Source organism: Panthera pardus, unplaced genomic scaffold, assembly GCF_024362965.1.
Source record: "Panthera pardus isolate Hobbes unplaced genomic scaffold, ASM2436296v1 HiC_scaffold_2, whole genome shotgun sequence".
NCBI lineage: Eukaryota > Metazoa > Chordata > Mammalia > Carnivora > Felidae > Panthera > Panthera pardus.
Window position 1 is genome coordinate 30,844,851 of NW_026526765.1, and position 121,896 is coordinate 30,966,746.

At 44.1% G+C, this 121,896-nt stretch overlaps 2 protein-coding genes and 1 non-coding gene across 5 annotated transcripts in view; 1 reads left to right on the top strand and 2 right to left on the bottom strand.

Annotated features, from left to right (window-relative positions):
• EGFLAM (EGF like, fibronectin type III and laminin G domains) overlaps positions 1-31,817 on the top strand; it is a 178,575-nt gene extending 146,758 nt beyond the window's left edge. The window contains exons 17-24 of one of the 3 annotated variants that reach the window (XM_019464217.2): positions 3,489-3,605; positions 6,100-6,280; positions 12,093-12,116; positions 15,090-15,168; positions 18,900-19,043; positions 25,250-25,333; positions 29,723-29,826; positions 30,624-31,817. In XM_019464217.2, the coding sequence (XP_019319762.2) occupies positions 3,489-3,605; positions 6,100-6,280; positions 12,093-12,116; positions 15,090-15,168; positions 18,900-19,043; positions 25,250-25,333; positions 29,723-29,826; positions 30,624-30,778 (888 nt within the window). In that variant the 3' untranslated portion in view covers positions 30,779-31,817. Of the gene's footprint in view, positions 1-3,488; positions 3,606-6,099; positions 6,281-12,092; positions 12,117-14,844; positions 14,972-15,089; positions 15,169-18,899; positions 19,044-25,249; positions 25,334-29,722; positions 29,827-30,623 lie in introns of those variants that run through there. The other 2 variants (XM_019464218.2, XM_019464219.2) reach the window with 2 other exon arrangements.
• Positions 31,818-41,757: 9,940 nt separating this feature from the next.
• LIFR (LIF receptor subunit alpha) lies at positions 41,758-119,711 on the bottom strand. The gene is made up of 20 exons (XM_019464216.2): positions 119,409-119,711; positions 95,452-95,612; positions 93,670-93,784; positions 91,111-91,250; positions 85,198-85,361; positions 79,574-79,748; positions 77,503-77,757; positions 72,277-72,406; positions 71,679-71,848; positions 69,653-69,798; positions 68,087-68,249; positions 65,860-65,930; positions 62,352-62,565; positions 59,530-59,709; positions 56,828-56,929; positions 56,112-56,279; positions 52,299-52,460; positions 51,290-51,383; positions 49,349-49,427; positions 41,758-48,966 (listed from the first exon to the last, which is right to left on the bottom strand). Exons 2-20 carry the CDS (start codon positions 95,591-95,593, stop codon positions 48,343-48,345), a joined length of 3,294 nt encoding a protein of 1,097 aa, XP_019319761.1. The 5' UTR covers positions 95,594-95,612; positions 119,409-119,711; the 3' UTR covers positions 41,758-48,342.
• On the bottom strand, positions 64,603-64,798 carry LOC128778489 (U2 spliceosomal RNA). Its single transcript, XR_008424075.1, has one exon. It is a non-coding gene; the product is annotated as a U2 spliceosomal RNA (small nuclear RNA).
• Positions 119,712-121,896: the final 2,185 nt, after the last annotated feature.

Consider the following 121,896-nt stretch of genomic DNA (forward strand, 5'->3'; position numbering starts at 1 on the left):
ACTATTTTAATTCCCAATGTCATTGTTCTGTGCATCACCAGATTTAAAGAGGGCATTTGTGAATGTGGGTATTCTGATAAGAAAGTGGATTGGTAGAGAAAAGAAAAGGAATAAAAAAAGACTTTTGGTGAGGAAAGAGGTATTTAGTTGAAGAAGAGAGCAGAAGGAAGAACACGTATGTCCCAAGGCCAGTATCAGAGGTGGTAGTGGTGGGAGGTCCTGTCAGAACCAAGGACTTTCTCAGGATAAGAAGAATCCCCAACTGGGCTCTGCTTCACGAGGTGAGCACTCTTCAAACCTAGAAAATGTTCTATATATGTATTTGTGGAGAGAAGGAAGGAAAGAGAGAGGGAAGGAAGGGAAATAGAAAGGCAGGAAAGAAGGCAGAAAGGCAGAAAGGAAGGAAAGGTGGATGAAGGGGAATGGATTTTAAAGGGAGAACAGGAGTAATTTCCGGTATGATCCAGAAAATTCTAACAGCTGACTTCAGTCCAAGATAGAAGTAGTAGCTCACAACTATAGACTTGACTAGACTTGACTATATGTTGACTTAATATAAATTCGAAAAAGCATTGTATCTCTGTAGGCCTTAGTTACAAACATTTGTAAAACAGGAACAAAAGTTCAGAATGGAATATTTGTAGATGGTAGGGTTAAGGCCTTTGATTATGAAGAAGAAACTCTTTAGGACACAGTATTTACTGTTGGGATCCTACAGTGAAGAGACAACACAAAGGTAAAAACCACACCTCAGAATTTCTATTGCTACAATATCAGAGAGTCAGAATTCAACCAATATGGTAGAACCAGTGCCTCCCTATTGGCTTTTTGAATGGACAAAGCTGGCTGGAGTGCTGCCCACCTGGAAAGCAGTGTGCACATGTGGGTACAGGTGTAGCCAATCTGTGTGCATGTGAGGGTGTTTTGTTTTGTTTTGGGGTTTTTGAGGCAGCTCTGAGACAGGAGTGGGAAGGCTCCATGCTTGATCTCAGTGAGTTGAGCCTTAATCACATCTTCCCCCAGCAGGGGATTCTGCTCCCCAGCCGTCCATACCACGTTCAAAGGCATAGGTGACTCTTTCGGTTAGAGAGCAATGGGATTAGGAGTAGTGGTCTTAGAGTTTAGAGATGGGTGGGATGAAAGAACTCTTCTGGGGATTAACCCAGGGCCTAGGCCCCTCAGTGTCCACGAGAAAGCCAAACTCTGGGTTGCTCAGCTGAGAAATACTAACAGCCAAGGGTTGAGTCTATGCCAGACTTAAGGATGGGATGTGCCTCTGAGGGTTCCAGAAAACCCTAACCAGCAGCTTTGCTCAGGTTTTCCAACCACTTCCAGCTAAACAGAAGTGGCAGATCTAGACGCGAAGCCTCCTTTCGGTGGGGTCTGTTTGCTTTTCTCCTGCGGTTCCCTGTGGGTGTGGCAGCTGCAGCCCTGTCTCTTGTCAACAGGAGGGGGGGTGGGGGGTGGCGGGGGCGGGGGGGGGGGGGGAAGGGGTGCAGGGGAGGGTTTTGATGAGAAACCAAAAGGAACCAGCTCTCACCCCATGAGGCCAGGTCCTGTTCACTGGATACAACTGTAACTCAAAGGTTTTTCAAAACAGCCTGTTTCTCTGACATCCCTTTGACCCTGCAACCTTTCTCCTTTCCACTTACTATCTTATTTTAACTTTAGAAGAGCTAAGACAGTGACTGGGGCCTGGGGGGGGCGGGGGCGGGGGTGGTGTGGTAACAGCTCCCTCCAGGGTCAGCATTCCATCCGGCCACTACAATTCCTGAAAGCCCTTCTGCTTCTTTAATGAACACTGCCTTCCCCTCCCCCTCCCCAAACCCCTGCCTAGTTAAATAAGAACGCTGCCCCAAGGTTACTGATGGAAGGCAATTCTGTCTATGTTCCAATCAAGACCTCCATGCTGTTCCCTGGTGGGACCTGGGCACTGTGAGACTCTCCTAGATCCTGTACCTTCCTCTCTGTTCTGTCTCTCCTTCTCTATATTGACCTGACCCCAAGTCCGTTCTCCTCCCTCTGGCCTGTAATCTGCCTAAAACACAGATATAACTATTTTTTTTCTGCTTAAAGCTTGATGCTTTTTGGGTAGAGGGCGTTTCTAAGCATGCAGTATCTGGCCCCTCCTTGCCTCTGCCCTTATACCTACTATATTCCTCTCAAGCGCTGACTTTGACCGATTTCTATAATTCTGACTCTTCCTTTACTACCTCCCAGACTATCTGTGTCTAGGGTAGGATATGTGCACTCCCTCCTCAAGTGCATCCAGAGTCCCCTGAGCAGCCCTTGCTGAGCTAATCCCACCTGCCCATTTATGTGTCTGGATTCTGCCTCTGAGGGCAGAAACCAGGTCTTCCTTATTTACTGTTGTTTGTCTAGCATTTAGTGCCTGGGACACAGTAGATGCCCAGTAATATTTGTTAAATTAATGACTAAATGCTGCTACTATTTATATTTCCTTTTACCATAAATCAAAGGAAATAATGATTTATGTTAGAGTCTCAAATTTCCATTTATCTCTATTTGTTGTCTTAGGACATTTTCACATTTTGCTTCCAGCTCATGTGTGAAAGAGTTTAGACATTAAATATTATACACAGCTTGTTGTCTAGCCCACCCGTTAGAGTTTAAGCTGTTGAAATGACCGGTAACAGGGCAAGGCTTTGGGGGTTGACCTGGGTAGTTTTCTGAGAATTTGGAAAAGAGAAGAATTTCTCTACCCTTTGTAGTTGATAGCAAGGAATGCCTCCCACCCACCGTGCCTTCCTTTTCTCTTGGCCTGAAGAGGTTTTATCTTTACCACTGCCGAATATAACAATAGCTGGTCAGACTGGAATGCTGATTAATCATCCAACTCTGGGCAAAGTGCTAAATCAGTGGGCTCTCTGCCTCCAAGAGAGGCTAGGCTGGGCTCAAGCGGGTCACAAACAGCTCCAGAAGATCAGCTACAATAAGGGCTTATTTCTTACTTGCATTACATGTCCATCAACGTTCAGTTGCAGCTCTAATCTGACACCCTGGCTGAAGGAACAGGGAGAGAGGGAGAGGGCACTGTGAGTCACCTTCTGGCTCTGAAACCTTCTGCCCGGAAGTGATTCATTTCCCTTCTGTTCATGCTTTATTGGCTGAAGCAGGTTACCTGGCCCCACTCAAGAGCAACAGGTTGAAGGTCATCTCCCTGCAGGGAGAAGGGGCGCTTCTGGAGAAGCGCTGAATACTGGCGGACAGTAATGCGGCCCACCACATTCACCGTGACGTGTCTAAGTGGTAGATATGATGGCTGCCATTTTATAGATGATGAAACTGAGTCCCAGAGAGGTTAATACATTTCCAAACATACAAACAGGCAGTAAGGTAGCAAATGCAAAACAACGTGAAAGTCCAGCCGGCCTGTTGCAGTGGGTCCTCAAGGTGTCTCTACCGTTTGGCAGACCTTACTACCTTTTCTGAAGCTATACCGTGTTTTGGTTTTCATCTGTTGGCAGGGAGGCTTCACACAGATTAAGTGCAACACGGACATTTTTATTGGTGGAGTCCCTAATTACGATGATGTGAAGAAGAACTCGGGCGTCCTCAAGCCCTTTAGTGGGAGCATCCAGAAGGTACAGGCTTCGCTTTTGCATGTTTATTGTGTGACCTTGACTACAGACAATGGAATTAAGAACCGTGATCAGTGGAATCTGCAGGATCCAAAAAAGAAGCTTGGAGGAAGTTTTCACGTTTTAAGGTTTTCTTTTTTAATGCTAGCAGCATAGCTTTCCAACCCCATTTTCTTATAACGTCTGCTCCTGGGCCCCCGTCCAGCAGCCATTCCACGAAAGCAACTCAATGAAGATGAGTCTTTACAATACATCCACCGAAGGATCCAGGCATTGCTGGGGGAGGCAGCGGGCATCAGGTGGCTGCAGACAGGCTTCTACCAAAGGGAAGGAAGCCAGTGGAGTCTCAGAGCAACTCTTGGCTCTGTGCTTCTCTCTGAGGTGCCTTTGAAGTTCCTGCTCAAGTCAAGAGCCAACTCTCATCCCACCTCCACCCCCATTCCTACCCCTGCAATTAAGCAGTTGCAGCTCATCAATCATGTAACCACGCTCTTAAGAGCAGAGATTAAGGAGTCCTTCCATAGAAGGTTCGGGGGCGGGGGGGTGGAATCATGCAGCCAGTGAAAGATACAGGACATTGACCCCACACATATTTGTCTGTTATTCCTTCTCTTGGGGCTGCCCATGACCTCTCCAGTTTCAATAATATGTTTTGTCTGTAACAGAGGTGCAGGCTGACTCACCAAACCAGATTTCCAGGACCATCAAACATTAGGGAAAAAAAGCATTTGAAGAAAAAGCATATTCAATTGCTGGATGTTAGCTTCGTCCTGTTTTCCTTTAGCAACCAGTGGTGGAATGTGGGCCATTGATCCTTTCTAGACTCGGGGTGAAACATGAGAGAGGCTAAAATGAAGGCAGGACAGTGAAAGAAAGCCCTACTGTGATTTGCACATCTGGGCACTAGGAAGGGCCCCGTGGGGCTCTGTTCCCCTCCTCTTGTATCCCAGTGTGGAGCACAGAAAAGGGGTCCAGTCAATATTTGCTGAGGTGTTTCCCTTTGTTCCTGAACTGTGATGCCAGCGACACCTCATCTCAGCCCATTGTCCCCCGTCAGTGGGTTTGGCCATGTTTCATCATGCGTTTGAAATTCTCACTGAGAAATCAAGCTGAGATGCTAAGAGGCCTCACCGCCGCCTCCCTCCCGGCCCTTGTCAGGCTTTGCCCCCGCCCCCTTCACGTGGCACACACAACCCTTTCCTCCCCACGTCCCGGAAAGGCCACCCGCCCCTCCCAGTGGCTGAGTCACTGGCTGTGCCACGTCCTGAAGGGGATGGTAGCCTCTTGGCCTGTCTCAAGGACGTATGACTGAGTTTCACAGACTTTCCCTTGAAGCACGAAAAGGGGAAGATTGTAGAAGGATTCTGGCTACTCTCTTGCAGCTTGTAAGATTCAAGACTGGGAAAAAGTGTTCTCCTAACTCTCCTGACACCCTCCAAGGACTAGGCAGGCCTATGGAACCATGGATTAGTGGCAGGAAGGACCATGGCTAACCTCTTAGGACCCCCTGCAGGGTGGGGGTCTTTCTGAGAGGTGTTCTGTCTCCTGGTTCTGCAAAGCCTGCCTGACACCAAAACACCCAACAGCTCAAGGTAAACACACTCTCCAAGTGGAGGGCTGAAAACGTTGGGTCCCCCAGACGTTATTTGGGGCTGGGAAACCCAGTGACCTCTCCCTATAATTCATCATTTTCACTAGACCCCCATTGCAGGGAAAAGGGAGTGAAGGCAATGGAGCCCTCTTGTCCCAGGGAATTTGCACAGCAATGACAAGAATGTGATCTGAGTGTCACTTTTTTTTTTTTTTTTTTAAATAGTGGGGAAGGGGATGTGGGGAAGGGAATTCAAGAGTGTCAGGGAGAAAGGATAGCAGGAAGGGATGGGACAATCTGGGAGACCCCACTGATGGAGCTGTAGATGACACGAGACCATCAGCCAGAAGAACACAGCAGTACAGGGAGAAGCTTCCCCCAGCCCCATTGCCACTAGAAGGCGTCAGTTCCCCTTTGATTTCTGCCTGCATGATACTTCGTTCTGTATTCTTCCCTACTTGGCTTTATAGCAGCACCTCTCAACCTTGGCTGCATTTTAGAATCACCTGGGAAGCTTTTAAAAGTTACTGTTGACTGGATCCTGCCCTCAGAGCTTCTGATTCCATTGATCTGGGTGAGACCTGGGGCATTAGTGTATTTCTTAAAGTCCCCCAGGTGATTCTAACAGGCAGCCAGGTTGAGAACCTTAATTTTGTATTTATTGAGACTTCTTTACGACCTCCCGGAATCTTCCAGGACCAGAGGACGCTTTACTCTCTGCAGATTCTCCCAAGGGCCACAGAGCATCACTTCAGTGCCTGCATCACTTACTTGGCGGTAAAAACAGGAACCAGACACTTTCTCTTTTATGAAAGCTCCCCCATCACATGTAGCTGAGGTTAACAGGCTGAGGGGAGCTTTAGCAGACTGCAAAGATGTTTTCTGTGTTTACATTTTCTCCCGAAGATCATCCTGAACGACCGAACCATCCACGTGAAGCACGACTTCACGCGGGGCGTGAACGTGGAGAACGCAGCCCACCCCTGCGTGGGGGCCCCCTGCACGCACGGGGGCAGCTGCCGGCCCAGGAAGGACAGCTATGAGTGTGACTGCCCCCTGGGCTTCGAGGGGCTCCACTGCCAGAAAGGTACACGGGGCGGGGCTCAGGCGCTGCACGGGGAGCAGAGGGGACCGACTTTTCCAGAAGGATCTGGCAACCCCGGGACAGCCGTGCCAGTGGTTTTTATCATTGATTTCAGTAACGTATTCAATAGCATATGAGATGGTTAATTGTTACATTAAACAAGAATTGAAATGCTGAAATGCCTCTGTAACAGTAGGTAAATGGCTCCTTTCCTGAGAATCCCCTCAGGGTCTAGCCACCAAAAGGTTACATCATAGTGTAGGGGGGTTCCCAGGACCCCTGCACCTGAGCCATGCCTGTCCTCATAGGTGGAGACTTTATAGGCTGGTAACTATTTTGACCCCTTCCTGCGAACGCTATAAAGTGTTCTAGGGGCGCCTGAGTGGCTCAGTCGGTTGAGCTTCTGGCTTCGGCTCAGGTCATGATCTCACGGTTTGTGAGTTCGAGCCCCGTGTCGGGCTCCGTGCTGACAGCTCAGAGCCTGGAGCCTGCTTCCGATTCTGTGTCTCCCTCTCTCTCTGCTCCTCCCCATCTCGTGCTCTGTCTCTCTCTCTCTCTCTCAAAAATAAATAAACATTTAAAAAAAGTTAAAAAAAAAAAAGTGTTCTGTATGTGGCTGAGAAATCACGCCAAATACAGAAATGTGTAAATTCTAAATAGGTTGCTTCAAACTACAAGTACAAATAACCTTCTGTAAAGTGCTGTTTTTCATGCTATTTCCTCTGTGCCTCAGTTTCTCATCTGTAAAACGGGAATAACCAGGCAGTAGTGTCTAACACAGTAGTGTCCTCTTTAGTCCACATGAGACGATGCATATTGCTGAGACAATGCCTGGTAAGTACTCAACCAGGACTAGCCATGTTGTTACTGGGGAGAAAAATAAAATGCACTACAGGTGCGGTGAGCTACTCAGCTCCTTACCTTCCGTTGTCTGAAAGCTAGAACAAGTCACAGGTGGTGAGTCCCTGCTGGACTGAGATTTTCACATCTGCCCTAGGGAGGCAGAGGCCACGGATCTGGTGTCTAGAAGAGGCCTGCCAGCATATGGTTATCATGTTCGGCCATATGGATCTTCTTGTTTCCAACATCAGTATGGCCTCACCTGTCCGGGAACTAATAAAAAAAGGTAGACAGGCCAAAGGAAATAAGGCAGGGGGGCAACCTAAGTGAGGGGATGTGCTCTCTCTCTTTCCTGTTTATTTCCAGGTTCCCGATCTTTATCAGAATTATGGCTTAGGGGAAGACTGTTAAGTTACAGGTAGATATTGCGGTATATGGAATGCTAGAAGAAGTTGTTTTGCAACAGTCTTGGGAAATATGAATGCTAATTTGCTGGCTGGAAGCCTGAGTAGTATTATATTTAAATGAATTCTGAAAACTGCCTGGCAAATTATATGAAATATATTTATTAACATAGCTCACCCTAGCAGTGAACCTCCAAAGAAGAGTAATTGATCCATTTCTGAAAGATCCTGATTATAATTCTAACAAGCAAATCGTTGTTTAGCTAATAGTGGGTACTTGCAGAGATTTAGTTCGAGAGTAGCCCATTCATTCAGAAAATTGAGTTTGGATTTTACACATTAGTGTTTGAATTTCCTGGGTCTCCAATTTTACCACAGGCAATTCAGGTTTGCTCCTGCCTTAAATGCTAACATTAATGGTCAATATATAAAGTCCAGGCTTAAATGAACATGCAGCTTTGAGAACGAAAGGAAGAAGGACGGGATAATTTGTGATCTTGTTAACCCTCCTTTCCCGCTGTAGAATATCAGCCATGACAGGTGCAAAGCGCTCACATTTATAGCTTCATAACTGTAGGTTCTGGTTCAGTGAGAAACACATCTCACCGGAATGAGGAGTCAGATCTCCATGCAGGGCCTGGGCCTCCTGGCAAGATCCAAGGGAATGGACAGCAGCCGGGGGAACCTGAGGGGACCTTTAGGCCTCTTTTTCTGCAACGTGCTAGGCTAGAGTCAAGAGTAAAACCCAGGCAGACTATGAGCTCCCCTTGTGTTGTCTCAGTATTTTTTTTTATGCTTTGAAATAAAGATAATGCTCCTGGCAGAATGGCAGCTGTTGCCAACCCTAGGAAGATTTATACATGGGGAGCATGGCCTGCATCATGTCTTCTCCCATCATGTGGCTTGAGAGGATTAATGCGCCTGGGCACAGGTTAGGGCTGTTAAGGACAATTTTTTTCCAGGCCCCAGCAGGCACCCAGTGGTATGCAGTTACCATACAGACTCATTGGGGTGAGCATCTAGTCCTGAGTAAGGATGGGAAAGAGGGGAGAGAGATAGGCAGCTACACTCTTCCGTAGAGATGCATAAGAACATTCTAAAAGTTGGGTGGATTCTTAGTCGGGGAGACCAAGAATACTTAGAAGCCATCCTTGGTTGTCAGGATGAATCCTGACAAGTAGACAGGAGACAGTCTTGTCAAATCCAGCAAGGTGATCCCTAGCTTCATAAGTTAAAAGTTTGAATTTTCCCCCCTCCCTGATAATGTTTCAAAAGCAAAAACCTATTCATAGTATCCCCTCCAGAAGTTAAACTGGTCCTTTCACATTGAGCGACATATTGCAGACGTCACCAGCATCTGACCTCATTCAATCCGTACCACCTCCTTCAGGAATTTCGTTTTGGGGATCCTCGTGAGTCTAGTTTTCTCCAACCTGGTCAGGGAGTTTGTGGCAGGCAGGCGGTTTCCACGAGGGCCCTCGCTGGGAGATGGACACTCGTCCTCACCACTTGGTGGCACAGGAGGACTGGAGCCAGAAACTCACACGAATCCTGGAGTGGTGCTAGACACTCAGACCATCGCTATGGTTTGGGGACCTCCCCCTTTGTTCTTGCAAGGCTGAGCCCAGACGGAAGTAGGGATCAGGCTCCCGCTGAGCTCCTCGCTGCTCCCAGGGCACAGCAGGCTCCCTGCAGCGCCAGGAGCTACAGAAACCTGAGCCTCTCCAGCCCAACGTGGGGAACCCACCAGGACAGGAGAAGCCAGAAGTTCTTTTCCCCGCCCCCAAATAATTTATATTTTATTTTATTAAAAATTTTTAAATATATATATTTTTGTCAAGTTAGCTAACATACAGAGTATACAGTGTGCTCTTGATTTTGGAGGTAGATTCCCATGATTCATCGCTCATATACAACACCCAGTGCTCATCCAAACAAGTGCCCTCCTCAATGCCCATCACCCATTTTCCCCTCTCTCTACCCCCGCCCCCAACCCTCAGTTTTTTCTCTGTATTTAAGAGTCTCTTATGGTTTGGCTCCCTCTCCATTTATAAGGTTTTGTTTTTTTTTCTTCCCTTCCCCCATGGTCTTATGTTAAGTTTCTCAAATTCCACATATGGGTGAGAACACATGATATCTGTCTTTCTCTGACTTATTTCACTTAGCATAATACCCTCCAGTTCTATCCACGTTGCTGCAAATGGCAAGATTTCATTCTTTTTCATCGCCGGGTAGTATTCCATTGTATATATGTACCAGAAGTTCTAACCCCCAGCCTGCTTCTAACTTCAGGTGCCTACAAAAACCATAAGGCCTGACTTTGGTGATTCTCTCGCCTTCCATTTGGGGGCTCTCACTCTTAGATGCCTCCTGCCACCTCAAACTTAGGCACCCCATATAGCACCCCAATACTGAGACCCCCTTCTCATTTCACCAGAGGGGCATCACCAAGTCCTCCCTCCTCATATAACATATGCCTCATCCTAAGGGATTTCTGTTCTCTCTACTCTCATCCAAATTTACCCATCTTGTGTGCAGTCCCTCAGAGTTCCTGTATCTAAATAAGTGACCAGCAAGTTAAAGCAGAGTTTCACAAGGCTCGTGTAAAAAATTAGGTTCTAAGAAATATTAATGACTGCTTTGAGCATACACACACACACACACACACACACACACAGACAGGCAGACACACAATCACATACACAAAATGGCAGTGGGGTTCTGTGGTCAAATAAGCTTGGGTAATCCTGAGCAACCACAATTAAACAGCTCTCTCTTCTGCGGGACTTCTCAGGGCCTTGGCGATGATCCAAGTGTCTACGACAAGGGTACAGGATGCAGCTTCTTCCTCCTGGGCTTCTCCCAGCCAAGGGCACACAGGCCACCTGGGAAAGAACTCAGCCCTGGTCCTCCCTTCCCTTCCCTGCATTGCTGAGAAGCTTGGGCTCAGATCGTGCAGGACCCTGCAGGCCACTAGATGGGGGTGTTCCTCTGTAGCACGTGGGCTGTACCCCACTCACAACTGACAGCCAAACCGGTTTGGTCACATATTTGTCAGGGAAGCGCAGTCCTAAAAGATCGGATCTTGCCTCATCATTACAGATACACCACAAATGCAACATTTTGAACATTTTATATTGTATTTAGCAAATGGACAGCGTATTGCTGGGTCTGATTTAGATGATTTTGTTATTTATTTATTTGGTCCCAGTGTATGAAAAAACAGCCTCAGTAAATATAGGCCATAATATATGAAAACTCAGTATATAGAACCACAGATTAAAAAATACATTAATTATGCATAATACAGGGAAGTTTTTCCCCTTGGGATGCTGTATCATTAAACAATGGAAACATGTGGGAGTGGTCGGCCTAGATGTTGCTCTTGAGATCCCTGACAGCTGGTCATAAAGAAAAAGGTATTCTGTTGTTCACTCTGTGCCTACAGAGTAGGCGTCATGTAACCAAGAATTCTGTACCAAGTAGAACTTTCCAGCAAGGGATGGAGCTGCCCTGTGGATGAGGGAGTTGCCACCATCGGGATGGTGTTGGGAAAGTCAGATCACACCCCCCCCCCCCCCCCCAGGTCCTTCCTCTGCTGTGGTCCTGTGAGAGAGCCAGCACTCCCGTCAAACTATTTAGAGTCTTTTGGGAATTTCAGGTCCCTCAAGTGGAAAATTCGCTTTGCCTGGCTTGGATGCTGCTATTCATTGGGGTATTTTTTTGTGTGTCAGCAGATGGCACAAGCTTCTGGGTATAAATGGGAAGACGTGACAAAAATACTTGTCGACTAGTGTAGTTGCCGCAGAAAAAAAGACCATGTAGAAAAAAATTAGATTAGGATAAAATATCGTCGTGTTTACAATATTTAAATAAACCACAAGGGCCAGAAAGGGCCAAGATGGTCATTTCTGGCTCTAATGTTTTAGTATGGAATTAATATTTATCCATATGTACTGCCTACGGTGAGTACATTTTCTCCATTTTGTACTCAGTCATGTCATTTCTGGAGCATCCCCCTGACGTTTGTTAATCACAAAATAAGCAGGGTTCTTGGATCTTCCAAAGGGGAGGTGAAGGTGGGAATTGGGGTGGTATTTTTCCACTACAGAGAGAAAAGAGGCAGCTCTTTTCGTCTTTTCCTCTTTCACATGTAGTCTAGAGGCAAGAAAAGTAATAATCATGGACAAGGTAAGTGACTCTTTAGCAAAGAACTACTTCTGCAGGTTTAGAATAAATGGGGATTGTTGGTTGAAGGTCAGGGGAGCCTCAGAAGTGTCAGACAACTTACATCTCTTCTTTGCCCACCGCCACCCCCACCCCCACTGTTCAGTGAAGACTTAGTTAGAGAGGTGAGTCTGTGACTTGGTGTAATCCTGCTGAGAACGATCCCAGTGGTCCCTTTGGGATTCTTACTCACATTCCCCTAAGAGGGTGAGCTGGGCCCTCTGCAGGGATCTATGAGGGAAACAAGGCTGGTTTTCGGGGATCTGCAACCAAGAGAATTGGGATTTTATATTGACTGTGGAATTCTGACTTTCCCTATTCTGTTCCATGCTGGCACCTGGCAGAGTGTGGGAACTACTGCCTCAATAGTAAGTACAGTACGTTCCACGAGACACTGGGAAAGCACCCTGGGTTCGTGCCTGGGAGAGTTCTGGCCAGGCCACGGGCACAGCACGGGCCGACCACATGCAGAGGGTATCCGGGGAAATGGTGTGGGCCTCGGACACTACCAGGGTAGTGGGAATCCTCCCTCTAAAACCACCAGCCCTGAGAATGCGCTGGTCTCCCAGCTTGTCTCAGGAGGAGCCTGAGCCCCAGAGCCAGGGGGCTTAGCAGGCAGCCGGACTGGGCTCACACGGACCCCTTTGAGGCTCTCTGTGTGCAGGGCTGGTGACATGTGACAAGAACATCCTGACCATTTCAAGGAGTCCAGGGGAACGATGGCTCTTGGCCACAGGCCCATGTCCGTGGCTAGTAACAGCAGGGATGGGCCCTGCCTGTGCCTCTCTCCCTGGGGGTGAGCCAAGCCCAGTAGGGGAGCCTTGGCTATGTTTAGCTCTGGGAACGAGGACTCGTCGGCTTGGATAGCCTCTCCTTTTTCCTTCTGGGCACTCGTATCCTGATAGTAGGGGCCCGCATCCTAGCTGCAAGCCCCCTTTTACCTCATCCACTGTTGCCCTCTCATTTCTGCCTCTGTTCTTCTGGGTCCTTCTCTCTCTGCCTGGCTTTCCTGCCCTGATTTTCTTTCCCCACCTGAAGGCTGCCTGTCCACCTGCTCTCCTTTCTTTTCACACCATCTCCCTTCCTTCCTTATAGTTTTCTTTTCGAACCTTTCCCTTCTCTTTCCTTCTTCCCATTTGTTTTTCTACTCAACTTGTGCTGTTTTGCGCCCCACTCTTTTTTCCTCTATTTCCCCTCCTTTCCTTCCCCTCTTTCTCCTACCCACTTTAACCAGAAGGGAGAGAGGCTGGTGGTGCGACCAGAATTTTAAGCTACAATAGCCCCCCGCTTATCTGTGGGGGAAACGTTCCAAGACCCCCAGTGGATGCCTGAAACCACGGACAGTACAGAATCCTATATATTCTATGTTTTTTCCTGTAAGGACTTACCTACGATAAAGTTTAATGTCTACATTAGGCACAGTAAGAGGTTAACAACAATAACTAATAATAAAATAGAACGTACATGTAACAACACACATAATAAGAGTTACGTGACTGTGGTCTCTCCCTCAAAATATCTTATGGGACTGTCCCCACCCTGCGATGCTATGAAATGATAAAATGCCTGTGTGACGAGGTGAGTGAGGTGGAAGGCGTCACGCTCCTACTGACTTCCTGAGGGTTGTCAGGAGGATGATGTCCCTCTGCACCGCGGCCGACCACAAGAAACTCAAAGTGTGGATGGCAAAGCCATGAGTCAGTGGGGGCTACTGCACAAGAGCCTTTCTGGGTTCTAATAGGCCCTCTCAGCTGGCTGCCCCCTGTCCAGGGCTGTGCTGCACCAGAGAGCAATAGACCAATTTCTTCATAGTTCCCTCAGAAACGATCTTAAACGTTTCACTTCTCTTCCTTTGGTTTTCTTGTTTCCTCCCTTCCTTCCTTCCTTCTCTCCCTCCTTCCTTTTTTTTTTTTTTTTTTTTTGTATTTTTATGAAAAGATTTTGGGAACTTGCCAACAGAGGACCTTCTATTAGGGCTCAATGTCATCGGGTTTGAGCGTTTGCTGTTGTCTCTCTCTCTCTCTCTCTCCATGTTTAAGAAGTTATGCTTCAACTCTCCTACTGTTCATAGTATCAGATAGTTACACACTTCCTCTCCTGGGTGTAGAGTCAGCTCAGTGTCTCCTTTGTGTCAACTGCGTATTTTTGTGAAACTAGAACTCGTTTTATAAGCTGCCTTAGGGGCGCTTGGGTGGGTCAGTTGGTTGAGCATCTGACCTCAGCTCAGGTCATGATCTCACGGTTCATGGGTTCGAGCCCCACGTTGGGATCTGTGCTGACAGCTCAGGGCCTGGAGCCTGCTTCGGATTCTGTGTCTCCCTCTCTATCCACCCTCCCCTGCTCATTCTCTGTCTCTGTCTCTGTCTCTGTCACTCTCACAAAAGTAAACATTGCAAAAAATTAAATAAAAAGCTAAGCTGGATTTTTGTCTCTCATTTCATACACATTTCTTTGAAAATGAGATTCATTCCATGTTAATTTCCTTAAACTGTCATTTCTAAAGAGGAAAAGATATTGCTAACTGTGTGGAAACGGGTGATTCCTAAGGAAAACAAAGTGATGAGAAATTAGGAAGAAGGAAATGTACTTCTAAAATACTGGAAAGTTTTTGCTGAGTGGGCTGAGGGCCAGAATTAGGGAGAACCCGTTGGCTTATGGTCTTTTGCTGTCTTAGCTGTGTGATCTTGGGCAAGTCCTTGATGATTCTGTGCGTCATTTTCCTCTTCTGTAAAATGGGAATAACCAACCCTCCTTCATACTCCCTGCTACTTCATGGGATTGTAGTGAAGATCTTATGAAATGTAACACTGGGAGGTGATTTGTTAAAAAAAAAAAAAAAAAAAAAGAGTCATAAACCTTATCCTGCCCACCTCACCGATCTCTTGAGGTCATGGCTGAAGGAGTCCTGGGGCAGATTGGCTTCAAACAATGCAGTCCTGGTGGGCTTTGTTCGGAGAATGTTTTCTCTGCCTCCCTTGGAGAGCATCTAGGGTTATCCCCAGCTGTTCCCCACATGGCCCCGGACCTGCTCGTTGGATTCCAAGAATAATTGGGCACAGTTCAAGTTTCAACATATTGCAAGGACTTCTCAGTAGTGCTGAGGCCAATAGCAGTGACAGCCAGCCCCAGGGAGGCAACCACAGGGAGACACCAACTCCCAGCCACGACAGGCAGTTCTGAACCTGGCCAAGTGCATGTGCAGCCAAGAGGAAGGGGCTGACAGGTTGTTAAATGTCCCATTTCCAGGAGCTGGCTTCCTTTGTATTTTCCTGCCATGTGGTTGAGGGCTGGGGTCAAGGGAGCCATATACCATGTAACCTCCATTTTCTGTTCTGTCTCAGCGATCACAGAAGCCATCGAGATTCCACAATTTATCGGCCGCAGTTACCTGATCTATGACAATCCAGACATCCTCAAGAGGTAAGAAGTTACAGCAGGCACCATTCTCATCTCTGTGGGGGTAGATTTCTGAGTCTTTCCCAGACTTTTCCTTATCTTACTTGCCGGAAGATAACTCTCAAAGAAGTCCTTTTTGCCGTGGCCTGGGGGGGGGGGGGGGGGGGGGGGCGGGGAACACACACACCATAAACATAGAAACCAGAACAAAACAAACAAAAAACAAACTAAACTTGAAAAATGCTGCCCTTCAAACAACCCCATTACAAACAGCCCAAACCCTTTCTGGTCAAAGGGCCTGGAGAGAGGAACTACCCAGCTCCAGGATTTGCGATACTCGGGCTTTGAGAAGCAAGAAGGTTATGAGTATGAGTCCCCGGGAGGGGCAGTTCGCTTCACGTTGTCCTGTGGCCACAGTCTGCAGTGCTTCCCGGAACCATTAGCCCAAGCACCCCAGTGTTCCCACGGCCAGCCAGTCTTCAAATGCAGGTGCCGCTTTGTATCTTCCTTAGCAAAGGTCCTCTGTCCTCTGCAGGCTCTGGCCCACTCAGGGAGCGGCTTCTCAGCTCTCATGTGGGTACAAGGAGAAGCCCACGTCCTAGCCATGGCTTTCAATCCCTGGCGGCCCACGTCCTAGCCGTGGCTTTCAATCCCTGGCGGCCCACGTCCTAGCCGTGACTTTCAATCCCTGGCGGCAGGAGCTCTGGCACTGCTCTGCAGTCCAATTCTCCTGGTTTGGAGCATGTTTACAGGACAAGGGAAAGGCTGGCCCAGGCCAAGTCTTCGCCCTTATGAGACGCATCTTTGGTGCTTTTGGTTTGCCCTTCTCTCCTTTTTCCTCCTCTGGTTCTTTGTAGTTTATAGGGTGCCACCCCCCCAACCCTGCCACCAACACCATCATTCTAGAATTTTCCTTCATCTTCAGGTTGACTGCATCTTAACAGACTAAGGCAAAGCTTTAAGCCAAAGGCACCCAGTTCTTAGGGTGGAATCTGGGGGCTTCTAAGGGACAGAAGTAGTAACGAGACCTTTTCTTGCGGCATTGGATGTCCCTGGTAACTCAGAACACACACCAGGCAGGCATTGCTTCATTTCTTTAATTCCAGGTTGTATTTATCTAGGTTGTCTTTGCATGGGGCCTAGGAAATATGGATTCCCAGCTGAGAGAGAGCTTCTTCCTTCTTCAGCACTTTCTCCCCCCAAAACGGAAGGGCATTCAGTCCCCAGAAAACAAGGCAGTGTGAAGAGGGCCCAAGTCTTGAGCACCCTGGTGCTTAGTAAGAGGCACCGGGTGGTTTGGGGGAGTAGAGGGGTTTGGTGAGAGGAGGAGGTGCAGGGCCCCAAACCAAAGCAATTGCGTGTACACGCATGTATATGCGATGTGTGTGAAGCTGCAAGTGGAAGTCAAGATCAGGGTCTTTCAGTCGGATGCCTTTGGCTGCAAATAACAGAAGACTCAGCTCAAAATGTCTGAAAGATGAAGGGCATTTATCACATCACATAACAAGCGGTCCAGACTTAGAGTGGTTCCGGGGTTGGTTAAGTCAGCGATTCAACTGTATCATCAAAGAGTAAGTCTCTTCCATCTTCCTGCCCTGTTATCCTCAACAAGTTCCCCAATGGCCCGCCCTTCATGGTTATAAGACAGCTGTCCATAAGATGCTTGTAAGATGGCTATAAATCAGGGCAATAGCCAGTGGAAGTAAACATTTTTTTTTATGTGCCTTTTTTGTTTTTATTGTTTAATGTTTATTATTGAGAGAGAGAGAGACAGAGCTCAAGTAGGGGAGGGGCGGAGAGAGAGGGAGACACAGAATCCGAAGCAGGCTCCAGGCTCTGAGCTGTCAGCACAGAGCCCAACGTGGGCCTCGAACTCATGAACCATGAGATCATGACCTGAGCCGAAGTCGGATGCTTCACCAGCTGAGCCACCCAGGCGCCCCAACATCTGACTCTTTTTGAAAGGAAAAGAATCTCTCCTAGAATCCTCCTGATAAATTTCCTCTATCTCATTGGACAATATTGGTCACATGGCCACCCCTAAACCAATCACTGCAAGAGAAATGGAGCCATTAATGATCAGCTTATACTAATCAATGTATCCAGAGCAAGTAAAAGAAGTAAGGAACTTGGAATAAAAGATGGAAAAAAGCAGATCTCTAGTGAGTAGGTCAGGGCTGGATTCTCTGCACCCGGCCTGGTGGCAAAGTCACCATTATGGACCCTGCTTCTCACTGCTTCACTCCAATGCGCTGTATGGGGACAGTAAACTTGACCTCTTTCTATGTAGGTCGGGCTCTTGGAAAACCTAGACCAAAGTCCCCTCCCCTGTTCGCTGCAGATAATCCCTGAGCGAAGATGGTTCGACTGAATGATTTTTCAACTTTACAGTGGTGCAAAAGTAATGTGCATTCAGGAGAAACTATACTTTGAATTTTGAGTTTTTATCTTCTCCCAGGCTACGATGTGTGATACGATCCTCTCTCATAGTGTGGGGCAGTGGCCGCAGCTCCCATTCAGCCACACCGTCAGGAGGGTGAACCACAGAAGCACTTACAACCATTTTGTTTCCATACAACTATTCTGTTTCTCACTTTCAGTATGGTATTGTAAGTTACACGAGACACTCAACACTTTACGTTAAGGTTTGTTTTGGATGATTCTGCTCTCCTGTGGGCTAATGTAAGTGCTCTGAGCACGTTTAAGGTACGCTATGATGTTTGGTAGGTTAGGTGTATTAAATGCATTTTTGACTTAGGGCATTTTCAATTTATGTTGGGTTTATCAGGGTATAACCCCATAGTAAGTTGAGGAAGATCTGCACTAACATATACTCTACAGCTCCTGACCAGGTACGTGAGACAGAAGGATGGCACGAGCGATAGGAAAATAGAAAAAGAGACTTTTCCAGTAGTGCCATATTAGGAGCAATGCTAAATTACGTTTACTTTTATCTCACTTTGATGTAAGGACCTCATGCTTGCTCTTCTCCTTTTATTAGATAAAACCCTGGTCACTTTAGTGAGACTAGATTTCTGAACTGGTCTATTCCCAAGAATTGATAAGAACACATAAGCATGTGATTATATGCCCAGCCATGGCTGTGGGGGCAGGGAGCTGACCTGCCTGAGCATCCCTCCATTCCTCTCAGCTTCCTCTTCCTCCCCACCCTGCTGCTGCCCCAATAGCTCTCAAGATCATTATCCAATCAAGCCACCTTCCTCGACTGGCACTCTGCCCCGTCTGGCACTCTGCCTCCTGTTCTGCCCTAAAGGACAGTCCCTGCCAGAGCAAGCCATCGATGGCCATGATCATAGCCCAGAGGGCTGCTGACTTGAACCCCTTGGCAATTAAGAAACTCACTCTCTGTTGGGGAATAAGGAGCGCTTTTCCAAGGCCCCACGAAGGTGGGACAAGAAAGAGGAAAGACCTAGGTGTGTATAGGGGGTGGTGCATCTTTGATGCTGGCATTGGCCAGACTCTGGCTACTCTGTGACTCATCAAGTACTCCCTCGTGGAGTTTCACCACATGTGGCGAGGGGACACTGCTGCAGAATGAGAAGTCCAGCATTTTAGACCCATACTGTGACTCGTGGCGGTGATGCCATTTTTAATTTCCTGGTAGTAAGTATCGGGAAGGCCAGATGACCCTCATTCCTGGCTTCTTGGGGCTGGTGGCCAAAACTGGGATTATGCAGAATGGATGTCGATGGACACTGGTTGGTTTGCTGCAATTATTTGTCTTTTTCCCCCAGGGTATCAGGATCAAGAACAAATGCATTCATGAGGTTTAAGACAACTGCCAAAGATGGCCTGTTGTTGTGGAGGGGAGACAGCCCCATGAGACCCAACAGTGACTTCATTTCCTTGGGCCTTCGAGATGGAGCCCTGGTGTTCAGGTAACCCCCTCACCAGCTGTCTGCAGCATCACCTTGCGATTTTTCTCAGTGCTGATCATGCCAAACAGAGTCATGCCAAAGTAAGCCAGCACACATTTTGCTGGAATTGACTGTTGCCTGAAGTGCCAGGCTTATTTGACGCTCCTGGTGTTTCGATGTTTCATCCATCTTCTAGAGCAGTAGTCAGCAGATTATAGCCTGAGGACCAAATGTAGCCCCCCACCCAATTTTGTAAATGAAGTTTTGTTGGAATTCTGCCATACTCGTTCATTTATATATTATCTGACTGCTTCCGTGCTACACTGGCACACTTGAGTAGTTTCAGTGGGGACTGTATCGCAAAGCCTAAAATATTTATTATCTGGCCCTTTACGGAAAGTTTTTTGACCCCTGTTCTAGTATGTTGCAGCCATATGCTCCCCACTTGGAAATTAGGAAGTCGTAGAGAGAGGACTTTGATAGCGCCAAGCATGGATATGACTCTTCAGCTCAAGCTAGCTCAGACGGATGCAGCCATCGAAGGTCGCGAGACCTGGATGTAAATTATGACTCTGTTCCCTATTAGCTGTGCAGCCTTTGGAAGGAGAATGCCTGCTTTCCAATCTCCCACGGCAAAGAAGAGCAAAGCACAGATTCATACGTCAGTAGGTCGACCCAACATTTGGCTTTCTGTAAATGCTTCTTGGGTGATACTGATAAGGCAGTCCCAGAAGTTCTTACCTCTTTTGAGTGACTTTAGACTATTCTCAAACTTGTCAAATGGATGGTTGTGAGGTGACAAAAGGGTTTCCTAGACCACTGCTCCCCGCCACACTGGGCGGGAGCTGGGTTTCTCCAGGCAGGCACTGGCTTGTGTGATATGAAAAAGCTTCTGTAGAGATTTTGATGCTACATCCTCACTCGAGCTTAGAAATAACTTGTCCAGGTTCACCTGGGTGGCTCCGTGTGTTGAGTGTCCGACTCTTGATTTCAGCTCAGGTCGTGATCCCGGAGTCGGGGATCAAGCCCCGTGTCAGGCTCTTTGCTAAGCATGGAACCTGCTTAAGATTCTCTCTCTCCCTCTGCCCCTCTCCCCCAAGCGCGGTCTCTGGACCAGCAGCATCCGTGTCACCTGGGAACTTGTTAGAAATGCAGATTCTCAGCCCTGCCCCCGACTTACTGAACCAGAAAAACTCTAGGGGGGTGCCCAGCATTCTGTTTTAACGGTTTCCCCAAGTGACTCTGTGTCTGCTAATGTTTGAAAACCCCTGCGTGTCTCTAGATCGTCTGTCTGCTCCACGGGGGTAGGAATTTATCTGGCTTTCCCTTTTTTAATTCCTCCTCTGGTGACTAGCACAAATTCACGACATGATAGGGCATCAGTTGGAATTAAAACAAAGATGACTGACCTGTGGAGAAGGGGAAGATTTAATTCTGAGGCTTCTGTGGATCATGCACTGGGATTACTGATAGCCAGAGTAGAATAACCGTTAAGTCTTTTTCAGTTTGAACAAAAGGCATCTTGAGAGGAAATGTCACTTGCCCAACATCACGCTTGCCCCCAGACAGCAGAGCACGCTAAGCCATGCAGTCCTGTGATTGCCGGGTTCTAGTGAGAGCGCGTGTGGTTGGAAGCTAGAGGCTGGCCGGTGGGAGCAGTTCTCACCGGCTGGTTCCCCTTCCCCCGCTTGGCCCCGAGGTCAAAGGCAGAGCTCTTCACACCCCACTTTCAGGCTGGCTGCCGCGAAGCCATTTTCTTGTGGTTTTCCTGTGGTTAACCTCACCAAGGCCTCAAGTGCTTGATTGTGCCCAGAAAAGGGAACTGAAACAGTAGCTGGGCCGTGGGTGGGAGGCCCCACTTCCCCCTAAACCGCCAGCTAAAACCCATCCACTCAGCCCAGTCATGGGAGCTCTGCCCAGGGCCCTCCCGGCACAGCTCTCCCTCTGGCTCCCACAGCCGGCCACCCCCACTTCCCACACCCTCAGAGACCCTTCTGACAACTCCACGGCATCCCAGCCATTTTTGTTAGGCTACCACTTCTTCCTCGGGATTCTGAAAATGGGCCCAGTGTTTTTCACTTAAGCCTTGGAGTTCTAGCTGTGTCCTGTGTAAGGGATCGCCCACCTCACCCCCACCAAGGCACACATCTGCGCCCGCCCCTGGGCCTGGGGCCACAGCCTTGTTGCCTCTGCTGCTTTTCCTTCCTCTGGGCAGTTCCTTCCCACATCCATTCACCCAGCACCTACTGCGTAGGAAGTTCGGCTGCGGGAGGCTGAGCAGAGAGAGGAATTAGAGTTCAGGCCAGTGGGTTGAAAATGTCAATGTACAGAGTCAGCAGGGAGCTGCTCTCGGAGGTCGACTCCTGGGACCACCCCCAGAGATTCTGCTGGACCAGGTCCTAGTGGGTGCCGTCAGGAACCATGCCCTAAGAAATGATCAAAAGCGTGGCCTTCTCAGTCAGGTTTGCACCATTCCCATGGCCGTGTGACCTCTCGCAGGTCACCTGACCTCTGTGAAAGGAAACAGTTGTGAGCATTGAAGGAGTTAATTCACAGAATGCAGGGCCTGGCATATCTAGCAGTTAGTGGTAATGGTTATTAAAATCGTGATCTTTGAGCAAATGTTTTCTGTGTTTCCGTGTGCAAGATTAAGTGGAAGAAAGGGAATCCAAGTGTGTGGATACTGGCTGTTTTGTTTCATTACGCTTTATGGTTGGATATGGGGCATAAAACCCAGTGAACAGGTTTGTGACAATCGCTTGATTGACCGTCTTTCCCACTGTTTCCGTGTGACCTTGATAACATTTTCAGGCAAGAGAGAAAAAGGAAGAGATGTGCCATTAGCAAAGTGCCCTGTGCTACAGTTCGAAGGGAACGTGACTAAGCAGGGGTGTCGCCACATGGAGGCAGCCGAGTGGTTTCCAAAAGGCCTCACCTGGTGGCTCGTCGAGCCAGCCCCCCGCTTGGTGCTCAGCCCCATAGCTTCTCGTGCACAGCAAGTTAAGTAGGTAAATTTGGACTAAAATAAGCGATTCATGCTAACCAGATTAACAAGGCATTGATAGAGAAGCCAGACATACATTCATTTGTTCATTCATTCTATATTTCCACCTTTAAAAAAAAAAAAAAACACCTGAGGTATAATTTACATAAAGTACACAAATGTTAGGTATACAGCTTGATGAATTTGGTACATTTAAAAAAAATTTTTTTAATGTGTATTTATTTTTGAGGGGGGGGAGGGGCAGAGAGAGACGGAGACACAGAATCCGAAGCAGGCTCCAGGCTCCGAGCTGTCAGCACAAAGCCCGACGTGGGGCTCAAACCCAAGAACTGCTGGGAGATCATGACCTGAGCTGAAGTCTGACGCTTAAAACCGGGTGAACCACCCAGGTGCCCCTGATTTTGGTAAATTTTTAAACATGTAGATGCCTGTGTAACCACCCCCAGAACAAGATAGAGAACATTTCCCTCACCCAGGGAAGCTCCCTCATGCCCTCTCCCAATACAGGTAACCACTGTTCTTGGTCTTCATCATTGCAAAAAGCAGATATTCCAGAGTGACAGGGTGTCTGGAGAGACAAGAGGTTATTTGGAGGGTGAGATAGAGTGGTGGTGGGTATTGGAGAGTCAGGTCGTGGAGATGCCAACCGAGCGGCCCCTCCAACCTCCACCCCACAATGAGGGCTGGATTCCTGTCTGCCAGGTTCACTGTTGACTCCCTTGAGCACTTTTGGGCTCTTTGCGTGAATAGGAGCCTTATCAACTGAAAGGTTTCCACTCACTGGATCACAATCTCGTTCCAGTCTAGCGTCCCTGAGATTTTACCCAAGTCACCCTGATTCAGAAACTTGGTGTTCCTGGCCTTTTTAGTTACATATTGACAGACTCTGGGTTTACTGTCACACATGACTACTCTTCCATGAGAGGCCTGATGAGTTTAACTCTTGGTGGCAACTTTCTCCTTATTACTGGTTCCTGCAGATGTATTGTCAACCCTGAATATGAGCTGCACTAAAGACCTCATATATTTGGGGTAATGGGGTTATTTGGATCTTACTGTGTGCTGTGCTCTTTGTATATAATATTCCCTGCAGTCCTTCAGGGAAGATATTACTCCCTTTTCACAGATGAGGAAACAGGCTCAGAGAGATCAGGCAAATGGCCAACGTCCCAGAGCTAGTCACTGGCAACGCTGGGAATCAAGGCCGGCTAGTCCGGTCCAAGAGCTGATGCTCTTTCTGTTACCCTGTGCTACCTTTCCTAAAAGCCACACTAGTAATTCAGCTCAGTTGCTGCCAAGCAGCTCTTGGCCCTGCTTCGTATTCGTTCGTTTCTTCAAAAAGTATTTGGCCACTAAATAATGAAATCTGACAATTCCACCTGCAGGCTGCTTCATACAAGGGGACACAGGATGTGGGAAAATTCATTAGAAAGCAGTAAACTTTTCAGGATCAGAGTGACAACTGTGTCTCCTGGTTCGTCAAGTCGCCCAGGTTCTGTGCTTGGTTCAGTGTCGGTGGGCTATGTGACTCCGTTGAGCCGCCATTATTACAGAAAGGACCGATAGTGCTTTCCCTGGGAAAGCCAAGTGCTTTCTGTTCTTGCTGTCTTCTCAGAGCGGGTGCATGCAGGAGCTCAGTAACTAATCCAGGTTTCCTTTCAACATTCCTAATTCTTGGCCAGTCAAGTAATGGAGAGATATGTCCTCTTCTAAGATGAAGAGAGAGGTGTCCTGGTGGAACACATTTTCTTCGAAGACCATGATTACATAGGCTTTATTACATTATCAAGGGGAGGTCTATGCAGTTGGCCCAGTGCCCAGCCTGGAGTGGTCACTCACCAAATATTTGTTGAATCGAATTAAATTAGAATTATTGAATGAACACTGGACTAAGAGGGATATTTCTCTCCCGTAAACAACATGTGCACGTCTTCTGATACCCCCGGGGTAGGAGGGCATCTGGAAACTGCACTAGAAAATACAAAGCTACTGAGTAGACCTGATGTCAGAATAAAATGGGGAGGGAGGAGCAGATAGGAGACCAAGTTAAGTCCTATACGTTAGTTTGGGGATTTTCAGGTAAGTTCCCCTGATCTCTTTGGGGCTCAGCCTACTCCGCAACGTCCTGTTTTGTTTTGTTTTTCAAAAGGCGAAAACACGTGTGTTAGTTTCTGAGAGCTGCCATGACTGTTACCACAAATTGGGTGACGTAAAACAATAGAAATTAATTCTCTCTCCATTCTGGAAGATAGAAGTCCAACACACAGGTGTTGGTAGGGTCGGTTCCTTCTAGAGCCCCTGAGGGAGAATGTTCTATTCCTTTCTCCCACGTAGCAGTGGTTGCTGGCAATTCTTGGTGTTTCTTGGTTTATAGATGCATCATTTCAGTCTCTGCCTCCATATTCGTGTGGCATTTTCCCATGCATGTCTCTGTCTCTTTGTCCAAAAATTCCCTTTTTATAAGGACATATTGGATTTAGAGCTGCCTATTCCAGTATGACTTCATCATAAACCTAGATTACATCTGCAAAGACCCTATGTCCAAGTAGGGTCACATTCTGAGGTTCTGGGTGAACCTTAATTTTCAGGAGACATCATTTAACCTAGTAGCACACATTACAAATGATAAAACCCTTCTTGTTCCCGATACTATGGTACTGACGCTTCTGTACATGGGGCCCAAACAAACAAACACCTTGAGGATGTTATGCTAAATGAAATAAGCCATTCACAAAGTGATAACCACTGTATGATTCTACTTATATGAGGTACCAAGAATAGTCAAAGTCACAGACACAGAAAGTAGAGTGGTGTTTTTGCCAGGGGCTGGGGAAAGGGTGGATCGCATGTTGTAGCTTATGGGGCGCAGAGTTGCAGTTTTGCAAGATAAAAAGAGCTTTGGTCATTGCTTGCACAACAATGTGAACATACTTAACACTACTAAACTGTCTCTAAACCCTTAAAAATGGTTAAAATGGTAAGTTTTATGTTATGTGTATTTTACTACAACTAAGATTTAAAGAAAACTTTTTTTTTTTTTTTTTAATCATTCATGGCCTAGCCTGGAAACCTAATGCTTTTTATAACATTGTTTTGTTTCGTGTTAAGAAAACTGCATTCTGAGTCCCAAAGAATGTTCGAGATGAGAATCGTTTGTGCACGCTTGGCTGCCTGTAGTATAGTACTTCATTCTGTCTGTCTTGTTCTTCCCCCACGCTGTCAGCTATAACCTGGGCAGTGGTGTGGCATCCATCATGGTTAATGGCTCCTTCAATGATGGTCGGTGGCACCGAGTCAAGGCTGTTAGGTGAGTACCTACCAAAAGGTGAAACAGAGGTCGATGTGATATCCCAGTCCCTTTAGCCCCAGTGTCCTGTTCCCCAACCTTGCCTGGCATCCTACTACTTCTGACCTGGGTCTTTCGGGGCATTTTGTTACTGACTTCCACCTTACTTTTCCCAAACACTGGCAGACTAGGGAGGCTGAACTCCCAAATCTTCACTCGACAGTGACTTTCTGGAGAAAGAACTCTTTGAGGGCTAAAGTGGAAGGGGGCCTTGCTATCTAGTGAGAGCTATAGCTCTAGTGGGATAAGATTTCCGGGCATGTGGACTTTAAGAAATGCTTCAACTCTCATTGTGTAGGCAATCGCCTACTTTTCCTTTTTTTTTTTTTTTTTTTTTTGACATTACAGAGCCTTAGAATCTGTGTGTAACCTGCCCCAGTTACATATTTCCCCTCTCACAGAGGTCACTACCTTGACTTCTGATTAACTTTGGGTAAATCATTCCTTTAAAATGAGTTTTACTACCTGTGTCCATATTCTTAACAGTATATTCTGAGAAACCAAATAGCACCAGGCTTAAACTTAGCTCTATAAAAAAGTGGCACTCTTACTCTTAAATATAGACAACAAACAGAGGGTTGCTGGAGGGTTGTGGGAAGAGGGATGGGCTAAATGGGTAAGGGGCATTAAGGAACCTACTTCTGAAATCATTGTTGCACTATATGCTGACTAACTTGGATGTAAATGAAAAAATGAGTTAATTAATTAATTTAAAAAAATGCAAAAAAAAAATTCACTCTTGCCATGTTAGATGAAGGTTCTAGGAGATGAACTGAACAGAGTCTTTGGGTCAGGTTCCTTGAGCATTTACCGTAGCCCTCCGTGAGGAGGTTGGTGGGTGAGGTCATGAGTAAGGCTTGGGAAACATGGGGCTACCATGATCAGTTTCCGGCTCAGCTCACATGTAGGCTGTGGTGGGAGTAGCCTCGATGGACCCCAGTGTCCTGCCCATTTTGCCTACCTCTGAGCCTGAAAGGATGTGTAAGGATAAAGAGGCAGAGCTGTGCCAACTGCCCAGGGGGTTCAGAAAGCCCTTGAAAAGAGACAGTGATTTTTATGAAGCCCTAGCTCCGACTGGTTGAAAAAAGGAAATGTCTTTCCCATAGTGAGTATTTCTAGGATATAAATTTAAATGCTTGTAGTTCAACTTCAAGATACTACAATGTAGCTTCTAAGTTCTTCATATTTCTCTCTTTACTCATCTGTAAAAGGGCTCACTCAGAATCATCCAAAGGAATATGAAATACCACATTTGATCCCTTTAACTCCCATCCTGGGAACATCAGAGAACACCTGTTGTTAATTTCCTTGAATCGAGAAGGTTGGTGGAATAGTCAGACATTGTGGAATGATTATTAAATCCTCCAAATTGTTGTGGTTTGATTATGCTCATCAAGATACACACTGGTGGGGATTCTAGGCACTTCCTAGACATCTCAGGGAACAGAGGTCAAGTGACATTCCCAAGACTATACAACTCTCTGTGAGCAGAACCAAAATTAGAATCTTAGATCAAAGCTCTTTCCATCCCACCCCGTAGAGTGGCAGCCCACCCCAGCTAGGATTTCAGATGTTTTAGAGGGTAAGACAGGGCATGTTCCAACAGAAGGACTTTGAATGTCAAAGCACTGAGCTTGGCACCACAAAAATGATTTAAGACCTGACTGTTATTATTTTCATCAGTGATATCTCTGCCTGTGGGTCTTAGATTGCAGTGAGGACTGAACAGAAGGAACTAACCAGGAACTGAAGAGATGGGAGGATTCAAGCAGATGTTATAAATTGTGCCCCAGAGGAGCAGATAGGCCTAGAAGGGGTAGTACAACAGATCCAAGCAGGAACTGGGTTACGGCCATGGGTTTCAACTAGACCTAGAAGGGTTGGATGAATACCTTAATTCTCTGAAGCAGGCTTCAGAGTCAGAAATAGAATTAATGAAGAAGAGATCTCCAAGGGGAGCTCGGCTTCCTACATTGTCTTGCTCTGAGTAATCCTGGTCTTGTAGGAATTAATCCTAGCAGAAAAGAGAAAGCAAATCTTCATTTGTTAAGGTTCTTCAAGATGCCAGGTGCCTTACATACTTTATCCTGGTCAATTTTCACAGCAACTTGGGTTTTGTGATCTTCGTTTTACAGATGAGAACGATGATGGTATTGGTAAACAATAGCAGCATCTTCCTCTACCACTCTTTGTACAGCAATTACATATCAGGTACCATGCTCCGTGCTTTGCACGTATAATCTCTCATCAGTAGCCTCGTAGGATAGGCATAGTTACTCCCATTTCAGACGAGGATGTTGAAGCTTCACACATTCACTTGTTCATTCATCTACTGCAGTGCTATTCCAGACACATGAGACACATCATCGAATAATACCATCACCCTTGCCTTGATGGTCTTGCGTTCTAACGGGAGGCAGTAGACAATAAGTAATGGACCTAATAGCGAAGTATATTACTTATCATATTAGAAGTCGATACCATGTTTTTTCAAATCTAAGATGCCAGTGATTGTAAGAAGTATCTTCATTTCAGAGATATAACAAAATGAAAAATTCTTAGAACTGATGAAATGAAATAGGAAAAATGGAATTTTTTAGAGTCATGGAGGGGGGAAAACGGCAGGTCAGGCAAAGCGAACTACTGTGGGCATTGCCCATCACGGCATTCAGGTGTGAGATCCAAAAAAAGCATATCCAAAATGGGGAGGCGGTATGTGGTATCGAGGGTGAGGACAGAACAGAATTACCTCTAAAGCTAGTTGCTAGAAGAGTTGCTACCAAGATGTGAAGCCCAGGCGACAGATTTATATTAGTGTACCCCCAAAAAGGAGGTAGAGCCAGGAACCTCTGGAAGGTGAAGGAGGGGCTAAAAGCAGGAAGATCGATTTTAAAAAATGTACTTGAATTTACTTAAAGAGTTAGACCCCAAACTTCTTTTCTACTTCCCATATTTGGCACACTTCCCTTTGCCTAACCATGGGAAAATAATGAAAGGCAGTTCTCTGGAAGAGTGAAATAAGGGTCTGGAATGGGAGGCACTAGGCATAACTAAATACTGGACCATATACTGGGCTGGGGACTGTGTTCAAGCTCATATATTGAATATTAAGAACCCTGTAATTCTTCCTCCAGTGAGATTACAGAGCGCTGGCAGCCATGCCTATACTCCACAGTAAAGGAAGTAGAAAATTCGCGTGTCCCCCAGGAAAATGATTGAGCCAGATCACAGCACAATGAAGCCCATCACACAGTCAACAGAGCCCATCCTGCACACAGAGCTTCCAATCTGCTTTTTAGTGCTTTTTTTCTTCACTTGACTATGAAGTGGCAGTCAGAAATCACTGGGCATTTGAGAAAAGTCTCCAGTGTAAAAGATGGGTACCACAACAAATTAACATAACAAAGCAATTTGAAGGAAACAGACTTGAATGAAAAAAAAATGATAAAACATATTACAATTGTCAGAGAGGGAAGAAAGGCTATTAACCCAAGAAACAAGAACAGTTTGCTATAAAAAGGAACATTAGAAGATCAATAATGAACTCCTTTTAAAAAAAAAAAAGCGCAACCTGCATTGGTGCACCCCCTCCAAAAGCTGTACAAACAGAGGCAGTTTTTTGAAGGTCATGGGACTGGGTAGTTTTGGAAATCAGCTTAGAAAGTGGTTAAAGCCCTTGCCACAGATGAATACCTCCACTCCACTGTGCCCAGAGCCCCTTCTGGGTGACTCTCTAAATCCTTTAGAAACTTCTAAGCTGTTCTTTGTCCTCCCCTAGAGTAATCCTCCCTCTACAATACCTGCTTCATTGGCTTCCCGTTTTGCTTAGAATAGCATTCAAACACATCATGTGCCATCATGTCACGACCACTTCTCCCCTTATACGTTCTTCTCTGGTTCCCGTCAGCAGAGATGCCCTTCATCATCTGCTTCTGGCTGCTCTACTCCCACTTCTGGAATTCTCTATGCTTAATCTGTACCAGTCCCCTGTTTTTTTTTCCCGTTGGCATTGCCACTTCCTGCTTGCATTACCCTCCTCCTTCACCTGACCTACCCAGCCTTCGAAACTCAGAATCTCCTCTGAAGCTTTCCCTGACCCTCTCTCCTCCTGTGTAATTGCACAGCATCCTGGCATTCCTCTACTGCAGAGTGGGGGCACGATGTGGTCATTTACAATTTGATTTTTTGTTTGCCTCGGTAGACCATATACTCCTGTAGGCCAGGAATTTTTTGTTCATTTTTGCACCTCTATCATTTAGCATGGCGCCTGGCACAGAGTAGGTACTTGAATACAGTTTTATTAAAATGGAGCGTAATTAAATGAAGCTCCAAAAATCACGGTTTCTACAGGGATGGCCAATCTGGAAAGATAACTGTGGATGACTATGGGGCCAGAACAGGCAAATCACCTGGCATGATGAGGCAGCTCAACATCAATGGAGCTCTGTATGTGGGTAAGTGACCTTTGACCAAGTCTAAATTATGCCAGTGTTTTCTCATTAATCTTCCATTTCTCATGGTGGGGCTCCCCAAAGCGGTGTACTTCACTGGATCAGATACTTAGAAATTGGGAAGCCTGCCAGATATTCTCTTCTTCCATTTTCTGAACTTCTGACTCATCGCTGAGGGGGCAGGAAGCACTTAGATGCTTTTGTGCTTTTGGGCTGAGCCACCAGGAAAACCATGCTTTTCTTGTTTATAGAACAGGAACCTGCTTAATATAGCTCCGAAAGTTCCCTCTGAGGAAGGAGGATCTTTCTTTGGCCCTCTCAGAATTAGAATGAGTGGTGTTTCTGTAAATAGTTTAGAACCTGCTACTGCAGATACAGAAACCTGAAAATACATCTCTATCCATGTGATAGTTCCTAAAAGTGCACTTGATTGAAAGCATTCAATATCAGTGTATTTCTTTCTGTTTAAGATGACATCACATTTACATGTTACATTTTGTTGACATTATATAACATTTCAAATTTTATTGGATACTATTTGGCTGTAAGTGGTCAGTTGGGTCAGAAATCACATGCAGGGAGGGTGTAAATAGCCTCTGGTTGTGTGTCAGATTGATATCAGTCAACCTGTTCCTTCAGGGGTAATCATTAATTGGACAAATGCTGTGCACCGAGCAGTTCAAGGGGCTCATAGCCCTCACTCATCGTGTCAGCCAAGGGACGCCTTGGTCAGTAGACAGGTGTCCTAAAGAGACATCCTCCCCTTTGGCTCACCTCCTCTCCCTCTTGCTTCCTGGCAGGTGGAATGAAGGAAATTGCTCTGCACACTAACAGGCAATACATGCGAGGCCTTGTGGGCTGTATTTCTCATTTTACCCTGTCCACCGATTACCACATTTCCCTCGTGGAAGACGCCGTGGATGGGAAAAACATCAACACTTGTGGAGCCAAGTAACACCAGCTGGCCTTGCCCAAGGGACACAGCCTTCTATCCTGAGAATCCCAGGGGGCCCCGAGCCCCTGCCCGATGCCATACGCAGAGGCACGGGGACCAGGTGTGTTTCCTCTCATCAAGGAGAAAGTACGCCCTGATGAGAAACGAGACCCAAGACAGGAGTCCCTGTGTGGCCTTTCCTGCTGACACTCTGTGGGCCAAACCCAGCGGAATACTCTGTGTAGGAAGCATCGAATTTTCTCCATTGAATGTGTAGGGGCTGCCAGAGATCACACATCAATGCAAATTCCAGAGCCTGTCTGCTGTAGCTCAATGACTGTGTTGTGATTCATAGTGCATAAAAAAAGAAAGAAAAAAAAAAATAGAGACCCAAAGGGCCAAAGGGCAGGATTAAAATACTTCCCTCCTTCCCTGACTCATGACACTCTTACTGACAGCAGAATGACCATTTGACCGTGAACCTCGAATTTCTCACCTTGGTCCGAGAATTGTTAGGATTAACCCCTTCCACTCCTCAGTGGCTAGTTCAGTGTGCTCTATTCCATGAAAATAAGGATGAGGGGAGACTAGACATGGAATCACAGTTATAATGCTGCCCCCCCAAGTTTACCTTTAATGGAAAACCCCTACTTTTTATAATGGGAATCTAAGAAAATGGGCACCATGATTTTGTAGCTGTCTTTTTGTATGTGTATATTTTTATAGCTGCAGATTGTCCGCACAGTATACTTTTGCCAGTTGGCGTGGACAACCCTGAATTCTTTGCACACTTCCAAAAATTTTTCTCCCCAAAGAGGCTTGTTTGGGCCCTTTTGGCATCATTTGGAGTGGGATAGGTAGCTTGGGGTGAGCACGTTGGGGAGCTGACCATTCTCTTTTGGTAAACGTTGGCTCAAGGAGATGAATATGAAGCTTCCAAAATAAGCAGATTAAAAGGCACTTACTTGTGTTATTACTGAGGTTGGTCACTGTCATTTTTGTTTCAAGCGAGGGGGGATGTCTGTAGGGAACTTGAATAAAAGAGATGAGAAGGCTAGAACTCTTTCATTCGGTCTGGTATTCATTTGGGGGCGGTGTTACGGATCCTGACAGAGGCGATGTCCACAAAGGAACACTAACACAATTAGTAACGAACCATAGAAATGATCCCTGCAAGTCTTACAGCGCTGTTCTAAGGCTGTTCCGGGCCAGGGGGTGCCCTCAGCATGGTCCGAGTGTCTGGGCAAGAACCAGAGACGCGGGACTGCTTCCTCTGAGCCGTCGGCCATGCCCCAGCGCTGTTCACGCTTGTGACCCTGCAGGCAGCTGGCTCACTGGCACATCTCCAGGATGGGACTTGCTAAGGGAAAGGTGAGATGAACACTGTCCCCAAAGAGAAGGGAAATATGACCCAACTCGCGTAAGAGCCTATAATTAGTCCGTCATGAATCTCCTCTTACGTGTGCACCATTTGTGCAGCAAAGACTCCGAGATTTGGGCCAAGCCCAGTGTGGGCACTTTACGAATTCTGAAAAATGGGGCGCCGGGGTGGCTCAGGCGATTGAGCGTCCGACTCTTGATTTGACTCAGGTAGTGATCCCAGGGTTGTGGGATCGAGCCCCAAGTTGGGCTCTGCACTGAGCGTGGAGCCTGTGAGAAGAGATTCTCTCTCTCCTCCTCTCTCCTGCCCCCTCCCCTGCTCTCTCTCTCTCTCTCTCTCTCTTTCTAAAATAAGAAGAAAAAATTATTCTGAAAATTGAATAAACTAGAGACGTTCACTTCGTGCTTCAGCCTTCTGCTTCCTGCCTTTGGGACCTTTGATGACCAGGACCCTTCCTCCTGGAGGAATAACAGCAATAGAGGTAATAATGACAAGGGTCATAACAGCGACAGTCATGGCAATTCCTTCTCTCCTATGGAGGTCACCTTGGGAGTACAGTTTGCAGGAAAGCCAAGTGGTAGAAAGTGTGGTCTTGTTTGTTTTGTGCCCTATTTTAGTTAATTGCAAAATCTTCCTGCTAGCGATCAGCTTCGAAAATACAGAATTATCATAGTGTTACATTCTTATATCCTTCAGTCTGTATCCTACACGCTTTTTTGAACTCTGGATTTTCATGTCTTTGCACAATATTTTGTGCCATTTTCTCAGCCCAGAATTCTACATTCCTTAAGCCAACATCTCGGTATTCTCTGTCCCCTTCAGGGAATCGATCAGAAGATGTCTTGGAAAGTGGCGTTTACCACCTCCCAACCACCTTCACCTCAACACCGTTTCCTGGGAGACTGCTAGGACCAGTGTTTCCCAAGATACTATGGGGCTGCTTTCATAGCACAGATGGCCTCCAGCCAAAACAAAACAAAACAAACAAACAAAAACCATTGTTATTTTAGCAAAATATCCAGCTGAGCTGAAGCCACAAGAGTTGTGTTGTAGATGATCTGTTCCCTGCAGGTGTTCTCCAGAGAAAAATGCGATGACTCAGGGGTGAGATCCTGGGAGCCAGTGTGGAAGCTGATAAGAATTGTGAGCTCCCTTTGCCCCCCAGCCCCCACCCTGGGCGGGTCCAGAAGGGATGAGAAAGGGCGACACCGACACCATGGTGGGCTGGGGCAACAGGGATCCTGCTGGCAAGAGGGCACCAGAATAGGGTGGCCCAAAAGGAACTAATCACCTAAGGGCTCAGGATCAGAGAACAGGGTAGGAGACAGTATACCCTAAGCCAAGAGCAAGGCTCTTTCACCCTTTCAGTGAACAAAACCCAGGAGATACCGGATGGGTGGAGGCGGTGGTGGGGATGAAAACTTTGTTCTGAAGCTGAGGACTCGGACTTGGGGTCGGTGGCTGAGACCATCTCAAGCTGGGTCTGTGGGTGCCCCAGTTTCCCCTCCCTCTGTTGTCTACTGCTACAAAAACCTGCACGCCCGGTGGCCACAAAGCCCCAGGGTCATACCCCAGTAAGGACTAATTGCTCTCGTGTATTGAGCGGTCAGCCAGGCAACTCTGCTGATCTCGGCCGGGCTTGGCCAGGTGGTTCTTCTGGTCTCAGCTGGACCTGTTCACTCGGGTGGCGGCTGGCTGATTTAGGATGGCCTCGGCGGGGACGATGAGGTGACTTGGGGCTGCTCCGTGTGGCTCTCATCCCCCCTGTGGGACCAGCGGGTAGGCGGACATGCCCTTCGTACTGGAGGAGAGGGCGAGGAATAAACTGGAGTAAAGGTGGAAGTCCTTCGACAGCCTAGGTTCGGAACTGCCACGGGTCCCTTCTGCCACGTCTTATTAGCCCAAGCCCGTAGATGCGAGAGATGAAGAAAGAGACCACACCTCTGTAGGAGGGAGACAGCTGCTGAGTCACCCAGCAGAGGGTGAGACGCGCAGCCGGGGTGAGGCGGCCCCTGGCTGTGGTTGTCCCCGCGGTGAGGCGGTGGGGACGAGGTCTGTGAAGATGTCGGTGGCCGGCCCAGGGGCCATCTCTGCCCTTCCTCCAGCCTCACCTGCTGGGCCCTGTTCTCCCTCCTCCTTCCACCTGTTGCCTGGTACTCGGCAGCTATGCTGTTATTCTAAGGAAGGGGAACTAGCAGTGGGACAGGATTTGTGCCATAGCCCTTGGGTAGCGGCTCTGTTGAGAGGGTGTCGAAGAAGCTTCCTGGGCCCGTGGCTCCAGAGAGAGGTTTGCGGAGCCAGGGAGCCGGGAGGTGAACGCAATGCCTGTCCTGCCCGGGAAGGATATCGTGAAGCGTGGATTCCTGAAGATCTTTCATCCCACAATCAGGACCTGAGAAAATTCCCCAGACTTCCATGTGTTCTAAGCAAGGATGGCTGAGGATGGGGTGAGGACAGGGGATGTTCTTGCCTTTCCTATTAAAACTGGCTTAGTTTCCTCTAAACCCCGTTGTGGGATTTCTTTCTGGAAGGCCTTGGTGTGGGGGGGCGGGGGGGGGGGGTCTTGGTCCCTGCAGTGTCCCAGAAGCCCGCGAGTTGCAGCCTGATGACCCTGGCCTGGCGGGCACCACTCCGAATGGCCGCCCGCTCGCCCACCCTCTTATTAGCTCCTCATTTCCGGAGCCGGTGCTGTCCCAGCCTCCAGGCCTGCGCCAACACAAACAGGCCTCGGGTTTCCATACACTGCCCTGGTTCCAGAGGAACCGGTGCTTTCCTTCCGACTTCCCTCCTCGCCTTCCCCTCGCCACCCACCTCATCCCTTCTCCCCCTGGCGAGCAGTCCCGGCCTCCTCCCTGAGTGGGAGGAAGGATCTCGGAAATGTGCCCGGAGCTGGCAGCTCTAGTGCTTTCCACTTGGAGGAAATGCTGCATTTTTCACCTTTAACCCAGAAAAATATGGTTCTCAGAATGCTTGTTTTTAGCACTGTGAGTTCCCAAAGGAAGAAGAATAGAGAGTGGGAGAGGCTCCCAAGCCCTCTCGGCTCTGACAGCCACCCCCCTGCCCCAGAAGGCCGTGCCTCCTCGGATGGGGAGCGCCCGCAGCAGCCTGCAGAGGCCCAGCTGCTGGGGAAAATAAAGGCAGAGAATTCCAGCTCCGAGTAGAAAGACGATTAATCTTTTAGGAGAGAGGACTGGACAAAGCATTAGCCCCTCCACACTCCCTTCATGGCCTCTTCTAGCTCTGGCCCGGGCTGGCAGCATCCGGTAGCTGCCGTTGAGGACGGGGGTGGGGGTGTGGGGGTGCCCTGTGCCAGCCCAGACCCTTAGCTGATAAGCATGTGCGATCAGTTTCTCAAAGGTCTTAGTGGAAGTGACAGGTTGTCACTCTGGAAGTTCGAGCTTACAGGTGGCTATGTTCGGGCAACGACACGGACTGGCTTCTGGGATAGCCCCCGTGGGGAACTGCACTCCAGTCTCATGTTCACGTGTTCCATCTTAATGACGGTCCTCCTTTGATGGCGCCCAGAGCGGATGCGCATGGCCTGTTTGGCTTGGCAAGACAAGCTGGCCAGAAAGCCTGGCACCTTGCCCGTGGTCCTTCCATGAGGACACAAGCATGATGCTTCGTTGTGGAACTTTCCTACCCCTTACCCCAACCTGCAGTCAGACAGGACCAGCTCAGCGGCTCCAGGATTCTTCCGCGGCATTCTGCTCTGTCCTCAGGTTAGTTGTCACAGGCAGCATAGTCCCGGGGGTGAGGGGCCAGTGCCCAAGTGTCCGCCTGCCGCTTTCCCATCCGAGCCCCGAGTCTGCCTTCTTCCAAAGTTCTCTTCTCTCAAGGACTCCGGTTTGAATAAATGTGAAAGCAGAAACCAGAGCTATTCCATCAGGGTGGGATTCAGGGACCCCCAGGATGCAATGAGGTCTGGGTTTGAAGTTTTTTTTCCCTTCTCACCTCCGCCTCCTCCTCCACAAATAACCTCCAGAACCCGGGGGAGTTGTTGCAAACTATTTCCAAGCAGCAGCGTGCTCCCCGGGGCCCCGGCCAAGAACTGAAAGCACAGGGCAGGCAGCGGAGAAAGCTCGCTGTCTCTCCTCCTCTTCGTGTCTGCCTTTGCAGAGACGTCTTTGGTCCTAGAAAGGCTCCTGGGAGCACTTGTCTTTTCCTGGAAGGATGTGAGAGGAACACTATGTCTCAGTATTTGGGATGAGGTCGCAGCTTTCTATTTGTCTATCTTTATCTTGCTGACCTGCTCACGCTCCAAGTGGCTTACAGAGGCACGGAAATCTCTAAACACGTGGTGCGACCTCCCCCAGTGTCCCAGCTGCCCACCTCCAAGCAAGAGCCCCGCTTGGGGCTATGGCCTCCTTGGACAGCCCAGTTATGGGGCTGTAGCTCCGACTTGGATTGGAATGTCTCTGAGAAGAAAGGCCAGGGGAGCTCAAGAAATTTGCTCAGATATCCTCATTTAGCCACAAAAGTAACAGGCACCGGGCCAGAGGATCAGCTGCAGAAAACCCTGCTAGGCTGCAGGAAAGCAGAGACCAGGTGAAGAGACTAGCAGACCAAGAGAGTGTGGAGGAGAGCGGTATGAGTTCAAGGCTGCCCCGGCTGCGGGCGTCCTGTGTTGTCACTAGCGTCAGCTCCAAAGGGCACCTGGCGGAGTGTGGGCGTGATATGGGGGCACTGTCAGAGCAGAAAATGTACCCGCTGTTTGTCCGAGTCACGTTTCTCCAGCCTCACGAATGAAGGAAGCTGGGGGACAGACTGGTCCAGCCCCTCAGGACTGGGGAGGTAAAATGATTTGCCAAGGGTTGGGAGTCTTCTTTACGGTGACAGGACTGCCTCTGGCCTGGCAGCCCGAAGCCCTTGGGGTTTGTTCAGAGGCTTGGGGGCTGTTAGGCTGGAGGGAGGCCAAATGATCTCTTGGGGCCTCACATGCATTGCTTTAGCGCTCACCTTCGCAGAACGTGCCAACACACGTTTGCTTCACGAGCATTTGCTAAGGATTCCCTCGGTGGGAACCGACCCCTGGATGAGACACGGGTGAGCCTACGAAGGACAGAGAAGACCCAGCTCCTCAGATCCAAGTGTCCCCCAGGGCTGTGGTCTCGTCTGGCACACTCACCGGCCACCTGCTCCTTCGAAGCGGTCAGGAGACTTTCTTCAAGACCCGGTCCCTCCTGTGAGCGCTCCTGATTCGGCTGCCCATCGTGGATAATCTTCCTTTCTATGAACACAAGTCAACTGATGGGTAACCTAATCGTGGGAGTGCCATCCTGTCACATTCACACTCCAGGGAGTGAGATTGTAGCAGCCCGTGCACCAGGGGCGAGCATCTTGGGGGCCATCTTAGAATTCTGCTGGCTAGACCCCATCAGCCCTGACTACCGGGCGGTGCTACCTCCCACACAGCGCTTCACCGGAAACCAGATTTGTTTTCCTAAGACACGTTCATGTCATGTGCTCTCTCAGTAAAGAATGCGCCACAGCCTGCCGCGTCCCTAGACAATGAGTCAAAGGCTCCTAGGATAAAGGGACTTCTATTCCCAGAGGGTATCAAAAGATTTCAAAATCCCTGTTTATAGTTCCTGAAAGTCCTGTTTCCCGTGGGTCCAGGGACTCTTACGAATAACGGAGGGCCCGGGATGGGGTTCAGCTGCTGGTGTGGGTGCCCCGAGGACTGGCTAAATTGAGCCAGGCAGCTGCCTTTTCCGACGGCCACCCTGCATGAGCCCTGAGCAGCCCCCACTCCCGAGCTCCCGCTGGCAGCCCTGTCACCTTAGAGGAAGTACCGTGTAAGCAGAACTCTGCGTTAGGTCAGAATCTTCATTAGTCAGTTGGTATAAAAGACTACATTTTATGGCATAGAAAAGTTGGGGAGCGCTTGAGTATAATGTGCCAATGGTTCCTAGTGTGAAATCTGAGTGTTGTTTTTTAGTCCCAGCCAAATCAATGCCAGACATCTTTGCCTGGCTTTCGAAGTCATCCATTATTTAATGAAAATATGAATAGTATGAATAAATTACGGACTAAAGGAATTCAATAAGGACTAAGGAATAAGAAATTTAAATAATATTTCCATACGCTAGTGTTACATATCCATGAAAGAACAATGCACATGAATATTCTATTGATATGAAAAAAGATTTTCAAAATATGTTAAATAAAAGAGGTTTGAAAACAGAATACACAATATAACCCTTTTATATATGCACGCATATACACGTATATGAAAATGTGTAAATATTTACATATACACATCCACATAGGAAAAATGTCCGAGAGGATAACAGGCAAAGTGTTAAAAATAGCTAATGCTGTATAAGAAGATAGCGATTTCTTTCCCATTTCCTTTCATTTACTTTCTAGTTTTTCTTCAGTGAGCCAGTAGTAAATATTTATTGTTTTGGCCACTCGAAATTCTACCTCTCTTCTTTTTGGGGGACTCTGTGTGGTTTTTGTAAAAGTGACCTCTGAACAGAACTTCTGTCCAGCCACATGACCAGCCCATGGACGGACACGTGACACAGGCCAGGCCCACCAGAGTCCTCGCCCATCATGCTGGGAGGCCACTGGAAAAGGCAGTTGCCTGTAAGCTTGGAGGAGCCTGACCCTACGGGCCCAGCTCTCTGGGGTCATCTGACCTGAGAGAAGAAAGTTCTGGATGTAGAGAAGAGACGTGTTATCCCCAGGTAAAGTGAGGGTCTACAGTCCCGTGTGGCCTGCGCAACTTACCGGGACTCACCTACCCATCAGGTAAATGTCTGAGAGATGCCATAAGGGTTGTCTTCTGGAGAAGCAGATGCGCAATTCGGGGAGGTGAGGTGGGGACAGAAATGGATCGCCTGGTTATGCAAATTGTCACTTGGAAGAATACAGAGAGCCTAACCCAGAGAGAAGGAAATCGATTTCCAGACAGGGAGGAGGTGCGGTGGTGGTGGATGGTGGGCAGGAGGAGGGCTCGAACCTGTTGTCACTTCAGTCAAGGCTATTTATCCTTTATCCACTGCTGTCAAAGAGATATGAGGATAAGAGCAAATTTCCTTGAGGAGGAACACAGGGTCACCACGTTCAACAAATACTTGAGGACCTCTGGTGAACAAACCCTCCCTGGCTCACCGGAGAAGGAGCGCCTTGGGCCACCACCTTGTCTGAGGCACAGCAATTCCGGGAGGACCCCCTGTCTTTCCATGGTTGGAGACTATGCCACAGGCGGATCACCTCTCTGTAAAATAACGTAGTTCTTATATCCTGGAAACATGGTAGGCCACGTATTGGCTTTTCAAGGTACGGTTATTTCAGGACTATTTATCAGGCTCTTGGGGTGCGTCTGATACTGTGCCGTGCTCTGTGGATGCAGCACTGAGACGCTCAATTTCTGTGTCGAAGAAAGCGTTAGAACCGTGCTCGGTGAGCGGAGGGGGTGGGGGTGCAGGGAGAGGTGGGGGTGCTGTGCAGAGGTGGGCTGCCTGGAGGGGTGGGGGTGCCACACAGAGGTGGGGTGCAGGGAGAGGTGGGGGTGCCGTGCAGAGGTGGGGTGCAGGGACAGGTGGGGTGCGTGGAGAGGTGGAGGTCCTGGGACACTGGAAGAGACCTCCCTGAGCCAGCAATGCTTTAACTGAGACGTGAGGACGGAGACAGTCACCCAGGTGAAGAAAGGTGGAGTCCAGCGTCTGAGCAGGTGGGAACAGGCCCCGTGGTTCATCTTGGCAGGCCTCTTGCCGTGTAACAAACAGCCCTCTGGGTAACTGTGGGCCGTAGCCTAAGGTGCATCTTATCCGTGTCTAAGGCATTTACACCTTTGAGGTGCCGGTCACAAAGAGCCGTTCCTGAGGCTTCTGGAGGGATAGAGTCACATGTAAGAATCTCACACCTATTCTGTTGGGAGCATCACATACACTATGGGAATCCTCACGACAGCTTTGCGAGAAGAGGTTATCAAGACCCACTGTTCAGAGCGGAGGAGATCGAGAGGTTGGTAATTCCCCCAGGGTGGCCCAGGTAGCAGGTGGTGAAACCAGCTGGGAGCCAGATGTGCGCGGCTCAGGCAAGCCAGCCGTCGCCTGGTCTCACGGGAAACCCCGTCCACCGCCACAGGAGAGGAAAGGAGCCACCAACGGCAGAAAATTAGACTCGAGGTTCATTTGTGAAGGGTGTGTGCCATTGGCTGTTGGTAATTGGGCAATCTGGGATTAGGAGGGTGCACGTGTCTTGCACTCTGCTTCTTCAGGGCCTCCTGCCTCTCGAATCAGAATCCGCCCTGAGGACCAGGTGAGTGGGGGGCGGGGGGGTGTGCAAGCACCTGCAGGGATAGGAAGACAGACAGCGGCTGGGGCTCTGGCCTTGGAAGGCTGTCTGCGGCGGGAGACGCGAGGGCCTGCTTCCACAGCAGTGATAAAGCTGGCTGGGGTCACCCGGGAAGCAGATTTGCATCTGAGCTGGGACCTCAGACTCGTTCTCACCTTTCAAAGGTTCAGAGAGAATCTTGAGCAGCCAGGACACTTCAGTTGCACTCATTTTAACCCGATTTCTGCTTCCCAGTTTTTACCAAAATCCTCCTCAAAAGCTTTTCTTGTCTCTTTAATCTGAAACTAATCACTCTGGGATAAAATCATCTCCAATTTAATCCCAAATTAGTTCAAGACATCTCTAGTTACATCAACTTCGCTGGTTCTTAGAGACCGAATAAATACTTTCAATTCAATTTTTCTGTCAGTCGCTCCAGGGGAAGGGCACTGGATCAACTTCATAGGCCATTCAAAACTAACTTTTACACAGCTCTTTTGTAAAGAACTGGGGTTTGTAAACTAACATTTTTAGTGATGTTGAATACATTAAAAACAAGTTCACACATCTCTACTTTTCTTTCCCTAATACGTCGTTCCTCTCTTTTTGACCTTTTCAAAGTCCCTACGGTTGATGGGGCTATATATTTTGGCTCAAGAATTCACCCATCTGGGAACCAAGTTATGCATGGACATCTCCCTGGAGGACAGACCACATGTACACGCTCTCCTAGGGCTTAAACACTAACACGTGTTTCACAACTAATTCAAAATTAGTTCAGTTTCTTCAGGTTAAATTGTGGCCCATTCATATTTCAGTTGTTACGCTGGGTAAAGCACAGGCTACACAGGACCAAAGACTAATTTCTCCCCCTTATGAAATTCTCAAGATCACTTCATACTTGAAAATTACTGAGGTTTTGCTGAAGCAACGACTGGATTTCCAAATTCGGTAACTTGAGATAAAACTAATTTTGATATATTCCTAGAAGCTCCAGAAATGTTGGTCTTCAAAGGGAAGAAATTAGAAACATACTTTTAAGGACCAGTGTTGTTTTATAATGTTAGAGTCCCACTTTTTGGATATTTTTATGCTAACATTTCTGGTACATAGATTATAGATTTAGTGGAAGATACAGATGATTATCTCAATGGCATAGCAATGTATTAAAATATTAAAAATGTATAGATAGCCCTATGTTATTGCTTCATAAACCAGTGTAATTCTTATCAGAATTAACAGAAGTATTAAAGCAGAAGGTATTTTTCCTAAGTGCTTAAGACAGGAGGGGAAAAAAAAAAAAAAACAGTAATGCCCAAATTCGTCTGCGTAAGTTGTAAGAAAATATATTTATTCTTTTCCATGACAATACTATGATAAAATTGTTAAATACATGCACGTTTTAAAAACAAACATAAGTAACATCTTTAGAGTTAACAGCCAAGCATACTAGTTTTACATTTAAGGTGTCTTAGTAATAGGTTACTTATATTCTATGTTCTTGATATAACCATGTTCTCCAAAAGATATGGAAACTAAATTCTGAAATTATACGAGGATATAAAATGTTCAAATTTTCCATTCTAACAGCAACATAATCTCCACATTTTCACAAGGCAGAAAATACTTCAGTTGTCATCTCTGTTAAGTGGAGTTGTTTTATTCCATTTTGAACTCGGAATTCTGTGAATCAGACTGAATCACACAAATATACTGCAATCTGTAGCTTGCTTCCTCTACATGAGTATTTAGATGTTTCCTTATATGATTAAGTATGATTTTAGGTACAGATTATCACAAATTATAGCTCGGGTTTTTTGTTGTTGTTTTTAAGTCTGTAGTGGTGACATTTTAAGAAATGAATACAGGAACAGTGTTGGATTGGATTTCTCCCTATCTTTCCGCTACATCTGCACACACCTGACCAAACAAAAATTAGTAAACAGTTACTAGTATTTATTTTAAAAACTGAAAATATTTAACACAGAACCCTTAAAAAAAAAACACTCACTCTACAAACAACCTTATAAAAAACAAAAAGTTATATCTGTTCACAGTATGTGTATTTTGTAAACAGTAATTCACTACAATGCAATTTTGAAAGTAAAAAAATGGCAATTTCCTAATGTTATGAAGAGGACCTCTGACTTCTGGCCAACTAATGAAAGAGAAGAAAAGGCAACACATTCCTTTAGGATAGTTAAGTTTCTAAGTGACTTTTACCTTTGGACCTGTTTTTAAGGCGGTTCTATCTCAAATTTTGGATGTCTTTCTATCCAGGCCAATCTTTTTCAAGCAACTCTGAATTGAAATGTATGTAAGAAAAAGCCACGCTCCTTTCTGAGAAAATAACAGGAGAAACAAAGCCCGTGGTATCTTAGAATACCCACCCTTCCACAACAACAAACCGAACAGGGTTTTGTCTTGTGTGTTGTCTTCAACTATTCATAACATATTCACACTTTCCCAAAGCATTATGTTGGAAGGAAAAAATTAAATAGATGAGTATACCATAAACATCCAAAAAGTTTTGGAATCAAATTGGGGGCAGAATATTTGAAAAATGTCTTATGAAAATCATTAATTACTATTGTTTTTTCTATGCTCAATTACAAAAATACTAATGTTAAACCTAACAGTTTAGCTTGTCCATGTTTCAATGAAAATTTTATATACCACCTAGAAATCTTTCTGAGCTCTTATAATGGAATGCTTAGGAGAAATAGTAAGTTCAGAAATTGAAAGTTACCCCTTTTTAAAATGGAATAATTATGAAGGGAAGTACATTTTAAATGTATAAGGAACTTCAATACATTTAAATAAGCCATTCAACCAGGTATACAAAGTATTTTTGGCTTAAGGACAGCATAAGGTCTATGGTGTTAGTTATTTGGGCTTTTTAAAATTATGACTGGCTACCCAATCTCAGAAGATTTATGTAACACAAATTAATTTTCTTATCAATTAAATATTCACTTCCCCCACCCACATCTTTTAACTTACAGCCATCAAAAAGTACTATGTTATTACTGTTTTGTATTTGGTTAATATTCAATCAGTATAGTTTCCATATTTAAGAGATTTTGAACTTCCTGTTTCTATGGTTCTTCAGCTAGGCACTTGTATATAAAAACATTCAGAAGTTTTCCCTCTTAAAACACTTTTAATTTTCATTAAAATGTTGCAGTTATGTCTTACATAGGTGAATTCTGTCTATAACTTAGACACTTATAATCCAAAATATGAACATTCTTAATAGAGGGAGAAATAAGCACTACCCAGGATTAAAAGCAACAGAAACCTTTCAGAATTCAGTATCACAATTGTAAGAATTTGGATATATTCCAGATCAAATCACATCCCCTGGAATTTTACCACACACGATAAAGCCTGACATATGAACTTAATGTCCTTGATCCTCCATATGGGCATTAAAAATAGCTCATTTGTATTATAACTGGCATGAATATGATCATGTAATAGACAAAAGCTCAAACTGAAAAGAAATAAAAATCTCACGACCGTACTGAAATAAGTTTAAATATTAATAGCCCTGGTACATAATCCATGAAGACATAAATGGAGCAAATTTAAACCAAGTGCTTTCCAATGATATTCTAAGGTCATATCTAAAAGATGCATTTACAGTAAGTTTAGAAAATCTTTTCCTTCTGTGAAAAATTTTCTTCTGGATATAAAAAGTAAGATGGATGGGCACGGTACCATGGAATTTTGTTTTGGCGGGAAGTGCCAGTTTAAAATAAACGCTTTGAAGAAAGAGTTTATCCAGAGAATGAGTGAGTGCTTATATTAATCGGTTAAGCTCACACATCAGTGTAGTGTTGGTTCGCTAGAACACATGCTGGTTGGCACAAACAGGTCCCAAGTTTTGTAGCCATCAAATAAAAAGACACTACGAATACTCATGAGGGAGGGAATAAGATGTAAGGAATAAGACAGTGATGCTTTTGCAGGAGTCTTTCCCAAGTTTTCGTTGAAACTGGAGCTACTTCGCGAGTAGATCTGAATCTTTCACCCGATAGGCTTAGATCCACACAAGCTAGATCCTGATACATACCACCCTTCAGGAAAACTGCTTATTCTGCACGTTCTGGAAGGGGCCTCGATAAACAATTACTCATTGAACTCCCACTATGTACCTAGTCTTTGTAAATAGTTAATGATCTCACATTTGACTTCTGAGATGCTTAATTTTAGATAAGGAATAAGAAAAAAAAAGACATTTTATAAAAGATATGCAAATTTTTAAATGGTTCGAAACAGATAACAGTAAAAATTACTTCAGGGTAAATAGAAAAAAAAAAAAAAGTCTTATCAGATTATGTGCCTGAGCAGTAGAAAGCTTTGAGATAACATTTTCTGCACGTCGAACGTTAGGGAGTACTTCAATTTCAAAAGACCGTAAAATTGATTTCAAATTCTTTTTGCACTAACCTAAATCTAGTTATTCAAACACAGAAAGGGCTGTAATGTTCCTAAACGTGGACAACGTGAAAACCACTAAGAATTACAGGACTAATAACTTCCAGCAAGAATCCAAGTTGCATCAAGTTTTAACAGTGTGACTTTCACCAGTTTCTGAGAGTGCGACAGTACTGGGGGTCTAAATTCTTCAGACCCACGGGCCATGAAGGTTATGCTGGTATGGAAGACGAGGCTGACACTTCCGCCCTTAACTTGTTCCACGAACGGCTGCTTCTGAGTCTCAGCTGCAGAACAGAGCACCTCTGTCACCTAAGCACATAAACACACAACTGTCCTGATACCCAGGGCCACAATCTCAAATCCAGGCTTCTACAGTTCAACACACTGATGACTGCAACTCTACGTGGAGATTAATCCACACAGTCCATAATGTACAAGCTCTAGCTAATGTCAAAATGCTAGCTACGTCTTCTAAGAATATTTTTATGCTAAATGTTGTTTATCTAGGAGGGCCACTCACAAGAGAAAGGCAGCCATAATGACCACCAGAATCTCCATTTCTCACCAGGGAAACTTGATCTGAAATTGGCTACTAAGTGAACTGGCTTGTAAGAGATACGAAAATGCGTCCTAATACACAGTACTATTAAACAGACGTGGTGGGGCGTAACTGTAGTTCAGGTATGTAGAATGTTCTAAGCAATGACTAGGCCTCAGTTGAGGAAAGAGGGATTTCCCAATTACTCTCCCAGTCAGGAAGGGCTGGAGAGAACAATTCTAGTCTCCCCTGCCCCAGGCAGAGGCGCTACCATGACTGGACAGAGCAGGACCCCTACGAAACTGCTTTTCACACTGGAGCATGGTCCCAGCATTGATGGACAGTGCACATTTACCAGGGTCTCCAGTGCCACAAACAACTGGATTTGTGACAAAGGGCATCTTCTCTCTCCACCCCTCCCCTCTCTCTCCCCGTGTTGAGGCCACCCCCATATGCCCAGGTTGGGGGGTTGGGAGTGGGTGGGAGGTAGTAACTTAGGATTTACACAGTGGGCCTGGCTGTCTTCAATTCCGTGGCAAAAGGCAAGGAACCTTTGGCCTGACACCTACACCACATACTCCGAAGCACACGGCAACTTATCAGGAGCCTACCCACACTAACAGTGTTACTCTGCTTCCCATTAACCTAGTGATCACTGTGTATGGAACCCCAGAGGCAGGGGAGAGCAGAGCCGAGCAGCTCTCTGAACCTTTTTCATGCAGGAAAAGTACTGAAGTCTCGGACAAGGTGAAAGGACTCAAGAGCCCAGTGATATTCCCCGTCAGCTGAACAAATGAGTCGGTGTATAGGCTGGAAAGGGCATCGGATCCACATGGCCACGGCTGCAATGCATAATGCATATATACTGATGACACAGATCAATTTCTGCTGGCCTGCCTTTTCCCATTCGGTGTGGTGTAGTTCACACCAAAAAAGTGTCTACCTTAGCCAACACGTATGCTACCCTAAGGAGATGAAGTGCAGGATCCATTTGGTTTCAGGGGGGAACGAGGCATGAGTTGCGGGCAGCAGGGGCGCGGTAATGACCAGCCACGGCGGGAAACGAAGGCAGCCCCAGGTCTGAGTGTCTGGGGTGTAAGCTGAGGAAAGGAGCCCAAGAAGATAAAGAAGAAGAGAAAACTGTTAGGGATGGCTCTGGCTTGATAGATTTTTCACTGTTGAAAATCCCAAGGAGCTATGACATGGTTTTAATATACTGTGTGTGTGTATAATTAGTTCTAGTTCATCCCACGTGTCCATATAACATGAAGCTCAAGAATTTAGCTGAACTCTGGCAATTAGAGCTAGGATTCATAGAGTACCCAAATGGATTTTGCTCCTTGTCACCCTGTGGCTTTTTTCCATGACATGGTTTTTATAAAAGAAACATTAGGAGCTAGAAAAAAAGACAACTGATCCATTATATGCAAATACATCACAGAGCCTCGGATGATAAAAAAGAAAAAACCAGGCACATTTTGATGTATTCAGAGATTTCCATTTTTCAGGTACTTTGCCTTAACTGTCAAAAGACAAAACACACAAGACAACGTGGGCGTGAGGGAAACAGAAGATACACTTTTGAGTTTTTCATTCTGACCACATTCGTCCTAGACATCACTTATGAAGACCAAAGGGGGCAGAGGATGCTGAGAAGACACACAATCACGGGCAGCTCACAAAGAAAATGCTGTGCCCTTAATGCAGGCGTGCCCACGGATTCAAACTGACTTTGTGACAGTTCATACAAAATAGCCCTTGAGTAACTGTTCCTACAGGAAGCATTATCTTTTTAGTTTTAGATTTAAAACTTTGAGGACTGGATCAAACAGTCTGGACTCACGATCATTTCAGAGGCAGAACCTGCCTAAATGCCTGATCAGGAGGAACGTTTGCTACGAGGTGTCCTGGGTCATCACCGCCTGGGTGCGTGGGGCTCCGTGGCACAGCCTTCTCAGGAGAAAGTGACACCGATCAGGGCTGCACGAGAATAGCTGACACAGCGAGACTGCCCAGTAGTCACCTCAAACAGGAAACCCCTGGAATCCTGTGTTTATCAGTAATACTGAATTTGCTCATGCTTACAAAACGGGCACCGTGTCACACGCAAAAAAACAGATGTTTAGAAAAACTTAGATCTGCAGTCTCAGAAATTTCAATTTTAAGTATTAGGGCAACCAACTGCAACAAGGGAAGTCAGCATGCAAGCTACAAAATAAGGGACAGGTTTGTAAACCCTCCCAAAGCAAGAGAACACGATTCTCATTTGGGCTGGTCAGTGTCACGCTCATTTTCAACGTTTGTACCCCTGAGAAAACTGTTTGATAACCATTATACAGTAGGCACGGAAATCAGTATACTTTATCAAACAAAACACTAAGTAGCTGTTGCTACGTTAAAAATCATATTAATTTTTCGTAAATGCTGTGGATAGAGGAGAATGATGTTAACCATTTTGAAATCTGTGCTTGGTTTTCATCTAAATGGAGCAAGTGTCAGGCAAATAAACATCATCTGTTACTTTGACATTTTTCTCCTGTGCCTGTAAATCTGCTTGCAATTCCATAAAGTATCCGTATGAGAAAACCACTGACAGAACAGAACGCGCTGCTGTGGGAGTTGTTTTGCATGTGTGGGACCGGACAGGATTAGCCGTGAAGTGCTCCCCAAAGGTGGAGCACGAGAGATTCTTTGGCTCTAATCACAGATAGCTCCGAAACTTGAGTTGCATGGTCTGGATTTCTGAGTTACCCTACTTGGGCCATGAGACTACGTTAAGAGCACATTAACACTTGGAGTGTAACTTGCGCAGTGAGGTCCACCTTGCTAACAACACTTCACAGGATCCCTCCAAGATGCCCCGTGCTGGCACGGCAGCACCAGCAGTGAGAGCTTACTGAGATGGCAGACTGAAGTGACAGAGTGACACTGTTAGTCATTCGGTTTGTTCTGGAAGAAGTTTGTAAAGGACCACCCTCCTCCATTCGATTTAGGAGAGTCTTCATCTTTAGGAGGAATCAAAAATTGTCGGGAGTTAATGGAGCAGGGACTTCCAAAAGAGACAATTTCACTGTTGCTGTCTGTGGATCTGGGAGAGTCTGGAGATACTAAGTTCCAAGCATTTACATTGGCCTGAGGTCTGTAACCTGCAGTTTTATCTAAGTCAGCGTCTGCAGCCAGGTCTTCTACGGTAGAAGTGATGGGGAGGTGCATTTGTGGCTTATAGCCTGCCCCCCCGACGGGGTCGCTCTCTTGTTCCTCTTCTGGTTTTGCCTGAGGCTGATACATGGACTGGACATCGATGTAAATGACTTGTGAGGTCCCTCCGGCTTCATCCACTCCCGGGTTCGGTATTTCTTCCTCGATGACTGGCGGACAATAGGACACAACCACGTGGTTCTCGGGTTCTGCATCAGAGCTCTCTTCTGGGCGCTCGGCTATGGGAGAAATTATTTCTGTATCTTCTATTTTAGGAACTGCTGATCGAGTTTCCAGAACTTCAACATTATTTGGGGTACAAGGATTCATTTCTAATGTTTTGAGAGCGCTGTTTCCCTAGAAATAGATTATGAAACAATGATTAAGAATAGCACTAAAAGCTGCCACAATGCCCTTCCTACAAAAAGGGGCGTTACTGGAGGGATTTTTTTCACAGCTGTTTATACAAATTTGTCTCTACTATTCTGTAGTACCTGCTAGAACAAAGTTACTTTTTTACATATCAATATGTTCCCTGCTATTAATAGCAATGGAAAAAAGAGCATGGTAAAAACAAGTTAAAATTAATAATTTCAGAAGTTCAGCAGATGTTAAAGCACTGCTCTTTCGCTTGATACATTTGACATTGAATGATATTTGCACATTAAAAGCTTTTCACAAAAGACTGAAAAGAGGAGGCCAGGACTTCAAAGAGAAACGTAAGAAAATAAAGGGTTACCTCACAGACACTCTTCTGAAACTGTAAAGCTTTACAATTTTCTGGATTTGGAATGTCAGGGTAGAAGGTTTCTTTAATCCTTTAAATAAAGATGATTAAGTACATTTAATAATTGAGATGATCAATTAGACAACAAATAAGTTAGTAAATCACTAGGTTTACTTGGACATTTTATATGATGCTTTAATGAACTTCTGAGATAAAAATGCAAGATCCTTTTTCGTGTGATCATTCATGAACCTTTCTGTACAATGCACTGAGAGGTTCCTATTTGAAACAGACAAGCGGTACTTCTATTTTAGAACGAAGGCATCTTCTGAAAATAGAAAGCAATGAATTGAAATGGTGACTGTACTCCCAAATCATAAGTGAAACAGAGGACCTGCTCATCTACTCAAACGTCCACAGTGCAAACTAGATTAAATAGGGCCCATTACTGTGGGAACATATTTGCATCAGGCAGTTCTCCACTGCTCATAACAGGTTCTGGACTATTAGGGGAAAGGGCTATTAATGTTGAGCAAAAACTAAATGCAAACATAAAGGGTATTTTCTCAGTGCCATATTACATTTATAGCTGTTAAAAGGAAGTTTAGTATTTGAAATTCCTGCAGGAAAAAACAAAACAACTTTGTTAAATGTTAAGTATGAAATGTTCTAGCTTGTAAACTCTCTCATGTTGGGGCGCCTGGGTGGCTCAGTCGGTTAAGCGTCCGACTTCGGCTCAGGTTATGATCTCACGGTCCGTGAGTTCGAGCCCCGCGTCGGGCTCTGTGCTGACCGCTCAGAGCCTGGAGCCTGCTTCGGATTCTGGGTCTCCCTCTCTCTCTGACTCTCCCCCGTTCATGCTCTGTCTCTCTCTCTGTCTCAAAAATAAATAAACATTAAAAAAAATTAAAAAAAATAAACTCTCTCATGTTATCTTTTGTATTAAAGTCATTTTTAAAATGTGATTTTTGGTAATGAAAATATGGTTACCAAAACAGGGTATTCTATAGTTCTAAACTATTACTATGCTAATGTATAAACTGAGATTATTAGAATACATTCTCTTCTCTGTCATGAATGATGGCATTTTTAATGCCAGTGAGGGCTGTCTATGCCTGAACACAGCCATCTGTCCCAAGCCCAGCCCAGGACAGTGCCTGCCAGTTGACCATGATGTACTCTCTCACACGGAGTCCCAGCTTACCACCTCGCCTCACCTCCTGCCTCTCAAGCTTCACCCAGACACACAGTTCCTCTCACTTTCTCCAGATGACCAAGCTCTTTCCAATGTCTGGGCCCGCACAGGAGCTCTTCTCTCTCCCTGGAAAACTCTCTCCTCTCCTTACACTTTGGGACTCCACTCAAATGCAACTCCCATAGGGAAGCCTTGGTTGGCATCTCTAGTGACGTGGTTCCTGTTATTCCCCTCCTGATGCCCAGTGACTTTCCTAGTACCCACTCATACTTTGTAAGCGTGCATTTACTGGATGATTATGTGTTTAATGTCCACCTTTCCCTACTACGATAGAAGTCTATAAGGATCACGCTTATTTAGTTCACCTCTGTCTCACTCTTCACATGGGAGATGTCATTCATATTTGTTGAATAATGAATAAATGATGGTAGTTTCTAAACAGGTCATCAGGACAAATGGGATCCTAATCATTAATCTTGCATAGAGGTACTGCCCTATTTATGCCTGTAAATATTTTTTAGTATATCTGCTCTTACTTAAAATTATTAGTAAATACAGCAAGAAAAAATTTACCTTTCACTTGACTAAAAACCTTTAAATAACATGCCATGTTCTTGCTTACTATTAAATCCAACATTGATTCTGACTAAATCCACATTTACTGACTAGTTGCAGCCAAGTACTTCTCCGTTAACACATAAACTAAACAATCATGCTCTTAAGAACACAACAGCAAGAGTAAATGCAGGTACCATTACCATTCTCGTTTCCGATAGCAAAGAATGCTCGTTACCACTCCCACAATGACCGCCACAGCCACTGGGATGAGGATGGCAATAATTAATCCCACAGCTAAAAAGAGAATATTGGATATATTCACATCACTATTTTTAGCATGAAGTATAGAATAAATTCCTATCAGAAGACATTTAAGTTGATAGATTATTTAAAGGGAAAAAAATTCCACGGCTCCAGGGACATTGAAAAACTACTCAAATATGACCTTTAGGCATTTTGATAATGTTTACACTAATACTTAAAATTCTTTGGAGCACAGCTGAGCGCTACTGACCATTCGATTCTTCTTCCCTGTGTGTGGGGCGGGCAAGGAGGCTGTCATGCACGCTCTAGGAAGTTCCACAGAATCCCTGGGCTTCACCCATGTGATCCCAGGAGCACCCTACAGTTCTGGGATCCGAAAATGTCACCAGACATCGCCAAGTATCCCCCAGGAGGCAAAATCACCCCTGGCTGAGAACTGTATCCTCATGGTGCTTTACTCAGTGTGTGAAGCCCACCTCAGGGCTACAGGACACTCCGTGCCCCGACTCAAGTTCTTTGCCGCGGACAGTCAAAACTATCTTCCCCAGTCCCCATCTCAAATTTGTGAATGCTGGGCTTTCCTTTTTTTTTAAGGATATTTCTTTCACCCTTCTCTAGATATGTTAAAAATCACATTTAGAATAGTTAGGGAAAAAAAGGATAAAGTGGGTCACCATTATCTGAATTCAACATGCATTCAGAACTCCAGACTTCAGAGGTATCCTTACTTCCTTAATTTCTTAGGTACTCACGAGGAAACAGCTCCAGATAACTGACAAGAATAAATATGAAGCCATCCCCATGGCCTCTTAACACTGCTGGCCACCCACTTTAAACACGCAACACGTGAAATTTTTTAGAAGAGGGTTCCTACAGCGACAAAACTTGCTAGAAACGTTATGCACTCAAGTGTGGAAAGCATCTCAACAGCAGCAATTAACTTACAATTTTCCTTTGTCACCACAAACATGCTCTTCTCTGGGCCCATTCCACCATCTGTATAGGCTCGCAGGACCAGATGGTAACTCGTTTTACCCTGAAGATCGGCAATTCTCAGTGTCTTCTGGGAGAGGTCGGTAATATTCTTAACCTTTATGTCAGAACGACCTATTTTTAAAGCGAAGATTATTATTCCTGATCTCTACACCATTTTAAACACCTGGTCATTCGTGTCTTGTTCTACCCACATCCCTTTCAAGTGACTGGTTGCTGGTCACCGGGAGGACCAAGGCCTGCGGAATCAGCTAAGTTCTGCCAGTTAGTAGTCGTAGAATCTGGACCTGTTAGGTAAACCACTCTGAGCTTGAGTTTCTCTGCCCGTGGAAGTGAAGTTGCCATACATTCCCTAGGACAATCCCAGCGTATAGCCGACAAACAAGAGAAGTCTCTTCTCTTCCTAAGGACATGAGAACACACCACAACCGCAACTTGCTGGGGAGGGGGACGCGGTGCCTGGGGCTGGTCCTGCCTGAGCTGAGAGAGAGGCTCGAGGGAGGAGAGCCCGCCTCGCTAGAGCACTTGCTCCAAACCACCCGGGGTAGAGGCAGCGCACCAGGGTTGCCGGACGAGTCACTGGCGAGGAAGCCTTGAATCATTTCAAAAGAAGTATGAAGAACTGTCTAAACCATTATTTTCAGGTTTGAATCAAAATACCGGAAGACAACAGTTTGCAAAACCGAACTGTGCTAAATGGCTAACGGCCAAAAAGTAGCAGCTCCCTGCCAGCACCTTCCCCTGCCACCGACAATCACCACACAATCTGCCTCTTTGCGGATTTACTTCCGTATTTTGAAAAAAAAAACCCTCAGACTGGCAGTGCTTTGATTTACAAATCTGATTTGATTTTGATTTATAAATTTGATGTTGACCTTCCGTATGCACGTCCTACAAAGAAGGTGACGCTTTGGTGTTCTCCACACCCCTTCTCCCTCTCATCCCACGTCATTCACACAAACACATCGAAATGTCTGGGAAATCCAGCGTGTACATCACTAGGATCATAGAAACATGAATTCCTGTTAAGACAAATTGCTTGGTCTGCTCATGTTTCCTTTCTTGTTTTACTGTTGTTGTAACTGCGTGTTTTTGCCCTCATTTGCTTAGTGTACCTATTCCTAATTCTTCCCATATCCTCCTGTGAATATTCAACACAATTTTTCACGTGGCCCAACAACAAAATCCCAGGGCCACGACCAGCTCCCCCCAAACCCCTATGTCCCCCGGGGTCCCCTCCCCAGGGTGTCTGCTCCAGACACGAGGCTTTCCTAGCTCCCACCCTCCTAGACGGGCCTGCCCCCCTTGCTTCCTCAGGATGATGGGCTCTTCTAGAGCCCCCTGAGGAAAGATGGGGGAGGAAAGATGTGCAGCTCTCCAGGTCTGAGAATGCCTTCGTTCTGCTCTCACACGGGCTGGAAGATTGACAGAGTATAGACGTCTAGGTTGAAAAATTTTCAGTCAGTATCTTGAATTTTCAGTCAGTATCACATAGCTGTGCTATCTTCTGGCATCTGGTATACTGTTGAGAAGTCCGAGGCCGCTCTCATTCCTGATGCCTCACACACAAGCCACTTTTCTCTGTTTCTAGGACTTGTTCTTTATCTATCAGGTGCTCTGGAAATTCATGACGATCTACCTTGGTGTAGATTTTTTTTTTTCTATTTATCTGTGTACTTTTACTCTATATAGCCTGGTCTTCTGGAAAATGGTCTTATGCTCCTTCTTTGGTAATTTCCTTCTATTCCCTCTTCTCTCTCACATGACAGTGAATGTCTCTGATGCTCCAACTTCCTAATCGTTTTACTCCAAAGTTTTCTCCTCTGCATTCATCTAATTTGGGGAAGAATTTCTCTATTTTCAATTTTCCTCTATCTTCTATTTAATTCTTTAAAATTTTCTTAGATCACATTTTTAATTTTGATGAACCCTTACCTATCTTCTGATTGTTCCTTTTTAGAACATCATGCCCTTTCAATAAATACAGCGCATCTCAACCACACAAGGATAGTTTTAAATTTGTTTCCCTACACTGAACCTGTTTCCTCTCATTTCTCCCGGTTTCTGTCCTCATGTTAGAATCTTTCTCAACCATCTGGTTACCCCTGGCTGCTAGTCATGGTTAAGAGTGAGCCTCTGGAAGGTCACTGTGAATTGGTGGCGCTTACTGGTTGGGGGGCATCGCTCATCACTGGTGGGAAATGACCAGGTCAGTTTCCAGCCTTTCACTGGGACAGCCCCCCAATATCAGCGCCTTTTGTGTCATTCCTCAGGAACCATGTACTTTCTTCAAAGAAAGATCCTCTAATCTCGTCCAAGGAAACAGGCCTAGATGAAGATGTCCCATTAGCTTCCTATTAGAGGAAGGAGAAGGCAGGGTGCTTCAGACACTGCTTCCTGTCATGTTCCCCTCTCTGGAGGCTCTCTGGCTCAGTTTCTCCAAAGAATAAACCCCTTGTCTTCAGGCAGAGGAGAGAGCACTCATGTTCACCACATGAAGTCGGTGCAGGACTTGGGGGTTCTAACTGCTTCTTGCAGACTTTCAATCACCCTCACTGCTCAGCCCATATCCATCCTAACCATCTGTCTCCAACCCTGGCCCCTACAATGAGTGAAATTATTTCTCACTGAAGCCTGAACGTCCACCTGGATTTCATGGAGCTCCGCTTCTCTAGGTCATGTGCCCCACGCCCATCAGCTCCCAAACATCCACAGCTGGTGTACTCTCGCCTGTCCAGTTGCCTTTGTTTTCTTCTTTCAGTGACGAATCCACCACCTCTAAATGGAAGTCCATATGCTAGAATTTTAGCTGATCCAAGTGTAAAATTTCTGAGCATTTAAGAAAAGTTTCACTAGACTCTGGATGTTTGTAGAACTTTGTGTTTAGGATTTTTCTCGTTCACAGGCAGTGGAAGGTTCAGGAAATGCAGACCTCAGTGATGTGGGGGAGGTACCCATGGAATGCAGCTGCTCTGGGAAGTAACCTAGCTAATGCCTGGTCAGCGTCTCCATCCAGCACTGTTGTTCTCTACTTGCTGGACAGGCATTAAATAATTAAAATGGTTTCTTTCTGAGGAGAGGTCATTAAGGGAAATGAAAGCTCTCAAACTGAAAAGATGATATGCTTGTGTTATGTGGCTATGAATAGGAATCATCTGACTCCCAACAGAAATATAATTTAGGGAGAAGCCAGAGGTCTGCGCAAACATCTCTGTATTTGTAAATCTGAAAATTCTCTAAGGTCTTTGGACACACGCTTACCAACTGTCGAGGACTGACTGTACTTTTTAGGATCTAATGGATACACATGTCCCCAGTCAAGTCAGTTAAGCTGGCCAGCTCATTAAGGCCCCGGTGAACTGCACGGGTGGCTCTTTGTCACAGAACAGCAGATGCCCCAGAGCCATTCTTTGGGTTCTTGAGCTTTTCTCCTCATTATAATTACAGATGCTATGTAAGATGCTATGTTTTGCATCATACAAGACTAGAAAGAGATGGTCTCCCTGTCCTATGGGGCTTATTACCAAGGGCTGCAGAATAATTTAAATGAACAGTGGTACGTGTCTTTTATCACACACTAAAATCCTAAAATTCTCATATTCATACATTTTTCATTTACCTATTTTTCAGACAGTTTTGGAAACAAGTATTAAGTTGCTCAGCAGAATTTCTTTTTCTTTTCTTTTTTTTTTTTTTCCCTGTGGTTAATGAGAACTTCTAGGAAGTACTGTTCTTGCTATACTCACAATCAGGTAATTTACTTACCTGATTCCAAACCCCTGATCTTAGATGTGTCTCTCTCTCCTTTTTCAAAGTAAAATAAATATCCTCTTAAAAAGCCTCTAAGCTCTTCCACAGGAATATCTTCCCATCTTACTAATATTGAATCTGCAGATGTGTCCTCGACAGTAAAATTTGGGGCAACAATTGGAGCTGTAAAAGGGAAAAAGTGGATAGTTAAGGGAGGATTTACTGATACGGAGCAAGACATCAACATTTCATGAAATTTCTATCCTCAAAAATAACTGCATTTGGACTTAGAACTTTATTCTCTACTGAGTCGTAAAATTTCAGAAATTCTATCACAAGTATTTTTCCTGTGAAGCTTGTACGCTAATAACTAGACACACAGGTGGAACCCAGGACACACACACCCAGGGAAGCGTCCTGGGCCAAGTCTGTAAGCGGTCACTCCAACAGACGGTCTCGAAGCTAATGGTGTTTTAAACGCGTTTAAGTGCAAATTAAGTATCTTTGACATCGAAATGAAGATCTGGTTTTCTCAATGGTGAAATTGTGAAATATAAACATTAGAGAAATGAAGATGGAGTAATCACGATTTTAAATTCATCAAATGAATTATTTTTCCTTCTGTGAGCTAAGTATCTCCATTTAATCTATTTATAGAATTCACTCTTGCAATTGATTTCCATTTTTTCACATTACCTTGAACTCTAAGAAATCTTACCCACGTAACTTACCCAATTCTTCTATATATCCGATTATAGAACGCAGTAACTGATATCCTTGATTTCTGCACCCATACAGAAAAAAATTGTATCTTACACCCGGTCGAAACTGATCTACAGGGTGAACACAATTAACTTTAATAAGTACATATTACTATGGACATCTATTTTAGAAATATCCAATTTATGCTAACTTATTCTGAAATTTCCAAAGCTAATTTTAAACAGATGTTTTCTTCTTCTAAAACAATACATCTGTATTTTCAAAACTGACAAAGTGAAAAGTGACCGAAGAAAAATTAAACAAATTCGCTTCTGTTGTAATGAACAGTATTATAATATGACATGACCTTGAAGGGAAAGAACAGTGATCAAAACTTGCATTTTGTTTCTTAAAATCAAGCAATGAAGACTTCTCCCCAGGATCTGGTCCAGGGTCAGTTTACTAGCAAGTCGCAGGTCCCCATCAAGCCCCTGGAAGCCCTTCCCTGGCCAGTGTTCTCTCTCCCTCCTTGCTCCCAAAAGCAGACACTGACATTTCCGCCCTCCCTTGACGCTGCAGGGTGGAAGGACCTGGCCATAGAGTCAGCCTCTCTTTGTAGCATTACCATTCAGTGCCCTTGAGTTATTAACTTCACAAGACATGCAAGAGAAGCTTCTTAACTTCAGTTAAAAAAATCCCTTTTAAAATACCTCCTCAATACCATGCAACGTGAGAAATGTTGGGAATGGGCGGACACAGTATGGCCCATGGCCTAGAGAGGCTGGCAGCATGGTGGGGGGACAGACGAATGGGGTAACCATGACACAATGTGCTAGACCACAGGGGTCTATCATAGGCTGTGGCACCTTCAATGACCAAATGAATTTAAGAATATCACGAAAATCCACCAAGAAGTGACATGTGAACAGGGCCTTAAAGGGCAATCAGGAGCTCACCAGTGGTGGTCTAGGGAGACGATACCGCTTGGGGGGAAATTCTGGTGTGGTGAGAGCACCAGATCTCCAGCTACATGCCCAAGGAAGACCAGTGGGTCTACAAGCTCAAAGGAGAGATGGATCAACCTCTACAATCATTCTGCAACTTTTTTATTTCGAGACAGGTGTACCTGAGGTTATTGTAATCTGCATGCACCCAGCGTTATGTTACAATTATGTGTATCAGTATTCTATAGGGTTCCACCGCCTTAAGAAGAAAAAGAGCCCGAGTGGGGTTCCATGTTTTGAGGTCATAAGATAGAGAGGACAGTGGAGTGAGTACATAAAGGGGACAAGAGAAGTGCCTCCCAGCAACCATATATAATGGAGACAACTCCTGGCCTCCTGAGGCTTGGAACAGCTCTGAATGTGAATCCTGGTGCTATCCCACACCAGTTTTGTGACGTTGGGCCAAGCCACCTACTTCTCGGAGCCTTTGTTCTCTCAACCACACCGCAGGGCCTTTGCTCACCTGCCTTGGCACGGGAGGCTGGCCCTGTCACCCTACAGGTCACACACTATCCAAGGAGACCCCTTTCCACACCACCGAGCCTGCCCTAGTCCACCCGGTCATTCTCAAAGCCCAAGCGAGAAGGCTGGAAGAGGGACGAGAGCTCCGGTGGGGTGCGCCAGGACTGTGGGAGGCTCAGGCAGCTCCGTGGGGGGAGGAGCTGGTGTGAGCTGGGCACTCTGATGAGGGAGGTATGCTCTAAGAAAGGATGAAGGGAACCACTGCATATTTCAAGAAGTGGCAAATAATCTCAACCGACTTGGAGTAATCTAGTGGGCGGGACTCATTTTCACCATTTGACAGTGAAAAGGACAGGCAGGTAGCCCTGGTTCTCTGCGAGATAAGAATCAGCAGCTGCTTGCTCTCCTGAGCCTTGCGCCCATGTGAGGGAAAACCACGGCAACGGAATGACCTCGAGAAGCACCACGACCACTGAGCTACAGGTTCCACAATTCCCGAGGGCAGAGGCACAAAACACTCATCAGCCACTCAGAAGGAACAATGATAGTGGGAAGGGGGCTGTAATTACCAAGGATAGGGCTGGCTTAGCCTGCAGGTTACCACACACCCCTCATGGCTGAACTTGAGACTGCTCATATCTAAAGCAGCTCACCTGGTAGGACTCACGGCTCGTCAACAGTCACTGGGAACGGCCCCCCAAAACATGCACGCACCACGCCCCTTGCCACACGGATGCCCCCATGCCCTACACCAGCAGTGATGGCTGCGAGCCCTTTGTTCTCGGCTCTGCCTAACCCCGCAGCCTGCGCCCTGAGCACACGATGAGTGAGACCATACTACTTAGGGTTCCAGTCTTTTTTCTTCAGGAGCATTTGTCCATGGTGTTACATATTTGACACAATCTTTGGCGTTAACATTCCACTTTCTAGATGTACTGTAATTTACTCATTCTCCTATTTGCTGTTTGGGTTTTCAATTTTTATGTTTATAAATACTACTGTGGTGAACATTCTTATATGTTATCCGATGTCACTCTGATTATTTCTTGGAATAAATTCTCAAACAAGTAACTACTAGATCAAAAGATATGAACCATTTCACACACATATGGCTACAAAACACTTTCCAGAAAAGTCACACCAATTCACAGTGGTGGTGGGGGGGGGGGGGGTGGGTGGTCACTCATTATACCCAGTCACACCATATACTGCCGTTTAAAAATATATTTTAAGAACCTGCATTAAGAGGTATGAGTTCATCTTACCAGATTCTATTACAGCTTCAGTGCTGTTGGAAGGCACTTTTTTCCAGTCCATGAGGCAGGGCTCGGCCCGAGAGGAGTTACACCACTTAATAACATAGTCACAAGTCATGCTGGGATCGTAATTCCACGTGAGGAGAATTCCATTTCCCATCCCGACAGCCTGCTCTACTTTGAGATCATCTTCAACAAGAAAGAAGTATGTTTTACTTGTATTAAAAACAATAACATATGGTATATCTCATGAAAACGGGCAGGAGTTAGAAAAATTACTTCACTGTAGAGAAATTTTAAAATAGTGCTCAAACTAGATAAATCTCTAGCAAAGTTTAGAAATGTCGCTCTGTTATTTCTGTTGTAGAACAGTAATTACCGGTATATACAGATAAACTCAGAAGCTGGAGAAAGTAATAAAGAGCACCCAGGATAGACGGTGACGCAGCAGGGCTGGGATGTGAAGGTCAGCAACAGGAGGGATGGGACTGAGGGCATGAGGGCACTAGACAGGTGCAGCAAGGCAGGGGGCAGGCATGCCGGAGGCAGGTGCAGAGCACGAGTGGACAGTCCTAACCTCTCCTCTCCTCGTCCACTACGGACATGAGCCCCATGCCAGCAGGCGGAGGCGTGTGCCCGCAACCCCAGCCCGGGGCACACAGAGCAGGAGCACAGTGACACGCGGTGAATGAGTGGATGGAGCAGACCTGCTCTTCCTTTCAGGCCCATGGTGGGAGTCAGGGCGCCGGGGGGCTGCAGGGGTTTCTGGAGAAGGTGTGAAGAATGGGGAATCTGCTAAAATGCAGTGGGATCAAGAGCTGTGGGATGGAACAGCCAGAGTGGGCAGAGGGAGGGGTGAGATGCAGAGGTTGGTGGGAAGGGGGCCGTGCTGAGGTTCTATTTCCCCATCCTGCCAGATCCCGGCCCAGGGATAAGGAAGGCCCAAGGTTGGGGGTGAGGATTGGGTAGGTTAGGCCGAAATTTCCCACAGTAATGGGAGAATAGACATAATTTCTGTAACTGATTTATATTCAAGGGTTTAGTAAAAAAGTCAAAGAAAGGCTTTCTGGGGAAAAAAAAAATTGTGCTCATAAGGCAATTACTACCTAACAAAAGATAGCAATTTGGTTTAGAATTCAGAAGACTTTGGATTTAACATGTTTGGGCCCAATGTGACTAAAACCCCACAGTGTAAACTTGCTCTGAGGCCCAAGGCCGCCATCTTGGGAAATCCTCAAGGCACACTGATTTCTTCTTAACTCTCTAGGTGCTGATGCTAGACCACTGTTAGTTCCATAAACTGCCACCTTCCGAAGGACACAGGGAAAAGGCAGGAATATAGTTCTTAAATTAAAAGACAACACAGCTATTGCTTATCATGATAAGGCAATGAAATACAGACTCTACATCAGAAGTGTTGGTGTTCTCTTCTGTGTGTCTCTCTTTCCTTTCCTTTTTGTGCTCACACTGCTACCTGGAGACCTCTCTTTCTGGCGTGTGCTGCTTCCTGGGCTCTGTGTTGCGTGTCTCTGAAATGTATGGCGCCTCCCCTAGTCCTTCCTAATTCCCCTGAATTGTCGACTGAAACAAAGCAAAGAACCAGCTAAGTTACAGGCAGTAAGAAACTGCCTCAATCAAGAGTTGAAAAGATACTCAGAGGACCCCAACTGGACCAACTTTTCTTCCTTTAGGAGTGGGTGGGCACAGATAGGAGACCCCATATTGAGGCAGGACAGCAAAGTGGGGGAGCAGGGAATGACCTCAAAGAGGAATCAGCCGGGAAAAGAGGCAGAAGTGGCTATTTAAAATTCACAAGTCTAGAGCTATCAAGGCGGCCAAGAAAGAATGGACACATCATTGGGAATCCATAGTATTTAAAGAAAGGCAGGGGAGTCTGGGTGGCTCAGTCCGTTAAGCATCCTCTTGATTTTGGCTCAGGTCACAACCTCATGGTTTGCAAGATCGAGCCCCATGTCAGACTCTGCACTAACAATGTGGAGCCCACTTGGGACTCTCCCTCTTCCCCTCTCTCTGCCCCTCTGCCCTCTCTTTCTTGCTCTCAAAAAATAAACTTTAGGGGCACCTGGGTGGCTCAGTCAGTTAAGCGTCCGACTTCGGCTCAGGTCATGATCTCACGGTCCGTGAGTTCGAGCCCCGCGTCGGGCTCTGTGCTCACAGCTCAAAGCCTGGAGCCTGTTTCAGATTCTGTGTCTTACTCTCTCTCTGACCCTCCCCCATTCATGCTCTGTCTCTCCCTGTCTCAAAATAAATAAACATTAAATAAATAAATAAATAAACTTAAAAAAAAAAAAAAAAGGCACTAAGTTAATTTCAAAACTGCCCCAGTTACTTTTTCAAGCTGATATTGATAATATATATTATAATATTACAATAAAGACATTTGTTGGTAAGATATTACCAACAAAATGGCCACTTAAAATAAAAATTTTGTCCTGGCAGTGTGCAAAATAGCCTAGCTAATACAGCATCAGCTCTCATGGTCTTGGAGAGAGAAATGAAAACGGTACTTGAGTAAGTAGTTGAAACATTTCCTATGAAGAGTAATCTACCACCATAACTCTCCAACCTTATGCACTAAAGTAACTGGGTAGAGTAATTATTTTATCCATCAGTAGATGTTTGGAGTCAACACTAATGACTGATGACTGCTGTCTCTCAATGAATTCGGGACATTAATCTGCTTGTTCCTCCTTTTGCATCAGCAGCAACAGGGGACAGGAGAAGAAAGCTGACATTATGAGAGCAAACACCTTTAGGATGCTTCACTCTAATTCCCTGTTCTTATGTACTATGTTATCTTAAGTACTCACCGTTTGGAATTTCCATACTAGCTATTTTAGAAGGTGGCGATGAACCAACAGAATTTTTTGCCACCACGCTGATGATGTAGTCGTTTTTATCAAGTTGTAGTTCTGCCTTATGTTGAGGATCAGGGATCTCAGAAAGGGACTGTGTCTCCTCATCTAGTGAACATGACACATTATAGGAAAGGATTTTCCCATTAGCTTCGTTAATGGGCAAAGGCTATGAAAAACAGAAAAATAAATTCTGTCAAGAAACCTGCAAAAAATGGCTATGTGATGAGGCACGCCCATCCATCAAGTCTAAACCAGGTACTGCATTAATCACAACAAGGTAACAGTGGAATAGATGAAGCTGTTAACAGTATAAAACACAGATTTAAAAGGCACGAGACCAGGATAAATCAGGAAGGTGATACTGAAGAAAAACTATACTTACCGTAAGCAGTAAGAACACACAGAAATTTAAAAATTAAGTAAATACAAAACAGCATTTAGCCTCATTTTTCAGACACAAACAAAAAAAGTAGTAAGAATGACTGCTCTACCCAGCAAAACGTAAAAAATTATGGCATGAGGGACCCCTGGCTGGCTCAGTCAGTGGAGCATGTGACTCCTGACCTCAGGGTTGTGCGTGTAGAGATAAATAAACAAAACCTAAAAAAGTTACTACATCATAGTTTTATGTAAAAAAAAAAAAATTTAATGTTTATTTTTGAGAGAGAGAGTGAAAGCTGGGGAGGGGCAGAGAGAGGGAGACACAGCATCTGAAGCAGGCTCCAGGCTCCAAGCTGTCAGCACAGAGCCCGACGCGGGGCTCAAACTCACAAACCGTGAGATCATGACCTGAACTGAAGTTGGACGCTTAACCGACTGAGCCACCCAGGCGCCCCTGTGGCATCACAGTTTTTAAAAAATATTTACTGTTTTATCAAACCAGTACATGCTCATCACCAGAAAATTTGGAAATTATACAAAAGTAAAAAAAAAAAAACAAAACTATAAAATGTTCCCATGTCTATCTCTTAAATACTTTTGCATTTTGATACCTTCTTCAAGTTGTTTTTCTAAGATGTATATTTTTTAACATTGTTTTAATCATTCTATACAATTTATCTTTTTTTGCCTTTCTATAATATACTTGTCTATAATATACACACTTTAACGGCTTTATATTTTATGTAGTATTTTTACTAGCTGACCCGAATATTCCTTAAATAAATGAAATTTAAGTAGTTTCCAATTTTTCACAATACTAAGATAATACTTGGTGCACCTTTCAGTGCCACTTTTCATTTTCATAGTTAGGATTAATTCTTTAGTGTGGATTTCTAAAGTAGACTTACTGGGCATGAGGAAACATTCAAACTTCTTTATTTATGGAGCTAAACTGCTTTTCAAAACCACTGCTCCAATTTATATGATGACGCATGGAAGCCTCTAATCCAGACAGACCTTGGTATCAATGTTCTGCTGAAGGGGCGCCTGGGTGGCTCAGTCAGTTAAGCGTCCAACCCTTGATCTTGGCTCAGGTCATGATCTCGCGCTTTTGTGAGTTCAAGCCCAACGTCAAGCTCTGTGCTGACAGCACGGAACCTGCCTAGGATTCTCGCTCTCCTCTCTCTGTGCCCTCCCCCCCACTTAGACTATGTCTCTCTATCTCTCTCATTAAAAACAGAAACAACTCTGCTGAAAACACTGCTCCACAACAGGTCCCCAGTGACTCTCCGATGACCTGTTCTACCGTACCCATTATCATCCCAAGATTTGTGGGCTTCATCAGATGATGCTGACTGCTCACTCTTTCACAAAACCCCCTCCCTCGGCTTCTGCTATATTATTTTCATCTGGTCTTCCTGCCCATCTACCCTTCCCACTCTCCTCTGCTGGATCCTCTTCCTTTGCTGGTCCTTTTATGCTCTTTTCACGTAGGGGTCCATCCTTGGCCTCTCTGCACCCTGCATGCTCTCCCTGAGTGATCCCAGTTACATGCTACTCAAAGCTGTGTCTTAGCTCCGACTTCTGCCCCGAACTCCAGAGCCTTACATCAAACCACCACCTATTAGACTCTACTTGGATATCCCGCTGGCACAGATTTTTAAAAGCAGATTTAAAAAATTCAACCCCAAACAACTTAATTTTCCACCCAAATATGCTCGTCCTTGACAAATGGCAGAACCATCAACCTAGTCACCAAAGTTACAATCACTTCAGTATTTTTAAGCTTCGGTTAAGCATTTGTCTAGTTTGAACAACATTACAGATTTTCTCTATACCTGAAGTAACGGTTCTGCAGTACCAGGCTGATGTGTGAAATGGACAGAGCAAGCTCCTATTGTGTCTTCTGATTCCAAAAATCCATGTGTTATATTGTTCTCAGATAGAGGACATATCGGATACTAAACTGTTAAGAACAGATACGACACTTGATCTTAGGCAAAAGGCTGAGAAGTGATATACTGAAGTGACTGTATCATCGTTACTATGTTATCATGAAATGTGACAGACAGTTGTTGGGTAGCCAGTGGATTTTCTAATCAAGAGTAAGGGAGGGGGGGCACCTGGGCGGCTCAGTCGGGTAAGCGTCCAACTCTTGATTTTGGCTCAGGTCATGATCTCACAGTTCAGGAGATCAAGCCCTGTGTCTGGCTCTGCACTGACAGTGGGGAGCCTGTTTGGGATCCTCTCTCTCCCTTCCCCTTCTCTCTCTCAAAAATAAATAAACATTTAAAAAATGAGTAAGAGGGGTCATATACAGCCCACCACAAAGCAACAGAACTTAGAGTGAACTTGCACAAAGACTTACTTCACTCAAAGTTGTACTGACATCAAATTTTTGCAAAAACAGTTTTACTTTCAACAACAGAATTCCCTATTTAAAGAAATCCAATTATGACTGTTCTTATAATATCTGATGTGGAAAACAATGGTTTTTGATGTCTGCAAATCAGATAAAGAGTATGTATAGCAACAAAAACGGTTGCTCTAGTAAAGAAAAACTGTGGAAACATAATGCAATTTACACTGTATCTAAAATTTTTACAAAACTTTACAGCTTAATTTTCCACCCAAATGCAAAAATTTTAAGTGGCATATAATAATGCAATTTACTTAAGGGAAACAAAGTACACACGAAATATGTAAAAAGTTTCCTATGTGTTCAAGATAAAAAACGTAACACCAACACAACTGAGATTCTAACTTGTGGCTTCTTGAGGTGTTTCTGGCTGAAGTGACAGACGTGGATGGAATTCACGAAATCCTCAGGTCCTTTCCAGTCCTCATGAAATCAAAGTAAAGAACACCCCGATCCGACAGAGAAGACCCTCACCACACTGGCCGTGGTGATTCAGTAGTGATGAGGGGTCTGGGGGGGTTTAGTACCAGGTTAGATTCTCAGCAGTGCTGCAAAGAGCCAGTCTGGGAAATCCAGTCTCCCGGAGAACCCAAGTACCACACGCAAGTTTAGCATAATATAATCATTTAAATATCTAAGGAAAAAAAATTAGACAATTACCTTCCAATAGATTATTAAGTTTTTTCCATCAGAACTCCACTCTCTCCAAGTATCTGGTCCCTTTGAAGGAACTAGGAAAGAGATTTAAAAGTTAGCATTCGAAGACATGTACGGCATGTCAGTTGAGACTACCGATAATTGAGACAGTGGCGCTTGAGATTCTTTTCTAGGTTTTTGGAATTCTCCATAAAAATGTGAAGCAGTTCAGTGGCTTCCACTTAGAAGTGAAGGGATGAAACAGCCGAGCTCTCAACGTCTGCAAGACATAAGGCCCCTTCGAGTGGATTAAAATCACCCTTCAGGCCCTACCTGAGGCTCGTGCTGCTCTGGCTCACATCTTCCCACCTCCTCCTGCTCAGGTGGGCTCTGGCCGAGCACGGGCTTCCTGGTGTCCCGCTCCTCCAACGTGTTGAGGACACCTGCCTCAGGCTTCCTGAGCTCTCTGTGACCTCTCTTCCTGTGTGCGGAAGCTCTCCTGCCCTGGCTCCCCGTGTAGCTTGCTACCTCGCCTGCTCTAGATCTCAGCTCCAATGTTACCTTAATAGTGAGGTCTTTTCCAGCTACCCTATTTAAGACTGCAACCCCTCCTTCCCCTGTCACTTTCTTTCCCTAGTCCCCTTTCTCAGCTTTATTTTTCTCCCAACATACTATTTTTAAAATTTTACTTCTAATCCTCTAGCCTATAAACTCCATGGGCAGAGACTGTTTCATCCACTGCTATATCCCTGGTGACTAGAACAGTCCCTGACACATGGCAGGTACTCAGTAAGTATTTGTTAAGTGAATTAATGCTGTCATCTTAATGAGGTGTGAATCAAGTGTTTCCTCTTGGCAACAGCAGCTCGTCAACCGAAGGCAAAGGCTCCTGTGGTAGCCAGTCTACAAATGACCAATGACATTGGTCACGCCTCCTGATATGCCTGCCTGTGTGGTCCACTCCTACACTGTATCAGCATCAGCCTGTGTGACACAGAGTGCAACAGACATGATGGCTCCTCCCTTCTGAGGCGAGGTCACAGAAGGCATCATGGAGGCGCCATGGTCTCTCTCTCCTCATTAAGTCTGGGGGGAGCTAGCTGCCATGTTATGAGGCCACTCAGCAGCACTACGGAGAGGTCTGTGTGGTGAGGACCAGCCACTGAGCGAGCCATCTTTCAAGCAGATTCTCTAGTCCTAGGCAAGCCTGCAGCCCCCACCCACGTCCACACTGTGGCCTCACAAGAGACTCGAAGCCAGAGATACTCAACTAAGCTGCTTCTGAGTTTCTGACCTAAACTCATCGTGAGAGAATAAATGTTTACTGTTTTAAGCCCCTGAATTTTAGGGTAATTTGTCAGGCAGCAATGAATAACTAACACTCTCCGTCTCTGGATTCATGCATGGGATTCCATTTTGATGATCCAAACCACCCGGACACAATATTGCAAAGCCCCTCTCATCTTTCTAACCTTCCTTCCTGTGGAGAGGCAAAGTCTGGATCAATACCTATCAGTTTGTGTTTTACTGTTCATTAAATTTTTGGAAGAAGTTTTACACCACCCCCCCCCCCAAGTTATCTAGTTTAAATAAAGCTTTTGCTATCTTTTACTGAATGACTCCTGAAAATTATACCTATTTTTAAGTTTTTTGTTTTTGATTTTCAAAGCTGACATGTGATTAGTCAAGGATAGAATCTCCTTCTGTCTTTGGAAATTATCATACTCAGAAAACCAGTCAACTAATTTTGCACCTATTCTGACCTATTTGGTGTACTGCAGAAAGAGTAGTTCAAGACCCGTGGCCCCATCCATTTCTCAGGCCTAAGTCGCAAATAAAAATTCCAACAAATTCTCTTTACCAAGAATTGTCTTCAGCAAACAGAACTGAACAGAATTAAAACAGAATTAAAATTCTAGGAAAAGGAGGAAAAGACTATGAGCAAAATCACCCCGTAATCTTAGCACAGTTTCCAGTCTGTTTCCTCTGCACCATTTTAGGACAGCTGCAATCATCCGGCAGACAGACCTAGAGTTTCCCACACAACACGGGCCAAGTAACTGTCCACACTATCCCAAACCTTAGAGCCACCATTTAAAATGTCTGGATGACATTTTACGAGCAGATACTATACAATTACACAATTCAAGTGTTCTCCTTTTACTCATTTGGTGACATTAAAAAAAAAAAACAGTTGTAAAATTTCAGGATCCCTAGTGATATTTAGCCATAAATCATTTAGTTAACTTACTGGCTTCTGTGGTTAAATATTTTTTTTCATTGCTCCATTTGCTCCATTTCCAGAAAGTTTCAGCAGAACAGCGAATCCGGAAAGTATATACAGTATATGGGTTTAACTGGTCCACAGCTACAAGATAACTTGAATTTTCTACTCCTCTGATCGTGATATTCCGCTATTAGAGAGCAAATAAATATGCAAATGTATGTATAAGTAATGTCATGTGTTTAAAAACACACATTTATACACACATACTTTTTTTTGATAAGAAAGCTGCCCAAATTTGTAACATAAATTGACTAAATGTCCACCTGAGTTTGCCTTTACAGCACTAAAGTTAGTTCAGCCACCAAAACATTTTAATTTTTACGTAACTACCAAATCGGTAAAATTATGTTCTGCAACAACAACCAAACAACTTCGGTGTCATTTTAATCCAAATACTGGATCTAAGTAATAATGATCAATTAAATTATGCAGCAAAGATGATATAAATTTTGATCGTCGGTCAATGGCTAATGGTAATACAGTAAGCCTTAATATATGGTAAGCCTCAGATTTACTAATCTGAGATGACCTTGAGGATTTAAGTACATTAGTCAGGTATATCTGGAAGCTTCGAGGCAGGCATCGTCTTGTGCATTTTTTAATACAGCACTTAGAACCTCTAGTTTGGTGTTAAACATGCGGAATATTCAACAAATTCTTATTTAAATTACATAAAAAATGAAACAGTTTAAACAAATTTGGGGATGTGCACGCCTCAGGAAGTCCTCTGAACTCCCAATTACAAAGCTTCTGGGGTTATATTTTGGCATCTGAGTTTTGTAGCAACCATCAATAAGCTTCCAATGAATATTTTCATTACAGTCTCTTTTATTTGGGACTTAGCACAAATTACAAGATGGTACAGTATAAAAGTCAACCTTAAGTATCTAAACGGTGTTAAAAAGTCATGCTCTCACTTACTCACTTGTTCCTACTGCTGCACTTGGCAGTCTGAAACCTTCTCTCTGGTGCTTATTATTAGTCCATTAATTCATGCTGGCGGCTATGGCAAAAAACTACTCATTCATTCACAAATTTACTGGGCGCTAGCTATGTGCAAGATGCTATACGAGACCTGGAAACAACCTAATAAAAGTGCAACTCATGTTCTAATAATATCCAGTATTATAACTGTGTTCAAGTACTAAATAAAAAGCCGTTATTACATTGATGTATGGTGCCTTAGTTCTTAGTAAATCTCTATAATAAATAACCTGAGAGCCTATGCATATCAATTTACACAATTCTTTATTTATTTATTTTGAGACTCTCTCAAAGATAAAGAGAGAAAGAGAGGGGCAGAGGGGCAGGGGGAGAGAGAATCTCAAGCAGGCCCCATGCTGTCAGTGCAGAGCCCAATGCAGAGCTTGATCCCATGAACCGTGAGATCATGACCTGACCTAAGATCAAAAGTGGACGCCTAACTGACAGAGCCATCCAGGCGCCCCTCAATTTACTCAATTCTTTTTGAAAACTAAGTATTTTATCTAAAGTAACCTCAAAGCAAGTCTACAGAAGAATCTTACTCACCAATTCTTGTACTGAGTTCGTTTTGTTAATTTCAATTTGACATAAAAGTTTAATCTTTGCAAAGTTGCCCGGTAAATGCCAGGAAAGTATAACAGCTGTTGAATTAATATCCTTCACTTTGATTGAAGTAGGAATACGAGGATAAACTGTAAATACAATTTGTAGAGATCATCCTAAAAGCTCTTTTCTAACATGACAAATGACAATCAAAAAACCCCGAAAAACGAAAGAGGTATCATTAGTACTGATCAACAATATTCCACTCAGTATCCATGGAACACAAAAGCTCACTTTTACTGCTGATATCATGCCCACAGTTTTCATGGACCAACCACACTCAAGGTTCCTATACTGCCATCAGGAATACTACAAGGTCGTAGGAGCATAATCTCTACCTTTAAGGAACCTCTAACTTACTGGGGGACTGACAAACAAAAAGAAAAGTAACAAGAGTACATATGCTGAGTTTGAAATGTGTGGCAGAGATATTAACAGCTACCGGAGTTTAGACGTCGGTGTGGTAGGGAAAGTCTTAGAGTGAAGATGGGTCTTAAGAGGAGCTTTGAAGGGAGAATCTGAGCAAAATGGCAGAACGGATGCAGAAAAGCATTTCAGTTTGGGCTCTGAGCAAGAACAAAGGCGCAGTGATGCTGATGACAGTGCGCGTGCCATGTGAGTGGAAGGAGAGCAACATGGGAAAATAAAGTTGAAAGGCAGAGGGCAGGGAAATACACACAAACCACCACTCAAGTATAAAATGTAGCTGTTTGGACCTTACGAAAACCCGGGAAATAACAAAAATGATGAGAAGGAATAGCTGATGAAGTGTACTTATGTTTACAAACAAGGCAACACGGTCATCTACTAATCACTTGCCAGTCTGTTTTTTAATGGCATTTGGTTTAAGCCTTTCTCAGTGACCGAGTCTCTAAGAGAAGGCCTCTATGTCACCATTCTGTGCTGCAGAGGCTGGTATGGACCCGATGCAGCAGAATGCCCACAGGAATGAATGCTAAGAAGATGGACCATATTTAAGTTCTATTTGGAGCTATGTATTAACAGGGCTGCTAAAAATTCCGGAATCATCGGCAATAAAAAGGAACAAACTACTTACTGATACATACAGCAACCTGGATGGATCTCAAGGATACTACCCTTAGTAAAAAATGCCAATCTCCAAAGGTTATACACTGTATGATTCCATTTATATAACATTTTCAACATAACAAAGCACTGAGAGGAATAACAGATTGGATATTGCCTAGGGAGCGGGATGCAAGAGCAGGTGTGGAGGGGTGGTGGAGGGGTGGGTGGAAGGGTGGGGGTGGGGGTGGGGGAGGGATGGGGGTGGGGGAGGGGGTTTGCCAACGGGGGCAACAAGAAAAAGTTCCTTTGTGGAGATAGAACAGTTCTATATTGATTGTGTTGATGGTTCTGTGAACCTATACATGGATCCAACTGCACAGAAGTGCGCGCGTGCGCACGCGCACGCACACACACACACACCTCTAAGTGCACGTAGAAACTTGCGAAAACTGGGCAAAGTCAGCGGTCCAGCTCACTGGCCTGGTTTACAGTAGTGTACCAGTGTCAACTACCTTATTTGGAAATTATACTATATAGTTACTAAGACGTCAAAAATGGTGAAAGCTGGGTGAAGAGGTCACGGGGCTGTAATTTATATCTTTGCAACCACCTGTGAGTCTGTAATTAAAATAAAAAGCTTTTAAAACTGGGGCAAAACATTTTTCAGGAATCAAAACCTATTAGATAAAACCACTTAAAGTTTCTGTGAAAATGACTAATTCAAATTTTTGTCTGAATTCAATAAAATGGTGAAACGTAATTATACATTTTAAGGATTATCAAATAAAATCTATAAAATTTATAAAACTAATTTATAACAATTTATAAAACTAGAAAGAAAATAGTAAAAAGTAGTCCCTGGAAGCACTCCTCATTAATCTCAAGACACTCCAGCACTTCTACAATTATTTTTAAGACACTGGTTTATGAAGCAGCTTACCTTTCTCAGTTATGTTAACTAAAATAGTTGATTCTGACCGACCCAGAGGATTGCGAGCATTCAAAGTAAAATTATATATTTCTTGATTTGGACGCATTTGAAAGAATAACTGGTAGCTTTCATTGGTTGGTGCTTCAACTCTTTTAAATTTAACATATTTTCCTGAGAAACTATGAATTAAGAGAGCAACAAGATTAAAATAATTTCAAAATGGCAAGAGAGATAAACACTGCAGGAAAAAATAAGTGGGTAACATTTCTAATAATTAATCTTTTTAAAACGTTTATATCTCTAATTATAGATGTTACTACAGACTCTGGGAAGAAAACGTAGAGGATACAGAAAATAGATGAAAATAATCGGCCAGAAGCCTACTACCCAGAAACAGCCTCTGTTCGTATTTGAGGGTTCTTCCAGGATTTTTAAAAGAGCATGCAAATATAGTCTGTGTGCATGTAATATGCATATCCAATTTCATACAGCATACTGGATTTTCTTTCTTGCTCATAACATAAATGAGAGCATTCCCTATGTCACTTAATACCCCTCCAACGTACTCCTCACTGTCTGACATTTTTCCCTCACCAGTGATCTTTACCTTTCAAATAAAGTGTAACTTGTATTGCGTGGGCCCACCAGTGCTGTCGGTCTTCCGGGATTCCAAGTACATATAATCTCTTTTAAATCGTATGTCTCACAATTCAGTTTTTGAGGAATATCAGGTGGATCTAATGGGAAGAAAAATGTAGTTACAGGTGATATACAATTTCCCTGAAAACATGTTTCACAAATGTTAATTATGTTTTGTACAATTTCTTTTAAAAATGAAAATAACTTTGTGTTTACACTTTACCTTTGGAACAATGCAGGAATTTCTGTAGCATGTTTTGGAGTTGATTTTACATTAGAAATGATGGATTAAAATATGCTGATGAATGACTACTAGCTCATTTGGAAGCTCCCCAACAACGACCCCCCCCCCCCCCCACCCGCCTCAAAATCTACCAAATCTCTCAGAGGAACCTGGATCCAACAAGTCAGAAAAATTTACAGGTTAAAAGTATCAATATCTATCATTTATAACTGTGATTTGAAAAGAAATTCCAATTCAAATTAAAAGTCAACACGGGTCGGGTCGTGTTACAAGTTTCAAAGTTCTTAAAGAAGTTGCAAGGATTATTACTTATAAAGTATCTCTTGGTGAAATGCTGCATCTTCCTATAATTCAGAAGTGACTACTGCTCTTTGGTTTTTGTTCTTTATTGAAATGATTCCCTCTCATTTTGCAGGGACAAAACTAGAAAAAAAAAAGAATGTGTGTGTGTGTGTATGTGTGTGTGTGTGTGTGTGTGTGTGTGTGTGTGTCAGACCTTTAAAGTAATAATGGAAAATTCTGCGTTGGACACTAATTATACAAATTGGTTATTTCCAGGGTCACCTGGGTGGCTCGGTTGGTTGAGCGTCCAACTCTTGATTTCAGCTCAGGTCACGATCCCAGGGTCATGGGATCAATCCCTGCGTCTGTTTAGATTCTCTCTCTCTCCCTCTGCTCCTCTTTTTCTCTCTCTCTCAAAAAAAAAAAAAAAAAAAAAAAGAAAGAAAGAAAAGAAAAAAGAAAAAAGAAATTGGTATTTCTTTTTGTTAATTTTTTTAACGTTTATTTATTATTGAGAGACAGAGACAGAGCATGAGCATGAGCAGGGGAGGGCAGAGAGAGGGAGACACAGAATCCGAAGCAGGCTTCAGGCTCCGAGCTGTCAGCACAGAGCCCGATGCGGGGCTCAAACTCACAAACTGTGAGATCATGACCTGAGCTGAAGTCAGTCGCCCAACCAACTGAGCCACCCAAGTGCCCCTGAAATTGGTATTTCTGTAATCATGCTTAACCAAGCATACATAGAAACTAGTGTTCTCTGTCATATTTATCCAAACTATATTTCACTAAATTTTTTAAAAACAATTACTTATTGAAAAAATCTGTAAAATATTTTTTAATGTTTATTTTGAGAGAGAACAAGTGCACAAGTGGGGGAGGGGCAGAGAGCGAGAGGGAGACACAAAATCTGAAGCAGGCTCCAAGCTCTGAGTTGTCAGCACAGAGCCCAACGTGGGGCTCGAACCCACAAATGGTGAGATTATTACCTGAGCCAAAACCAAGAGCTGCATACTTAACCAACTGAGCCGCCCAGGTGTCCCAATAATTTTATTTTTTAAAAACTAAACTTTAAAAACAGTTCTTAGACTTAGACTACTAGTGAGTAACTGAAAAGGACTTAGCAAATTTCCCATACCTTCCTGAGATAGAATAATGTCCATAAGTGATATTTTAGGTAATATTAAGAGGAGTCATGAGTATTTATACTGAAGTCTAACAATGGGATAGTGAGACTAAAACTGACATATTTGTTTTGAAAACTGTTTTAAATCTAAGGCCAAACTTTAAGTCATTTTATTAGAATGACATGCCAAATTTTTGAGTACACTAAAAATGCTGATTATTTTAGTATTTGGCAGATATGTTAAGTTGAAATAGTTAAAATCCAAATAACAGGAGCAAACAGAAAGAAGGAGAAGGGAAGATGGGAGGTAGAAAAAATATGAGGGGAGGATCTGAAAGGTAAGGTACTGTCTTCTCAAATAAATTAACTTATAAAGGAATCACCTGACGCTAGGTAAAAACTAGGTATAAATCAACTGTATTACCAGCAAATAGAAAATGTAATTTAAAAAACAAAGCCATTTTTTACGAGAATGTTTTCAAATGAGCAAGTATGAAATCTGTCATTGACATAAATATTTAAACACTCTAATTCTATGTCACAGTGTATTATGTTAAAATGCTTTAAGTATGATGAAAGATTAGTATTTAGGTCAATGTTTAATGCTGAAGTGGCACTATCTATGAAAATAACTCCAGGGGCGCCTGGATGGCTCAGTCAGTTAAGCATCCGACTTTGGATCAGGTCATGATCTCAATGCTCCTGGGTTCGAGCCCCATGTCAGGCTCTGTGCTGACAGCTCACAGCTTGGAGCCTGGAGCCCGTCTCAGATTCTGTCTCCGTCTCTTTGTCCCTCCCCTGCTCGTGCTTTCTCTCTCAAATATAAATAAACATTAAAAAATTAAAAAAGAAAATAACTCTGAGTGATTACTAAAGAAATAGTGTTTATAAAATAAGATCTATTTTGCTTAGAAGACTAAATTAGCTCATGAACAAACACTGACAAGTATTGGTAAATAAGTATTCTTCTGTCTGCTGGATAATAAATTTATTTGCAATCACAATAATAAACTTAAAAGGAAAAAAAGCCACTGTTACTACTAGCACCAAACACCAAATTCATAGGAATAAATTTATTAGAAGATACATAAGACTTTCTATCACCAATATAAATCAAAGAAGACCTAACTATATGGAAAGATAGACCATGTTCCTGGCTTGGATAACTCAGTATAGAAAGAATGAAAATTCTCCTAAACTGGTCTCCTCAATTAATAGATCTAATGTAACTCAAACAAAAATCCTGGTAGGTTTTTAATGTGTCTTTTGAACACATGGCCGGTTAACAGGATATCCATGAGGGAAAGAAAATAATGACTCTTGATCCCTAACTCACACCATAAACTGCCCTTGCTGTTAAGTCCCTAAAGAAATCCCTCTGCAGGGAAATTCTACCACTGCTCCGGAGTTAACAAATAGTATTTCAACCACCAAATGCTACAAATGAAGGTTAATATATGAATTAAATAGGTTTGTCCTACTATGTGACAGAAGGTGAGAACACTGTTAGAAATAATAAAAACTTGATGGATATTCTCATCTTCTGAGTTTTAATTTTTGTCTTTTGTACTTTTAAGTGGCTGTCTCATTTTTTGGTTATCACTTATCAGGTAGCCTCACTACATACACCACTGGTTCTCAGTTTATATGCTCCATGATCATTTATGAGGAATGTTGCAAGTCATTTCCTAAAATTCCATTAGGAAAGAAATTTCTAAAGTTTAAATTTGAACATAATCTCACTTTCACTTGAACTGCAAAATGCATTTCTGGGAAGACAAAAAGGGAACACGGTTCCAGCCATCACTGAGAAGTGCACCTAAGCCTGGTTATTCCCTTGGGAGTGTATCAGCGAATCGACATAATTCCTCCTAAGTTTCAACAGAAGGAATAGAAAGGTGGAGAGCTGCTGGTCTAGAGCACAGCTGAGAATCAAAAAAAGTTTAAGAAAAATCACCACACAAGCAAAAGAAAATCACAAAACCCACTCACTACGTTCCACACACTTTATTCATGAGACCCTTTAGCCCAAACTCCGCCTCGAATTCAGAATTGCAGGGGAGGAAGGGAAGCAAGGACTGCTGGAGGCAAAGCCATCAGTGCGCCACAGGACAGTTGCCACGGGAGAGGGGACAGAAAAGCTCGAAACGCAAATTCTCTGTGGACACTCAACACAAGCTATATAAATAGGGCAGTCTCCCACAATAACTTCTGGAAGCATGCTGTACTTTTAGAACTGTAGGAGTGACCACATTAATAACGATGCCCCTGTATAACGGAGCATATGTTACACACACAAACAGGGAGAGGGGGCCCTTCTCATGCATGTCCTCCAGTTACTCCTCCTCCTCAAATATATTACTTTAAAAGTCACAGAAGCCTGCAATACACTATTGAAAGATTTTTGTGTAAAATCATTACAATTTCTTTAATTGGGGTAAGTTTTAAAAGGTATGTTTTAAATTTTTTAAAATTTACTTACTGTAGACAGAGACAGACAGACAGCAAGAAGGGGAGAGAGACAGAGATTCCTAAGCAGGCTCTGTGCTGAGCATGAGGCCTGATGTGGAGCTTGATCCCACAACCTTGAGATCATGACCTGAGTTGACATCAAGAGTCGGATGCTCAACCAAGTGACTGAGCCACCCAGGTGCTCCAAAAGGTATGTTCTAAAGTTAAATTTTAAAAAGATATGTTTTAATTAGGTGGGACGTTTTACCTTTTTAATTTTAAAAGGTATGTTTTTGGTGGGAAACTGACACAGAGTGGCCCTTGAAAACACAGGGTTTGGGGAACCAACCTCCCATGAAGTTCTCATGGAACCTCCCAAAAATCTACATGCAAGAGCACCCAGCTGGCTCAATGAGAAGAGCATGCGACTCTTGATCTTGGGGGTCATGAATTCAAGCCCCATTGTTGGGTGTATTTTTTTACTAAAAAAATAAACTTAAAAAAAAATCTATATATAGCTTTTGACTCCTCCAAAACTTAACTACTAGTTTACTGTTGACTGGAAGCCTCACCAATAACAGACAATTGATTAACATAACACATATTCTGTGTATCATATTCTCACAATAAAGTAAGCTATTTAACATGTTAAGAAAACCATAAGAGAAAATGCATTTACAGTACTGTACTGTTTTTACTGAAAAAAATTCATGTATAAGCAGGCCCATGCAGTTCGAACTTATTTTTTTGTTCAAGGGTCAACTGTTATATGAGATAATTCCTGAACAATGTAGGATTAAGAAGTATTATATACTAATTACCCTTGACTCAACACAGCTGTTAACTAAGAATTTAAAAATTACCGGCTGGATATTGCAAATCTTCTTACAAAACCTTCAAGTTATATAAATACAAGATTAGAACTCATCTTAAAACAAGCAAAAATTTGGATGCCTTCATCTATAATTTATTAAAGAATTAAAAAAAGAGAGAAAGAAATAGCACCATCCCCATCACTTGGAAACAGCATTAAAGCTTTCAAAGAGGACCAAAACAGACTACTAGGAACTCTTTCTTCAGTATTATATACTTACATCCTGCGAAAATAACTGTCCCAAATATGTTATCTTCTGTTGTGAAAACCACATTTGTTCCACTGTTTGCAGAAACTGAAATATTATGGATCTTGATTGCAACATTTTCCCCATCAAGATGAATAAGGGGACAATTTGTTTGGCCAATCTGTGCTGATAACACTTTTTCTTGAGTCACACAACAAAATGTTATATCTGAGCCTACAAGTATCACTTTGTCTTGAGGAAAAACCTTAGTCTGAGAATCAGGAGACCCTAGAAAGAGCAAAAGGAATCACAAATACTTTAGAAGCATTTTACCATAAAATAGCCCAGTGTATACAAAACATACTATAAAGTGTTTTGTAATAATGGTGGCCCAAAGACAAGGTATGACCCCCCAGGTTTCAAAGGAGCAAGACCTACACAAGAAATAAAATAAAAGTAGGTATGTCTTATCTACTTATGATGGGTGATGGTGGGGGAATGCAGGGGACTATAGGCCAATAGCTAAGGTCACAGGTTAATGTCTTAAGAAGTGTAAAGGTTCAAATTAAATGCGTTTATATCCATACATAAAAAATCCACACCAAGAAAAAGTCACTCATTATATAATTCTATACCTCTGAAATGGTTCTGTGTATTTAGGGCCGACTTCTTACTTTCCATCAGCCTGAATATATGTTTAAGTATTCTACATCTTAAACAGAACTTTTTCTTTAATCCTAATTCCCTGCTGGTTAAAGCCACACCTTTGTTTTTATTTTCCTAAATGTCCAATCTTTTTAATTATCTCTAGTTTCCTACTTACTCTTTAATCTACCACAATGTGGGTCCTACCTTGACCATTCCACTAAGGTGTCTTGCTGGCCTAAATTGCTCAGTCCAACAGCCACTTCTCAGTCTCCCCTTCCCTTTGACATCCACAGCATCGGGTGTGTTGCCTAAGCTCTAACTTCTCAAAACTCCCTTCTCTCTTGGGTTCTACACCACTCTACCCCACCGGGCTACTCTTACCAGGCTACTCTTAACCCTCTGGCTACTGTCTGCTTTGCTGGCCTCTTTTTCTTTCATCCTACCCTTAGACAGTCAAGCTTGTAAGATGTGTATCCCTGGTCCCCATTTCTCTTTCCCTGAGCATGTTAACCTCCAGACGTAAACAATATGAATCGCATGTATGTTGATGATTCTCAAATAGAGATCTTCAGCTCCTACTAATCACTGCCTATGAGACACTGCTACCCAGACACTTCATAAGTACCTCAAGCTTAACATATTAAGAATGAATTTATCTTTCCCACTGAATTCATTAACATATTTTCTGCCTCAGTGGAAGACATCACCAGCTGCTCAGCTGCCCAAACTAATGCTCACATTTGGTTCTATTTCTTGGTTACCAAACACACAGTCACCAATTTTAATCCTGTGTCTTCAGTGTTCACAACTTTTCTCCCTTTTCATTTCCAAACCCAAGTGCCCTACTTTACACCTTCACTGTCTTTTGCTGAACTGCAAAAGACCCTCCTTACTCATCTACCTGCTTCCAGTCCTTCCTTCCTCGGGTCCACTCCTCCACGCTGTCGCTAGAGTGGATCTACAATAAACGTCAGCCTAGGTGTTGGCAACAATTTTCCAGGCCTTCTCTCCCACTGCCAACGTTCTACCTGCCTGAGCTCCATTCAGGGTGCAGATGAGTTCAGTACACTTACAGATCCCCATGTTCTCTGCAATAACTCTGCAGCTCATATGGATCTGCTCTGTGGGCAAGAAACTAGGAGCCTTTTTTTTTTTTAAATATAGACTTGACGTCAATAACATCTACCTAAAATTTTTAAATGTCCTTCAACGCCTACCACAGTGACTTTCAAATCTAGACGTTTATCCAATGACTCAGGAAGGTCTCTAAAAATACAGATTCCTGACTCCTGCCCCAGAGTTTCTGAATCAAAATGTTCTGGGAGAGAGACTTGGAAGATCCTCAGGTGACCCTCATAACGCTAAGTGGCGTTCAGAGAACTTAAAGCTTAAACTAAACCTTAAGCAAGATTAATCTAATTCATCTGAAACGAAAGCTTTTCACATATAAGCTTACAAGAAATGTTCTTCAGTGGGCTCCAGTCACTCCACTCTTTGCGACCAGAGAAATGAGGATCGTCAACATAGCATCTAATTGCCACAGAATGGGTGGTGCACTCCAGGGGCATGTCTGAGGCCCAACTCCAGTGATGAACTGTATCTTTGCCATTCACAGTTGTGTTGTGGGTCACCTAAAAAACCAACACAAACACAAAGTGAGATTTCTAAGTGACAGGTTCTGCTTTCTTTTCAGATTAAAAGACACAACAGACTGTACACAATCACCACTAAGTTAAATAAAGGTTTGTCCTTTTGTACAACCCTCTCAGTTTTTGAAAAGGCATAATAACTTACAGAATCAATAATCGTGATTCATTTAGGTTTGCTTCTTTTGTTTTCATTCCAGTATAGTCACCAGTGTTAAATTAGTTTCAGGTGTACAATTTGGTGATTCAACACGTCCATACAACACCTGGTGCTCATCACAATGAGTGCACTTGTTTACTTCTTCAAATTTAGGCTCCACTGCGTTATTACACATGATGTTCCTTTTTCCAAAACATTCAATGCATTTCACAGACAAATGTACCATTACCTAAAATGATCTCCATTTTTCACTGAGGAAAACTAATGGGTCTGTACCTCCAAGAGTTAAAGGCAGGAGTGCCTGGGTGGCTCGGTCTGATTCTTGATTTTGGCACAGATCATGATTTCACAGTTCGTGGGGTCAAGCCCCACATCAGGCTCCTTGCACTGACAGTATGGAGCCTGCTTGGGATCCTCTATCTCCCTCTCTCTGCTCCTCTTATGCTTGTGCCCCTCTCTCTCTCAAAATAAATAACTTAAAAAGAGTTAAAAGCAAAGAGAGGAGCAGCATTTCAACAAAAAATTGTTTCAGGTTGGATTTGTATCTATGTGTTATATGTCTCAAGTTTTATTTTTAAATATGCAACTTATAAGTAATATAAAATAATATAAATTACTAATTTCAATTGAGAAAAATGGGAAGGATTTCAATCAAATATTGAAGATCTACTAAAAGAGACCTCGGGACCTCCAGCCAATGACAACAGCTTAAATAATTGCATTTCCCTCTCTATTACCTTCCGAAATGTCTCCAATACAAAAGTGCATGGATTTTTTAAAAAGGTATAGATGCACAAGGGCAAACACAGGAGAAGAAACACCACCAGTGAAATTCTGGATGGTGGAGGGCTGATGGACAAGGGGAACGGACTCAGAAGACCTGAGAAAGCTGAACCTGAAGCCTTCAGTGGAAAAGGCAGAAACAACCTGACTTCTACCATGGAAATGCCAAAGGGCTCAGGAAAGGGCTGTATGCACCAGGCTCCTATGGAAATGCAGGTGAAGGTGAGGCACAGAACAGAAAGCTGCTTGAAAGTTGTCTGAAGATAATGTTACACACCCAGATCCCCTCCCACATTCTGTGCTACCAAAAGACTACTCCTCTTCATCTTGGCAGATGGGAGACTCATGCTCTGGGAAAGTAAAACCAAATATCTCTGGCATGAAGAACCTCAGAAAGAATGGAGAATGGGGAATATGGTACCACAACCAGGAAGACTGTTAACCTATGCACTGTGAAGGCTGGTGTGCTCCTGCCTTCTCCTCAGCCATTAGGAGGCTGATGGCAGAGTTCCTACTCACCTGGTAGGAACCAAAATGAATTTTCTGGAGCATAGGAACAGGTCAAGATGAACACCTAAAATAATACTATTAAGATTCTGCCAACTAGATGGCCCATCCTAATCACCTACAATAACATCTCAGTCAACAAGACCCTGGATGGCAAACAGAAGTTCCTATTAGATTTAAAAATTAAAAAAAATTTCTTTAAGAGCCACTTAAAATATGAGCAGCAACCAGGATGACCAGAAATTGAAGAAAAAGTTCTGAGGGTCAAAGATCAAAATAAAGAAAAAAGCAACTTGAAGAAACAGAACAGAAGGAAAAAATATTAGGTAACTGATGTCCTCAGAGGTAAGAAGAGATATTGCATCCATTAAACAAACAAAAAGAACAGAGAAAAGGGATATCTTGTACATTAAAAAATATATATTAATAGAAATTCAATAATCAGACTGTAAGATAAAGTTTAAGAAAAAACTGCTCAGAAAATTGAGGAAAAAAAACAGGTAGAAAGTAAGAACAGTAAGAAAATTACTTCCCAATCTAGAAGGTCTGATTTCTGAAGAACAGAGAAAACAGAGAGGAAGAAATCAAAGACATAAAATAAGAAAATTTCCCAAATTGACAGACATGTGGTTTGAGACTGAAAGGAGCCTATGACGGTCTAGCACAACAAAGGAAGACAGATCCACAATGAGAAACAAATGGAACAATGTCTTCAAATCTTGAGGATAATTCCCCAACTTACAATTGTATACCCAGCTAAAATAGTAATCATGAATGAGTGCAAAATAGACATTTTTAGAAATGTGTCTTAATGAATTTATCAAGTAGCATTTTACACTCCCACCAGAAGTGTATGAAAGTTCCAACTGTTCTACCTCTCCTCAATATTTGGAACTGACAGTCTTTTAAATTTTGTTAGCAACTAATTAAAAAAATATCTATCTTATCTATATCTATCTATATCTATCTATATCTATCTATCTATCTCTGGAAGCTATCATTGTAGGTAACAGAGAGTATCTATAAATTATAAATAGCTAACAACTATGAGAATATACGCTTCTACCAAAATGAGAAAATAAGAGGAAGAGTTCAGGAAAAAGAGGATCCATTGTAAGAAAAAGGTAAAAGGAATCTCCTGAATGATGACAGGAGACCTCTTGGACCGCAGCTTCATAACAAATGTGCCAAAAAGAAACACAGAGGTTTGCCCTGGATGGGTTACATGTATACCTGGGTATTAATCTCTTCTAATCAAGGGCTGCTGGTAGGAGTGGAGGCTGCTGGAGCTCCTGAGAAACCTCTGGCCGTGAGAGTCCTCAGCTACTTACCACACTCCTGCTGTACAAACATTATCTAACGCGAACCCTCTGTAAGAAGTGTTGAGAAGTAAGTCAGAAGGTCTCAGAGCTATTCACAAATGTATAGCTGGTAAGATACTAGTGTGTGTGGACATTTCAACAGGAGATTCATAAAACTTGGAGAGGATTCAGGAATGAATTCATGGAGCATGAAAATAAAACTAAAAATACAAGACAAGAAGTTGTACCCCCAAAAAAGGAAAATGATAATACACTACTTGGTTCAGTTGTGGATAGTGTTTATATAACCATAATACAAACAATGAATGCCAGTCTACCAAAAATTAGAGCAGAATGAGAGAACGATATTGGAAAAAGACGGGAAATGTAAGAGACAGCAAGCACGGAAGCATGCAAGTGTGTGTGCCCAGGGAAGGCAAGGGGACTAAATTCTCATTACCCACTGTTAAAATAAAACATTGCTCAAAACTGAAAAGAAAAATGAAGAAAGAGAAACATAAGCATGCTATTTGGAAAATGGAAATACATAATAAAAGAATCAGGTAAAAGAATTGAAAATTGTTGTTTATAGGGAGAGAAATATGGGGGGGGGGGGGGCGGGGAGGGTGCTGCGTAGCTCCCAGGAGTCACTGGCATCCTGGTCTGTGCAGCACATGCTTCCTTGCCTGCATATGAGGCCATGGGCATAAATGGTAAAGTTCCAAATAAACACTAACGTATAGTATTCTTGATTCTTAAACTATCACAAAATAATGGCATATAACCTGTCACAAAATGACAGGTTATAAGCAATTATGCTTTAAATGCTGGTATTAATAACATATAATTATAAACAAAAATGTCACATTTTACTATAGATCTGGATCACCTGCCCTCTTACATTTCACTTTTTAAAAATTAATTTGTTCTATCTCTGTTTTTCTTGCCTCTTTCTCTACTGCTCGATACAAAGATTTTTCTTCAAAGATCACATCCCCAAAAGTAGGGAATTGCTACTTTGTCAGTGCCATCTTCTTTCGTATCTTGTGGCAATGAGCTAGATGATCTTAAAAATAGCATCTCTGTTCATGTATGCTTGATTTCACTTATGCTGCAAAGATCAGCCTTCTAACTCTAGCAGCCCTCAGGGAGCCCCCAAAGGAAGTATTGACAATGGATAGTTGTTTAGCAGCTTTACAGATAACACTAATCATTCACTAAAGCAAAGACTGGCACCACTTCACAAATGACAAAAAGGAGGTTTGGGGAAGGGTAAGTGGTAACCCAAAGCACAAAGTGTCATGATAAAAAGCCACAAGATACAATTTCAGATAAGCAATAGTTATAAGACAACAATGGAACAGCTATATCAAAGCTACTTGCAAATTAGACTGACAGACAAGAATTGCATTGAAATTCAAGAAAAGAGAGAGCATTTTAGGCCGAGATAATTAGGATGGGCTTTAAAATAAGGGGCAGGATTTGACTTAGGTCTTGAATGTACATTCAGTCTGCACTGGTGAAAAGGAAAGGGAAGGCTCCTTACACAAAAATAAATATATCTACTTTGTAGCAGAAATTGTGGTGGGTAAGAAAGAGCACAGACTGGAACTAAACTGCCTGTGATCGAGTCCTGGCTCCACTACTTAATGTCTTCCTGTGTCTCTGTATCTTCATCTATAAAATGGGGATGATGTTCATAGTGCCTCCCTCATGGGCCTGCTGTGAGGATGCAAAGAACATACACAGAGCTTTTACCGCAGGGTCAGGAACGCAAGGAATTAACACCTGCAGAGGTTTTACAGGTGTCAGCCCTGCCGGAAGCACTGGAGACATGTTGCCTACAGTTATGGCGACTCTCATTTTAGGAATGTCATACACAGAGTGTCAGAAAGGAAAAACAAGACAGTAACTATAAAGCACAGAGTCATTCTATTTTTTTTTACCTTACTGTCTATCTTATCTATGCACTCAGGCAAATAATTGTAAAATCATGAGATAGTCTTCCAATTCTTAAATCTATAACTAAGCACATTTCAAATCCACTGAGGAGGAAGAGAGATCAAGGAACAAAAGGGGGGATTACCAAGTACCAGCTGTCAAAACTGTTCACTGCTATTCCTCATCATCCTTGCGATTAAGAGCAAACTAAAAGCAGATCATAAGGAAACCATAAACAAAATTTTTAAAAATAGAGAAAAAAACATGTACTACTAAATGTAATAATGTTATTTCAGGTTCAGATAAATTCAAATTTACAGGCTTATACAAAATTTCTCAACAATTACTATGACTAAATAGGTTTCAAAACATTTATTTTTATGTTTATAGTATTAGACAAAAATAAAACAGCAAGTTATATGGATACGTTTGTTTATGTAAAAACACGCACACGAAAAAAGCTGGAAAGAAAAAGAAAAATGTTTACTGTGTTTGTGTGGTGGAATCATGCATTATTCCTCCCTTAATTTCCTAAACTTACTGTAATGGTTATACATCATTTTAATAATTAAGTGATTTTTGAGTCATAGCATATAGTTTTTAATGAACCCTGAAAGGATAGTTGATCTACTCCCTTAACACTGTAAAGAAAAGTTCACTGATACCACCTTAAAAATCTTTTAAAAATTATTTGGTTTCTTTAATGTCACAAGAAAAAATATCTATTTTGATTCAAACTTACTAATTTTATGATTTCCGTATTTTCTTTACGCAGAATTTTAACTTCCCAGATGACATTTAAGTGACGGGGAAAAATAGAACCCCTGTCATTCCACTTCAGGTGTAACGTAGAAGTTGAGAAATCAGCAGACAAATTCAAGATCTCTGGAGTATCTGGAATTAAGGCTTGGGAAAAAAAACAAAAGACAAACTTAGTAAAATAAGTAATGTTTTCTTCATATTGTAATTCCGTTAATCAACTATTTTAAACTCTATTCCTTCTTGATCAAAAAAGAATCAAGAATTAAAAGCAAACTCTCAAAGTGATTACTGACAAAAGAGAACATATGTATTTATTTGTATAAGCAGCCCCCAATGATTCATCAGTCAAATTTGAGTAAATTATTATCAAATCTTAGTATGTTTCCTTATACAAACAGCTACCGGGTTCCCATAATACTATAGTGTCATCAGTCTGGAATCTACAAATAGGCAACATCAGAGAGAAGTAAAGGAGCTTCCTTTGGATAACTGTAGGTCAAGCCTAAGAAAATGACGGAATATGGAAAGCTTGCTTTGGTAGACCTTTCCATCTGTTTCCTCTGCACCCTTCCCACTCATCTCCCAGTGTCAGAACCCCCGATGCTGGTGGAAGTCACCCACCTGGGGATGCTACGAGCTATTACTGGTGTGGGTATCTGTAAACAGCAGCAAGACCATAGGAATGACCAAGGCATTAAGTGAGGATGCCAACAGGGTACCATGCAGATCTGTGAAGTACTCAGCAGGGTAAGAAGTCCTTCAGAAAAGCTAGTTGAGCTGTGGCATGCAATGCAGTGCAGAGGGCTGGGAGACATAATGTGATTAAGTGGGAGACCACTGGAGAAAGGCTGACCAGGGTAGCAAGGATATGGATCGTGATACCTCATCATGTGCATGAGGGATATGGAAAAGGAAAAACCCTGATAGGCACTTCAAAGAAATGACCAGATCGAAGAAATGAGGGATTAGCATAATGAGAAAGGGAAACATCTAAGATTTCTTCAAGTTTCTAGCCCAGAAAGCAGGCAAAAGGAATCACTGACATTGGGAAGAAACGGGAGGATAGGCTCTGGATGACCAAGTGTCTGGGGAGGTAGAGCCTACCAGTGGAGAGGTCTGCAGATAGCAAGTGAGAACAGGGACCATCAGCACCATGGACACAGACTCAAGAGGAACTCTCTGAGTGTAGCTGAAGAAATGAACTTGAACACAGACTCAAAATGGCCAAAGCTTGTTTGAGAGCTACCAATAGACAGTCACAGCCTCAAGGAGCCAGAGAACCCCAGCAAGAATCCTGAGAGGCACAAGGAAACCAGAGAAGATACAGCATTGCTGAGACCAAAAGAAATGGGTTGTCATCTGGGCCAAATAAAGACAGTTCATAGAGGAAAACTGAACAAAGACCACCGACATTGGTGAGGATACTGTTAATATTTGAGAGAGAAGTTTGGGAGGGCAATGGGCTCTGAAGCTGCCTTACAAAAGAAAAAAAAAAAAAAACATGCTCAAGGATATAGTATCTCATAGGGAGAAAATGGTAAATTTCTTACTTTTCAAAATCTTCAAGTCTCGCTACCTACAAGGGATGAGTAAATTACTAAAATAGTTTGGCTCAATGAAAAACACATAAGATACGAACCTGTTCTGTTCTATGAAACATAGGGTTCTGGTATGAAGGGCAGACAATGTTGGGATTCTTTCCTGCATGTTCTCTCTTCAAATAACAACGTGAAGGTAAGTTAAAAGAAACTCAGAGACACATGTTCTTGGGGGCTCACACCTCTCCTAGCACTTCCCCAAAAAGCACAGGGACCAGTGAAATAAGTCACGGCAAGCACAAACTGCAGGACTTTCCAGAGGTAGGGTAGCCAAATGTTCTAAGAACATAGCACTATATAACCTATATTTGCACTATAAGGCCTATAACAAAAGTGGCAGAGCAAATCAATACAAATTAGTCTTGGGATTTACGAATAAGTTCGTAATAAATTTAGCTGAAATTTGCTGAGCACACTGCTCTACACTGGATCTGTGTAAAATATTTATGGCTGTACAGGAAATAGTACATGTGGATTCAAAACCTAACCACTATGTAGCAAAGTCAACAGTTTCACAGCTACATGAGGACAGTGGAGGATGCTTTACAGGGCAAATTTTAAGTAGGAACCGCTTTTAAAACAGAAGGAGCCACTGGGGCATCTGGGTGGCTCAGGTGATTAAGTGTCCGACTCTTGGTTTCAGCTCAGGTCACGATCTCACGGTTCATGAGTTCAAGCCCGGCACTGGGCTCCAACACTGACAGCATGCAGCCTACTTGGGATTCTCTCTCTCTGCCCCTCCCCCCTCTCAAAATACAATAAATAAACTTAAAAAAATAAAATAAAACAGAAGGAGCCACTATATCATATACCTGAAACTAATATGTTAACTAACTGGAATTAAAATAAAAACATAATAATAATAATAATAATAATAATAATAACAACAACAACAACAATAAAATAGAAGGAGCAAACAAGGAGCAAGAAATTCAAGGTGCCAGTGTGATCACCCAGAGCAGAGGCTTCTAAGAACATGGTTCTTTCAAGTGTTTCAGGGTGTCATGATCCAGTAACTTAAAGATTATGGGAGCATTTACACAAAGGCAGTATTTGTCTATTAAGATGCTCCCTCCCTGAAAAGTACACGTAATTTACATGTTACCTAAATAGAAGTGGGCTACTCTTCAAAACACAAGTCATATACAGTATTTTAAGCTAAGGAAGGTAATAATCACAATTATACAAATGAAAAGATTAAATACACACACACACTTTTCTCACTACTTCATAGTATACATCCTCAGAGTAAAAGGGAAGTTTCCCTAAGCTCCCATGAACTATCTATTATCTGCATTTCTTTCCAGCTAAAACGGACACTTGAGGACAATATTAATTTGCTTTCTAAAAAACAGGAACTTTTCAGCTGGGAAAGAAATGTAATCATTTGTGTTTATTTTTTAAAGCAAGTACATCTATACCTATAACCTCCATGTTCTTCTTCCTCAGGACATCAGAAGATGGGGGCTTCCCTACTTCATTTATGGGATCTACATGATTTTATTCTGCCTCAGACAGATCCATACTTTCAGGTTATTTTAAGAAACTTAAGACACTAAAAGTCTTACAAAGACTTATTTTTGTGCTAGCCCTGGCCAATTAGAAGCTTATTAAAAAAAACTGTACACACACACAGACACACACACACACACACACACACACACACATATATATATATATATATTAGTTTTCTTTATATGTATACTGTTGAAAGCATCTGAAGAAAACTGAATTTCTCATACTTTTTTAAGTAGCCAAATGCCCCAAACTCCAGATCCTCTAACGCACAACTGCACCAACATTCCACAGCTTCTCCCGAACACAGCAGGTACTCAAAGATTTGCTGATGCAGCCACCTCCCTCTCTTATATTCATCTAGTTTGCTTTTCAATTTTCTTAGCAGTATTATCATAATAGTAGCAGCTTAGTATTGGGATACTATTAATCTAATATTCTAATCACAATCAGACCCAGTATTATTAAAAATGCTATCAACAAACTACATGATATGCAAAAACAATGAACTATATCATTCTAGTAAGTCATCCAGAATCTGTCTTGATTTGCCTTTCTAGTTCTTTAATTTTTTTTTTAATGTTTATTCATTTTTGAGAGACAGAGATAGACAGAGCATGAGTGGGGGAGGGTCAGGCAGAGAGGGAGACACAGAATCTGAAGCAGGCTCCGGGCTCTGAGCCGTCAGCACAGAGCCTGACACGGGGCTCAAACCCACGGACAGTGAGATCATGACCTGAGTTGAAGTCGGACGCTCAACCAACTGAGCCACACAGGCACCCCCCCACCCCTTTCTACTTCTTTTTATCCAATACTAACATCTTCAAGCAGCTCCCAGACAGAATCTTTTCAATACCTACTGAAAAATCAGACAATACAAACTGGCTCTCTGACAGAATCCTGGGGAATTTTTTAAAAATCTGGAATGAAATTAAGTTAGATTCCTCATACTTTACTACAAAATAATTCCAGATGTGTAAAAGATTTAAATCAAGCATGATAATAAAACCAAAATCTCAGAGAAAAATAGCAAGAGAGTATATTTATATAAAAATGAAAACCATGTAAATTTTAAATTTGGGCAATTATTTGTAGGAAATATGGCAGAATTAATAACAATATTGAGAGCTCTTGTGAACTGATGGAGGAAAAGCTGAGTTTCAACACGAGAGAAAAATGAGAGAGGATACAGACAGTTCAGAAAAGAATGAGAATGACTGATCATTTTTTTCCAAAAAAGTAATCACAGAAATGCAAAGTCAAAGTGCTCTAACTGGGGGCCACCAGATTGAAATGGCAGAACTAAGAGAAATTGACAAAACCCAGTCCTGGCAAGGAAGTGAAGAACAAGTCCCCTCTAGTGTGACGTTTGCAAAGAGACTCAAATGCAAAGAGACTCAAAAGTTTTGGAGAGCAACTGGCAATGGACATCAAAGTCCTAACAAGGGACTGTTTTTAATGCAGCTTTCCCAATTCTAGGAATTTAGCTTAAGGACATCATCACACAAATCAGAAACACATATGTGCGAAACATGTTCATTAAAGCATTGGTTATTACACTGAAAGACCAGAAATAAAAATCTCAATGTTAATAATCAGTCACTTAAGTAATTATGGTACCTCCACTCAGTGGAATACTCTGCAGTCTATACAAATAATACAGATTTATTTAGATATCAAACCGAAAACTCTGTTTTCTGTTAAGCAGGTTACAAGGTAATAATATGAACCTCACTGTTTATATGTATATGCACAGAAAATATATTTAAGTGTTAACAGTATTTCTCTGTGGGTATTGAGATCATGGCTGATCTGTTCAAAACATTCTCACATGGATCTCACATACAGCTACAGAAAGAAAAGAACAAACATGGCTCTTCTCTCTTTAACTTAAAAGGCAGTGAGACAGATGCTAAGTTCCTGGAAAGCACGCTTTGTTATTATCCTTTCAAAATCTGTTCTATCTCAGACACAGACCGCTCCAAACATGCATCTTATCTATAAAATTGAACAAGTCACCAATTTAATTATATTTTTCTCCTTGTTGCAAAGTAAGTCATCCTTATAAGACTCATCATAATGTCATTACAATGCCACGCCCTCACAGTTGTCAGGAGAGAAAGAAACCTGCTTCTCCCACCATTAAGAGTCAAGAGTACTGGGGTTTTTAAGGTCTCAGTGTGTAGCAAAATCTCCATCTCCATCAGTCTGGGCTATGTCACGAGGGTAACATAGGTCGTAGGCATTCAATCAACACACGTGTAGAAGATGCTTGCCACGTGCAAGGCAGTGGGCGAGGTGCCAGGTGTAGAAGGCACACTCCCTGCCCTACTGAGCCTATTTCTTGCAGAAGCAACAAACGCAGTGCCTTATTACATAACACATTATTAATGCAGCTGTGAGAAATGCCACGAAGGAGAAAAACACACTGCCTAAGGGAATGTTAAGAAAGGAATTGGATCTCCTCTGGGAGGGGATAGTCAAAGACCACTTCCTAGAGCATGCGACACCTGAGGAATTCTGAAAGGTATGCAGGAATCAACGAAGCGAAGTGATGCCAAGAAAAGTACCCGCATGTGGAAAGGATCGTCAGCTCTGTGACATTTACTCTGACTCCTTCCTTCCTGATCCGGGCTATGCTCCGGAATCCACAGTATGGTTGCTGGGGAAATGCAACTATTAGTCTAACAAGTGTAATTCAAAAGAAGAGTAAATTTCTGCCAATTACAAAGCACTGTTGCTGCCTTATTTTCAAATCAATTTTCTTTTCAAATACTTACAAACATTTTTTTCATTTAGTGTGAATTTACTTATAGGATTTCCAAAGTCATATAGACGATTTATGGTTATTTCATGATCGCCAGGTAAAAGAGCTGGGATTTTAGCATTTGTTTTCTCTGACTGATAACAAGAATGGGACCTGCAATACAAAAAATCACATTTTAATTAGTGGATAAAACTAACAGTGCAATTTTCATAAAAGCCTGATTAACACAAAATGCACCAGAAAATACTTTCTGTTCTTTCATACAGAAACACGATAGGTTACACTGCGTTTTAAGACTGAGAAAAGAGAGGTTAATGGGAAGTGCATCAACATGGAGGATGAATAACCAGATTGGGCCAGGAAGTCGAGTGATAAGCAGAGATGGTCATTTCAAGAAACTCAGGATTTCAGCATGCCCTTCACACTCCCACCAGCCTTCCCTCTGCAGCCTTCCCTCGAGCCGCACACGCCTGCTCCCCTAACCCCCCACCCCTCTACAGAAGACCATCACAGAGTCTCACGTGCAGATGCTGCTCCACAGATAGAGGACAAGAATGAAACTGGCTGTCTGTGGCCCTTCAAACGCACCCTCGACTTGGCCACTGCTCCTGTTTTGGCTCACGGTTTGGTCTGAACAACACTTTCTCATCCGCTCTGTTTCCAAAGCTCTTCCAGTTCCCCACCCATTATCCCTTGGACAAAAGTCATTCCTCTCCTCTGTGGTTTCATGGCCCTCTGAACCTTTCAAGAGCGCATTTATATTATTTTTACCGTTATTCATGTATATTTCTAACGTCCCATGCAAATCTGAACTCAAGCACAGGGACTCTGCGGTGTCCCCGCGTCCCAGCGTCCCTGCCCGGCACCTCGCGCGGGCCTCTCCACGTCACTCGCTAGGAGGGACCACCACGGAACAGGTCGGCTCACCTGTTCTCAGCCTCACAGCGGGAGGCTTCGTTAGGTGTCAGTAACACAGAACCACCTGAATTCGCTAAATCGTGCTATTCCATAAGTTCCATTATGCCACTGAGCCCCTATCCTTTCAGGCTGGAATGTCCTTCTGTCCTTTTGCTGCTGAGAAGACCAGGAATTCGTACTCCGCAATCACCCCTCCAACAGCCTCTCCGGCACCCCACGCTCCTCAGTCAATGCTCCGTCGGCCCTTCACATAGAATTTCCGCATTTCCGGCAGCACCTGACCCACAGCACTGCTACGACTTGTCTCCTGTGAACAGAGAGCCAGAACAACTCCCTCTCCCTGTGGCCTGAGGTGAGCCAGTCATGTTATTTACCAGGTTTGTCAGGTTCTCCCAGACCTGCTGGACTCACAGCAGGACTGCACTTCCCACTCCTCTGAGGCAAGGCGTAGCGATGCGACTTTATTTGTGGAGAAATGGGAGTGAAAGTCACATCTGTCACTTCAGGAAGGAAGCCGTGAAAGCCAGCACTTTATGCACTGGAGGGTGAGGGAGCCCTAGGCCGGGGGCCCTGCGGAGAGACTCGGGGTAGAGATGCCAGCTGGCCCCAGAGGGCCACAGGCCGAAAGCAGGTAATAAGCCTTTATTTTCACAGCAAATAAGATGTTAGAGCTGTTTCTGCAACACAACCAAGCTCCTCCTGGTCGACAAATTCCCACAAAGCTTAGACTAATGCTCAATAAATGTACACCAAACGGGGAAAACCTGAGTAGTACTTAAATGCAGACTTATGTCAATTCGCATTAGGACCGTCCATCAGCCAACTGGCCTCAGAGCCGTCGTGCTGAACAACTCTGGTGTTGCTGAACCACTTTGCCTGGGCCCGTGGAGTCAGGGACAGCGAAGAGAATGTTCTGGTTTGCAGAGAGCCCAAAGGCCTCACCTCCAGGCTTCGGAGCTTGTGGCCTTCTCCAAGATCGCCCGAGAGGGGGAAGGTGGTGGGACCTGCGACTGGCCTGCTGACGTCCACTCTCCCTGTCCCTACATTAACCCCAGGTTTATCCAGGCACACTACCCCGCCTCTCATGCAAAGAGGCTTCCTCATTTGACTGACTTCTGCCAAAAAGATGCAAGCAGGTGCAAGACGTGTTGTGTGGGACTTCTTACACCCTTCTTTTCCTCACTGCTTTCTGGAAAGGCAGACATGACGGCCACTCCTCAAGCATCCTGGGACCATGAGGCCCTCTGCCAAAGGTGGCACGGCAGCATGATAAAGAGGAACCTGGGTCTCTCATCAACAACCATGTCAGCCTTGAACTGCCTACTCCAGACCTGACCTTTCCCGTTTGGCAGAGTCAAAACCTCAACCTAACTGATCTAGACAGATGGTGTGGGACAGACCAGTTAAACTTCTCTACAGATCAGAATCCACAACATATTCAAGGTGTGTTCCATACTTAATATTCATATAACAAAAGAATCAAAGTTTTAACCAGGAGAAGGGTTTTTTTCCACTTTGATTGACGTTAAGATTCAGATTTTTTAGGAAACAGCTAAGATTTAAAATTTCATTAAAAAATTTCTGGAACAAAATCTCTATGTTCTACAATTGAAGACCTTTAGGTTATAGCTAGTAATCAAAGTATCTCTATTACCTGCTTTCAATGCAAACTTCATAAATAGTACCATGGCCTGCTCCAGAGGGTGCTTTCCAAGAACAGTCCCACACTTGCAAATTGTTAGTTATACACTTCAAATCACGAGGAGCCCCTGGAGAAGGAGAGAAACACACACACACACACACACACACACACACACACACACACACACACACACAACATGCTTAATAATTTAACTGCACTGTAAAAAGGTCAACACATCAAATCATCTTTAGTCATGAGTATGAGCACATGTGTCTGCACAGGAGCCAGGTTCTTTCTGCAGGACTGACTGCAGAGTCACAGGAGGGACTGGTTTTAGATTTCTCTTTGTAGCTGTGGATTAAAAAATGAGAGGAAACCGATGGACGTGGGCCAACCACTAGACCACTTAGGGACTGGGCCTCCATCAAAGTCCCACCTCCAGCCACTAAGATAAATGCAGGGAGGGACGGTAGAGTCACGGATGAGACCCAGAGAGGGCCTAGAAGATTTTTTAAATAGCCCCACTGGCCCCACTCCTTCCGCCAAAACAAATAACTACAAGTAAAAATTACGTGTTCCCCATGCCCACAAACACAGCTTCTGAGCACTTGCAGCCATTGCTGTCTCTTTGCCTGTTACCAGGCTGCTACCTGCATGGAAACCCCATAACCAATCTTTAGATTTTTATGAAGCATATGACATTTACACAGTAATGAACTGACACGAGTCTGAAAAATATGTCTTTTGTGTAGGCCTAAACAACTGGAAAGTAACAAATGAGTCAGAAGATTATAATCCTAATAGTGCTTATTCATACCTATAAAATAATATTAGGTCATGGAATACAGAAGCACTATACAATGAAAAATCATCATGCTGAAAAGAAAATGAAAAAAAAGGAGGGTACGAGAGGGAGGACAAAAGGCAAAAAAGGAAGGAAGAGAGGGAAGGAGGGAGTGAATAAAGCAATTATAGTGTAAAAAAGGTTATTCCCTCTCAGACTCTATATAAATGTCTCTGAAAAAGATTTTTTTTAGTTTTTACACACAATTGGCATGGCATTTAGGAAAGCAATAAATTATAAAACTATTTATATGACAGAAAACAAAAACGTTAGAAATACATTAGAAATTATCAGTAATCATAATAAAATTACTCAACGGTGATCCTGGGGGAAAAGTGATGTTTAATTATGGAAATAATATTAAAAATAAGTTCAGGGGCAAAAGGATAATGTTCTTCATAAAAATAAATGAGGTAGTAAATCTACACAAACATTTTCAATATATTTAAAAAAGATGAACACAGCATTTTATTAAAGAAAGATATTTAGATTTCATTTATGTGACACTCAGAAAAGCAAAATTATAGACAGAACATAGGTCAGTGTTGGCTGGAGGTGGGGAGAGAGGGGCTAAATACAGAGGAGCATGGAGAATTTTCTAGAATGAGGAATGTCCTACTTCTTGATTGTGCCAGTGTTTACATGACTGTGTACATTTGTCAAAACTCACACAATTTTATCCTAAAAGGGTGAATTTTATTTTATGTAAATAATATCTTAATTTTTTTTAATGGGGCAAGAATATTTACATCTACCTTTATGGGCCTTTATAAAAGAGAACAAAAAGTACACAGAAAAAAAAAAAAAGATTGCAAAGAAATGGATTTTAACCACAGAAAACCTGAGGGGTTCAATAAAGACACAGGATCACCTCATAATCAAAACAGTAATGGCAAAAAATAGCAATGGCATTGCAATCAGTTTATTCTCCAAGACTCAGATGTACTTACCCCTTTTCTGGCTATTTACTTGATTCATGAAATACAGAAGAATAAATGTTAGTAAGAGCCACTGGAAACTTGAAGTCATCCTCATCCTTTTACCATCCACCATCCGGGATGGTCTTCTCAAACGTAAGGAAATGTTCATCATCCGTGCAAAGCAGTCAATCCTAGGCGAGGAGAAGAGTTTCAAACGGTGCTCAAAGTGCTCCAAAGACCCCTCGTACTGTGCCCACCGGCACAGAAAACAGAGCCGCGCGAATACTGAAACATACTCTACATGAACAACTTTGTGCACACGAGACTCAAGCTGCCCGGGCTTCAGGAGATGTGAACATTCAGACACAGCGGTTGCTTCCGGGATCCGTCACAGGCTCAACTTTCAATGACAGCCGCTCGGGGCGCCTGGGTGGCTCAGTCTGGTAAGCATTCAACTTCAACTCAGGTCATGACCTCACGGTTCTTGGGTTCAAGCCCCGCATGGGCTCGGAGCCTGGAGCCTGTTTCAGATTCTGTGTCTCCCTCTCTCTCTGTGTCCCTCCCCCACTGTGCACGCTCACGTGCGCTTGCCCACTTTCTCTCTCTCTCAAAAATAAACAGTAAAAAAAATTAAACAAACAAATGATGGGCTTCAAGTTCAAGATTATAACCAAGCACATATTTATAACTCTCCACTCCAATACTATTCAGTATAGAAAAGCAGAACATGAAATTGAAGTTTTGACAATTTTAAACGATGTACGGAATGACATTTTAAATTTTAATTAACATAGTCATTTGTGACAAGTCATTATTTCTTTTTCGTTTATACCGTGATATGTTTATGTTTCATATAAACTTAAATAGTTTAAAGAAAGAATTAGGATAAATAGTAGTATAGCAGGTTTGCAGATGTGACCAAAGTATTGACAACACAGAAATGATGAAAGCGTACCAAACACCGCAACGGGAGGAAAGGGGCTGCTGGTAAACAAGAAGATGGGCAGAGATTGAACCTGGTGTGCCATGGGGAGTGGCTGCAATGCAGGCAGGCGCTGTTCAGCCTGAGAGCTCCCAGAGACACTTGTCAGCAGCAAATGCCTAGAGACAGGGTACCAAGCACTGGGTCCCCATCCAGGCACTGGAGATACACACTGAGCCATACTAAGTCCTGGCCCTCGAGGAGCCTGGACTCTAGTTGGGAGATACACATATACAAACAAGTAAGAAATTTCAGATCTTGAAAGGTGCTTTAAAAACTAGAAGTCTGAGGCGCCTGGGTGGCTCAGGCAGTTAAGCTTCCGACTCTTGATTCTTGGCTCAGGTCATGATCTCACAGTTCGTGAGTTCGAGCCCCTCGTCAGGCTCGGCACTGACAGCGTGGAGCCTGCTTGGAATTCTCTCCCCCGCCCCTGCCCCTCCATGGCTCTCTCTCTCTCTCTCTAAATAAATAAACTTAAAAAAACCCAAAAAACTAGAATAAGTCAATGTGTGTGAGAGTGTGTGAGTAAGTGAAGATGTTAGCTAAGCTGAGGCCTGACTATAACTAGAAGATGGCCATGATAAGAGCAGGGGAAAGAAAGGCAACAGCAGATACAAAGCCCTAAGAAAGGACAAGCTTACTAGGTTCAAACATCAGGAGGAGGGGCCGGGGCTGGGGCCAAGAGGAGGTGGGCTGGTCAGGCCACAGAGGGCCTCTGGGCCATGGAAAGGATATGGAGTTCCGAGAAAAGAATCCACTGCTGTGTTTTAATCAGGGGAGATCCATGATCTGACGTGCACTTTGGGGAGATTTCTCTAGCTGCTACTTGGAGGGTGGGCTCCAGGGGAGGAGAGAAGAGGCAGGGAAACCATAGTGCAGGTGGCATCACCACCAGTGGTGAAGGCTAGGATTCTAAGAGCAGACGTGGAAGAGGCAGTCACATGCAGGCTCTGTTCTAGAGATGGAAGGTCTTCCCAATGCACTGCAGGCAGGACAGTGTGGTGAAAAAAACACAGATTGGGGCTGAAGCCCAGCCGTGCTACTCATTGTGTGGCCTGAACCTCTCTGTGCCTCAATTTCTTCATCTGTAAAGTGGGGGTGATAACAATATTTTCCTCTTAAGTTTTTTGTAAAGATTAAAGGAGTAAATAAACGTAAAGCACTTAGCAGAGTACCACACATGTGGTAAGTGGTATTGAGCGTACTCAGTGTGTTGTGTGAGATAGAGGGAAAAGACAGGAAGCAAAGATGGCTATCAGATTTGGTGGGAACACAACAATGGAAGGATGGTGGTGCCATTTAAATCCTCTCTGGGTCCATAAAGAGGGAGGCAGCGATTTACGGGGCTGTTTACAGACAGTCTGTTTATAACAGAGATTTGTTTAAAGACCTCAACTTTGATGTGCTCCTACTCCCCAAAGACACATTCCCTGCAGAATGTAAAAGAACTGTCCAGGAAATCAGAGCAGCTACCAAAGACACAGATATCCAAGAGGAAAGGCTTCCGCATCTGACACACAGGGGTTCCTCAGAGGAATGACGTTCCCATTCGCTGCTGCTGGGATGAAGCCCACCACACACGAGTCCTTCCAAGGCACTGAAAACTCCTTGTCAGACCTAATAGTGCCTCGTTTTTATACTGGAACAGACAACCAAGGGTCATAAAACATACAAGCAGAGCCCAAAACAATGAAAAGAAATTCCAAATAAACAGGGTCACCAGGGCAAAAATAAAAATTACTCCTAGAGAAAAGGGATAACGTAGAAAAGAGGAAAACTAAAACACAAAGAGAAAACCCACCTCTAAATCGTATTCTCAGAATGAACAGGACTCGGCCATAAAAACAAGAAGAGATGCAATGAAAAAGGAATAATCAGGAATAAAAATAGCTCTTATAAGTTAAATGTATTGGCTGATACTAAAAGTTTTTTAAAAACGGATACAACATTGAGAGCAATCTTTCAGGAAAAAACCCAAGACAAGAACAGAACAGGTGAGAAGAGATGTTAAGAGCAGGGACTTGAGAGAGGAAAAAGGATCCAACATCTAACTAACTGGAGCCCAAAAAGAGGATTCAGAAAACACTTTTCTTAGCAAACGCAGATGGCAAGACTTCTTCTCAGCTACTGCTGAATACCGTCAAAAACTCAGAACAGCAATCTCGAGGAGCTTAAATAATTATAACCAAAACACAACAAGAGGCACGGGCACACATTTCAAAGGTGTTCAGCCATTTTCTGGCTGAATAACTTCCTAGTCACTTCTGGTGTCAACTCGCTCACATATTAGAATGAAAATGTATTCATGGAATGTCTAAAATGCCAGTTGCTAAAGTTACAGAATTATTACATAGCCTATGCAGGAATAACTGAATCAAGGAGCCCCGGAAGCGACCAAACCGTAACTAAAATAATCACACACCGCATTCACTGACTGGCTAAACATTAGCTTGAGGTGAAACAGTCCCTCACTACAAGTTTACAGTTGTTCTAGAAAGGAGACATGTGTCCTGTGAAGTGGCAAGAGGGGTATGTAGGCAGGCGAGCTCTGGACCAGACCCTGCGGATGCAGACTCTCCTCCTGGCTCCAAGGCTAATCAGCAGCATGACTGAGGCAAATCACTTGATCCCTCCTGCCCTCAGCCTCTGGGACTGCAGCACAGAAGCCGCCTCTACTCGGGGCTCAAGTGAGAAACTTCCCAAAGTCAAGGTGTGATATTCCACTCCTGTTGGCAGGCAACAAGCAAGCAGATACACCAGCACAAGGTCAGCGCCGACAGCAGGCAGCGATCAAGGACACCACTGACGAGGTCAGCCAGCATCAGGCTGGGGTGCTGGGTGTGCTCAGGAACAGGACAATCAACGGCAATGCCACCAACACCTGCTTAAGTGAACACACGCAGGATGATAAAGAAAACTTTCTTCTGTCCTTAACACTTATGTAGCAAATTCGAAGGAAGTCACTTGCACCATATGATACGGTGCTTGTGATAGATCTGACTTCACTACTAAGCAGAGTTTCAAAGGGACTCACTTGAGACCACAATACACGAACAGAGCCTTCTAATGAACTTTAATGGAAAAAGGACACGTGAAACTGGTCTTTGCTCCCTTCTGATAGAAACATTGCCAGAAATTTACTTTTTTCCCCACCGGATGCCTTATTCCTAGAGGAGAACATGTTTTTAGAGAGCTTTAGGAGCGGATTTTCAAAATGAGGCTCACTGTGGCTTGCTGCGGCAGCCCAGTGCAGCAGCACATTCCTGGAGGACAAAAGAAGTGACAGGCCACAGGGGCAGGCACAAACCGGAGCTCCCCGCCCAGCCTAGAGGTGGCAGCAGCGGGCCTCATGCTGCCAGATTTTATTTTTCAAGCCAAGGGGTGTATACGAAAAGCTCAACTTTGTAAAATGTAAGGAACTAACTTGTATTTTTTAGACATTCTAAAGGCCAAACAAAATATGCCTTCAGAAGGTACCCCACCGGTGGGCCACCAGTCTGTCTCTTATGCAATACAATTATGTTAAAGGATTAAAAAACGTCAACAAATCTTCTTTTTAAGAAAACAGATCAAGCAGAATCAATTTATAAAATTGCTGGAATCGAAAGGAAAAAATCTATTTTTCGCTGGTTTAGTTTCTTTACGCTGCGTCCTGACTTCGCGTAGGCTGCAGAGAAGCGCAGGCCAGCCGGCATGCAGTGCTTTCCACCCCTCCTGGGGAAATGGAACCTCCACGTATGCACTCGGTTTGCTTCCTCCTCAGCTTTGAGAATCCTGGTTCCAATCTACATGAGGTTTTGGTCCTTTCTGCTGAGGACAATTAGAAAAGAGGGTTGAAAAGAGGGAAGTCAAGCTAAAGGCAGAGAAGGACCAGAAACTGCGGTCCAGACAGATTTTGCTTGATCTGATTTTTCTTCTGGCGGGGTGGAGGGAGGAGGGGCAGGGGGGTGAGGAGGGAAGGGGAAATGTGGCAGAGAGCTAGTGTATCCTGCCGGCAGGACTCTCCCTACAGTGCCCGGGTGGCACTACAGCCAGCGGGAAGGGGCTTGAGAAACACCTGTTCAGTCAGGGAGACATGACTGAAGATGACCCAGAGCATCCTTCATCCCGAGAATGTAGCTTTTTGTCATCACCATGAGATACCTCCTGTCACCGATTCAGAAAAGGAACTGCACACTGGAGGAGAAAAGCCACTTAACTACAAGGCAAGATCACCAAACCTACAGGAGAGATGCTGGAATGTTTACCCCCAAGCAAGGGAGACTGAGTGGAAAGTAAACAGTATCCATACTGCTGATTCATACTCTTTTAGTGTCCCTTCTTTATTCTTTTCTATTAGAGGCCAAAAAAAATAAATAAATAAAAAATAAACGTTGAAACACTGTGACCAGCAACTAGTTTCCTAACTGCATTCCCCGCCTCCACCTCCCCTACACACGAGATCTTCAGCTCCAGGGCACTGCCTTTGAAGAAGGCTTGGCAGGAACATAAACTTCTTTGCAGTGAGGGAGACCCCACTGTGCTGTTAAATCAAGTGTGGGGGTTTGAGTTGAGGGAGACATACCTATGAAAAACACAAACCTGGCTGGTTTGGAAAGGCAGACGGAGACTAGACTGTGTAGGAAAACAGTAAAGGTTTTTCAGGAAGAGAGAAGCTTGAAGGAAGTGGTGTTTTGGGAAGATTAATTAAGAGAGAACTGCAATAACAAAGACAAAGAATTGTTGATATATATATACTCACTGCAAAAAAGTCTAGTTCTCAAAGAGCCGGGCAAGTATTCAGCACAGTGAATTTACAGTTACAACAAAGTACATCACTGAGAATAACCGTGTAAAAGAAAATTTCAAAAGCTTCCAGGGAGGGGAAGGCCATCCATACAAGGTTTCGGAAATGAGACACTATGGGAACAGTTCTCTAAAACCAGGACGCTGGGACTTGCTGCATGAACCCGACCAGCCCTCCGCCAGCACACGGGGACAGTGACAGCACTATCTTCAGAGCGGGCTGCAGAGGAGACACTGGGTGTGTGGTCCACAGACACAGTGGGGGAGTGGGGGGGAGTATCAGACTTCTTGGCATTGAAAGCTAAAGAGAACATCTCCAGAATCTGTGCAAAAATTATTTTCACACTTGAATTCTATTCTCAAACTACTAATTACGAGAGATGATAAAATCTATTTTATAAAGCTATGCCAGAACTCAAAAGCTACACCTCCACGCACCTATTCTCCAGAGGCTACTAGAGGATGCGATTCACCAAAAAACGAGGGAGGAAACAAAACATGAGAGAAATGATCCATGGAACTGTAGCCCTGTGCCCTCCCCTCTAACAGTTACCATTTCCAAGCTGCCACACCCCTTCACAACTCCCTGTATCTGCAAGTATTTCCCTTGGGCCTGGAATTCCTTTCTGTATGGCTTTCTGTCGCCTCCTCTCTTCCATTCACTTGGGAAACTCCTGGCAGGAGGTAGGAAGAGCCCAGGGCGGCCTCTGAGATCCCTTCTGGGATTCCCCGGCAGGTCAGTGGCTCCTTCTTCTGCTTCCACACTTTAATCACATCTCTAGTTCAGGGCTTGCACAAACAATGAGCCATGGGCCATGTCTGCTTTTGTGAATGAAGTTTTACTAGCTCACGGCCATGCTCATTTGTTACATGCTGCCCGTGGCTGCTTTCACATTATAGTGTTAGGACTGGGCAGTGTCCACAGAGACTGCATGGCCAGCAAAGCCTAAAAGATTTATTTACTACCTGGCCTCCTAGGGAAAGCTTGCTGACCCTGGCTCCCAGGCATCACTTCCCAGTTTTGTAATTCCTCCCACAGACTCCAAGTTCCTTGAGAGGATGCTGCCTCTCTGTTCACCGTAAGCCCTCACTGTCCGGCACGGCACCGACACTCACAAGTTTAAGCTGGCTGATGGCCGACCCAAGGACTGCCCAGCCCAGAACACAGAGTCGGAGCTGCAGTTCCCAATCGACGCACTGAGGCGCCCCAAGGCACAAAAGCAAGCCATCTGGGATATTACAGTGTATTTTAAATTTTCAAAGGAAACAAAGTGACATCACTGTCCAACACTGTCAGAACCTTTAGCTCAAGTTAGGAAGGTAAGTCAGTTTCTGTTTCTTTCTTTTTTTTAGAGAGAGAGAGAGAGAGAGCGCGCACATGCAACACACACACACACACACACACACACACACACACACACACACACACGGGAGGGGCAGAGAGAGAGGGAGACAGAATCCGAAGCAGGCTCCAGGCTCTGAGCTGTCAGCACAGAGCCCGATGCGGGGCTTGAACCCACGAACTGTGAGATCATGACCTGAGCCGAAGTCGGATGCTTCGCTTAACAGACTGCTCCACCCAGGCACCCCAAGGTAGGTCACTTTCAACACTAGGCGATGCTACATTCCTCTCAATGACGTCACTTATCCTGCAAAGACAGGGTCATTGGGTGCTGTGATAAAATACAAGCACCACCCATCCAGATATCAACGTACAAATGGAAACAAGGGTGGCAGTGTCCCGACCTGTTTCCAAGGTTTGAGAAGGTATGCAGTACCCAACAGGTTCACACAAGTGGCTTTTGAAGAATAACATCAAAATATTATCTTTCACACATGTGGCTTTTAAAGAATAACATCAAAATATTATCTTTGTTTTAAAAATTGATACACGTTATTTTTCCAAACCGCTACTAAAGTGTCAGGTCATAAATACTAAGTTGTCTGGAACTAAGTACTTCACAAAAAGAGCTGTTAGGCATTTCTTTGGACCTAGCGGCACCATGAAAACAATGAAGCATCAAGAGCCCTGTGAGCCAAGAAATATTTGGGAATCTGAGAGACATCTCCACAGCCTCCGGATTCCATTATCCTGCTCTAATCTGAATCTGCGTGCAGGAGAATGATAATGAAATGTGACTTGTGCTATAAGAATATGTCTTCGTGGATTCTGCAGGATAGCGTTTCCCCAAAAGTGTTCCTCGGTCTGACTTTTTGTTTTTCAGGATCTTTACGTTCCTCTCCTTCAGTTTTGACGATCTTCACTCCAGTGAGGGCTTCCCTGTTAATTCAAGGGGCTGTTCACTATCAACTTCAGCATGTCAAAACAATTTTGAGGGGCGCCTGCGTGGCTCAGTCAGTTAGGCGTCCGACTTCAGCTCAGGTCACGATCTCGCGGTCCGTGAGTTCGAGCCCCGCGTCGGGCTCTGGGCTAATGGCTCAGAGCCTGGAGCCTGCTTCCTATTCTGTGTCTCCCACTCTCTCTCTGCCCCTCCCCCATTCATGCTCTGTCTCTGTCTCAAAAATAAATAAACGTTCAAAAAAAAAAAAAAAAACAATTTTGAATACACCCCTCTGGTGTCTAAGACTCCTCTGAAGACTCCCCATGGTTCCAGCTGTCAAGTTCCTGGCCAGCCTGGTAGACAAAACCCTTCAGAGCCATCCCCTTCACCCCCCACCCTTCAGCTCCACACATTCCCACAGGCCTCAGGACCCCCCTCCAACCACTGCCTCTTGGGATGCTCCACACCCCCAACTCCTCCTGTGCTTCGGGATCCACTGGACACTCCACGGCGCTGCCGACTGAGGTCTGTACATTCGCCTCTCACCTCCGCTGGGCGGTCAGAGTCGCTGACATGCAACAGCCTTTGATAAATGTTAACAATGTCTATCACACCCGCGAACTTGTTTTTGCCTTCTATCACAAGAGTTAAACGCTCTATTATTATAGTACAGAAACAACCTGAAGAACACTCCTTCTTGGTCCAAAATCAGCCAAGGGATCTTCAACGTGCTGGGGAAAAGCACGATAAAAGCTTACCTTCCAAAAACAATCAGGAACAGCTCGTTCCCCAGTACCTGCTTCCCCACACTCTCGCCAAGATCAAGGATTTTTTTTTTTTTTAATTTTGATCTCTTCCATCTATTAGGCCATAAATGGCATTTCCTGAATATGTAGTCAAAACTACCTTTCACGTGTCTATTGGTAATCCAAGATGCTTTATGAGTAAAATGCTCATTCTGTCTTTTGCCCATTTTTCTAATTAGACACTAATCTTTTTCTCACTGCTTGATAAGAAACAGCCTAACATCACAGCCCAGTATACAGATGGACTGCTACATGCACTGCACATATTTCCAGCTTGTTTTCTTACTTTCTAGTGAGGTTTTGTTGGACTTTCATTAAGTCAGGTTTCCCAATTTTGTCCTTTCTGGTTTCTGACCGTGAACACTTTCTCATGCCGAGTTGTAAAAATGGTCACCCATCTAATCTTCCAGTACATTTAAGGCTTTTAACATCTGAAACTTTGGTCCTTTTGAAATTAATTTCGGTGTACAAGAGGAGTCGGGACGCAGGTTCCCCTGGCCCCCAAAGGTTACGCTGACCCTAACACCACTAATTAAAGAATCCATTCCTTCCCCCGTTGATTAGAGACGCCCATAAGAGAGCATTCCTTCTCAACTTCCTTGCTGGCAAGGGACTCCCTTAGCCCACTGTTCTTTCACCCTGTGCATCTTCACTGAACAGCATCATCTATTCGGTGGCTTTAATCATCGTTCACAACTAATGATGTCCAAATCCGTATTTCTAGGACTGGTCTCTTCCCAGCTACAGACGAACCATCTGTCCACTAGGCAACTTCTTGTTTATCTACACAAATCCACTCAAACGAGGTCCTTCAGGAATGACAAATATTTTGACGCTACATATCCACTTAGAGATTTCACAGATCCCTCAAAAACTCCACAGGTATAAAATTAAACTCAGTTTCCCTTCCCAACCTACTCTCTTGCGTCCCAGGTCTTGTTCGTGGCACCAGTCTCTCCTGGGTCACCCAAGCGAGAGTCATCCTTAACCCCACCTTCTTCCCCACCTCGTCCACCTACTCACGAGTTTTACCTCCTACACGTGGCTCCACCTCTCCCCCCCAACCCTTTCCCCCTCTCTCCAAGGCCACTGCTCTGGCGGGCCCTCAGCAGCATCGCCGTCACGTGTACTTTAATCACAGCTTAATCCATCTCGTGGCCTCTGGCTTCGGCGATGACTCACCTGGCTTCCATCAGCTTCTCCATCTCTAGCCCTCACTGTCCCTTCAAGCTTCAGGCCAACAGTCAGGAGGCGGCCCAACCAACTGCTCGGGCTGTACGTCCAAACTCAAACTCAAACTTCGGCCCCACAAGCTGATCCTCCTTCTCAACTCCCTGTCCTTGGGCGTCCTTGCCTCCTGGATCTCTCGCAGGCCATCACGCCCAGACGCTGGCATCACTTAATGTTCCCAGTGCACTCTGCACAAGTTCCACCTCGGGCATTTATTGTATCATACCAGGTATTAACGGAGGTTACGCTTTCCCTTCCTCCAACCCTCTCTTCCCATTAATGATGAGCTCCCTAAGGAACAGAGATTTATCTTTATAACACTCCTGCATCTGAAAGGGGTTTAAATGCACAATATATTCAAGATCTATTCAGTGAATTGAACGAATCCACCCAAATGGCATTTTTGGTGAGGAACTGAAAATATTTTCATGACACTCAATTATTTCTTTACATTCTGAAGAGGAAGCTGTATGGTATGCTTTTGAATGCGCCTGTCTGCGACAGAAAAAAATTATGAATAAAAAGATAAAATTGGCTCAAATTGTTGGCTTCAAAAAAAAAAAAATACATGGAGTAAAGCCATCCTAAAAGCCCTTTCTAAATTCTAAGAGGAAAAAAATGATTATGTAATAGTTTTGTATGGTTGCAATGCTGGTTTCAGCTAAGTCTACTATGATAATATAGAATGTACAAATGTTATTTTCAGGTATCATGCATTATTAATACATTATTTATCACAAGCAAGCATTGCTTTAAGTTCTTTAAATGCAGTATCATATTTAATCCCCGTAAGCACCCTATGAGGTCAGTATCATTATTCTCCCCTTCTTTATAACAAGGAAAATGATGCACAGACAGGTTTTGACACTTGCCTGAGGTCACCCATGTTGTCAGGAACAGAACGTGGATTTGAATCCAGGCCTGATTCCCCCATCTCTAGACAATTACCCATAAATGAAAAATGTGCAGTGGAAAACTCACTGAACCAGGGCAACAAGTCCTGGGCTCCAGGCCCTATTCCGCCACTGACCAGGTGGCAGGTATGTGACCTCAGACAAATTCCCTGACGTCTCTAGAATCAGACAACTACCGCCCAGGCCTACCTCCCTCTACTTTCCGTGTCCTAAGAAACGCACAGTTGTTTCATTCCTGGGGCACGCTGCTTGTCACCGGGAACCAACGGAGCTAGAATGCATGAAGAGTGCTGGCCTCCTCCACCCTGCCCAGCTGCCCAGCTGCGTGCTGTTCCTGGGGAAATTCCACCTGCTTTACCAGGCACTTCCGGCTGTCACCTCAAGACAGAGGTCAGACAACCTGTGTTCAGGAACAAAACTGCAGACTGCTACCACCTTGTTGTTCTCCCAAGTATACTCAGAACTGGTTAGCTCCTAACCCAGCAGATGCAAGCTCAAACCTACTCCGAGGACCAGCCGGACGAGGCGAGTGGAGCCGGCTGCAGGGAACAAGTGCGGAGCGGACAGCGGTGGCGGGCAGCCTGGAGCTCGTGCTGGACTCCCACATAACCGCCACGTGGGAACACGGGGCCCCTGAAGTCACAGACCTTTTTGACCCTTTTTGAAAAAAGGGACAGGAAGGCAGGTTTGGTTTGGTTTTGTAACGTGAAATCTCCTTATTTTTAACGATGGCAACTAATTCTTTACAAAACACTATGCGGGCCAAAGAAAACATATCTGAAGGCCAAGTACAGTTCTTAGGGCACCAGTTAACAACCTGTTTTCAAAATGTATTGGCATTAAAAAATTCTTGACTTGTTGTTGAAATGATCTTAAAATATAAACGGTCTGAAGATTTATATTTCAGTGCACAGATATTGACCAAAAGGGGCCTGAATGTTTCTTAACGTTGTTTGGGGTTGGAATCTCAAAGCTCTCCTCTCCAAAAGAATTCACTGGGTCCTTTTCTTTCCTTTATGGTATTCTTTAATTACAGATCTCAAAATATGAAGCATTATTTTAGAATACGAATGCTTCTCAAAAGAAAAAAAGGAAAAGAAAAAGAATTAAAACAAAACCTTTAGCTTCAGACCACAGTCTACTACATCTTGTACAGATGTGGGGGCAGAGCACTGCACCTTACATTCACTTGAAACTTCTGAACAGAGTGGAACAGAGAATGAAAAATACAACAGAAATAACTGGTTTCTGGCAAAACCGTTTTTGGAAAGGGATGTTCTGTGAGACGTTCCGTCAAGAAAGTAGGTTCTACAGACCAGAGACATGGAAGCTTTACAATGATCCTGGGTCAGACTGCAGGACATGTCAGGAAAGGGACCCTAGGCCAGTGTACTCAGCCCCCACCCCTCACCCCCTTACCTGATGAGGCTACTGAACCGGGAAAGCAAGCGTCAGAAACAGAACATATTTACTGAAAGGTATTTATGAACGAGATGAAGAGACACAGGTTGTACGCAAAAGAGTGAAGGGGGTTCTTTCACCATGTTCCCCAGCCTTACTCAAGGGGGGCCTCTTAGTGGATGACGTCACCCTGGACAAAGTTCACTGACAGGTGTGACACACTATTTCTCTTGACATTTTCATTAACGAACTAGATGACGACACAGGAATCACATTCGTCAAATCTGTGGATGAAAAAAATGGGCAAAACAGCAAATATACTGCATGTAATAATGAGGATTCTAATAAACTAATCCAACAAACTAATCCAATAAGATAAATTCAGCATTGATAATTTCAGGTACAAAATGACACTGATGCTGACAATGACAACACATGTGGAAAATGAACACACACAGGTTGGAAGAGACCTAATTTAGCAGCCACATGTGGGAAAAACACCAAAGACTGATCAGTGAAATGGGCCAACAATGCAACGTAACTGCCAAAATAGTAACAATAAGGATAACTCTTTTGCCTCCTCATTTACCACAATGCATAAAATCCTCTCCTCCAGTGGCATTAAAACTGGAGGATTCACTTTTAGTCTGAAAAATTAACAGGTAGGTAATCAAATATCAAGGTATCATTAATATGAAACAGAGACTATTATTGTCTTTATTATTGCTCAAACTATGAGAAGTTCTTGCTTCAAGGGCACCTGGGTGGCTCAGTCGGTTGAGCATTCGACTTGGGCTCAGGTCACGATCTTACGGTACATGAGTTCTAGTTCCCCATCGGGCTCTCTGCTGTCAGCGCAGAGCCCGCTTCGGATCCTCTGTCCCCCACCCTCCTCTCTCTGCCCCTCCCCAGCTCGTGGTCTCTCTCTCTCTCTCAAAAAAAAAAAATTAAAACATAAAAAAATTATTAAAGAATAAAAAAGAAGTTCTTGCTTCAATATAAATCTCACACCACACTTTCTTATCCCATCTCGCCACAGGTGTACCTACTCCCTGTTTTATTCTCAGCTTTACTGAGGTAGAACTGACAAAACTGTATACTTTTCAAGTGTACAACTTGATGTGTTGATATGCATGTACCCCGTGAAACGACCACCACAATCAACTTAACACGTCCATCGCTTCCCAGTTACTTTTTTGTGTGTGCAGAGTGGACACGCTTAAGATCTGTTCTCACAGCAACTTCTAAGCATACAATACAAAATTAACTGTACTCGCCCTGCTGTCCATTAGATCCCCAGAACCCACTCACCTTAGAACTGAAAGCTCCTACCCTTTGACCAACATCTTTAACCCAAGCAGCTACGTCATCGCTCCGGGCTCCACCTACCACGCACACTTGAGAACCCCTTGAACATTCAGCAACTTAAGGAGAAGCCATCAGTAGACCAGTGTTTAGGAGCTTTAAACGCATGGAATGCTTCTGCGCGGAGTTCAATCAGAAGCTTGAAAAACGGGCACAGAGGGCCGGGCACGAGAGGAGCTTGTGTGCCACCGCCTGGACACTGTTAGGACAACACAGACGAACTTCAGGGGCCGGGCCCGGCGGGGGCCCCTTCCCCTCGGCCTGCATTGCTGCAGTGCTCCTCACTGGTCTCCGGCTCCCCAAACCCTCCACGGCACAACCAGGTCACGTTTCTGAAATGCTGGTCTCACAGGCCTGAAGTTTCCCACCAGTCTCCCTGACCTACTGGAAAAGGCGCCAACTTTAGCAGGACACGAGGCTTTCTTAACTTCCCAATCCCACCTCTGCACACATTGCCCCTGCACTCAAGTTGCCCCAGACATGCCAGACTCGGTGGTCCTCTGGGTCACTGCACACGCTGCACCCTCTGCCCAGCATGTCCGTCCCACTCTTCGTCTGTTGAACGAACACCAGCCCATCCTTCGAAACGAAGCTCACGTTGCACAGCAACCTCCCCTGGTGTCTCTCCTTACTGGTCCCCAGAACTGAGACAACTTCCAGTTGCCATTTACCATCTAGATCATCACTGCTGTCCACCGTGTAGTAAAAAGAAAGTGAAGTATCGCTCACTGTGTCTACCAAAAGCATGGAGACAAAAGGCAGATCGGACGCACTCAGCAAGGTACGTGACCTTCACTGCACCTGCAAGTGTTTGAGCTTTTGATCCCAGCAATAAATACAGCCCATGGGATGTGTGAGTACAGCAATCACAGCTTTGATTATCTGGAAGAGAGCTGAAAAGTTCCAAAACAGAGACGTCTGTAATTTTATTGAAGCTGGTGTTTGAAAAAGGGCGAGTGCGCTAAATTCGATGTCCAGCCGACAGTCTACCGTCCGCATGTCAACACGGCTTGGCTGCTTCCTACTCGCCAATGCATACTCAGTACATCTCACTGAGAGAGATAAAGCGTGTTTCTTTCTGCAAAGTGGTCTTTCCTCAACCAAAAAAGGGAAGCTAACTGCTGGGGGGGCAGGGTGGAGGGGGTAAAATGGACCATGCAAAGCAATGGTGTAGACAGGAAAAACGTGAGATAAATGAAGAATAAAATGTTGGCTCTGCTGGTGCCTCTGACCTGTGGCATGACTTAACCTTCCATGCATTTTGTAGACACAAGAAAAAAGGTTTGTGGGGACCACGTTCTTTCATCAGGCTGTCTGAGGGGAATGATACGCAAGGTCACTACCTGTGAAATTCCAAGGCTTCCTCCGTGACTGTTGGGTCTGCTTTACATCAGAATATTTCAACTGTTGCCAACTTAAAAACCGCCCTTACATTAGGAAATTACAAAATTAATGTCGTTTTATACACTGTCAAGTAGAAACATTACTCTAAAGTGCATGCTTTATTGTCCTCACCCTCAGTAAGAGTATGTGCTAGAATTTCTCAAATGGGATCCATGTATTCCATTCGGTCCTAAATTTACTAGTAGGAACGCATCACAGTAATTTTATAAAAGGTAAGCTCAGAAAGGCCCGTCCTTCACAGAAGACACACAGCAGCAATTTAGAGACTTTTAGCCTCGGGTATTCTCAAGCAGGTATAATGTAAACTGTCAGTAAAGGCAACAATAACCCAGTCTGCTCCTCAGGTGCTTTGTGGAATAAGCAGGAGGCACAGTTTGTTTCACTGAAAAGTAACATCACAACGAAGTTTCTTTTAAAATTGCAGGGGAGGAAATGAGGTCTACGTGGCTGTCAGCTGCGGAAGACCTTTTATTGAGTGTGAGTGTGCCTCCTGGCCCTGAACCGTCCTGGTCACCTCCCATGTCATGCAAATGATGGGGCATGTCTGTCCTGGGCGCTGCTGTGTACCTGATGCCTACCCACCGCCCAGGGAAAAAAGGCCCCTGACAGTTACTGAAGGAGTGAATCACATTTCATTCTGACTCTACAAAAGGAAAGATGACGAGACCTTGACCTTCAAGAACTTACTACTGTTAAAGACAAAAACAGAAGGGGAAAAAAGCCTTCAATTCAAAATAAAATTTTTTGGCAATGGAAAGCATTTCAGTTTTAAAGTAAATAAAAATGCAGGGTGCCTGGGTGGCTCAGTCAGTTAAGCGTCCAACCCTTGATTTCAGCCCAGGTCATGATCTCATGGTTCATGAGTTTGAGCCCCACATAGGGCTCCACGCTGACAGTGGGGAGCCTGTTTGGGATTCTCTCTCTGTCCCTCCCATGCATGTTCTCCCTCTCTCTCTCTCTCAAAATAAATAAACTTAAAAAAAAAAAAAGTTTAAACTAAATAAAAATTCAACAAAATCAGTGACCAAAAGCAATGAAATATTTTGTCAGAATGTCCTGAAATGCTTTTCACAACAATGGGACTTGTAAAACAAATTATTCTGCTTAGAAATTCTATATTAATAGAAACATAATATTGGTCTTAATCATATCAGATAGGTGAAGTCAAGGTAACACTTATCAAACACTACTTCAGGCACCTTGAGCTGGACATTATTATTCCCATTTTACAGATAAGGAAAGAGAGACAGAACCTGCCCAGGTTCACACAACCAGTAAATGGGAAATAGCATCTGATCCCATTGTCTTAATTATATAACATGCTTTATGTAGTGGAAATCAGGAAAACAGTAATAAAAAAATAACTAATAGTCACTTGTAATTTCAACACACAAAGATAATCCTACCTAATATTTGGTGTATAATTTCCCTGACATTTTCCCATATAATAGGTAGAAAACTGTATACACATTCTGTATTCTAGATGCTCTGTCACATTCGCCCTCCAAAATAAAATCACCAAAAAACTTAGATCAATTTACACATGCATGCAGTGCCAGGGTGGCTCATGGCTCAGTCAGTTAAGCGGCTAACTCTTGATTTTGGCTCTGGTCATGATCTCGAGGTTCATGAGGTCGAGCCCCATGTCTGGTTCTGTGCTGTGCCAAGCCTGCTTGGGATTCTCTCTCTCTCCCTCTCATCTCACTCTGCCCCTCCCCTGCTTGCTCGCGCTCTCTCTCTCAAGATAAACAAACATTAAAAAAAAAATTTTTTTACACATGCCATTTTACAATCTGCTTTTTCAGTTTGCAAATTCTGAATATCTTTCACATCAATAAATTACTCCCTTACCTACCTCACTGTTCATGAATAAAGGGTTTTCCATTACATGTACATACCACAATTTATTTAACCAATCCCTATTATTGAGCATTTAAACTGTTTCTAGCTTAGAACTATAAACAAAGCTACAAAAATCATTTTGCAAATTAGAGGTTGTTTGTTTTTTTGTCTGTACTTTGTGGGGACATCACCAGATTCTGGAAATGTGTTTTTCCCAAACTTCAGAGAGCACTCTGTGCAATTTTGAGACACTCCACACTAAGTAGACTTCCCACCAAGTTAAGAACCAGTGTGGGAAAGACAGCTACTGAGGAATATGGTCTCCACACGCAGTGTGGAGGTAAGAACCATTGCTACAGATTGGTCTCTGTACACATGTTTTTTTTTTTCCTTAGTTTAAATTCCTTGTGATGGAAATGCCTGACTAAGAGACATGGCACATTTTTGAGGCTTTCGATGAGTAATACCAAATTGCCCTCCTGGAAAGTTGTAACAATTCAAACACCCACCAGCAGGATTTGAAAGTGACAATTCCCCCATCCCTTTGGCTAGATTTGTTTTTAAACAATCAAATCCCTATATGGCCTTCGGTTTTAAAAATAGTGAAATGACTGGTAAAACATGTAGAGAAACAGCAAACAATTCAGACAACAAATGATGTATTTTAAACTTATTTAATTAATTAATTTATTTTGAGGGAGAGCGAGAGAGGGCAAGCAGGGGAGGGGCAGAGAGAGAGGGGGGGAGAGAGACTCCCAAGCAGGTTCCATGCTATTAGCATGGAAACAATGCAGGGCTCAAACTCCCTAACCATGAGATCATGACCTGAGCCGAAATCAAGAGTCAGACTCTGAACTGACAGAGCCACCCAGGTGCCCAAATGCTGTATTTTAAAATACATGTCTTCAAAAACAAAATATAAAACGTTAATGACATCAGATCCCAGCTGACAGAGCTTACAGAATGACAATTAGAAAATGTAGTGAAGCCAGACTCAGAAAAGTGCCAAGCTAGTAAGTAAAACGCCACACCTTCACTTTCCCATCTGGCTAATATGAGGCTTAATATTGGGGGCTTTAAGAGTAATGTGATATATTTTTTTAACAAGAAACTCATGAAATTGCATATTCTTTCAAGTTTTATAAATACTGTACTATATTATAGCTAATGGGGCACTATGAAGCTGTTAAAATCCTGTAGATACTCATTTAGCAACAAGTATCTGAATGCCTATGGGCTGGGCAATGTTCTCTGTTGAGGACACAGTGGCGAACCCCACAGAGTCCCTGCCTTCAAGGAGCTGCTGTTCTAAGGGGGGAGCTCAGGGCCCTGTAGCGAAGAATCAGCACATCGTGGTTCCACAGTCCCAGTCTGGAGCCACTGGATTCTTGGGCAAATTACAACAGCTCTGGTCTTGGTCTCTTGGGTTCTTCGCAAGTAAACTTAAGAAGTGGACCAGATGACCTGCGACCTCTTGTGGCTCTCAAATTCTATACTTTCTTCGGTTTTGTCTGAATGTGTAAGTTCTTATTACTGATACGTGCTTTGCATTTTAAGCTCTGTATAGTTCCACAAAACCTGAACCTGGATCTCCAAAAAAGATAATTTAACATTCACGGTAAAACTCTGGTGAGCCAGGTATCTTCGAGGAATAAACACAGGAGAGGTTTCCAATTAGATGAAGATTTATGCTCCCAACTTTAACAGTTTCTTTGAAGAGGTTTCTAAAACCTTCTTGCCTCCTTCACTTTTGTACTGCACTATGAATACTGAGGCATGAAATGTGAAACAGGACCTCGCTGGTACGGCAGCGGGTCTCCAAGCTTGTGGCCAGGAACGGCCGGCACCCCAGCTTTCAGGCGGCACGACGGCACTTTCAAGGGCTGCGGCACTCAGGGCCGGGTAGCGGATTCTCATTTCTCCCCAGCTCACCCACACCCCCAGCTCAACAGACACACAATTCTGCCCACAGAACGTCTACCACTCACTGCCCCATTAGCATTTCTAATATTAGAAATGGGAAACACTACTTCTGCCACTTGTTATTTTCCACCAGATGTTCCTGCCGCCACCATTCCCACTGTCCTCAGATCCAGAGTCTCCTTGAAGGCTGCTTCTGAGAGCAGTGAGAGGAAGGCGCAGCAAGGGGCCTCAGTAACCCAAGCCCCCTTCTAGGGAAAGGCCACACACACACTTTCAGGAAGTGACATCACTTCTTTGTGGTCTAAGTGCAGAATGCTGCCACTTAATAACACAGATAGAGTCTCAACTCCAGGCACCTATCAGGATTCCAAGTCGTCTTCTGTACCTGCCACACAAAAGAAGAATTGGGTAAATGCCAAGATTTTTCTCACCTCTGTGCAAAATTCCATGAAAAGCTCACCCACCAGAAGTTCTTCTCCAACTTCCAACATAAAACCCATAAAACCGCATCTGATAAACACAACCTTTGCTTATGTGAGCAACATGAGCAGCAGTGATGGGCGAGAAAGTATCTGCTCTGATTTCAGACAACCGAAGTCTGATTTGGAATTCTGCATCTCTGTGGTTCACAGAGGAAATACAAAGGAGGCAGGAAAAGTACTCCAGCTCAAACATCTAAGCTGCTAAGTGACCACAACGACTTACATATAAAACAGATGCTCACGTGCTTCTGCTATACCGCTAAAGAGCTTTCACTGCAGTGACAGTGACAAGGACAAAGCTGACTTAAGTTTTAGGAGTCACAGAATCCATCCTTTACAGTGTCTGTGCAGAACTCGTGAGAAAAAGTTGGAAGAGAAACCTAGAAACAACTTATTCAGTTCTGGTATCAACCAGTTCGAATAGCAAATTAAAAGATTTAAAACCCTCACTCTGTGAGATGACCAAATTCCTCATGTCACACAGAAGCCAAAAAGTCACAGTCAAGAGAAAGATTAACAGATTCTTATTAAACATCTATAACAATTACTTGGCACAAAACTCATTTCCCACGCTTTCAATTAATGTAAGGGAACATGTATTTAGAATGACAAACAGATTAGAAGTTGGGAAGAGGAAATACCCCAGTTCCTGATATTCCCTAAAATAGAACATGCACACATTCTTCCTGTGAGAATGGAAGTACCTGCATAAAGTACATATATTTTATTTGCTCATTAGTCTGTCATCTGCTCAAAGCAATTCATCCATTCAGTAAACAAAACCCAAAAAAAGGCATCTTTGAAAATGTTATGCTCAAGCAAATAGCAAATCTACTGATATCACAGGTGAAACTTCTGACTAAATTACTCAGAAGTCACTACAATGTCCTGGAAAATTAGGTATGTTTTTAAGCCTTCACACTTCAATTTCATGGAAAAGCAATCAAATGCAACCAACACAAAGCAATACTTTGAGAGGATGTACATCACAGATTTGGTAACGTCAAGGGCCACAGCCATGATGGAAAGCTCAAGACTCTCGAATCTAAGTATTTTGGCCCAAATCAGGCAGGATTATTTTTTTGAAACTCCCCAATCATTCATTACTTCAACAAATATTCACAGCCAGCTGTTCCTGCTGGTGGGAGAGGGTGGGGAACAGCCAGACCCCTGCCTGCCCTCCTGGAGCTTTCAGCAGGTGGAGGAACAACCCATCCAAGGCCTCTATTCCACGTCTACAATACTCCTTCACACGTGCAAACACTCGGGCACCAGGTACAGTGCCTGTTCTCCCCGGCCCGGCACTCTCCCCATCTGCTCTCCATCACGGACCCCAGCCACAGAGGCAGCCCTCTGCTCCTCTGGTAAGGCAGGCCCAGCCTCACCGGAGGGCCTTTGCACCTGCGGTTCCCTCTGCCTGAGCCACTCTTCCTCCAGACCTCCAAACACACAGACTCCTTGCCTCATTCTGCTCAAATCTCTCTACCTGAGAGAAAGTTCCAGGAACACTCAATCTAAAACAGCAGCCCCCATCCTGTCTTTACCACAGTGACTCATTACTTTCCCAGTACTTTCACTATTTGGTATCATTTCCTTCACTGCTTCTCTGCTTTTTATCCATCTCCCCCAGTAATTTGTGAACTCATTAAAAGTGGGGTCTGCCTTCCCTGTGCAGTGCTATATTCGCAGTCCCTATAAGGGTGCCTGGAATGTAACAGATGCTCAATGTATGCTTATTTAAGAAGAGCAAATATAGACAATATTAGCAGTTTTGTACTACAATGGCAGGTGCCAAATAATAAGGAAAAAGAAAACATCTTAAACACTAAGAAAGTTGTTTGATAGGTTAAAAAAAAAAGTATAGCTTGCCCTCATCTTAAAAACACTCTCCAAAAATAAATGTGATAAACATGTAAAACTCAACATTGGCTAATACTCAAATTTTATGATGTATTAGGCTCAATTTCTAGGATTAGTACTGTTTCTATGATTCATTTTAAAAGCACTGAGATGTCAATTTTTAAAGAGCCAAATATTTTCCAAAAGCATACCTCCCCTTAAGAGTTACTTTTAACCTCCCAAACTGTACAAATTATAACCATATTGTAACAGCATGAAAGTATGAGATACTGGTGATAATCTACAGAAAGCAGGTATTTCAGTGCCTAATGGTAAACAAGTTTCATGAAACAAAAACTGCCTTCATCTTCAACTTAATCAAAGGTACAAGCCTTTTCTCCATGTTCAAAAATATTTAATCTCTTATGATTTTCTCTTACAGATTATTCTTAAAAATTTGTATCTGTTCTTTTCTTTCTTTTCTTGAAACAAAGAGGTAAGGTGTTAATCAAGGTATATGACCTTAGTTTACTGGCCATCATGGCTCAGGCTTCATCACAAAGACACCAAAGATCTTTACGGGTCACTGTGAAATTATACAAAAGGAAAAAGTGTATATTGGAGAGAAGGGGCATTTATTTCCTGGAATGTGCTACAGAGACGTATGTTACTACTGCCTTTGGGAATAAGTGAAACCCACTCAAAAACTTTAAAAACACAAGTTTTACAATAATTTTATAACAAAGTGTTAGAAACGACCTACACATACCTCAATTAAAAAAAAAAGAGGTTAAATAAATTATGGTTCATCCTTATTGGAGTACTCTCAGTGGCTCCCAGAGAATGAGCCAGCTCTCTTAAGTACTGATAGACTGCCAAGATTTAGTACTCTAAGGGAAGGGCGGGGAGCTGGTGCAGAACAGCATATACAAAGTGACCTCGTTTGCGGAAAGACAAATAAAAAGAAACATACAAAACGTTTATACTAGCATAAGGTATATCTGGAAAGATATATGTAAGGAACTAGGAACCCTGATTCCTGGGAAGAACAGGGTACTTGCTGCAGAGAAGGGAGAAAGATGGACTTTCCACTCCAGAGCTCTTCATATCTATTTTATCTCCTCCAGTGTGCACAAACTGTCCGTCCCACAAATTAATACAATACATTTCAATATCAAAATAGCGTATACTGTTACCAACATATTATTCAAGAAGACCCATTAAGAGTACAGGCTTTCAAAAATCACAAAAGTTGTTCCATTCGACAGCAGAGTTCCTGATCCTTAATTCCCAGAAGAGAATCCAAGTCTCTACTAATTAAGAGAGGCTCGCTTGTGATCTCACCTATTACAAAGCAAATAAGCCTCAGTTCAATTCTTGGAAGGGAAAGAGCTGCTAGGTTCACCTTGAAAACATACCTCGTATTTAAATTGAGCTTGTAACTACCTAATGAAGTCTCCAAATTAACACAGTTTCCACCTGGCAATAAAACAGGACGTCAATGTCAAAAACGAGGGGAGAGTCCCCAGTTTTTGAGAACACACTACTACACTTAGGTTTCCTTTCCTCTGCAAGGCTTGTTTAGACAAGGAACCCTCCGATTTTGGTGAAATATGATTTCAGATCTGCAGCAAAATAATTTTAGGGGGAGGGGCAACCATCATTTTCAGTATACAAACGCTTTAATTTTTCATTTGCAGCGGATGGGAATGGGCTTTGATTTAGGATTCATTTGTGGACCCCTGACTAAATGATACTACTAGGTCACATGACTTTTACTCCAACCAAAACTTTTTTTAATTAAAGAGAAATCTGAAACTGAAAACGAACAATCGGAAGGCAAACCTTAAACTGAAACCTTTTTGTTGAAAAATGTAAGTTAAAAGGACACATAAAAACAAATGCAAAGAATTCATTTTCACACAAATGTCACTCAAAAAAATGCACACCCGTTCTATCAATATTTGACTGGATTAAACACACTCATACAAAAAGGAACACAAAGATACCCAACGGAGAGTAAAGACCTCATGTGCTGCTGCTGGGTTTGTTTTCTGGTAGCCGAAGGTGGGCACCAAAATCCCATTATTCAAGCCCTGAAGTTAATGCACAACCACCTGACGTGAAGAGTTTTCTGTAGGGGTCAGAACTCAAGACTCCAGGTCCTTCCTTTCAGACAACACATCAAAAGTGGCATCGTGCAATAAGCCTCACTTTAATCGCTAATACTTCAACTTTGGCTTTATCGAGGTTAGCGCCTTCGGCCAGAAGCACATAAAAAGTACAGGTAAATTAAATACACTCATAAATAAGGGAGGAAGAGAGAAAGAACTGTTTAATGAAGAGTCGAGGCAAGGGGTCACGCAATCACCCGGCTGGTTACATCTCCAAAGGAAAATAAAAATTAAAGCTCCTTCCCATCCCCCAGGTAGCCTCTGGTCTCAGAACTTACTGCCCTACGTGGGGCAGAATTTCGCGGCCAGGGAGTGGGCGCCCTCCCGGACGCAGGGTGGCCCGAGGGCGCGCGGAGAGCGGCACGACCCGGAGCATTCCCCCCACCCCGGTGTCAGTCCTCGCGGACGCCCCCAGACCGGAGCCGGCCGGAGCGCTGCCCCCCACCCCGCCCGAGCCGCCAGGCGCTCGCGGCGACGCGCCCACGGCACCGGGCACCGGGCTCCGTGGCTCGCGCTTCCCCACGCCCCGCGCCGCGCCCACCCGCCTCCGGCACTCACGGGCCGCTCCCGCGCCGCTATCTCGCCATCCCCCGCCGTCCGCTCGGCCGCCGCCCGGGGGCTGCCCGGAGTCCGCAGTCGCCCGGGGACCGGAGGCGAGGAGGAGGGGGGCCGGGCACAACCCGCCGCCGCCGCCTCGCCTCCCCAGTCCCAGCGCCGGGCTGCTCGAGGCGGCCACGAGCTGGGGGCGGCCGGCTGCCCTCCGCGAGCCCTGGGAGTCGCCGCCGCCGCCAGAGCCTCCAGGAGGCAACGCTAACGGCCACGGCCACGGCCGAGACGCTTCAGCCCGGACTGCGGCGCGCGGGGGCGGTGCCTGCACGCCGCTCGGCGGGGGGCGCTGCTGTCCCGGCCCCGCCCCCAGTCCCGCCCCGCCCCGCCGCCCGCGCCCCGCGCGCCCCCGCCGGAAACCGCCCGCGCGCCCCCGCCGTCCCCGCCCCCTGGCCCGGCCGCGCGCGTCCAGCCCTCGCCCGAGGGGCCGCCTCTGGGAGTCGCAGGAGCGCGGCCGCGCGCGGGGTCGGAGCGCCGAGGGTGGTGCTTCCGCGGAGAGTCCTGTCCCGGGGCCAATCTCGGAAGGTCATGGAGGAGCCAGGGAGAGCGAAGCGGACGGGGCCGTGCAAATCCCCACAGAAGGCCGGCCGAGCGTGCGGCGGCCCTGCGGGAAGGAGAGTGGCTCCCGAAACGCTGTCAGTGCGCCTTGCTAACGTTGCGTTGAGGACTGGAAAATGTGGGGCCGTGCTTTAGCCTCCCGTGTGAAAACACACGAAAACCGGCTTCTGTGCCTCCGCGAGGGTGGCGGGGGGGGGGGGGGGGGGGGAGGGGAGGAGGAGCGATTGCTTAGATTATAGGAGTTACCTAAAAGGCGCCCAGGGCTGGGGCCCTGCGGCTCCAGCCACCTTCCTCCTCTGTAGTGCAGGGCTCCCTCAGTCCGAGGGGGCCCGCGGGGCATTCTGATAATATCCTGGAGCCATCTAGTCTTGCCTCCAAGGCGTGGTGGGCTTATTTGTGCAAAGAAGAAACGGATCCCTTAATGGGGTGAGATTTTTTCCTCCTTGCATTGTTCCCATTTCCGCAGTTTCACTTGGCCTCGATTTTCTTCCAGAGTAATGCACCAAATGAAATTAGCTGGAGAGCGCTTGATGGCGCAGAATCATGGTTTGAAGATGTTTACACTCTCTGCCGGACGCGTTTGATGATGTTCTCTTTGGCACGATTAATTTTGCAAAGTTAAGAAATGTGCCAGATAGAGCCCCTGGCACGCAGAGTCACAGGGCTCTGCAGACACACCTTTGATAGGAAGCCAGCTTGTTTGTTTCATTTGTGATTTATTTGATGCACCAGCACCAAAACCAATGTGTTTTCTAGAGACTTTGGGTGAAATTCTAAACTGGCAAAATGAAGCTTATTTTCTGAAAGAACGTTTCACTATTGATAATGTGACTAAAACAGGCAACCAAACACCTGCAAGAATATTAATTGAAAAGTAAGCTTCAGAGACAAAAAATGTGTTTCACAGTAAGACATGGTCCCTGCTAGTTCCTAAGAGCCAACTCCATCCATGTGAGTATTTTATTTTTTTTCCATGTGCATATTTGGAACACCAAAGCTAAATGCTTCCTATTGTCCTTAAGATCTTGTTTGGAAAACATGGTTCTACTCTGTGTACCTGAAGCTCGGTTTAAGATATACAACATTGCCTTTTGCTTACCCCCATTCTTGAGTCCATGATGGTTAGAGAAAGTTATTATTTATATTGGAGAAGCCTATAACTGGCTTTTCCATTAGGCACAGTGCCTAGGGCCCATAATAGCTTTAGGGGCCCACGTCAGTCGTCTCATTTCAAATCAGAAGGAAAAAAGTTAACATTAAGGTCTAAGAGAGTGTTTTAATATACATTAAAATATTTGTCATTACACTAATACAATGTTAAAATATATTTTTTAGTTTTTATTTATTATTTTTTAATGGAGGAAGGGATTCAACAGAGGCACAAGTGCCTAGGGCCCCCAAAATCATGTGGTCCTGTTACCTAGGATTGAAAAGTTCCTTTTCATGAAAAATATTTGCAGTTTTAAGCATATACAATGCTAACTTCTGGAACTTTGTTTTCCAGGTAGAAAGGAACAAAGAAAGATACAGGGAGAGAGAGAGACAAGAAAACATTTGGGGGGATAATGCCTAACCTAGCATCCATTGGGTATATACCATGTACCCGGATCTGTCCATTACTCATTTAAGCGTCATGATACACCTGTAATATAGGTATTGTTATTGTACCTAGGCATTGATGCAGTTTTTTTGTGAGGCCTGAACTTTATGCAATCGGGATAGTCCTCTTAAAGTAAAAACCAAATGCAGCCTACTCATACTGCTCTAGCAACACCCAACACAAGGGAAAGTGACAGAGGGAAAATCCACGTGCAAAAGGACCTCAATCCCAGCTGATTGTGGTTAAAAGAGCTTACTTTTGCCAACTGTACAAAAACACACA

Coding starts and splice junctions, on each gene's coding strand:
- LIFR (XM_019464216.2), bottom strand. CDS start 95,593: ATGATGAACATTTCCTTACGTTTGAGAAGACCATCCCGGATGGTGGAT. Junction 85,362..91,110: donor ACTAAATGAAAAAAATGTTT/GTAAGTATTTGA, acceptor TTTTTTCCCAAG/CCTTAATTCCAGATACTCCA. Junction 49,428..51,289: donor TGCTATCGGAAACGAGAATG/GTAATGGTACCT, acceptor CTTTATTTAAAG/GATTAAAGAAACCTTCTACC.